Raw genomic sequence first — 144,179 nt, forward strand, 5'->3', positions numbered from 1 at the left:
CCCATGCACATACGGTCACCTTATTTTTGATAAAGGAGGCAAGAATATACAATGGAGAAAAGACAGCCACTTCAATAAGTGGTCATGGGAAAACTGGACAGCTACATGTAAAAGAATGAAATTAGAACACTCCCTAACACCATACACAAAAATAAACTCAAAATGTATTAAAGACCTAAATGTAAGGCCAGACACTATAAAACTCTTAGAGGAAAACATAGGCAGAACACTCTGTGCCATAAATCACAGAAAGATCCTTTTTGACCCACCTCCTAGAGAAATGGAAATAAAAACAAAAAATAACAGGGCTTCCCTGGTGGCGCAGTGGCTGAGAGTCCACCTGCCGATGCAGGGGACACGGGTTCGTGCCCCGGTCCGGGAAGATCCCACATGCCACAGAGTGGCTGGGCCTGTGAGCCATGGCCGCTGAGCCTGCGCGTCCAGAGCCTGTGCTCCGCAACGGGAGAGGCCACAACAATGAGAGGCCTGCGTACCGCAAAAAAAAAAAACAAAAAAACCCCCAAAAAATAACAAATGGGACCTAATGAAACTTAAAAGCTTTTGCACAGCAAAGGAAATCATAAACAAGATGAAAAGACAACCCTCAGAATGGGAGAAAATATTTGCAAATGAAACAAGTGACAAAGGATTAATCTCCAAAATACACAACAGCTCATGCAGCTCAATATCAAAAAAACAAACAACCCAATCCAAGAATGGGCAGAAGACCTAAATAGACATTCCTCCAAAGAAGATATACAGATTGCCAACAAACGCATGAAAGGATGCTCAACATCGCTAATCATTAGAGAAATGTAAATCAAAACTACAGTGAAGTATCATATCACACCAGTCAGAATGGCCATCATCAAAATATCTACAAACAATAAATGCTGGATAGGGTGTGGAGAAAAGGGAACCCTCTTGCACTGTTGTTGGGAATGTAAATTGATACAGCCACTATGGAGAACAGTATGAAAGCTCCTTAAAAACTAAAAATAGAGCTACCATACGACCCAGCAATCCCACTACTCGGCATATCGCCTGAGAAAAACCATCATTCAAAAACAGTCATGTACCACAATGTTCATTGCAGCTCTATTTACAATAGGCAGGACATAGAAGCAACTTAAGTGTCCATCGACAGATGAATGGATAAAGAAGATGTGGCACATATATACAATGGCATATTACTCAGCCATAAGAAGAAACGAAATTGAGTTATTTGTGGTGAGGTGGATCAACCTAGTGTCTGTCGTACTGAGTGAAGTAAGTCAGTAAGAGAAAAGCAAATACCGTATGCTCACACGTATGTATGGAATATTAAAAAAAAAAGGTTCTGAAGAACCTAGGGGCAGGACAGGAATAAAGATGCAGAGATAGAGAATGGACTTGAGGACAAGGGAAGGGGAATGGTAAGCTGGGACGAAGTGATAGAGTGGCATGGACGTATATACACTACCAAATGTAAAATAGCTAGCTAGTGGGAAGCAGCCGTATTGCACAGGGAGATCAGCTCAGTGCTTTGTGACCACCTAGAGGGGTGGGATACGGAGTGTGGGAGGGAGATACAAGAGGGTGGAGATATTGGGATATATGTATATGTATAGCTTATTCACTTTTTTATAAAGCAGAAAGTAACACACCATTGTAAAGCTATATACTCCAATAAAGATGTTAAGAAAAATAATGCTGAGGTCTAAGTGTTTCTTCAGGTGCTTATTTCCTTATGAAATCTCCCATGTCACATAAAACATATTAAATTTCTTGTTTTTCCTTTGCTAGTCTGTAATTGTTAATTTAATATTCAGATCCAGCCCTGGTACCCGAGAGGGTTAAGGAAAACCTTTTCCTGTCTATATCAACATGTACTTGGATCTTATTTTTTGATCCATTCTGAAAACCTGTGTCTTCTTGCTTGATTTATACCATCAACTTTTTTTTTTCAAAGGCACAGAATGTATGCGATGTATCCTATTCATTATAAAATGTGCAATATTCTCTTTTTTTAATTTATTTATTTTATTTACTTTATTTTTAGCTGCATTGGGTCTTCATTGCTGTACGCGGGCTTTCTCTAGTTGCAGTGAGCGGGGCTACTTTTTGTTGTGGTGCTCGGGCTTCTCATTGTGGTGGCTTCTCTTGTTGCAGAGCAGGGGCTCTAGGCATGTGGGCTTCAGTAGCTGTGGTGTGCTGGCTCAGTAGTTGTGGCTCACGGGCTCTAGAACACAGGCTCAGTAGTTGTAGTGCACAGGCTTAGTTGCTCCGTGGCATGTGGGATCTTCCCGGACCAGGGATCAAACCCGTGTCCCCTGCATTGGCACATGGATTCTTAACCACGGCGCCACCAGGGAAGCCCTATACCATCAACTTGAAAAGTGATTATTGATATACAGGATTAAGATCTACCATACTTTTTACTGTTTTCTACTTATTGTCCTTGTTCTTTTTTCCCATTTTTGTTTTCCACTCTTTTTCTGCCATTTGTGGTTTTAATTCATTACATGTTCTCTCCTTTCTTTGCATATGAAGTTTATTTCTTTTAAAATTTATTTTAGTGGTGACCTAGATTTTGCAATATACTTTTACAACTAATCCAATTTCACTTTTAAATAACACTATACTACTTCACGGTATAGTAGTACAAGTACCTTATAATAACAACATTCTCCTAATTCTTTTCTTCCATTCTTTGCCTCATTGCTGTTATTCATTTCTTTTATATATGTTGTAGTCATCAAATATATTACTGCTATTATTATTTTGAAAAAAATGCTATCTAGCAAATCAGTTAGCCTAATGAAAATAAATTCTCACTTATTCTTTCTTTAATGTTCTTCCCTTCTTTATCTATATCTGAGTTCCTGAACTATAATCATTTTCCTTCTCTTTGAAGATCTTCTTTTAACAATTCTTGCAAGGCAGATCTACTGGTAACAAATTTCCTCTGATTTTTGTTTGTCTCAAAAGTATTTCTCCTTCATTTTGAAGAATAATTTTGTAGGGTACAGAGTTCTAGGTTGGTGGGTTTTTTCTCTCAACATTTGAACTATTTCACTCCACTCTCTTCTTGCTTGCAGGTTTCTGAGGAGATGTGAGTTGTAATTCTTATCAGTTCTCTTCTACAGATAAGGTGTGTGTGGGGGGTTTGGCTTCTTTCAAGATTTTTTTCTTTATCCTTGATTTTTATGTAATTTTAAAATGATATACTTAGGAGTAGTCTTCTTTTTTTCTTTTCTTGGCCTTTATCCTGCTTGGTGTTCTTTGATCTTCCTGAATTTGTGAGTTGGTGTCTGACATGAAGTTAGGAAAAATTCTTAGTTGTTATTGCTTCAAATATTGCTTCCACTTCTTTCTCTTTTTCTTCTCCTTCTGATATTCCCATTATGCATATATTACCCCTTTTGTAGTTATCCCACAGTCCTTGGATATTATTGTTATTCTTTTAGTCTATTGTTCTCTTTGCTTTTCAGCTTTGGAAGTTTCTTTTTACATATCCTCCAGGTAAGAGATTCTTTCCTCAGCCATGTCTACTCTACTAATGAGTGCAAACAAGGTGTTCTTCATTTCTGTTACAGTGCTTTTGCTCTCAAGCATTTTTTTATTCTTCATTAAAAATTTCCATCTCTTTGCTTAGATCATGTATCTGTTATTGCATATTATCTATTTTTCCATTAGAGCTCTTAGTATATTAATCATATTTATTTTAAATTCACAGTTGAGTAGTTCAAAAATTTCCCTCAGGTAGGCAAGGCACTGATGAAACTCCAGTAGGTTATGCTCTAGTAAAATAGATTCTCCTGATGAGAGGCCTTGTTAAGAAGAACAGAAAGTTCTAGTTTATTTCAAAATGGTTACTTTTCCTCTCCCACTGCCAGTAGCAGGAGATATTCACTGTGAGGACTTGGTAGAACTCCTGGGGATAAAACTCACAAAAGTGTGGAGCCTCCCACTATGACTAGGCTGTTCTGGAGTTTTTAACTTTCAGATTTGTCCACACTGAGCCTCCAGCAAATTGTCAATTACAATTCAGGTTTATCTACCCTGGTGGCAATTCCCACAGAGGTCTCTGTGTGTGTTTCTGCTCTGGAGAGTTATCATTCTCTGTATCCATCCATCTCTCTCTACAATTTTAATGGAAGCAATTTGCCCTGTGACTTCATTGTCTCTGATGAATCCAAGAAGTCTTGTTGGTTTTTCAGTTTGCTCAACTTTTTACTTGTTGCTAGTATTGTGTAGCAACTCATAAGCTCCTTACATGCTGGGCAGGAAACCAGAAGTCCCTCCATTAGACTTTCATTCATCAAATACTTAAGTCTAGTTAACTGAAAGATTATTTCCTGATATCTCAAGCAAAGGAGTGGGAATGCAGAAGAAAGAGCCGCCCACAGGATGTAGGAATAAGCTCATGGGACTCTGGGCAGTAACAGCGAGGTATGGGAACAGAGGAAGAAGGGAAGGGTGGAGGAGAAGAAAGGTAGGGATGTTATGAGGGACACTTTGGAATTGGAGACCCATGGGTGTGGTTGAGGATAAGGTGACTAGAATGAATTTAGGGAATAAAAGGAAACACATCTTATTGGATCTTAGGGGCTCTATATTACTTTTTCTTGCTGAGATGGATGGTTAAAAAAATATGGGGTGGTATCTGGACAGATGGAATGCTGATATGTTTGTATGTGTGTGTATCAGTGTGTATGAGTATAGTGAAGTTGAGGTGTTAGATATAAGCATCTGACAGGCAGTGGTACCTGAGATAAAGGGATGTTTGTATCTCTAGTGTCTAACACAGTTCCTGGCACTGTTCAATAAATATTTGTTACACAAATGCATGAATAAGTCCACAGAGCTTAATCAACACCTTTGGAAAAGAACCTATAATAAAAAGTTTAAAAATTAACTTGACATAAATAAAAAGTAACCTTCATCTCCTATCTATGTAAGACTCTTTAATGAAAATGTAAAAATAAGCACCAATGATACTTGGGTGAAAACCAGAATCTTAACTTCTAGACCGTATAGGAATGCATTGTATCAACAGTCTTATTTATTCTCTGGAATCAACTCTTAATTTGGTTTAGTTCCTCAATCTTTTTCAAATCCCTTTCTTCCACTCCCATCCTCTTACCTCTATTCCTCCTCTTTCCTCTTCTCCTTTCTTCTCTCTTCCTTCCCTTTTCCCATCTCCTGACTTCTTCCCCTTTTCTTCTTCATCCCTTCTCCATTTCTTCACCTTTTACACATGGAACTTGAGGGAGGTAGTGAGAATGGGCAAAAGTGTGATGGTTTAGAGAAGGAAATGGAGACTAGCAACAGGGAGACAGTGACTTTCTATAAAAGAGTGGTTTAAGGGAGCAATGTGGCTGGTGAACCCTGGTGTTAGTAGGGGTTGAAGGATATATTGAAAGCTGCCTTTACATAACAAGCACATATTATTACATTGAATGCTATTTGAAGGGTGAGATGACTGATGAAGATTATTTCACCCACTCCAAACTCCTTTGAAACTGCTAATGTAGGAAAATCACTTATGAGGCTATTGCAATTATCCAGGGCAGATATTATAACAGCTGGAACAAAAACAGCAACAATAAGTATAGGGAGGAGCATAGAGATTGTAGAAAATGGACTAATGAGAACTGCAGAAGTCTCAGCACATAACTCTGTCCAAACCCCTGCACCAAGAGACTTGCCAAGCCCCTAGGATGACCCCCAATTCCCCATTGATCCAACCCCTACCCCATTAAAAAGCCTGCTTGAGAAATCTCAGCACTGCAAGGAGAATTTACTGTTTGGTCCAGCCTGATGACAGGACCCTGACATACTTTTTTCAGAGCATTTACTCAAAAGAGCTTACAACTGTGAATATGTATCCACTACAACTCAGAAGTGTCTTTCTCAAGGATCTGAGAGCCATTCCTTTGAAACGTAATCATCAGGAAGGATAGGTGAGGGAGATTAAGAGGTACAAACTTCCAGTTGCCAACAAATGAGTCATGGGTATGAAATGTACAGTGTGGGGAATATAGTCAATAACTATGTAAAATCTTTGTATGGTGACATACAAAGATTTGTATGGACTTCCCATGGAGATCATTTTAAAATGCATAGAAATAACATCGCTATGTTGTGTAACAGAAACTAACATAGTGTTGTAGGTCAATTATACTTAAAAAACAGCAACCTAAATGTCCATTAATAGATGGATGGATAAAGAAGATGTGGTACATACATACAATGGAATATTACTCAGCCATTAAAAGGAATGAAATTGGGTCATTTGTAGAGACATAGATGGACCTGGAGACTGTCTTACAGAGTGAAGTAAGTCAAAAAGAGAAAAACAAATATCGTATATTAACGCATGTGTGTGGAATCTAGAAAAATGGCACAGATGAACTTATTTGCAAAGCAGAAATAGAGACACAGACGTAGAGAACAAACATATGGACACCAAGGGGGGAAAGGCAGGGTGGGATGAATTGGGAGATCAGGATTGACATATATACACTGCTATGTATAAAATTGATAACTAATGAGAACCTGCTTTATAGCACAGGGAACTCTACTCATTGTTCTGTGGTGACCTAAATGGGAAGGAAATCCAAAAAAGAGGGGATATATAGCTGATTCACTTCGCTGTACAGCAGAAACTAACACAGCATTGTAAAGCAACTATACCCCAACAAATAAATAAATAAAGTAAGTAAGTCAACTGATTAGGAATGGTAATTACATCTGCAAAACTCCCTTCAGAGCAACAACTGAAGATTCGTTTGACTGGGAGAAGCTGTGTGTGTGTGCGCGTGTGCGCACATGGCTACTGTCATTCTTCAAACCATTGCAAAAGAATATTTTTTGAACTGTCCTTTATTCCCCATCCAGGCACATACTAGAAAGAATTCTTGGGAGCATAGTTTAGCCTAGAGAAATTGACACACTGCAAAGTTATTATCGACCCTCAATTTGCGATGTGTCTCTCCTATCTATCCTGCATCTATCAATCTCCCTTCAGCTTCTGTTCTGAAGAGGATATACAGCCTCTCACTACCAAGTATATTTTGCTTCTTCCAGAGTACCAGCGATAGCAGGAATGTCATGAATTTGAAGGATAACAAGTGGTCAGAGATGGCATGGAGCATATTGTGCATAGTTCTCAGTAATAAACAAAACAGAAAATTTAACATTTCATTTTGAGTGGGATCTTATATCTTACCTCTCTAAATTTATTCCCTGCCATGCTTGTTGCTTACTGTCTTGATGCCAAACTGAAAGCACTTGTCTGTTTTCCACCTGTGGGGAGGCCTTTGCCCATTCTATTCCCCTGGCCTGGCATGCTAGCTACAGAATTTCACAGGACTTTCTCCATTGGTTCATTCAGGTCTGATCTATGATCACATCCTTGTTGGTCACTCTTTATGCCTTCATACTACTTCAATGTTATTTATTTCTAGAACTAATTACTACTTTAAATTTCATTATATGTTGGCTTACTTCATTATTTTCTGCTCTCCCTACTTCATTATTTTCTGCTCTCCCTCTACAATTAAAGCTCCTTGAAAGTGGGAGATGTCTCTCTTTAGTTCAACATTGTATGTCTAGCAGTCAGAACTTTACTTAGCACTGTCAGTAGAATGTGCTTCATTCTGAGGTTTAGCTTAAATGAATGAGTGATTGAAAGTTCTCAAACATTAATGGAAGAATCCCTAGGCATTTGTATATCTTAATATGGAATAGATAACTTAAAATTTTTCAATGAATATTATTTCACTAATGCTAATAAGACAACCAAAGGCAGTTGTTTTAATATTAAAAAAGATAAGTTTCACAGCTAATTATATTTTGAAAAATTTTTTGAATATAGAATGATTATTTACTTATTAATGGGAATTTTTAGTATCCTAGATAGTAACTCTGAGTTGGAAAAATTCAGAGAGACCCAAGTTGGATCATAGTTCCATCACTTCTCAACTATGTGACTGTGAGCCTCAGGTTTTATTGTCTTTCAAGTGGAGATAATATTGGACACATATATTTTAATGAGGATTACATGAGGTCCATGTACAGTAAATTCTCAATGAATGCTATCTATTCATTTCTTATCAATTGTAATATAGATAGATTTTCACAAAGAAGTTACATATAATCTTATTTAATAATTAGTATTTAGAACAGGCTGTCTATAAAATACGGATAACAGCATCCTTTCATTGCATTGAATATTTAATTTTAAATGATATGCCTAATTTTATTTTTTATTAAAACGTTTTGCATGGCACAACCACGAGAATGGCTAAATTAAAAGAAAGGTCAGATAAAAAACAAGTGTCACTGCCAAATATCAAGAATATGAAGCTAACTAGATATCCACCCAGAGGCCATATGTCCCATCTTGCTGTGATACTCTAGGGTGACACCTGTTGTTATGGTATAAGTAATGGCATCTCCTTTCATTCTCAAAAGTATATTGGTTCGGCTTGTGAATTTTATTGTTGACTTAATTGAAATAAACAACATGAAGGTTGGGAAGAGAGACCTAACTATAGATATTTCAGAGATTAAAAAAAGATTAAAAGGATATTACGGACAATTGCATACTTGTGTATTAGAGAACTTAGATGAAATAGATTTATTCATTTTAAAGCAATATGTTAAAATTGACAACTGTATATATAAAACTTTATAAATGTAAAACCTATAACTATATATATATAATGTACATTATATATACACATATGTAATATATATAGTATATATATAAAATTTGAATAGTCTTAAAAATCATTAAAGAAGTTGAATGTGTTAAACATCTTCTGACAAAGAAAATACCTGAGATGGTAATATCCAAGAATAAATAATCCAATTTTAATATAATCCTCACAGAGAAAGAAAAAGAATCTCTCAATCTTCATGAGGCAAACATAACTTTAATAATAACATTAGATAAGGATAATCTAGAACAACAAAAAAAGAGAAAGTAAGAAAGCATCCTTACTTGAGAACATAGGTACACAATCCTAAACAAAATATTGGCAAAGCAAATATAAATATTTTTCTTCATAAAAAATCCAAAGGGGTGATCTAATGGACATATATAACATATAACTCCCCCCAAATAGAAGAATACACATTTTTGTCAATAACAAATTGCTTATCTCCAGTCTAAGTCTTTCCTCTTAGATAAAATCCACAAATTAAACTCTTCATTAGAGTGATCTGATTGGATAAAACTGTAAGCCCATCAAATTCAAAATTTCCATAACTGCATTTATCTGACGATAATTAATAAATCTTTCCCACATCCTCTTTTTTCCTACATCAACCACTTCACCAAGCAAGAACTCTTGAAGTCATCATAAAATACTTCTATCCCTAGGCCAGAGACTTCCAATTGGTTACTGAGTCCTGCCAGTTCTATTGTTGACATGGCTCCATCTCCAGTGGTAATACCTCAGTAGGACCCTTGTTATTACCATGTAGACCAGCGTTCCCCAACCTTTTTGGCACCAGGGGTTGGGGACCCCTGATGTAGACCACTGCAGCTACCTTTGATGTCATCATCCTTTTTACCCATTTTACCCAGTCTTGAAACTCCTGCAGATTTATCTCTTTAATATGTGAATCTGATCATTGCTGTCTACTTAAAACCTTTTTGTGTTTTTCTATCCCCTTCAGTATTAAAATCTAATGTCAACAATATTTAGTGGGTTTCTGGCCCCTGACTTCTAGATATGTTACCATATTCCTATACACTATGCTCTACTAATACTAAATTATTTGCAACACCTAAATAATAGCATATTAATTTATGTTTCTTTGCTTTTGCAAATACTCCTTCTTTTGCTTGTAATATTCCTTTTTCTTTCTTAAATGGTTGATCCATATTTTCTTCAAAGAAGCCAATCACAGGAATCATCTATTTTCGAGAATCTTCCCAACCATTTTTTACGTTTCTCATGAAACCTCCTTTCCCCCTTTTCCATTCCTACAGTACTTATCACACTATAGTTTAATTTTCTTTTTATTTATTTTTTCCTATCTAGACTGAAAGCTCCTTGAAAGAAGGGATCATTGCTTGATCCCTGTGTTCACAGTGCCTAGCATATGCACTCAATGAAGATTTGTTGAATAAGTGACAAATGAATATAAAGTAGAATATGGAAGCATATGTACTAGTATACATATGTACACTCAAAATTTTGAAAGTGATTCTGTTTTGACTAAATATGAGATAATTTTTCCTTTTAGTACCCTCCTTAGTTTGTATTTCGAGAAATAATGTGTACATATGCAGTTCTTAAGGTAGAAAAATCATTAATATAAAAATTCACTGTTGAATGAGTTAAACAAACAAACTCAGCAAAAGAGATCAGATTTGTGGTTACAGAGGCCAGGCGAGGCGGGAAGTGGGGGGAGGAGGAATTGGATGAAGGCTGTCAAAATGTACAAACTTCCAGTTATAAGACAAGTAAGTACTAAGGATGTAATGTACAACATGATAAATATAATTGACACTGCTGTCATACTTGAAAGTTAAGAGAGTAAATTTTAAGAGTTCTCATCAAAAGAAAAAATTTCTTTTCTATTTCTTTAATTTGGTATCTATATGAGATGAAGGATGTTCACTAAACTTATTGTGATAATCATTTCACGGTGTATGTAAGTCAAATCATTATGCTGTACACCTTAAACTTATACAGTGCTGTGTGCCAATTACATCTCAATAAAACGGGAAGAAAAAAAATAATAAAATGACTTCCTGGTTTGGGACTCAGGGTCTTTCACCACACAGGAAAAATTAGAACAGGAGCTGGTTTGGCATCGGGTGGTAGAGAGGAGGAAGAAGATTTAGCAAGTGATAGGGCTAAGGTATCATGGTCAGAATACAATGAATTTTTCTTGAGGCATATCAGTTGTGGTAAGAAAGGATCATATAGGAGGGTAAATGGGGACGTCTGGGGGCAAGACAGCACCCCATTTTTGTCCAGTTTCCCTTTCCTTCCTTCTTTCCTTCCTTCTCTCCCTCCAGTCCTTCTTTCCTTTCTTTTCAAGGAATATGTACATGTGGTTTAAATACATAAATATATAAATATATATATGTGGTTTAAATATATATATATATCACAAAAGAGAATAAGATGAAAAGCAACAGTCCCCTCACTTCCTATCTCCTGCCCCTCTCCAGAAGCAACCCCTTTAAACTACTTCAGCCGTTTTTTCTTGTAGTCTCTGTATCTAAATACAGTATGTATATGCCTACCAGTAGTCCTTCAATCATCAACTCTAGATTTTGTCTATTGACTTTTACTATGGTGTATGATAATTCATTTCCCTTTCAGTTTTAAAGTGGGGAGATAAGTAAGTCCTAAATTTCCTGATGAATCCCTGATTCCAGCAATAATTACCTTTATTGAGCACTACGTGAAAGACACAGTTGTAATCACTTTGGATATATTAACTCATTTAATTACAAGCTCAGTTACAAGGACGGGGCTAATAACAAAACCAGGAAAACAAAGATTTAAAAAACAGGGAGAAAAAAAGACAATGCTAGGCCTTCCCCACTGAAAAACGTTAAGGGTGAATGAAATAGCAGTTAGAAAAAAAAAAAAAAAAGGCCAGCTTTGAGGCACTAAAATTGCAACCGGCTCCTTTAATTCCCCGCGGCAGGCGGGGCGTGGCGCCAGGTGGCCTACAATGAATGCCCCTTCAAGCTGGCAGCGCCCTACCAAGCCTGTGGCTTTGTTAAGAGTCCGGGCCACGTGACGGAGACAGGCGACGCTCTTTCTCCGCGCAATCTCTATGGTATTCTTCTCAGCCCACCCGCCCCTAGGGAAGCGGCAGTCACGTGACAAGCTCCGGGTTTACGGCAGGTGTCCACGTGACCCTGGCCTGCAGTAGGGTGGCTGCGGTGAGGTACCTGCGCTCGTGAAGGGTGGGTGGTTAGGTCGTAGCCACCGCAACCTCCGGCGGACTCTCCCGGGCGGCCAGGCTCGGGAAAAACGAGCCGACTGAGGCATTCATCGCTTAGTGCCTACGGCACGGGTCTGTTCTTTATGCCACCTCCGCCTTCCTCGTCCCCACCTCTTTTCGGGTGAAGTCCCCTTTGGGTTTCGAGACCTTGGGGCCTGAGGCCCAAACTCGAAACGAACCCCCCACCCATCCCTCTTTCCTTCTCATCCTCCATCTCTCCCTTTGCATCACCGAATCACTTAGCCGTTGAGCTGGCCAGCTCGGCGGTGCCTTGAGGCCAAGTTCGAGGCGGTAAAGGTAACGGTGGGGAAAGCAGCCCCCCAGTGGACAAAGGTGGAGGCAAGACTAGAGCAGGCCTAAGGGCCGCAGGCAAGGAGAAGAGGCGGCTGAGGGGGTGAACAGGAAAAAAAAAAAAGAGAGAGAGTACTGCGGATTTAGAAGGGACTGGAAAGGACTTGTTGCACAATGGAAGAATCTGACTCTGAGAAAAAGATGGAGAAAGAGAATCTGGGGACGAGAATGGATCCTCCCATAGGGGAACCGGAAGGATCGCTTGGGTGGGTGAAGGGTATTAAGTCAAACCTGGAAGGGAGGGGGCAGGGGGGACGTTCTAACTGAAGAGAGTATTGTGAATTAGAATACCCCACCTATGATAAATTCTTTCGATTTACCAATAAGGTTGCTTTTGGTGATTGGATAAACTAGTAAGAGGTCTGGTTGCTAACTGGGGAGAAACAATCCTTAGGACAGGCCTGATATCACTCTGGGGAGGGGCAAGTGTTCTAATTGAGGAGGCAGTTCTGAATTGCTTTGAATTGTCAATAAAGGAGATTTTATGTCATCATGTTGACGATAAGAAGACTAGGAAGAGGGTTGGCTTTTCCTGGGCAGAGATCAGTGGCTCGAGCGTGCTTTCTGTGCCAGTTTATACCTGAATTTGAGAATTTATATACTTTGTGCCTGTGATGAGTAAAATACTTGGAAGGACAGCTGAAGGACTTAAGATTTTTAGAAATATGCTGACTTTGAAAAACAGGATATTCAAATATGACAATATTGTTTGATTTATTAAAGCATTTGTAAATATTGCTTTGATAAGTTTTTTAAGGAGGTAAAAAATTGAATCTTGAATTTTAATGGCTCATTTATATTCCTAAATAAATCTTCCTAGGAGCTATTTCCTGAGCACATAATTAGGCGAGAGGGAGCATAAACCCAGTTTTATAATTTAGGAAAATGAGGGCCTCTACCTAACTGAGGTCCCCCACACAGCTGTACTCAGCTGTTGTACTAAATGTGCTCTTTTGCACCTCTACGTTAATTCCAATTTCTAAGGCAACTGGATCATGGAAACTCTGTCTTTTGGTTTATATCTGCAGGTGGGTGCTACCAAATACAGCCATGAAGAAAAAGGTAAGACATGTTAGGTACATCAAAAACATGAAGGTAAAGGTAAGAAGTTACTGTTCAGGAAGCATATTTGTGGTCATATCTGCCATCTTTCCTTGACTGTTGTAGGAACTTTCTACATGTTCTCCCTGACTCTTGTCCCCTTCTTTGCTATCAGATTTAATTTTTCTAATATAGAGATCTAAGTAAGTCATTCACATACTTAAGAACTTTTTGTAACTTCCTGAAGCCCATAGAATACAATCCAAAAGATTTCATCTCATAGAATGCCCTTTAAAAATCTATTCCTGGGCTTCCCTGGTGGCGCAGTGGTTGAGAGTCCGCCTGCCAATGCAGGGGACATGGGTTTGTGCCCCGGTCTGGGAAGATCCCACATGCCGCGGAGCGGCTGGGGCCGTGAGCCATGGCCGCTGAGCCTGCGCGTCCGGAGCCTGTGCTCCGCAATCGGAGAGGCCACAACAGTGAGAGGCCCGCGTATCGCAAAAAAAAAAAAAAAAAAAAAAAAAAAAAAAAAATCTATTCCTGGGAGGGGGAAGGGTGAGCTGTGACAGGGCGAGAGAGAGTCATGGGCATATACACACTAACAAACGTAGTAAGGTAGATAGCTAGCGGGAAGCAGCCGCATGGCACAGGGATATTGGCTCGGTGCTTTGTGACAGCCTGGAGGGGTGGGATAGGGAGGGTGGGAGGGAGGGAGACGCAAGAGGGAAGACATATGGGAACATATGTTTATGTATGACTGATTCACTTTGTTATAAAGCAGAAACTAACACACCATTGTAAAGCAATTATACCCCAATAAAGATGTTAAAAAAAAAAAATCTATTCCTGACTAAACCATCAGCCATACCTTTGCACCCTATCATAGCCATGCAGAATCTGTTTTTCTCCAAGTTTACAAATTAATTTGCATTTTGTGCAAGCCATACACACACACTACACAGGCCTCTGCTTGCACATTTATGTTGAACCCAACTCAAATGTTATCACTATTAGGTTTCATGTGAGTTCTCCAAATGGAATTGAACACTCCTTCCCTTGTGCTCTTATGGTACTGTGCCTCACCTTGGGGTTTAAGAAGAATCGATAAGGGCACAGTTCTAGGGTAAGTTTCTGAATCTTTTGGGCTTTCAGTTTCTCCATTTATAAAATGGTGATAATAAGGTTACCTGTCTCATAGAATTATTATGAAGTTTTTAAACAAGCAAATGCAGGTAGAGCACTTAGATTAGTACTTAATACAGTTAGCCTTGATAAGTCTTTCATAAGCTATTAAAGTAAGATTTCTTAAACAACAAAAGCTCATAAAAAAGAATGAAATATTGCCATTTGCAGCAATATGGATGGACCTAGAGAATGTTATGCTTGGTCAAGTCAGAGGAAGACAAATGCTATATGATATCACTTATATATGGAATCTAAAAAATAATACACATGAATCTATATACACAATAGAAACAGACTCACAGACATAGAAAACAAACTAGTGGTTACAAAGGGGAGAGAGACAAATTAGAGGTATGAGAGTAACAGACACAAACTACTATACACAAAATACATAAGCAACAAAGATTTACTGTATAGCACAGGCAATTATATCCAATATCTTGTAATAACCTATAATGGAATATAATCTGCAAAAAGAATGAATCACTGTGCTGTATACCTGAAACTAACACAATATTGTAAATCAACTATACTTCAATTAACAAAAAAAAGAAATACACTGTATTTAGCCTTAACTTTATGTAATAAGTCAGTTATGTAACTTCAGTTTGCTAAGGAAATGTTCTTGATGAGCCGGTCTAAAGTTACTATCAACAAGGATGCCTAAAAATACCAGAAATTTGTAAATGATAAAGAATAAAAGCAAAAGGTTTCTCTAACAACTTTAGACTATCTCCTCAGTAACGTTTCCTTAGTGAGATAAAGTTATCTAGCTAAATAGATTAAGCCTGAGTGCAGTACCCTTTTATTAATACTCCCTATATTTGTAATTAGAAATTTTTATAAAATGTCTTGGAATTGAAGTTAGAACATGTATCCTCTCATTTGAAAATCAAGGTAATTGGAATTATATTTCATAAATTTTGAGTTAGAAAAGACTCTTAAAAGTTACCTCACCAAAAAAAAAAAAAAAAGTTACCTCACCCAATTTCCCCCCTAGTGCAAGAATCTACAGCATCTTTGATAGGTGTTTTTCTGTCTTCGTTAAATGCTGTCATTGACAAGAAGGTGTTTACCTTCACCCTTTCCATTGTTAAAAAATTGCTTGTTTTATATCTTTGTTTTGATAGCTTGCTCATTCTTTTGATGAACATATTTTGAGCATCTGTTATATGTTAGGCACTGAAAACTCAAAGGGGATTTTCCCTGCCATTCAGGCGCTCAGAGTCTTGTGAGAGACCAAAAAACAAATTGGAAAACTGCAGTGCATTATGGTCTTAGCAGTGTCATAAGAGTGTCATGGGAAGACAGAGGTGAAATACATCTAAGCCAGCCTAGGGCATTGGGATCAGAGAAGTTCTTGAGACGATTACTGAACCAAGACTTGAAGGGTAAGTGGAGCTTAGCTGAAGGAAGAAAAGGGAGTGGAAAGTTACTGGCAGAGAGTTCAGCATGAAAAAAGACCTGGAGCAATCAAAGGGACTACAAGCAGTTCAGTTCAGTATGGCTGGACTCGACAAATTCCAGGCTAGGAGCGTCAGAAGATGAGGGCAGAGGAGTAGATAAGCCAGATCAAGGAGGGTCTTATATGTAGTTTAAAGACTTGATCCTGTAGGCAATGGGACGCTCTTGAAAAGAAAAGAGTAATTAATGGAACAAAATCATGAAGGTAAGTAAAAGGGATGAAATTAAGGGCAGAGGTGGTCAGGTTGATCCTGAGGAGGAGAAAGAGCTTTCAGTTTTACTGAAATACCCTGCCAGATAGTTCAGTGCATAAAACATTACATTATGAGAGTTCCTCTCAAGTTGATATTTTGCTAACATAGTACTGAATGCATGATAGTATATATTAATAGCATAATAAATTCACTGTGATTCTATCACCAAGAGAATGTGTGACTCATGACAGGCAAGTGGCTGGCCTCTGGAATTCTCGGTACCTCTGCATTCACCACGGGTCAGAGAACTAGTCAGTTATAAGTATCCACTCTATGTTATTAGTACTGTCACTTCAGTGAAACACCAAGTGCAAGAGAGAAATAGATCCCTTTAGACTTGATTTGCTCTTGATCGCTGACTTCTTTCCTTTCTTTTTTTCCATTTTGTCCTTAGGTGCTGTTGATGGGTAAAAGTGGGTCTGGTAAGACCAGCATGAGGTCTATTATCTTTGCAAATTATATTGCAAGAGACACACGTCGCCTTGGTGCAACAAGTAAGATGTTTTATCTTATTGTAAAGTCAGGTGATCTTAATAATTCGCATAACACACTTGGTTGCAGTAACTTGGGGATGCAGAGATTGACAGATTTGTTTTTGAGCATGTTTCCTTTTTTTTCATTCCTTCTCAGAAGGATGTAACCTAATTCTGGTTACTACTGCTTGCTCTCTTGGGGAGGTTCTTTCCTTTCTAGGTTGCTTACCAAATGGGATAACCTTGTCCAACTTCGTTTTTATCCTGCTCTTTCTCAACAAGCATAGGGGTCCTTTTGTTTGTTCACTTTTTAGAAGGGGGAGGGTGTTTGTTTTTAACAGTTATTATATAAACAGAAATTAATTTATAGGCATTAACAAGCATAACATTAAAATCTAAGATTTTATAAAGCAGTAGTCCTAGTCTTCATTAAAAGGTAAATTGTTGGGTTTGGGAGGCTGTCAGAGGGAGGTTACCCAGATCTGTACTCTGCTACTTCTCTTCCTGGATACATATAGATGTTTTCTTTGGAGTTACAGCTTTGACTTGAGAAATGTTTCCTTGCCCTTTATGGTTTGAATGTTAAATCTGGTTTCTTAGTATAGGCTAGTTGGGCTGCCATGGCTGCCAGTTCAGTGGATCTATGCTCCTGGGAAACCCTTTCAGTCTTTAGGCTATAACGCCTTTTCATTTTGTAGCACCTAAGGATTTCTGGATTCTTCCTTGGTCCTTGGCCTCTAGGTGATGAAACCATTGCCCTACCTGGCTTTCAAATTTTCCTGATCTGGGTTGCTAGCATCTTGGACACTTTTAGGGACAAGCCACCCACTACTTCATAAGGTATCTCTGGTTTCAAGAACAACAAACATTTTTAAAACACCCTATGTTCCAGAACCTAGGATACAAAAGAGAAGGGAACCTCATTTCTGTTCTTAACGTGCTTGGAGTGTAGAATAGACTCATAATTAGGGAAGCTTTAATGATTAGAAAGTTATTTCTTAGAGCCCTGAATCTATTTCCATTTATTTTTGTTAGCTGGTACCCTTTCTGTTCTCTTGAGCCTATGCAAATATTTTAGTATGATTAATGTCTCAATCTATCCTAGCCATTCCTTGCCTCCCAAATCTTATCTTCCTTAAGTTAAATATCTCCAGCTCCTTCATCTATTCCTCGTTTGACATCATTTTGAAGCATTTTTAAGGACTTGTTAGAATATGTCTATATTTTTTTAGTGATGAGACTTAAATGAAGATGTGGTCTAATCAGAGCAGAGTAGGACTGTTACATCTCTTGTTCTATAGGCATCACACTACTGTTAGCACAGTCTAGCCCCTACTCTCCTGTGGAGCAGCCTTCATCATACTGAGTCATACTAAAAAAAAGAAAATTCCTTTTCACATATATTTTTATTAAAACAACATATCCTCCTTCTGATTCTTGTGAAGTTAATATTTTGAACCTAAGAATAAATGCTTATCTCTATTAAATTGTTCAGTTTTGATTGTTTTAGCCCATGAAAGGTTAACTTAATTCCAGAACAAGTTACTATCTCACTGGGCCTCAGTTTCCTTATCCATAGAAAAGGGGTTGGAGCCTATTTTCATTTTAGCTACTTATTCTCTCATTTGATATGTTAGCTATCCTTCCTAGCTTTGTGCAGTTTGTACACTTGATAAGCATCTCATCTAGTTTTCATCTAAGTCATTTATCAAAAATTTTGGTCAGGACAGGGTCCTATGGCCTGTTGTGCCTCAAGAGACTTCCTTCTAGAAAGTACCTGTCCAAACTTCTCCCTGTTTTGTATTTTAATTTTTTTCTATTTTTCCAAGTTTAATATCTAGACCTAATAATCACATGGTTTCAGTAGATCAGAGGAAGCTAATGTTTATTGTATGGTGTTTTATTTACTTTAGTTCTCATATTAACTTCATTTTAATAGGTGAAGAAAGTATGACTTAGAAGTTAAGGTCACGCAACTCATAAGTGTTAGAGCTAGAATGTCAATCTATGCTCCTGCTTTATTCATTGTTCTACAGCCACAATTCCTGGCAGACTTCTTTCTGTTTATGTTTTAAATGCTGCACATTTCATTGATGTACTTTTTTCTAGTCCAATTAATATTTTTGTTTTTAGCTAATCAGCAGAGTGGATTGACTACCTAAGTCTGGTGAATAGTCTTAAAACCCAAATTTCAGAGCTAGTCAAGCTATTTAATAGTTTTGAAATAATCTAGCAGATTTGTTAAAAAGTTCTGAACAGAATGTTGCAAATTATATGAACCCTGTACATGAAGCAGGCCATTTGTTTTAACAAGTGTTTTTCTGGAGCCTCCTGTGGATGGGACAAGGCTCTTGACCTTAAGAATATCTCAAGTGGACCTTTATCAATAATACTTTGTTAGCAAGTGCTGTATTTCTTAAAGGTGATAAAAGTATACTTCAAAATATTATGTTGGCCTGATGCTTTAGTGTATCACTAGCTAGTTTGTCATTGCTGAAGAAAGGTCTTGGTTCTACTTGCTAAACTTATAGACTAATTAAAAATACATATAGTGTATTGATTTTTACTTACTATTTTTGTGAAGTTGCTGATTTTCTTTAAAAGTAGTGAAAGAGTACTTATTCTAAAATATTATATCACCTTGAAGGTTTTAGTGTTTCTCTAGTTTGTCATTGCTGAAAAAAGTCCAGGTTCATTTTGTTAAACTTAGAGTGTACTGTGTTTTGAAATTTGAAGTAAGGATACAGAATGGTGGTATTCATTTATCAGGGGGCTGTTAAAATGTGTTTGTTGGAATAGTAAACTTGTCGATAAAAATGTGATTATGAAGTATTTTAGTCTCAAACACTGTTGACGGCTCCAAGATTTCCTGCCTTCTCAAAATTCTCTGATCCCTTGGCTTTTATTTAATGCTTTATTACCCTGGTTTTATTCCTTTATCTTTAACCATCCCTTCCTTTTAAAAAAATGAATATTTTCTTCTTTCTGCCCCGTAAGTGTATGTGATTTCCCAAAGCTCTGTTCTTGGTTCTTTTCAGTTGCTGTTGTGATAGCAGGGCAGGAAGATTAGGAGAGCCAGAGGGCCCTACAGGAGACCTGAGACTAAAGAGGGAGGCAGAAATTGGGGGTTAGATCATAAAATGCCCTGTAAGCCAAGTCAGGTTGTTTAAACTGAGGGTAGAAGGCAACCCTTAGAGAGTTTCAAACAGAAAAGTAATATGGTCAGATTTCAATTTTAATTAGAAAAGTAATACTTGTGAAAGATTCAAACATTGCAGAAGTGTAGAAAGTCTACTCTGTCCCTCATTCTCAGGCCTACTTCCTAGGGACAACCACCATTAGTAATTTGAGGTTATCCTTTTGGCCTTATGTTTTCTGGGTATATACAGTAATATATAGACAGAGACATGTTATTTTTTTTTTCTTTTTAAAGAAGAATGAAATAAAATCTGCACTGTGGAGAGATCATTATACCTGTAATATAGAGGATAGTTTGGAGGGAGGCAAGGGAAGAAACAGATTGACAGATTAGGGAACTGTTTTTAGTAGACCAGGTAAGAGATTATAGGGGCTTAACTTGGGTTAGGGTGGTAATAGTGGATGTGGTGAAAAGTAAATGGATTTGGGATATTTAAAAGGTAGAGTCAATATGACTTGCTGGTAGGTTTGGGGGGAATGATGGGGGAAAGACTGGACTCAAGGATGAAACTTAGTGTTTGGCTTAGGCATCTGGTTAAATTCACTGAGTTAAGGAGGACTGAAAGAGGAATAGATTTTGTGGGAAGAATGGGCAGATGATGAGTTATATTTGGATACACTGAGTTTGGGATACTTGTGGTTTATGCAAGTAAAGATGTCCAGTATATGATTCAGAAAGGGAAGAGAGAAATCTGTATTATAGATACATGTTTATGGATTATCAGTATCCAAATGGTAAATGAGATGATATGAATTGATTAGCTTGCCTGGCGCAAAGAATACATAGAGAGAAGAGTAGGTGGCCAAAGATGGAATCCTGAATAACTCCAGCATTTAAGGGACAGAAAGAAGAATAGGAGCCTGTGAAAGAGGACCTGCCAGAGAGGTTATAGGTAATGCTCTCAGAGGCCAGGAGAAGAGAATTTTTTGAGAAGAGAGTAGTCAACAGTGTCATGCTGCAGAAAGTAAGACAAGGACTAAAAAGTCCATTGGATTTGGTAATGGGGCCATTGGTCACTTGATGAGAGCAATTTCTATGATATGGGAGTAGAAACCAGATTTCTATCCCATGTGCTCCATATCTAAACAGTCGCTGAATCCTGTCACTTCTTTTATTATTGTCTTTCCCTTTCTCAGTAGCACTTCTTTCCATTTTTTTTTAGTACTAGACCGTTTACATAGTCTTCAAATTAATAGCAGTTTGAGCACCTACTCTCTCGTAGACTCTGTTGGAAATACAAAGACATGTAAGATATGATTCCTTTTCCAAGGAGGGGGAAGTAAAGGGGAGAAGGGAAGTAGTTTGAGCACCTACTACGTGCCAGGCACTTGATGTATAATAATTCCTGTAATCCTCACAGTAATGTGAGGTCAATAGTATGCCTCCCACCTTTTTTTAACAGAAGAGGAAACTAATACTCAGAGGTTAAGTGACTTACCCAAGGTCACACAGAGAGGTAGAGCTGGTATTTGAACTAAGAACTGTTTGACTCCAATGTCCATGTTTTTTTTAAGTAATGCTTTTCTGCTTATGCTCTAGTTTATGAGAAGATAAAATTGCACAAAAGTTAGATAGCAGTCAATTTAAGCAACAGCTGCAAGGTAGTCGTAGAAGAAACACCACTGTGTGATGTTTAACTGTTACATAAATTGTAAAGATGATAATTGCTAGACTTTGAGAAATTTCCAGGATAAGAATTTTCATTATTGTTCCTTGTGATTTTTAGTGCCTGGCAGAGAGTAGATGCTTAATAAATGTTTAAATGAATTCAGAGGGAGTGATGATGGTAAGTGGGGGTGGCCAGGTAGGGCTTTTAGAGGAGGTGGGATTTAAGCTGGGTCGTAGAAGATGAATCTGACTTTGGAAGAAAGGTGGGGAGGACTTTCTAGGCAGATGGACACAGTAGGCAAAGTAAAGGGTGGGGAGGGAGGTGTAAGGCAGAGGTCGCAAACAGGCAGCCCGTATGCTGGATAAGGCCTGTAGATGTGTTTTGTTTGGCCTATGTAATGTTTTAGAAAAATTGGAATTAGTTATCAATATGTAAAAGTTTCCATAAAAAATCTGGATTTCCTACTACTATTGAAAAATTTAAAGATCTGGTAATCCTGAGCCCACGTTCCTGCATGGCAAATGAGCTAGAGCTGTGTAACTGCTACCCACTCCATCGTCCCCTTGGGTGGATATTTACTCTCCATACATGATCAACTTCATTCTTGTACGTTTACCGGCCTGGCTCCTATTAGCAAGTTTGCGACCCCTGATGTAAGGTATGTTGGAGGTTGGGGTGGTAGAGGGGTTTGGGAGGACTATGAATAAACCAAATTGGACTGGAGCGAAAGGCTTCGTTAATGTGAATCATTGGGGAACATAAAGGTAGATTGGAAGCCAAATTCTGAAGGACCTTGAATGCCCCACGTGTAGGTATGGAGGAGCCATTGAAAGTTTTTTGAATGGGGAGTGACATGTTCAAAGTAGTGTTAAGAAGATGAATCTTGCAGTAGCCTATAGGATGAAGTAAAGTGAGTAAGGCTTCCTGGTGGGAGGTAATTATGGAGCTACTGTAGTTGTATAGGCTTGCGAAGGTAAGGGCCTTCCTTAATGTTAGTAGCAGGTTGTAAAACAAAGAGTGGAATTGAGAGAGATTGCAAAGGAATAGCAATGAATTGAATGTGGACAGAGGAGTCAAAAATGACCCCCTCAAAATGGGAAAATGGTAGGATCATTAACCAAAATAGGAAATCAATAGAGGGAGCAAGTTTGGTTATGTTTTATGTTTGTTTTGTATTTGGTTTTTGTTGTCTTTTTCTAATTTTTAAATTTTTTGTGGGGGGTGTTTATGGGTCAGAAAAGAGCTATTAAATGGTATATGTCTCTGTCTTACATGTTGAAATTTTAACAGTATTATAATTGGAGATTGTTTCTGCTCTAAGCACTAAAACAACTAAAAAGTAAAACGACTTACGTGAGAGCCAGTTCTGTAGCTCAGGGTAGTTTAGGTGCCCACCTTGCCACTAAACCACACCACTAAGCTGAAAATCACCTTCTTGTTGTAGCTTTGAGCATTTCACTCCACTTTGGTCCTTCTAAGTTTCATGGGTTAGCACGTTGCTTATTTTGAGTTTCATCGCGCATGCTACAATTACTAGATTTGTCATGTTTGTCTTCCAGTTGATGTAGAACATTCTCATGTTCGATTTCTGGGAAACCTGGTATTGAACCTGTGGGACTGTGGTGGGTAAGTACCATCTGCTTAATTCTTCATGAGGCAAATGTCAATAATCATGGCATGTAGTATAATCAGCACAGAGAATACATTAAAGTAACTATCATTTGTAATAGCTACATTAGATAGAAATTACTTCAGAATTGGCACTTGATTAAATAAAGATCTCTGACTTTCATGTCATTGTGAAAATGCCCTCTGTATGTGACATGTTTAAGCAGCACTCACACAAGCTGTATCTAGGTATCTGTAGTATGGGATCGAACATTCTTCTCTTTTTCTGGTGAAGAAATTAGGTTTCTATCTCAGGTGGCCTAACATCAGTCCTGAGCTCTTAGCCATCACGCCATACTGCCTCATTCTTTGTTATTTCAGTAATTATCTCCAGGCAGTCTAAGCACTGTTGATTGGACCTCAGTTCTCCAGCTGAGTTTCCCACTGTTGGAGGAATAGGAGACAGTTTTTCCTCTCATGTCCAGGACACTTCCAGAATATCCTATCATAAATACACATTCACTGTGCATATGGTGCTCCCTTGCATCTCTGTACTGAAGCAGCAATATGTAGTGCACAGTGGTTAGGAGCCTAAGCTATGGAGTTAGATTGGGGTTTGTATCTCAGCTCTGTTAGCTGTGTTATCTTGGATAGATCATTTAAACTCTCTGAGCTACAGTTTCTTCATCTGTACAATAGGAATAATGATAGTACCAACTCGTATGGTGGTTTTGATGATTAAGATTATATATATGTGTGTGTATATAATATATACATTATATACATATATATATATATATATATATATGTATATAATCTCAAGAGTACCTACAAAATAAATGAATGTTATAATTAGCTCAGTGTCTCCCAGCTCCTCGTATAGAGCCAGCCATGGAGTAGGTGCTCAATGAATATTTGTTGAAAGAATAACAAATAAGAAAATGACTTCCTTATTGCTAGCAGATGGATAACACCCAAGTAGCTTTCTCCATGTAAATCCTTCCTCAGTATCATTGCTTCCAATTCTGTAATCTGTGTCAAGAGATTAGTTCAAGTCCTTTGCTTTTAGGCACTAACGTTATTGTCATTTTTACAGATAAGGCACAGCTACTTAATACCAAAGTATAGGACTAGAAGCTAGGTTCATGATTTTTTTTAAAAGAACTGCTGTTTATTGAGAGCATGCTATATGCCAGGTTTCATGCTAGATTCTTTCCTGTAGGAAAGAAAATCTATAGATTTTCAGGATAGCCTTCAGAAATGTAGAAAATTAAATTCACCAGAAACCCCCACCCCAGTTCACTGATTATTCTGGTTTTCTAGAAATCTATTCAATACTCATTCAGCAAACATCTATTGATCACCTACCACGTACCACACAGTGAGCAAAGCATTGAAAGTTACACCATAGTAGATTAACATACACAGTATTTGGTGGCTATGACAAAAACCTTCAAAGTAAATATAATCTTTTTTCTTTCCTTTATTTATTTAGTTGTTTTATTTTTGTCTAGTTTTTAAGATTTAACTTTTGTTGAGGTAACATTGGTTTATAACATAAGTTTCATGTGTACAACATTATATTTCTACTTCTGTATATTTTACAGCATGCTCACAACCAAAAATTTAGTTTCTATCCATTCATCAGCATACAGTTGACCACCTTTACCCTTTCTTCCCTCCCCGCTGCCCCTTTCCCTCTGGTAACCACTACTCTGTTCTCTGTATCTATGGGTTTGTTTTTGTTTTATTTTATTTATTGTTTGTTTGTTTTTTTATATCATGGGTGAGATCATATGGTATTTGTCTTTGTCCATCTGACTTATTTCACTTAGCATAATACCCTCAAGATCCATCCATGTTGTTGCAAATGGCAAGTTTTCATTGTTTTTATGGCTGAGTAGTAGTACATTGTATATAGATACCACATCTTTTTTTTTTCCTAGTACAGTACTTTACTTCTTTAGAGCAGTTTTGGATTCACAACAAAATTGAAAAAAAAGTATAGATATTTCCCATTACCCCCTGTCTCCACACGTGCATAGCCTCTCCCATTATTAACATTCCCCATCAGAGTGATACATTTGTTACAAGTGATGAGCCTACATTGACACATGATTATTACCCAAAGTCTATAGTTTACATTAGGGTTCATTCTTGGTATTGCACATTCTATGTGTTTGGACAAATATGTAATGACATGAATCCACCATCATAGTATCATACACAGTAGTTTCACTGCCCTAAAAATCATATGTGCTCTGCCTATGCATCCCTCCCTCCACCCTAACTCATGGCAACCATTAATCTTCTTAAAATCTCCATAGTTTTAACTTTTTCAGAATGTCATAAAGTTGGAATCACACAGTGTGTAACCGTTTCATATTGGCGTCTTTTTTTTTTTTCCTTATTTTCTTTTTGGCTGCACCATGCAGCATGTGGGATCTTAGTTCTCTGACCATGGATTGAACCCATGTCCGCTGCATTGGAAGCATGGAGTCTTAACCAGTGGGCCACAGGGAAATCCCCATATTGGCTTCTTTCACTTACTAATGTACATTTTTTAATATCTTTATTAGAATATAATTGCTTTACAATGATGTGTCAGTTTCTGCTTTATAACACAGTGAATCAGTTATACATATACATATGTCCCCATATCTCTTCCCTCTTGCGTCCCTCCCTCCCACTCTCCCTATCCCACCCCTCTTGGTGGTCACAAAGACTGAGCTGATCTCCCTGTGCTATGCGGCTGCTTCCCACTAGCTATCTGATTTATATTTGGTAGTGTATATATGTCCATGCCACTCTTTCACTTTGTCCCAGCTTGCCCTTTCTCCTCCCCATATCCTCAAGTCCATTCTCTGGTAGGTCTGTGTCTCTATTCCTGTCTTGCCCCTAGGTTCTTCATGACCATTTTTTCCCCTTAGATTCCATATATATGTGTTAGTATACAGTATTTGTTTTTCTCTTTCTGACTTACTTCACTCTGTATGACAGAATCTAGGTCAGTCCACCTCACTACAAATAACTCAATTTTGTTTCTTTTTATGGCTGAGTAATATTCCATTGTATATATGTGCCACATCTTCTTTATCCATTCATCTGTCGATGGACACTTAGGTTGCTTCTATGTCCTGGCTATTGTAAATAGAACTGCAGTGAACATTTTGGTACATGACTCTTTTGGAATTATGGTTTTCTCAGGGTATATGCCCAGTAGTGAGATCGCTGGGTCATATGGTAGTTCTATTTTTAGTTTTTTAAGTAACCTCCATACTGTTCTCCATATTGGCTCTACCAATTTACATTCCCACCAACAGTACAAGAGGGTTCCCTTTTCTCCACACCCTCTCCAGCATTTATTGTTTCTAGATTTTTTGATGATAGCCATTCTGACTGGCGTGAGATGATATCTCATTGTAGTTTTGATTTGCATTTCTCTAATGATTAATGATGTTGAGCATTCTTTCATGTGTTTGTTGGCAATCTGTATATCTTCTTTGGAGAAATGTCTGTTTAGGTCTTCTGTCCATTTCTGGATTGGGTTGTTTGATTTTTGATATTGAGGTGTATGAGCTGGAGATTAATCCTTTTTCAGTTGCTTCATTTGCAAAAATTTTCTCGCATTCTGAGGGTTGTCTTTTGGTCTTGTTTATGGTTTCCTTTGCTGTGCAAAAGCTTTTAAGTTTCATTAGGTCCCATTTGTTTATTTTTTTTTATTTCCATTTCGCTAGGAGGTGGGTCAAAAGCATCTTGATGTGATTTATATCATAGATTGTTCTGCCTATGTTTTCCTCTAAGAGTTTTATAGCATCTGGCCTTATATTTAGGTCTTTAATCCATTTTGAGTTTATTTTTGTGTATAGTGTTAGGGAGTATTCTAATTTCATTCTTTTACATGTAGCTGTCCAGTTTTCCCAGCACCACTTACTGAAGAGACTGTATTTTCTCCACTGTATATTCTTGCCTCCTTTATCAAAGATATGGTGACCATATGTGTGTGGAGTTTTCTCTGGGCTTTCTATCCTGTTCCACTGAACTATATTTCTGTATTTGTGCCAGTACCATACTGTTTTGATTACTGTAGCTTTGTAGTATAGTCTGAAGTCCAGGAGCCTGATTCCTCCAGCTCCATTTTTCTTTCCCAAGATTGCTTTGGGTATTCGGGGTCTTTTGTGTTTCCATATAAACTGTGAAATTCTTTGTTGTAGTTCAGTGAAAAATGCCACTCGTAGTTTGATATGGATTGCATGGAATCTGTAGATTGCTTTGGGTAGTAGAGTCATTTTCACAATGTTGGTTCTTCCAATCCAGGAACATGGTATATCTCTCCATCTATTTGTATCACCTTTAATTTCTTTCATCAGTGTCTTATAATTTTCTGCATACAGGTCTTTTGTCTCTTTAGGTAGGTTTATTCCTAGATATTTTATTCTTTTTGTTGCAGTGGTAAATGGGAGTGTTTTCTTAATTTCACTTTCAGATTTTTCATCATTAGTGTATAGGAATGGAAGAGATTTCTGTGCATTAATTTTGTATCCTACTACTTTACCAAATTCATTGATTAGCTCTAGTAGGTTTCTGGTAGCCTTTAGGATTCTCTATGTATAGTATCATGTCATCTGCAAACAGTGACAGTTTTACTTCTTCTTTTCCGATTTGGATTCTTTTATTTCTTTTTCTTCTCTGATTGCTGTGGCTAAAACTTCCAAAACTATGTTGAATAAGAGTGGTGAGAGTGGGCAACCGTGTCTTGTTCCTGATCTTAGTGGAAATGGTTTCAGTTTTTCACCATTGAGGACGCTGTTGGCTGTGGGTTTGTCATATATGGCCTTTATTATGTTGAGGAAAGTTACCTCTATGCCTACTTTCTACAGGGTTTTTATCATAAATGAGTGTTGAATTTTGTCAAAAGCTTTCTCTGCCTCTGTTGGATGATCATATGGTTTTTCTCCTTCAATTTGTTAATATGGTTTATCACATTGATTGATTTGCATATATTGAAGAATCCTTGCATTCCTGGGATAAACCCCACTTGATCATGGTGTATGATCCTTTTAATGTGCTGTTTGATTCTATTTGCCAGTATGTTTTTGAGGATTTTTGCATGTATGTTCATCAGTGATATTGGCCTGTAGTTTTCCTTTTTTGTGACATCTTTGTCTGGTTTTGGTATCAGGGTGATGGTGGCCTCGTACAATGAATTTGGGAGTGTTCCTCCCTCTGCTGTATTTTGGAAGCGTTTGAGAAGGGTAGGTTTTAGCTCTTCTCTAAATATTTGATAGAATTCACTTGTGAAGCCATCTGGTCCTGGACTTTGTTTCTTGGAAGATTTTTAATCACACTTTCAGTTTCAGTGCTTGTGATTGGTCTGTTCATATTTTCTATTTCTTCCTGGTTCAGTCTCAGAAGGTTCTGCATTTCTAAGAATTTGTCCATTTCTTCCAGGTAGTCCATTTTATTGGCCTATAGTTGCTTGAAGTAATCTCTCATGATCCTTTGTATTTCTGCATTGTCAGTTGTTACTTCTCCTTTTTCATTTCTAATTCTGTTGATTTGAGTCTTCTCCCATTTTTTCCTTGGTAATCTGGCTAATGGTTTATCTATTTTGTTTATCTTCTCAAAGAACCAGCTTTTAGTTTTATTGATCTTTGCTGTCATTTCCTTCATTTCTTTTTCATTTATTTGTGAATGGATCTTTATGATTTCTTTCCTTCTGCTATGTTTGGGGTTTTTTGTTCTTTTTTCTCTAATTGCTTTAGGTGTAAGGTAACATTATTTATTTGAGCTGTTTCTTCTTTCTTGAGGTAGGAATATATTGCTATAAACTTACTTCTTAGAACTACTTCTGCTGCATCCCATAGGTTTTGGGTCATCGTGTTTTCATTGTCGCTTGTTTCTAGGTAGTTTTTGACTTCCTCTTTGATTTCTTCAGTGATCTATTGGTTATTTAGTAGTGTATTGTTTAGTCTCCATGTATTTGTATTTTTTACAGAATTTTTTCCTGTAATTGATATGTACTCTCATAGTGTTGTGGTTGGAAAAGATATTTGCTATGATTTCAATTTTCTTAAATTTACCAAGGCTTGATTTGTGACACAAGATATGATCTATCCTGGAGAATGTTCCATGAGCACTTGAGAAGAATGTGAATTCTGTTGTTTTTGGATGGAATGTCCTATAAATATCATTTAAGGCCATCTTGTTTAATGTATCATTTAAAGCTTGTGTTTCCTTATTTATTTTCATTTTGGATGATCTGTCCATTGGTGAAATGGGGTGTTGAATTCACCTACTAAGATCGTGTTACTGTCAGTTTCCCCTTTTATAGCTTTTCATAGTTGCCTTATGTATTGAGGTGCTCCTATGTTGGGTGCATAAATATTTACAATTGTTATATCTTCTTCTTGGATCGATCCCTTGATCATTATGTAGTGTCCTTCTTTGTTTCTTGTAATAGTCTTTGTTTTAAAGTCTTTTTTGTCTGATATGGGAATTGCTACTCCAGCTTTCTGTTGATGTCCACTTGCATGGAATATCATTTTCCATCCCCCGACTTTCAGTCTGTATGTGTCCCTATGTCTGACGTGGGTCTCTTGTAGACAGCATGTATACGGGTCTTGTTTTTGTATCCATTCAGCTAGTCTGTGTCTTTTGGTTGGAGCATTTAATCCATTTATATTTAAGGTAATTATTGATATGTATGTTCCTAATACCATTTTCTTAATTGTTTTGGGTTGGTTATTGTAGGTCTTTTCCTTCTCTTGTGTTTCCTGCCTAGAGAAGTTCCTTTAGCATTTGTTGTAAAGCTGGTTTGGTGGTTCAGAATTCTCTTGGCTTTTGCTTATCTGTAAAGATTTTAATTTCTCAATCAAATCTGAATGAGATCCTTGCTGGGTAGAGTAATCTTGGTTGTAGCTTTTTTCTCCTTCATCACTTTAAATATGTCCTGCCACTCCCTTCTGGCTTGGATAGTTTGTGCTGAAAGATCAGCTGTTAACCTTATGGGTATTCCTTTGTGTGTTACTTGTTGCTTTTCCCTTGCTGCTTTTATGGTGTTAGGGTCTAATTTCATTCTTTTACATGTAACTGTCCAACTTTCCTAGCACCACTTATTGAAGAGACTGTATTTCTCAATTGTGTATCCATGCCTCCTTTGTCATAGATTAGTTGACCACAGGTGCATGGGTTTATCTATGGGCATTCTATCTTGTTCCTTTTATCTATGTTTCTGTTTTTGTGCCAGTACCATATTGTCTTCATTACTTGTAGCTTTGTAGTATAGTCTGAAGTCAGGGACTCTGATTCTTCCAGCTCTGTTTTTTTCCCCACAAGACTGCTTTGGCTATTCGGGGTCTTTTCCGTCTGCATACAAATTTTAAGATTTTTTGTTCTGGTTAAGAAAAATGCCATTGGTAATTTGATAGGGATTGCATTGAACCTGTAGATTGCTATGGGTAGTAAAGTCACTTTCACAGGATTGATTCTTCCAATCCAAGAACGTGGTATATCTCTCTATCTGTTGGTATCATCTTTAATTTCTTTCATCAGTGTCTTATACTTTTCTGCATACAGGTCTTTTGTCTCCCTAGGTAGGTTTATTCCTAGGTATTTTATTCTTTTTGCAGCAGTGGTAAATGGGAGTGTTTTCTTACTTTCAATTTCAGACTTTTCATCATTAGTGGATAGGAATGCAAGAGATTTCTGTGTATTAATTTTGTATCCTGCAACTTTACCAGATTTATTGATTAGCTCTAGTAGTTTTCTGGTGGCATCTTTAGGATTCTCTATGTATACTATCATGTCATTGGCAAACAGTGACAGTTTTACTTCTTCTTTTCCAATTTGGATTCCTTTTATTTCTTTTTCTTCTCTAATTGCCGTGGCTAGGACTTGGAAAACTATGTTGAATAATAGTGGTGAGAGTGGACATGCTTGTCTTGTTCCTGATCTTAGAGGATACGCTTTCAGTTTTTCACCATTGAGAATGATATTCGCTGTAGGTTTGTCATATATGGCCTTTGTTATGTTGAGGTAGGTTCCCTCTATGTCCAGTTTCTGGAGAGTTTTTATCATAAATGGGTGTTGAATTTTGTCAAAAGCTTTTTCTGCATCTATTGAGATGACTATATGGTTTTTCCTTCTTCAGTTTGTTAATATGTTGTATATCAGTGATTGATTTGCATATATTGAAGGACCCTTGCTCCCTGGGATAAATCCCAGTTGATTATGGTGTATGATCCTTTTAACATTTTGTTTGATTCTGTTTGCTAGTATTTCATTAAGGATTTTTGCATCTATATTCATCAGTGATATTGGTCTGTAATTTTCTTTTTTTTGTAGTATCTTTGTTTGGTTTTGGTATCACGGTGATGGTTGCCTCATAGAATGAGTTTTGGAGTGTTCCTTCCTCCATAATTTTTTGGAAGTGTTTGAGAAGGATGTGTGTTATGTCATTTCTAAAAGTTTGATAGAATTTACCTGTGAAGCCATCTGGTCCTGGAGTTTTGTTTTTTGGAAGATTTTTAATCACAGTTTCAATTTCATTACTTGTGATTGGTCTGTTCATATTTTCTGTTTTTTCCTGGTTCAGTCTTGGAAGGTTATACCTTTCTAAGAATTTGTCCATTTCTTCCAGGTTGTCCATTTTATTTGCAAAGGGTTGCTTTTAGTAGTCTCAGGATGCTTTGTATTTCTGTGGTGTCTGTTGTAACTTGTCCTTTTACTTTTCTAATTTTATTGATTTGTGTCCTCTCCCTCATTCTCTTGATACATCTGGCTAATGGTTTATCAATTTTGTTTATCTTCTCAAGGAACCAGCTTTTAGTTTTATTGATTCTTGCTATTGTTTTCTTTGTTTCTATTTCATTTATTTCTGCGCTGATCTTTATGATTTCTTTCCCTCTGCTAACTTTGGGTTTTGTTTGTTCTTCTTTGTCTAGTTCCTTTAGGTGTAAGGTTAGATTGTTTATTTGAGATTTTTCTTATTTTTTGAGGTAGGCTTGTATAGATATAAACTTCATTCTTAGAACTGCTTTTGCTACATCCCATAGGTTTTGAATCATCGTGTTTTCATTGTCATATGTCTCTAGGTATTTTTAATTGCTCCTTTGATGTCTTCAGTGATCTCTTGTTTATTTAGTAACGTATTGTTTAGCCTCCATGTGTTTGTGTTTTTTACGTTTTTTCCCCTGTAATTCATTTCTAATCTCATAGCATTGTGGTCAGAAAAGATGCTTGCTATGCTTTCAGTTTTATTAAATTTACTGTGGCTTGATTTGTAACCCAAGTTGTGATCTGTCCTGGAGAATGTTTCGTGTGCACTTGAGAAGAAATTGTAATCTGCTGCTTCTGGATGGAATGTTCTATAACTGTCAATTAAATCTATCTTGTCTATTGTGTCATTTAAAGGTTTTGTTTCCTTATTTATTTTCATTTTGGTTGATCTGTCCATTGGTGTAAGTGAGGTGTTAAAGTCCCCCACTATTATTGTGTTACTGTCGATTTCCTCTTTTATAGCTGTTAGCAGTTGCCTTATGTATTGTTGTGCTCCTATGTTGGGAGCATATATATTTATAATTATCATCTCTTCTTGTTGGATTGATACCTTGATTATTATGTAGTGTCCTTCCTTGTCTGTTGTAACATCCTTTATTTTAAAGTCTATTTTATCTGATATGAGTATTGCTACTCCAGCTTTCCTTTGATTTCCATTGCATGGAATAACTTTTTTCCATCCCCTCACTTTCAGTCTGTATGTGTCCCTAGGTCTGAAGTGGTTCTCTTGTAGGCAGCATATATACGGGTCTTGTTTTTGTATCAATTCAGCCAGTCTGTGTCTTTTGGTTGGAGCATTTAATCCATTTACATTTAAGGTACTTATCGATATGTATGTTCCTGTTACCATTTTCTTAATTGTTTTGGGTTTTTTATTGTAGGTCTTTTCCTTCTCTTGTGTTTCTTGCCTAGAGAAGTTCCTTTAGCATTTGTTGTAAAGCTGGTTTGGTGGTGCTAAACTCTCTCAGCTTTTGCTTGTCTGTAAAGGTTTTAATTTCTCCATCAAATCTGAATGAGATCCTTGCTGGGTAGAGTAATCTTGTTTGCAGGTTTTTCTCCTTCATCACTTTAAATATGTCCTGCCAGTCCCTTCTGTCTTGCAGAGTTTCTGCTGAAAGATCAGCTGTGAACCTTTTGGGGATTCCCTTGTATGTTATTTGTTGTTTTTCCCTTGCTGCTTTTAATATGTTTTCTTTGGATTTAATTTTTGATAGTTTGATTAATATGTGTCTTGGCATGCTTCTCCTTGGATTTATCCTGTATGGGACGCTCTGTGTTTCCTGGACTTGATTAACTCTTCCCTTTCCCATATTAGGGAAGTTTTCAACTATAATCTCTTCAAATATTTCCTCAGTCCCTTTCTTTTTCTCTTCTTCTTCTGGGACCCCTATAATTCGAATGTTGGTACATTTAGTGGTGTTCCAGAGGTCTCTGAGACTGTCCTCAATTGTTTTCATCGTTTATTCTGCTCTGCTGTAGTTATTTCCCCTATTTTTTCTTCCAGGTCAGTTATCTGTTCTTCTGCCTCAGTTATTATGCTATTGATTCCTTCTAGAGAAATTTTAATTTCATTTATTGTGTTGTTCATCACTGTTTGTTTGCTCTTTACTTCTGGGTCCTTGTTACACATTTCTTTTATTTTCTCCTTTCTATTTCCAAGATTTTGGACCATCTTTACTATCATTACTCTGAATTCTTTTTCAGGTAGACTGTCTATTTCCTCTTCATTTGTTAAGTCTGGTGGGTTTTTGCCTTGCTCTTTCATCTGCTGTGTGTTTCTCTGTCTTCTCATTTTGCTTAAGTTACTTTGTTTGGAGTCTCCTTTTCACAGGCTGCAGGTTCGTATTTCCTGTTGTTTTTGGTGTCTGTCCCCAGTGGCTAAGGTTGGTTCAGTAGGTTGTGTAGGCTTCCTGGTCTAGGGGACTAGTGCCTGTGTTCTGGTGGATGAGGCTGGATCTTTTCTTTCTGGTGAATAGGCCTACATCTGGTGGTGTGTTTTGGGGTGTCTATGTCCTTATTATGATCTTAGGCAGCCTCTGTGCTAATAGATGGGGTTGTGTTCCTGTCTTTCTAGTTTTTTGGCATAGGGTGTCCAGCACTGTAGCTTGCTAGTCATTGAGTGGAGCTGGGTCTTGGCATTGAGATGGAGATCTCTGGAGATTTTTGCCGTTTGATATTACGTGGAGCTGGGAGGTCTCTTGTGTACCAGTGTCCTGAAGTTGGCTCTCCCACCTCAGAGGCACAGCACTGACTCCTGGCTGGAGCACCAAGAGCCTTTCATCCACACGGCTCAGAAGAAAAGGGAGAAAAAGCGGAAAGAAAAAAAGAAAGAGGATAAGGTAAAATAAAGTAAAGTAAAATAAAATAAAGTTATTAAAATAAAAAATAATTATTAAGGAAACAATTTTTTAAAGTAAAAAAAAAATGGACGGACAGACACCTAGGACAATATCACATACAGAAGCATACAGATACACGCTCACAAAAAGTGAAAAAGGGAAAAAAATATATACATCGTTGATCCCAACGTCCACCTCCTCGATTTGGGATGATTCGTTGTGTATTCAGGTATTCCACAGATGCAGGGTACATCACGTTGATTGTGCAGATTTAATCTGCTGCTCCTGAAGCTGCTGGGAGAAATTTCTCTTTCTCTTCTTTGTTCACACAGCTCCCAGGGGCTCAGCTTTGGATTTGGACCTGCTTCTGCCTGTAGGTCACCTGAAGGCCTCTGTTCTTCGCTGAGACAGGATGGGGTTAAAGGAGCAGCTGATTCGGGGTCTCTGGCTCACTGAGGCATGGGAGAGGGAGGGGAACGGAGTGCTGGTCGAGCCTGTGGCGGCAGAGGCCAGCATGACGTTGCACCAACCTAAGGCGCGCCGTGTGTTCTCCTGGGATAGTTGTCCCTGCATCACGGGACCCTGGCTGTGGCAGGCTGCACAGGCTCCCAGGACGGGAGGTGAGGATAGTGACCTGTGCTTTCATGCAGGCTTCTTGGTGGCTGCAGCAGCAGCCTTAGCGTCCCATATCTGTCTCTGGGGTCCATGCTGTTAGCTGCGGCTTGCGCACATCTCTGGAGCTCCTTTAAACAGCACTCTTAATCCCCTCTCCTCGTGCACCAGGAAACAAAGAGGCAAGAAAAAGTCTCTTCCCTCTTTGGCAGCTCCAGACTTTTTCCTGGACTCCCTCCCGGCTAGCTGTGGCGCACTAGCCCCTTCAGGCTCTGTTCATGCAGCCAACCTGAGTCCTCTCCCTGGGTCCTGAGCTCTGAAGCCCAAGCCTCAGCTCCCAGCCCTCACCCGCTGGGGCGGGTGAGCAGGCAAGCCTCTCGGGCTGGTGAGTGCTGGTCAGCACCGATCCTCTGTGCGGGATCTCTCCACTTTGCCCTTTGCACCCCTGTTTCTGCGCTGTCCTCTGTGGCTCCAAAGCTTCCTCCCTCTGCTCCCCGCAGTCTCCGCCCACGAAGGGGCTTCCTAGTGTGTGGAAACCTTTCCTCCTTCACAGCTCCCTCCCATTGGTGCAGGTCCCATCTTTATTCTTTTGTCTGTTGTTTCTTTTTTTTTTTTTTTTTTTGCCCTACTCAGTTACATGGGGAGTTTCTTGCCTTTGGGGAGGTCTGAGGTCTTCTGCCAGAGTTCAGTAGGTGTTCTGTAGGAGTTGTTCCACATGTAGATGTATTTTTGATGTATTTGTGGGAAGGAAGGTGATCTCCGCATCTCACTCTTCTGCCATCTTGAAGCTCCTCCTCCGATACCGTATCTTTTTCATCCGTTCATCTCTTGATGGGCACTTAGGTGGTTTCCATATCTTGGCTATTATAAATAATGCCGCAGTGAACATAGGGGTGCATGTATCTTTTCAAATTAGTGTTTTCATATTCTTTGGATAAATACCTGGAAGTGGGATAGCTGGATCATATGGTAGTTCTATTCTTGATGTATTTTTACATTTTATTTATGTATTTTTTTTCAGCTTTGTTGCTGCACACGGGCTTTCTCTAGTTGCATCAAGTGGGGGCTACTCTTCTTTGTGATCCATAGGCTTCTCGTTCCTGTAGCTTCTCTTGTTGCGGAACATGGGCTCTAGGCATGAGGTCTTCAGTAGTTGTGGCTCACAGGCTCTAGAGTGCAGGCTCAGTAGTTGTGGCACATGAGCTTAGTTGCTCCATGACATGTGGGATCTTCCTGTACCAGGGATCAAACCTGTGTCCCCTCCATTAGCAGGCAGATTCCTCACCACTGCACCACCAGGGAAGTCCATAATTTTTATTTTTGAGGACTCTCCATATTTCTTCCATAGTCGCTGCACCAATTTACATTCCCACAAACAACATATGAAGGTTCCCCTTTCTACACTTGTTGTTTCTACACTTGTTATTTCTTGCCTTTTTGATAATAGGCAATCTAAGGGGCGTAAGTCGGTATATTATTGTGGTTTAGATTTACATTTCCATACTAATCAGTGACATTTAACATCTTTTCATGTGCCTGTTGGCCATCTGTATATCTTTGGGAAAATTTCTATTTAGCTGCTCTTCCCAGTTTTTTTTTTTTTTTTTTTTTTTTTTTGGTACGTGGGCCTCTCACTGTTGTGGCCTCTCCTGTTGTGGAGCACAGGCTTCGGATGCGCAGGCTCAGTGGCCATGGCTCATATGCCTAGCCACTCCGCGGCATGTGGGATCTTCCCAGACCGGGGCACAAACCCATGTCCCCTGCATCGGCAGGCGGACTCTCAACCACTGTGCCACCAGGGAAGCCCTGCTCTTCCCATTTTTTAATCAGGTTGCTTGTTTTGTTGTTGATGAGTTTGTATGAATTCTTTATGTATTTTGGATATTGACTGCTTATCAGATATATGATTTTCAAATACCTTTTTCCATTCAGTAGGTTGCCTTTTTGTTCTATTGATGGTTTTTTTTGCTATGCAGAAGCTTTTTATTTTGATGTAGTCCCATTTGTTTATTTTTGCTTTTGTTTCCTTTGTCTGAGGAGACATATCTAGAAAGACATTGCTAAGACTGATATCAAAGACCATACTGCCTATGTTTTCTTCTAGGAGTTTTATGGTTTCAAATCTTGTGTTGAAGTCCTTAAACCATTTTCAGTTATTTTTTCTGTATGGTGTGATATTGGTCTAGTTTCACGTTTTTGCATGTCACTCTTCATTTTTTCCAACACCATTTATTGAAGAGACTATTCTTTCTCCACTGTGTGTTCTTGCTCCTTTGTTGTAAATTAATTGTCCATATATGCATGGGTTTATTTCTAGGCTCTCAATTCTGCTCCTTGCTCTGTGTGTGTTTTTCTGCCAATACCATTCAGTTTTGATTACTGTGGCTTTGTAGTATATTTTGAAATCAGGGAGTGATGTACCTCCAGCTTTGTTCTTTTTTTCAGGATTGCTTTGTCTGTTTGGGATCTTCTATGTTTCCATAAAAATTTCAAATTTTAGGATTATTTGATGTATTTCTGTGAAAAATGTTGTTAGAATTTTGATAGGGATTGCATTCAGTTTTTATGTTGCTTTGGGTAATAGAGACATTTTAACGATACTAATTCTTCGAATCCAAGAGCAGAGAATATCTTCTCATTTATTTGTTTCTTCAATTCCTTTCATCATTGGTTTATAGATTTCAGTGTACAGTTCTTTTTTACTTCCTTGGTTAAATTTATTCCTAGGTATTTTATTATTTTTGTCACAATTACAAATGGTATTGTTTACTTAATCTCTCTTTCTACTAGCTCATTATTGGTGTATAGAAATACAACAGATTTTTGTATATTGATTTCATATCCTGCAAATTTAATGTCTTTGTTTCTTATTTCTAATAGTTTTTTTTGGTGGAGACTTCAGGATTTTCTATATATAAAATCATGTCATCTACAAATAGTAACAGTTTTACTTCTTTCTTTCCAATTTGGATGTCTTTTATTTCCTTTTCTTGCCTAATTGCTCTGACTAGGACTTCCAATACTATGTTGAATAAAAGTGGCTAGGGTGGGCATTCTTGTCTTGTTCCTGATTTTAGAGGAATAGCTTTCAGTTTTTCACCATTGAGTATGATGTTAGCTCTGGGTTTTTCATATATGGCCTTTATTATGTTGAGGTACATTCTTTTTATAACTACTTTATTGAGAGTTTTATCATAAATGTGTGTTGAATCTTGTCAAATGATTTTTCTGCAATTACTCAGATAATCATATGATTTTTATACTTTATTTTGTTAATGTGGTATATCACATGGCTTGATTTGCAGGTGTTGAACCATCCTTGTATAACTGGAATAAATCCCACCAGATCATGGTGCATGATGCTTTTAATGCATTGTATTTGGTTTGCTATTATTTTATTGAGGATTTTTGCATCTATGTGCATCAGAGATATTGGCTTGTAATTTTCTTTTTGTGTGTGTTGGCTTTGTCTGGTTTTGGTATCATGGTAATGTAGGCCTCATAAAATGAGTTAGGAAGTGTTCCCTTCTCTTCAGTTTTTTGGAGTAGTTTGGGAAGGATAGGTATTAAATCTTCCTTGAATGTTTGGTAGAATTCATCTGTGAAACCATGTGGTCCTGGACTTTTGTTTTTTGGTAGCTTTTTGATTACTGTTTTAATCTCTTTACTAGTGATCAGTCTATTCAAACTATTTCTTCATGGTTCTGTCATAGAAGGTTGTATGATTCTAAGAATTTGTCCATTTCTTCTAGGTTGTCCAATTTGTTGGAATATAGCTGTTCATAGTATTCTCTTATAATCCTTTGTATTTCTGTGGTATCTTTTGTTACTCTTCTCTTTTGTTTCTGATTTTTTAATCAGGATTTTCTCTCTTTTCTTCTTTGTGAGTCTAGCTAATGGTTTGTCAGGTTTTTTTATTCTTCAAAAGAACCCACTGTTAATTTCATTGACCTTTTCTCTAGTCCTTTTAGTCTCTATTTCATTTATATCTGCTCTGATCTTTGTTATTTACTTTCTTTTACTGATCTTGGGCTTTGTTCTTCTTTTTCTAGTTCCTTTAGGTATAAAGTTATTTATTTGAGATTTTTCTTGTTTCTTGAGGTAGACCTGTATTACTATAAACTTCCCTATTTGTGCCACTTTGCTGGATCACATAGATTTTGATATGTCATATTTTCATTTGTCTTCAGGTAGTTTTTGATTTCTCCTTTGATTTCTTCATTGACCCAATATTGTTCAGTAACATGTTGTTCAGTCTCCACATATTTGTTATTTTTCCAGCTTTATTCTTGTGGTTGATTTGTTTCATACCATTGTCAGAAAAGATGCTTGATATGATTTCAGTCTTCTTAAATTTATTGAGCCTTGTTTTGTGTTACAACATATGGTCTATCTCTCAGAAAGTTCCATGTGCAGAAAAAGTTGTATTCTGCTGCATTTGGATGGAATGTTCTGTACAAATCTATCAAATCCATCTGGTCTGATATTTCATTTAAGGCCAGTGTTTTCTTCATTTAAGGCCATCTGTCTGGATGATCTGTCCATTGATGTAAGTGGGGTATTGGTGTTAAATTTCCCTGCTATTATCACATTGCTGTCAATTTGTTTTCTTCTGTTAATGATTGCTTTATATATTTTGGTGCTCCCATATTAATCACTGTTATATCATTTTTATCTCTTACTACCCTTTTTCGGCTTGAAGTCCATTTTGTGTGATATGAGTATGGCTACACCCACTTTCTTTTCACTGACATTTGCTTAGACAGTCACCTTCTGTCTGTTTACTTTTAGCCTATAGAGCTGAGGTGAATCTCATGGAGGCAGCACAGAGTTGAGTATTGTTTTATAACCTCTCCAGCTATTCTGTGTCTTTTGATTGGTGAATTCAGTTCATTTACGTTTTGGGTGGTTATTAATGGATGAGTACTTAGTACTGCCATTTTATCTTCTGATTTCTGCTTGCTCTATATTATCATTGTTTCCTTTTTCTAACATCTTTATTGGAGTATAATTGCTTTACAATGTTGTGTTAATTTCTGCTGTACAAGATTTGATAGTGTATATATGTCAGTGCTACTCGCTCACTTCGTTCCAGCTTACCCATCACCCTCCCCATGTCCTCAAGTCCATTCTCTACGTCTGCGTCTTTATTCCTGTCCTGCCCCTAGGTTCATCAGAACCATTTTTTTAAGATCCCATATATATGTGTTAGTGTATGGTATTTGTTTTTCTCTTTCTGACTTCACTCTGTATGACAGACTAGGTCCATCCAGCTCACTAAAAATAACTCAGTTTCATTTCTTTTTATGGCTGAGTAATATTCCATTGTATATATATGCCACATCTACTCTATCCGTTAATCTGTTGATGGACACTTAGGTTGCTTCCATGTCCTGACTATTGTAAATAGTGCTGCAGTAAACATTGTGGTACGTCTCTTTTTGAATTATGGTTTTCTCCGTATATGCCCAGTAGTGGTATTGCTGGGTCATATGGTAGTTCTATTTTTAGCTTTTTAAGGAATGTCCATACTGTTCACCGTAGTGGCTGTGTTAATTTACATTCCCACCACAAGTGCAAGAGGATTCCCTTTTCTCCACACCCTCGCCAGCATTTACTGTTTGTAGATTTTTTGATGTTGGCCATTCTGATGCATATGACATGATACCTCATTGTGGTTTTGATTTGCATTTCTCTAATGATTAGTGATTTAGAGCATCCTTCCATGTGTTTTTTGAAAATCTGTATATCTTTTTTGCAGAAATGTCTATTTAGGTCTTCTGCCCATTTTTGCATTCGGTTGTGTGTTTTTTCGATGTTGAGCTGCATGCGCTACTTCTGTATTTTGGAGGTTAAACCTTTGTCAGCTGCTTTGTTTGCAAATATTTTCTCCCATTCGGAGTATTGTCTTTTCATCTTCTTTATGGTTTCATTTGATGTGCAAAAGCTTTTAAGTTTCATTAGGTCTCATTTGTTTATTTTTGTTTTTACTTCCACTTCTCTAGGAGGTGGGTCAAAAAGGATCTTGCTGTGTTTTATGCCATAGAGTATTCTGCCTATGTTTTCCTCTAAGAGTTTTATAGTGTCTGGCCTTACATTTAGGTCTTTAATCCATTTTGAGTCTACTTTTGTGTTTGGTGTTAGGGAGTGTTCTAATTTCATTCTTTTACATGTAGCTGTCCAGTTTTCCCAGCACCACATATTGAAGAGACTGTGTTTTCTCCACTGTATATTCATGACTCCCTTATCAAAGATAAGGTGACCATATGTGTGTGGGCTTATCTCTGGGCTTTCTGTCCTGTTCCATTGATCAGTATTTCTGTTTTTGTGCCAGTACCATACTGTCTTGATTACTGTAGCTTGGTAGTATAGTCTGAAGCTAGGGAGCCTGATTCCTCCAGCTCTGGTTTTCTTTCTCAAGAGTACTTTGGCTCTTCAGGGTCTTTTGTGTTTCCATACAAATTGTGAAATTTTTTGTTCTAACTCTGTGAAAGATGCCATTGGTAGTTTGATAGAGATTGCATTGAATTGTAGATTGCTTTGGGTAGTAAACTCATTTTCACAGTGTTGATTCTTCCAATCCAAGAACATGGTATATCTCTCCATCTCTTTGTATCATCTTTAATTTCTTTCATCAGTGTCTTATAGTTTTTTGCATACAGGTCTTTTGTCTCCTTAGATAGGTTTATTCCTAGGTATTTTATTCTTCTTGTTGCAGTGGTAAATGGGAGTATTTTTGTAATTTCTCTTTAAGATTTTTCGTTCTTAGTGTATAGGAATGCCAGAGATTTCAGTGCATTAATTTTGCATCCTGCAACTTGGCCAAATTCATTGATGAGGTCCAGCAGTTTTCTGGTAGCATCTTTAGGATTCTCTATGTATAGTATCATGCCATCTGCAAACAGTGGAAGTTTTATTTATTCTTTTCTGATTTGGATTCCTTTTATTTCCTTTTCTTCTCTGATTGCCGTGGCTAAAACTTCCAAAACAATGTTGAATAGTAGTGGTGCAGGTGGGCAGCCTTGTCTTGCTGCTGACCTTAGAGGAAATGGTTTCAGTTGTTCACCATTGAGAACGATGTTGGCTGTGGGTTTGTCATATATGGCCTTTATTATGTTGAGGTAAGTTCCCTCTATGCCTGCTTTCTGGAGAGCTTTTATAATATATGGGTGTTGAATTTTGTTGAAAGCTTTTTCTGCATCTTTTGAGATTATCATATGGTTTTTCTCCTTCAATTTGGTAATATGGTGTATCACGTTGATTGATTTGCGTATATTGAAGAATCCTTGCATTCCTGGGATAAACCCCACTTGATTATGGTGTATGGTCCTTTTAATGTGCTGTTGGATTCTGTTTGCTAGTATTTTGTTGGGAATTTTTGCATTTATGTTCATCGGTGATATTGGCCTGTAGTTTTCTTTTTTTGTGACATCTTTGTCTGGTTTTGGTATCAGGGTGATGGTGGCCTCGTAGAATGAGTTTGGGAGTATTCCTCCCTCTGCTATATTTTGGAAGCATTTGAGAAGGTTAGGTGTTAGGTCTTCTCTAAATGTTTGGTAGAATTCACCTGTGAAGCCATCTGGTCCTGGACTTTTGTTTGTTGGAAGATTTTTAATCACAGTTTCAATTTCAGTGCTTGTGATTAGTCTGTTTATATTTTCTATTTCTTCCTGGTTCCATCTTGAAAGGTTGTGCATTTCTAAGAATTTGTCCATTTCTTCCAGGTTCTCCATTTTATTGGCATATAGTTGCTTGTAGTAATCAATCATGATCCTTTGTCTTTCTGCAGTGTCAGATGTTACTTCTTTTTCATTTCTAATCTTGTTGATTTCTGTCTTCTCCCTTTTTTCCGTGATGAGTCTGGCTAACGGTTTATCAATTTTGTTTATCTTCTCAACGAACCAGCCTTTAGTTTTATTGATCTTTGCTATCGTTTCCTTCATTTCTTTTTCATTTATTTCTGAGCTGATCTTTATGATTTCTTTCCTTCTGCTCACTTTGGGGTTTTTGTGTTCTTCTTTCTCTAATTGCTTTAGGTGTAACATTAGGTTCTCTATTTGAGATGTTTCTTGTTTCTTGAGGTAGGGTTGTATTGCTATAATCTTCCCTCTTAAAACTGCTTTTGCTGCATCCCATAGGTTTTGAGTCATTATGTTTTCATTGTCATTTGTTTCTAGGTATTTTTTGATTTCCTCTTTGATTTTTTTCAGTGATTTCTTGGTTATGAAGTAGTGTATTGTTTAGCCTCCATGTGTTTGTATTTTTTAGTTTCTTTTTTTTTACTGTAATTGATACCTAGTCTCATAGCATTGTGGTTGGAAAAGATACTTGACACGGTTTCAATTTTTTTATATTTACCAATGCTTGATTTTTCCGAAGATATGAATCTATCCTGGAGAATGTTCCATGAGCACTTGAGAACAAAATATTCTGTTGTTTTTCGATGGAATGTCCTATAAATATCAATTAAGTCCATCTTATCTAATGTGTCATTTAAGGCTTGTGTTTCCTAATTTATTTTCATTTTGGATGATCTGTTCATTGGTGAAAGCGTGGTGTTAAAGTCCCCTACTATTGTTGTGTTACTGTCAATTTCCCCTTCTATGCCTGTTAGTATTTGCCTTTTGTATTGAGGTGCTCTTATGTTGGGTACATAAATATTTACAGTTGTTTTCTCTTCTTCTTGGATTGATCCCTTGATCATCATGTAGTGTCCTTCTTTGTCTCTTGTCTGTATTTTAAAGTCTATTTTGTCTGACATGAGAATTCTTCCTCCAGCTTTCTTTTGATTTCCATTTGCGTGGAATATCTTTTTCCACCCCTTCAGTTTCAGTCTTTATGTGTCCCTTGGTCTGAAGTGGGTCTCTTGTAGGTAGCGTATATACGGGTCTTGTTTTTGAATCCCTTCAGCCAGTCTCTGTGTTTTGGTTGGAGCATTGAATCCATTTACATTTAAGGTAGCTATTGATATGTATGTTCCTATTACCATTTTCTTAATTGTTTTGGGTTTGTTATTGTAGGGCTTTTCCTTCTCTTGTCTTTCCTGCCTAGAGAAGTTCCTTTAGCATGTGTTGTAAAGCTGTTTCGGTGGTGTTGAATTCCCTTAGCTTTTGCTTATCAGTAAAGATTTTAATTTCTCCATTGAATCTGAATGAGTTCCTTACTGTGTAGAGTAATCTTGGTTGTAGGTTTTTCCCTTTCATCACTTTAAATATGTCCTACCACTCCCTTCTGGCTTGCAGAGTTTCTGCTGAAAGATCAGCTGTTAACCTTATGGGTATTCCGTTGTATTATTATTTGTGGCTTTACCCTTGCTGCTTTTAGCATTTTTTCTTTGTATTTAATTTTTGATAGTTTGATTAATATGTTTCTTTGCATGTTTCTCCTTGGATTTATCCTGTATGGGATTCTCTGTGCTTCCTGTACTTGATTGACTATTTCTTTTCCCATGTTAGAGAAGTTTTCAACTATAATCCCTTCAAATATTTTCTTAGACCCTTACTTTTTCTCTTCTTCTGGGACTCCTATAATTCGAATGTTCATGTGTTTAATGTTGTCTCAGAGGTCTGTGAGCCTGTCCTCAATTCTTTTCATTTTTTTTTCTTTATTCTGCTCTGTGGCAGTTATTTCCACTATTTTATCTTCCAGGTCACTTATCCATTCTTCTGCCTCAGTTATTCTGCTGTTTATTCCTTCTAAAGAATTTTTAATTTCATTCATTGTGTTGTTGTTCATCATTGTTTGTTTGCTCTTTAATTCTTCTAGGTCCTTGTGAAAGGTTTTTTGTATTTTCTCCCTTCTGTTTCCAAGGTTTTGGATCATCTTTACTCTCATTACTTTGAATTGTTTTTCATGTAGACTGCTTATTTCCTCTTCATTTGTTTGGTCTGGTTTGTTTTTACATTGCTCCTTCATCTCATGCATTTTTCTCTGTCTTTTCATTTTTTTTTTTAACTTACTGTGTTTGGGGTCTCCTTTTTGCAGGTTGCCTGTTCGTAGTTCCCGTTGTTTTTGGTGTCTGCCCCCAGTGGGTGAGGTTGGTTCAGTGGCTTCTGTAGGCTTCCTGGTGGAGGGGACTGGTACCTGTGTTCTCGTGCGTGGGACTGGATCTTGTCTTTCTGCTGGGCAGGGCCATGCTCAGTGGTGTGGTTTGGGTTGTCTGTGAACTTTGTATGATTTTAGGCAGCCTCTCTGCTAATGGCTGTGTTTGTTTTCCTGACTTGCTTGTTGTTTAGCATAGGGTGTCCAGCACTGTATTTTGCTGGTTGTTCAGTGGAGCTGGGTCTTTGCGTTGAGATGGAGATCTCTGTGAGAGCTTTCACCGTTTGATATTAAATTGGGCTGGGAGGTCTCTGGTGGTCCAATGTCCTAGACTTGGCTCTCCCACCTCTGAGTCTCAGGCCTAACACCCAGGTGGAACACCAAGACCCTGTCAGCCACATGGTCATTTCTGTGCTGCTTCCCTGCCAAGAGTGTCCCAATGTGGTGACCAACTCGGTCTCCAACTTCCCTTTCATAAGGATGGGCTCATTGTTTCTTTTTCCTTGCGTTTTTGTCTTCCATTTTTGTTTGGTGGTTTTCTATGGTATTTTTCTCAGTTTCCTCATTTTGTTTTGTGTCTCCGTTCTAGATTTATGTTTTGTACTTAACATGAAGTTTGTATCAAATGTCACATAGATAAATAGTTTTTTCTGCTGATAGCATCTTATCTTCATTTAACTGTATGGTTTTCCTCTTCCCCTTTTGTGTTTTTGTTGTCTCAAACGTTCCCTTTTTACATTGTAAGTTTGTTACCAAATTGAAATAGCTATAGTTATTTTTTCTGCATTTTCTCCCTTTTTTAATCTTTATACTGTAATAAAGTGTTTAAGAACCTTTTCTGATAAATAGTTGCAATTTTCTGATTCTTTCTGTCTATCACCTTTCTCCAAGTTTTGTGTACTTTTGTCTTTGTTTCTGGTGTACGACCTCTGTTCAACATCTCTTGTAAGGCAGGTCTAGTGTTGATGAACTCCCTCAGTTTTTGTTTGTCTGTGAAAGTCTTTACTTCTCCTTCATATCTGAATGATAACTTTGGTGGATACAGTATTCTTGGGTGACAACTTTTATCTTTTAGTATTTTGATAATGTCATTCCATTCCCACCTGACCTATAGAGTTTCTGCTTAGAAATCTGCTGATAGCCTAATTTAGGTTCCTTTGTAGTTTACCATTTTTTTCTCCCTGGCTGCCTACAAAATTGTTTGTCATAGACTTTTGGCAGTTTTAATATGTGTCTTGGAGAAGGTCTTTTTGCGTTGAGGTAATTACATGTTCTTTTAGCTTCATGGAGTTGTCTATCCAGTTCCTTCCACAGTTTAGGAAATTCTCAGCTATTATTTGTTTAAATAAACTCTCTGCTCCCTTCTCCCTCTTTTCTCTTTCGGTGATGTCCATTATCCTAATGTTGCCCTACTTAAGAGTCAGATAGTTCTTGTAGAATTTCCTCATTTTTTTGCATCTTATTTTTCTTTCCTCTTCTACTTGTATCTTTTCTAGATTTCTATCTTCACACTCACTGATTCTTCCATATGGTCTGCCTTATTTCCAGTGCTTTTTAATGCATTCTTTATCTCATTTATTGAGTTTTTCAGCTCCAGAATTTTAGTTCTTTTTTTTAGTTTCAACCTTTTTGGTAAGGCATTCCTGTTTATTAATTTTATTCTTGAGCTAATTGATGTGCCTTTCTGAGTTTTCATGTAGCTTGTTGAATTTCTTCATGACAGCTATTTTAAATTCTCTATCAGATCACATTATTATGTGACTTTAACTTTGGTTTCTGGAGAATTGTCATTTTCTTTTTGTGGTGCGGTGTTACTGTGCTTCTTCATGGTACTTCCTTCTGCCAGAGCATGTGAAGTGAGACAAGTTAGAAATTAGGGGTCTTTTCTTTTTCCATAGGTGGTACTATAGCACAAGTTTTTGGTTTCTCTTACCTGAGCTGCCTCTGTCAGAGGTGTGCCCCCTGTCCCAACTCTCATTATCACTTCTGGTGTTTTCTTGGTCATTGGCACCTTGCTTCTGCCTTTGTCACTGGCAGAAGCTGCCTGGTTCACCTGGATGGTGGGTTCTTCCCTTGCTTCCAGGATCCTCTGAGTCACGGCTCACAGGCTCAGGCACCGCAGGGGGAAGGGGTGGGGGAAGCCAGGGTCATACCAGTGCCTCTTCCCTATCTGGTTTTCTAAGGTTCTTAGGCTCTGCCACTGCTGGTGGGAGAGCATAGGAACAGAAGACTTGGGCACCTCAGTGGCTGGAGGGACAGGGCCGCAGGCCCCATTCCCACGGATGTACAGTTAGATGTGGCCATGGGTGCCACTGCAGCCAGGAGGCTGGTGTTGTGTGTGCTGTCTGCTCTGCTGCTACCAGGTTCTCTGGGGCTACAGGCTTAGCTGCCATGGCCAGAGGGCCAGGATTATAGGCACTACCTCTACTGTTCCTTCAGTTCTGCCTCCTCTGTCTGTTCCAGTCCATCCATCTTTAGATGTACAGGTGTGTGGAATTCTCTAGCATCCTGGTGTGTTGGACAAAAGTACCTTTGTTGAGTTGTGAATGTTTTACTGGTTGTAGATTGAAGGGGAGAGACAGAGGTAGCTTTTCATTCCACCATGTTGTTGATGCCACCCCTTGATTTTTTTGTTTAGGACAGAACACTACTGTATTCATCTATCCAGCTGGCAATTGAGAATTTCTTGGGAAGCAGCACACAGCCTAAGGAGCAAAGAGCAACATTCTGCTAAAATGTTAACTTGGAGCCATTTTCATATAGTTTAGAGTGTTTGACTAGTTTTTTATTCAGTAAATATTCATTGAGCAACTACTCTGTGGCAAGCTCTGTGCTAAAAGCTGGGAAACAATGTCAAACTGTAACAGACATGGTCCTTACCTTCATGGAGCTTGCCATCTAGGGGATTGAATGCCATTAATTAAAAACTCACACAAATATGTATAATATCACACTTGTGGTGAGTGTTAAAAATAAAACCAATGTGTTAGTATAATTGCCTATGGTGACTAGATTTGCCCAAGTCAGTGAGGTCAGGGATAGTTTCTGTGAGGAAGTATGAATTGAACTGAAATCCAGTGGAACAAGTAGGAGTTAATTATGTATAAAAGTAAGGGGATAGCATGTGAGACAGAGTGAAAAGCATGTGTAAAGGCCCCTCGGTGGATAGACCATGGGCCACTAGAACTGAGGGAAGGTCAAAGTATATTTGGAACACAAGGAGAGGAGCAAAAGGTGGCACTAGATGTGCTTAAGAAGTAAGAAGGTGAGGCCATCCTAATGTGCTATCATTTTCCCTTTAATTTGAAGCTTTAGGATTATCTTTCACACTGATTAAGCCAACAAAAATAGATCGTAAATAGGAGTGATTAAGTGATGACTTGCTTATTACCTAGATTTTTTTTCCTACTAGACAGGACACCTTCATGGAAAATTATTTCACCAGCCAACGAGACAACATCTTCCGTAATGTGGAGGTTCTGATTTATGTCTTTGATGTGGAAAGCCGCGAACTGGAAAAGGACATGCACTATTACCAGTCATGCCTGGAGGCCATTCTACAGAATTCTCCAGATGCCAAAATCTTTTGCTTGGTGCATAAAATGGATCTGGTACAGGAGGATCAACGAGACCTGGTAAGAAATAGAATGGGTGGTGCACCAAATAATTGACATACTTTGTAGACTTCTGTAGAGATATAGGTAAATTTGTACCATTCTTTTTTAGGAAAAAAAAATCTCAGCATAAGCTTTCAAAATAAAGTTGACATTTGTTTTTAAAAACACTTATAAACAGGGCTTCCCTGGTGGCGCAGTGGTTAAGAGTCCGCCTGCCGATGCAGGGGACGTGGGTTCGTGCCCCGGTCCGGGAGGATCCCACATGCCGTGGAGCGGCTGGGCCTGTGAGCCATGGCCGCTGAGCCTGCGCGTCCGGAGCCTGTGCTCTGCAACGGGAGAGGCCACAGCAGTGAGAGGCCCGCGTACCGCAAAAAAAACAAAAACAAAAACAAACAAAAAAACACTTATAAACAAATGTTCCATGGTAAGGGAAATATAATGTTCATTTAGCAAATAATTTTCAAATTTAGGAAAGGATCCTGACTGTGTTATCACTAAGCAGCTTTATGTACTTTTAAAATATATTTGATACCACTGTTTTACTGTCCTTCAGAGCAGGCAGTTATTTTCAAGGCTAGAAGACCCACCAGGGGTGAGATAAAGAAAGGTCATAGCTGTCACTAGGTTGACCTAGAAAACTGGTATGCACCAATTCAAATGCCAACTATACTGTTAGGCACAATGCCAAGGCCCTCATAATTGCACTGATATGGTATATTTATCTTCTTTTCTAGCATGGGAGTTAGTACACATAAATTTAAACAAGAAAAGACACAGTAGAAAGGGCAAACCCCTAGCTAGCTATGATACCCCAGGACTGGCAAGTCACAAATAGAGTCTAGCTTTAGTTTGCTCCATATAAAATAAGAGGATTGGATTTTAAAGTCTAAGCTGAAAGAGAAGATCCTCTATTTCCAAGGATAAAGTTGAGGAAAGCAGTTTTAGAATATACTGGTGATGTAGAAGAATACAGTTCCTCTTTGGGTTGGAACCTAGGAGTCTAAGGATCCCCTATAACTTAAGAATTTTTTGGTAATAACTGTGGGCAGGAATACTTTTTTTCCCCGTAATTAGTTACAGGATTGCCTTCAGTGTTCCAGTATTTGAGTATGTTTTGGTGTTTCTAGGTTAGCTTACAGGCTTTCAGAAACCACTTGACAGGGTTCCGTATTTGACTCTGAAAAGGACTTTTGAGTATTCTTTTTAATTCCTTCTCCCTCTCACTAAATATCAATTCTGTTTTAATTCAGCAGAAAATTCTTTATGTAGCTTGATCTTGAGCATGTGAGGGGTTTGTTATTATTACTGTTTTTTGTTTTGTTTCCCTGGCCCAATTTGCAACAGAAAAACTTAGAGCATTCCAATAAATGACCTCCTTATGGATTTTTAAATTACTTGTCATTTTTAGTGATCGACATATTGTTTTCTAAATGCTTATGTAAATATCCCCAAAGATACATTAATGTTCTTTGTGGGATTTTAAGCTTAATTAAGAAACGTATACTCTATTTCATTAAACTTTCAGACTTGGAGGTTTTGGAATAAAATGGCTAGGGTGCTTCCCTGAATATCAGTTTCAAGCAAGATAGGTGTTTCCCTCTATGTGTGTGTATTAGTCAGGGTTCCTCAGAGAAACAGAACCAGTAAGAAGTGTGTGTTTGTGTGTGTGTGTGTGTGTGTGTGTGTGTGTGTGTGGAGAGAGAGAGAGAGAGAGAGAGAGAGAGTGAGAATAAGAGAGAGACTGATTAATTTTAAGGAATTGACTCATATGATTGTGGAGGCTGGCAAGTCTGAAATCTGCAGGGCAGACTGATAGGCTAGATACCCTTGTTGCAGCTTGAGTCAGAAGGCAGTCTGGAAGGCAGAATTCCCTCTTCCTGGGGAATGGCAGTCTTTTTCTCTTAAGGCCTTCAACTGGTTATATAAAGCTTACCCATATTATGGAGGGGGATCTGCTTTACTAAAAATCCACTGACTTAAATATTAATCTCATCTAAAAAATACCTTCATAGCAACATCTAAATTGGTGTTTAACCAAATGGGTATTGTGGCCTAACCTAGTTGTTGCGTAAAATTATCCATCACAGTGTGAACAGTGCATTCACTATAAGCCCACCCAGTCCTGGAAAATATCTGTGTATGTGTTTATATTTGTATAAATAGATATTTTTCCATGTATATATGGGCATATATATAGATAGATACATAGCCAAGAAGAATAGATATTTGTGTGTAAGGGGTTGTTATATCTATGTAGCCAAATAAATACAGTCCATACAGAAATAATATATGTGTATGCATGTGTGTATGAGAGTAAGATATCTACAAAAAGTTGAAGTATTTTGATTTATAAAATCTTGATATTGGTATGCATATCTTAAAAATGACCCAGATTGGATTATTTGGAATGTTAGATATATTTTATTAAGATTCCTCTGTACGGTAAATTTTATTTTTCAGCATAGTATTCTCAGTGAGTACTCAAAACAAGCAGCACAGTCCTTAAGAATTCTAGTAGCCATTGTACTTTGTAGACCTGACTTGAAATCATTTCTGCCATCCTAGTCTGTAAAGTAACGTACACATTTAAAAATTCCCCTGAGGAAAAACGAAATGCCCCTGTTTAAAATATGCTAAAATATTACACCTCAGATCTTGCAGTGAGAGAGGAGAGCTGTTAGTTATATGCTGATCAGTATGTTGGTCTATTTACTTCAGATTTTTAAAGAGCGAGAAGAAGATCTGAGGCGTTTGTCTCGCCCATTGGAATGTTCTTGCTTCCGAACATCTATCTGGGATGAAACTCTCTATAAGGTGTGTATGTTTCCCTGAGTTCTCTCATTTAAAGAGCATGAAAAAAAAGCTAGAAGGGTATTATCAAAACTAAAAGATTTTAAACTCTTTCATAGCCATCTAGATGTGTTGAACCAAAAGAAGAAATAATCTACAATAAATTGTTTGAAAAATACCCAATTTAACCTTAAGAAATTTTGGTTTTGATCTTAGATTGTGTCGACATACCTACCAGATCACACTGAATTAACCCAGTTTGGTCCTGATTAATTTGATACAGATCTTCATGACAGTAGAGGTTTCACTGACCATCATCCATTTTGACCTGTTGTGGTCTCAGTGCTGACTGGAATTGTATCTAATATTCAGGTACCTCTACAGGATATAAGCTAGTCTGCCTAAGTTTGGATGGCAATAGAAGAACAATATTTAGGGGAGAGATTGGAGAAGGGAGTCTTAGAATGGGATATGTTATTTCTAGAGTATGATAGCTTCAACTTTCATGCCAAATTAGAGACTAGCATTCTTTCAACCAGAGAGATTGTTCCCATTGATGGAATGGATGCCACACTGCTTGTAGTAGTTGTAGAGGTTACAAACAATAGCTGTGTTATGGATGAAGCTGAAATTACCTTATTGGTACATAGGCTCCTTATCCTGCTTCCTCCCTTTCTCCCACTGATTTAGTGATTTGAAAGACTGGCTCCTTTTGGGTCCTCCTGTGGTCAGACTGCTTCTGGTATCCATTGACAAGTCTGGGAAGGAAAGCATCCTTCTCTGTGACTTGTAGCTACAGCCTCAGTATCAACTCCATCTGACAAGTATCTACAACCAAAAGCACAGAAACCTGATTTGCCAAGGAGAAAAACAATTGGACTTTAAACATAGCCACTGATTTATTTTTTTAACTAATTCATTTTTTCCCCAATATGTTGACCCAGCCTCGCTCTAATAACAGATCATTTTGAGATACCTATCTAGGAAATACTGTTCTAGATTAATTTGGGCCGAATTTCTCTCAAAGCCTTATTCCCATAGAACAGGTAACCGTGAATAAGGATGGACATGACGCACTGATAAGAACCAACTGCGGTGTGAAGGATGGCAATACATAACACGACCAAAGACAATTGGCTAATCACAACACTGCTGTGAGTGACAATGTCTCTGCTGTGGTTAGCTTTGGTGCCTTCTCCAAGGTAAATTCAGCAGTGACATTAACACCGACCTGGGAACTTGGAACCTGAACCCCCATGCCTAAGTAATAAAACTAATTGGAACAGAGACATGGCTCTACTCTCTCTTACATCAATATTGCATAGAGCTGACATAAATTTTTATATTAAGTTTTATTCTAAAAGCACTCATTGCAATCTGCTTGATGCTGTTGGACGCACAGATGGCTAAGACCAGGTTCCTGCCCTCTAGTAGGGGAGAGAAGAACATTGTACACCTTACCAGACAAATTGGAGCAAAATTGAAAGAAATATTATAATGAAAATTCAAATAAAAGAGCCTTAAGAGAATAGAGGGAGGGTGTGGTTAATTTCAACTCCTTATTTTAGTCATACTCCTCTGGATGAAGTCAGTTTTAGGCAAACACGCAGTGGACTGTTTTTAATTCAATTGGATCAATAATTTATAAAGCTGACAATAAGCCTTTTGGAATGATAATGCCACTAATTTCTCTTGTAATTTCTATTGTATGTTATCCCATTGAGGGGAGGGGCCATTTTTCTACGTGGCTCTGATATTTTCATAAAATTGATTGTTAGATGTATGTTAAATATAGCATTATTAGGTTCTGATCTTTAGAGCAATCTACACTATTGGACTTACATATCTGTTTGAATGGCTGGATTAGAAGTTCTTTAGCCCAGTATATCAGAGTTTTCAACTTCCCTAAGGTAATATGATGGAATTAAATATTTGTTTATTTTTAATTATCAATGGAAAGAAGTATTTTACAAAAGTGTTTGAAACTTTAAAAAATCCAACTGAAGGATAAAAATCAAATATTATCTTCATTTTCTCACTTCGTTTGTGTTATACTTGTTGCCAGGATTTGTTTGGGACTCAATTATCACCATATTTTGCTGTCTGTATGTTATAGTATACTTACTCATTTGCAAAGATCTGGACTGGCTACCTGTTAGTAATATTACACTGTGCTTCTGTTCTGTTAGGCTTGGTCCAGCATTGTTTATCAGCTGATTCCCAATGTTCAGCAGCTGGAAATGAACCTAAGGAATTTTGCTGAAATTATTGAGGCTGATGAAGTGCTTCTATTTGAGAGAGCCACTTTTCTGGTGAGAACTTTCTGCTCTGCAGATGTACTTCACACTCACCTTCTTCTATTCAGCAATGGAGAATATGTTGCCACTTTGAGAAAGAACCTTTTTCCCTCTTGTCATTACTTCACCATGCATAGCCTTATTTGTAAAGTAGTATTGTCAGCAAGTAACTTGAAAGAAGTTCGTTGGTGCGTGGATCTTTAGTAATTAGTAAAACTTAGATGTTTGCAGGTAAGCCTTACTATAGAGTTTAGATTATTTTTGTGAATAATTGTTCATTTGTGTTAAAGAATTCCTATTTCCTATTGACTTTTATTATGAAATGATGGGTATTTTTCTTTGAGTTTAAAGCTTTTAACATGGAAGAGATGTAATGGTCAACTCAGTGACGTAGCTAAGAGTTCAGATGGGGAGGTGAAAGGGCAAAGAGGTATGTTGGTATTTTTATTTTTCTTATAAATTCGGCTTAACGATGATAATAGCACCTACTGTGTATTTGGCCATGAGGGGGTAGGCAAAACCCAATATTATATTTATAAGTAAAATTTTTAAATAACTAATAAAAATTGGCTTGAGCTGTCACAAAGCACCACTTAAGTAATTGCTGATCAGCTTAATAAATATAGCTCTAAGAGCAGCTCACAGTAAGTAATTTTGGTTTCTGAGCTCTACCAGTGCTTCATGATTTTAGACACATTTATTGCTTTTTTTGTTTTTTACATACACATGTATCCTTTTTCAAATTCTTTTCTCATTTAGGTTATTACAGAATATTGAACAGAGTTCCCCATGCCGTACAGTAGGTCCCTGTTGGCCATCTATTCTAAATATAGAAGTGTGTACATCTCAATCCCAAACTCCCAATCTATCCCTACCCCCACCCTTCGCCCCTGGCAACCACAAGTTCCTTCTCTAAGTCTGTGAGTCTGTTTCTGTCTTGTAAACAAGTTCATTTGTATCATTTCTCTTGGATTCTACATATAAGCAATATCATATGATATTTGTCTTTCTTTGTCTGACTTCACTTAGTATGATAATCCCCAGGTCCATCCATGTTGCTGCAAATGGCATTATTTCATTCTTTTTAATGGCTGAGTAATATTCCATTGTATATATGTACCACATCTTTATCCATTCATCTGTTGATGGACATTTAGGTTGCTTCCATGTCTTGGCTATTGTAAACGGGGCTGAAATGAACATTGGGGTGCATGTATCCTTTCAAGCCATGTTTTTCTCTGGATATATGCCCAGGAGTGGGATTCCTGGATCATATGGTAGCTCTAATTTTAGTTTTTTAAGGCACCTCCATACTGTTCTCCACAGTGGCTGTACCAATTTACATTCCCACCAACAGTGCAAGAGGGTTCCCTTTTCTCCACACCCTCTCCAGTATTTATTGTTTGTAGACTTTTTGATGATGGCCGTTCTGACTGGTGTGAGGTAGTACCTCATTGTAGTTTTGATTTGCATTTCTATAATAATTACTAATGTTGAGCATCTTTTCACATGCCTCCTGGCCATCTGTATGTTTTCTTTCGAGAAATGTCTATTTAGGTCTTCTGCCCATTTTTTTATTGGGTTGTTTGTTTTTTTTCATACTGAGCCACATGAGTTGTTTGTAAATTTTGGAGATTAATCCCTTGTCTGCTACATCATTTGCAAATATTTTCTCCAATTTTATGGGTTGTCTTTGCACTTTCTTTGCTGTGCAAAAGCTTTTGAGTTTAATTAAGTCCCATTTGTTTCTTGTTTTTTTGTTTATTAATTTCCATTACTCTAGACGTGGATTGAAAAAGATCGTGCTGCAATTTATGTCAGAGTGTTCTGCCTATGTTTTCCTCTAAGAGTTTAGAGTATCCAGTCTTACATTTAGGTCTTTAATCCATTTTGAGTTTCCTTTTGTGTATGGTATTAAAGAATGTTCATATTTTTTACATGTAGCTGTCCAGTTTTCCCAGCACTATTTATTGAAGAGACTGTCTTTTCTCCATCATATAGTCTTGCCTTCATTGTCATAGGTTAATTGACCATGGTGCGTGGGTTTATTTCTGGGCTTTCTATCCTATTCCATTGATCTATATTTCTGTTTTTGTGCCAGTTCCATACTGTTTTGATGACTTTAGCTTTGTAGTATAGTCTGAAGTCACGGAGCCTGATTCCTCCAGTTCCGTTTTTCTTTCTCAAGATTACTTTGGCTATTCAGGGTCTTTTGTGTCTCCATACAAATTTTAAGATTTTTTGTTCTAGTTCTGTGAAAAATGCCCTTGGTAATTTGATAGGGATTGCATTGAATATGTAGATTGTCTTGGGTAGTATAGTCATTTTGACAATATTGATTCTTCTAATCCAAAAACATGGTATTTCTTTCTGTCTGTTTTTGTCATCTTTGATTTCTTTCATCAGCATCTTATAGTTTTTTGAAGTACAGGTCTTTTGCCTCCTTAGGTAGGTTTATTTCTAGGTATTTTATTCTTTTTGCTGCACTGGTAAATGGGATTGTTTCTTTAATTTCTCTTTCTGATCTTTCATTGTTAGTGTATAGAAATGCAAGAGATTTCTGTGTATTAATTTTGTATCCTACAACTTTACCAAATTCATTGATGAGCTCTAGTAGTTTTCTGGTAGCATCTTTAGGATTTTCTGCGTATAGTAGTATCATGTCATCTGCAGACAGAGACTGTTTTGCTTCTTTTCCAATTTGGATTCCTTTTATTTCTTTTTCTTTTCTGATTGCCATGGCTAGGACTTCCAAAACTATGTTCAGTAAAAGTGGTGAGAGTGGATATCCTTGTCTTGTTCCTGATCTTAGAGGAAATGCTTTCAGCTTTTCACCATTGAGTATGATGTTAGGTGTAGGTTTGTCATTTATGGCCTTTATTATGTTGAGGTAAATTTTCTCTGTGCCCACTTTCTGGAGAGCTTTTATCATACATGGGTGTTGAATTTTTTTAAGAGCTTTTTCTGCATCTATTGAGGTGATCATATGGTTTTTATTCTTCAGTTTGTTGCTGTGGTGTATCACACCGATTGATTTGGGGATATTGAAAAGTCCTTTCATCCCTGGGATAAATCCCACTTGATCATTGGGTCTGATCCTTTTAATGTATTGTTGGATTCAGTTTACTAGTGTTTTGTTGAGGACTATTTTTGCATCTATGTTCACCAGTGACATTGGCCTGTAATTTTCTTTTTTGGTGGTATCTTTGTCTGGTTTTGGTTATCAGGGTGATGGTGACCTCATAGAATGAGTTTGCAAGTGTTCCTTCCTCTGCAATTTTTTGGAATAGTTTCAGAAGGATAGGTGTTATCTAAATGTTTGATAGAATTCATGTGTGAAGCCATCAGGTCCTGGACTTTGGTTTGTTGGGAGTTTTTTAATCCCAGTTTCAATTTCATTCTTGTAATTGATCTGTTCATATTTTTTGTTTCTTTCTGGTTCAGTCTTGGGAGATTGTACCTTTCTAAGAATTTGTCCATTTCTTCTAGGTTGTCCATTTTATTGGCATATAGTTGCTTGTAGTAATCTCTCATGATCCTTTGTATTTCTGTGGTGTCTGTTGTAGCATCTCCTTTTTCATTCCTAATTGTATTGATTTGAGTCCTCTCCCTTTTTTCCTTGATGAGTCTGTCTAAAGGTTTATCCATTTTGTTTATCTTTTCAAAGGACCAGCTTTTAGTTTCATTCATCATTTCTGTTGTTTTCTTTCTCTCTATTTCATTTATTTCTGCTCAGATCTTTATGGTTTCTTTCCTTCCATTAACTTTGTGTTTTGTTTGTTCTTCTTCTTTTAGTTGCTTTAGGTGTAAGTTTAGGTTGTTTATTTGAGATTTTTCTTGTTTCCTGAGGCAAGATTGTGTTGCTGTAAATTTCCCTCCTAGAACTGCTTTTGGGGTATCGCATAGGTTTTGGATCCTCATGCTTCCATTTTCATTTGTCTCTATGTACTTTCTGATTTCTTTGATTTCTTCAGTGATCCATTGGTTGTTAAGTAGCATATTGTTTAGCCTCCATATGTTTGTGTATTTTACAGCTTTTTCCTTGTAGTTGATTTCTAATCTCATAGCGTTGTGTTTGGGAAAGATGCTTGATATGATTTCAGTTTTCTTAAATTTACTGAGGCTTGCTATGTGGCCCAGCATGTGATCAATTCTGGAGAATGTTCCATGTGTACTTGAGAAGAATGTGTATTCTGCTGCTCTTGGATGAAATGCTCTAAATATCAATTAAGTCCATCTAGCCTAATGTGTCATTTAAGGCCTGTGTTTCCTTACTGATTTTCTGTCTGAATGATCTTTCCATTGATGAACATTGGGTGTTAAAGTCCCCCAGTATGATTGTGTTACTGTCGACTTTTCTTTCTATGGCTGTTAGTATTTGCCTTATATATTGTGGTGCTCCTATGTTGAGTTCATATATATTTACAATTGTTATGTCTTCTTCTTGGACTGATCCCTTGATTATTATGTAGTGTCCTTTTTTGTCTCTTGTAACATTCTTTAAACTATTTTGTCTAATATGAGTATTGCTACTCTAGCTTTCTTTTGATTTCTGTTTGCATGGAATGCATTTTTCCATCCTCTTACTTTCAGTCTGTATGTGGCCCTAGATCTGAAGTTGGTCTCTTGTAGACAGCATATATATGGTAGACACATATCTTAATCTCTCTGAGTTTGGTTCCCCTTTTATAAAATGGAGATAATAATATCTATATCATAGGTTTATTGTGTGGATTAAAATGGGACAAGGTAGCATTAAGCCCTAGCACAAAGTTTAGCATACAGTTGGCAAACTGTTTAACATTGATTTCTTTTGCTATTGCAGCCAACAGAGGGCAGAGAATTCAAAGTGCAATTTTTTTCTCCTTCCTTTGTGGAAACATTATTTTTAATGGTAGCATATTTGGGAGTCATCCTTCCTGCTAACTGGTACAGCTGAGGCAAGGAGTCCTAACTAGAGTGTCTTTCTGCCTCAGCCCATAGGCAGGGATCACTTGCTTGGAAGTTCACTACCCTGAGCCCTGTCTTTCCTGCTAGTGGTAATAGCAACAAGCAGGTGAGCTCTTCTGTCTATCTTGAGACATGTGGCATGGTAGAATCCTGCTTCAGCAGTATTCTCCTGCCACATCTACCGCACATGATCATAGAGGTTAACCTAATATAAACTCTGTTTTTCACTGGCAGTGACAAGTAGCTTTTGCTTTCTCTTGAGGACTAAGTTTCGTTGTGATTGACCATTTTCACTATAGCTCTTGAAGTCAATCAACAGGAACCTATTCCACCATTGGTCTAGGAATTATGTTTTGAAATTTTCACATGGTTTCAGGGAATTGCCCTGTGAATTTTCTTCTGGCAAATGACTCAGTTTTGCTTCCTACTAGAAACTTTACATCAGCCTATGGGAAATATTTGTGTGGTTTTATTAATCTGAAAGTGTGAGGGGAAGTATTTTCAGCTGGCATTGGTGTCCATCATGAATAGGTTCATTTATAAATAGTAAATCCTCAGAGGTCAGAATCGTTCAGTTAAGATTTTTAAATATGATACCAAAAACCACTTGGTTATAGACTTCATTAAAATTAAATACATTAAGTACACCTCAGCAACAGCTAAGAGGGACTTCCCTGGTGGTCCAGTGGTAAAGAATCCACCTTCCAGTGCAGGGGATGCAGGTTCAGTCCCTGGTCGGGGAACTAAGATCCCACGTGCCACGGGACAACTAAGCCTGTGCACCACAACTACTGAGCTTGCACACCTCAACTAGAGAGCCCGCATGCTGCAAACTGCAGAGCCCACACGCCCTGGAGCCCATGTGCCACAAATAGAGAGAAGCCTGAGTGCCGCAACGAAGAGCCTGCATGCCACAGCGAAAAGATCCCACATGCCTTAACGAAGATCCTGTGTGCCTGCAATTAAAACCCAACACAACCAAAATAAATAAACAAATAAATAAAATATTTTTAAAAAAACAGCTAAGAATTTTTATTTTTCCTTTTTGATTTGTACTTTTTTTGAATCAAAAAATAGAAATAATTTGAAAAAATTGAAATAAGATGAATATTTAATGATTAAAGTAAGTGAGAAAGGACAGCAATGAACCAAAATAGATAATACAATACTTAAATGATCTAATAAATTTATAACCAAACAGTACTGGATGGGTCATCCATAGGGATGTTGAAATTATGCAGATGTTAACAGGATATGGGACAGAGGAATAGAGGCAGTAAAGCCAGGTGCCAAGTCTACCCTGAAAATCAGGGTGACCAAGAGACTGACAAATGTATTGCCTTGAAGAGTAGTAGAGGGTGATATGACAACGCTGCATGAATTTAAAGGGCATTGCTCTTTTTCATAGGTGATTTCTCACTATCAGTGTAAAGAACAGCGTGATGTCCACAGATTTGAGAAAATCAGCAACATTATTAAGCAATTTAAGCTGAGCTGCAGGTAAGAGATCTTATGTGATGTATTTATCTCTGGAACAAATTGTCATTTTTTGAGAGATTCAAATAACTATAGTAGACTGTACTTCTATATTCTTCTTTATATTAAAAATAAAGCTAAACTCTAAGGGAGCCTACAGTTGACAGAAGTGAAAGACATCTTTAATGCAAAGTCAACTGATGCAGAAGAAGCATATGAAAAATATCTAAGCAGAGTACCCCTTCAAGATGTTTGATACTATTTGGGAAAAAAATAAACAGAATATGTCCAAGAGAGTTTTGAAAAACAAGAAAGGAGAATTTACCCTACCAAATACCAAGATTTACTATAAAACTATGGTAATTAAAATAGTGAGGGACTGATTCAAGAATGGTACAAAGTAGAGAGTCTAGAAATATCTGATCATATTGTCTCAGCTTTGTTTAAATACAATTTGAATCTTAGCATTGTGAATATAGGAAGAAGGAATGGCTGAACATCATAATCTAGTAAAGATTTAATAATCAAAATTCTTATCCTGGTAAAACTTTGATGCCCAGACAATAGAATAAGTGTAATTTTTTCCCTTTTATGTCATAGCACACTTTGAGACTTTCTGGCATGTTTATTCTAACATTTTTAAGAAGAAATAGCAAATGGCATATAAATATCATTACCCTTTTTGTTTTCAAAGAAATGGGATCATTTCTAGAATTTCAGCATAACTAACATTCAAAAGATACAGTTATTAATCTCAATGATAGGGAAATTTCAACTGAATAAACTTAAATATTAGAGAAATCTTTGGTAACATGATTTTTAATATGAATCTAGGTCTAAGCCCACTTTTCATTTCACAGTCAGTATCAAGTCCTAATCCACTTTCTAAGTCACTTTCCAGCACGTGTTAAATTTGTCATTAGAGTTTCCTTGGAAAGCAAAGTGGGTTAGTGATTAACTGTCTTAATGAGGTGGTGGATTGAGATATAATGCTATGAAAATATTTAACGTGAAAAATAAGAATGTCTTATGTTGCTATTATTTTACGTTCTTTACTCACTTTTCTCCTTTCTCCTACAGCAAGCTGGCTGCCTCTTTCCAGAGCATGGAAGTCAGGAACTCTAACTTTGCTGCTTTCATTGACATCTTTACATCCAACACTTATGTGATGGTCGTGATGTCTGATCCATCCATTCGTAAGTTTAAACTTAGCCGACATAGGTTCAAAGCCACGTAGTTTTTAAACTAATTTCCCTAGAGGTAGTACATTATTAAAGATACTGAAAAGCTATTTAGTAGTGCACAACACTGTGAATGTACTTAATGCCGCTGACCTATACATTTGAAAATGGTTAAAATGGTAAATTTCATTTTGTGTGCATTTTACCACAATGAAAAAAAAATTTAGTACTAGTGGTAAATACTTTTTATTTAATAGACATATTTTGAAACTTAAAGATAATTTAGACTCTAGGGTATTATATCTTCTTCATGGGAACTTTAAAAATTACTTACGTATAGTTATTACATCTAAGGATTTTAAAGAAAAAGAACTCAAATGTATGACTTATGCTCCATGTGGGGTAGATTTTTAAAAGACCAGTCAATCTAAGCTCTGAACTATTAAATGTTGAACCATTTTATATGTCATTGTATATTCCTAAGTACCATACTTCCATATTTCTGTTATGAGCATAAAGAGAGATATTTGGTGCTTCCATGCCATAATAGCCATATCCATCACAACCATTGAAATAAAGGTTCTAGCAGTATTTCCAGGATGCTCCCAGAAGTTTAAATTATCTCTTAAGTTATCTATCTTAGGTTAATATTAGAATACAACATAAGATAATGTTCTTTTTTACTATTAGCTCCAAACCAAAAGAGTTTGAAAATTTATTTTGAAAATACTGTGTTTAGAATATAAACAAATCTTTTATTTATTCAGAAAAATTAAACTCTGGTTAACTTGGGACTTATGTTCTCTGTGACATACATTGAGGGATTTGGCTCTCTTTTGTTTATTTGTTTTTACTAGTCAATTATTCCTTTGGCTGCTTGTACTTAGTCTGTTGGTTATCTTCCCTACCCCACCCTCAGCTTCTGCAGCTACTCTGATCAATATCCGCAATGCCAGGAAACACTTTGAAAAGCTGGAAAGAGTGGATGGACCAAAGCAGTGTCTTCTTATGCGCTAAAACATTGCCAAATACTGTTTCAGAAAAAAATTGGAATACTGTTTCTTAATCTTAATGTTGTATTAGTATATATAGGCTCTGAAATGTTGTGATGCTTATCACTTCTGTATTTCTTCCCTACTCCCCAGTCTTAATGTTTAACCTTGAATGCTATTTACTCAAATAGCCAGTGAGGAGTTAGAAGATGAGCTGTTTATGAAGTTGGTGTGACATATAAATAGGTGATATATAAGTGTTCTGATAACAACGTTCTAATAGTGCAGGTGTTCTGTTAACCTGGTTCCAGTTGTTGTGTATGCCAAAGCCTTTCCCAGCGTCATCTTGTATTCCTTACCAGAGAGTAACCTATACGTTTGGAATATTACTGTTTTCTCAGCATGCATTAAAAATATTCCTTAACTACAATTGTAAATAAACTTTTGCTGTTAGGGATGTCAGTGTCTGTTTTTCTTTTCCTTGTTTCTTCAACTTTTCCCTAAGAAAGAGCAAATGAATTTCAGTTATCCTAGGGGAAGGGGACCTTCTATTTGGGAAATAGTACAAAATAAAGTTGGATAGGAAGGATGAGCCAAATGATAGCCTTAAAGCTAGGCAGAAGAGTTTTGGTACAATGTGATAGGAAACGACAAAGGAATGTTGAAAGAAAGTTAACCTATAGGCTGACTGATGGCAGTCGGAGAAACTGTGGTAGTAATCCAGGCCTGAGGTGTACTGAAAGTCTATTTCAGGATGCAACTGGAGAAGGAATGAATAAAAAGTTGAGGGAAAATAGTGTCTATGAGATGTAAGTCTTCTTTCTATGAGGTCCAGGAATGGTTAATTTTATATATTCCGTAACACCTGGTGGGATGTGCCTTCATTATACTAGTTAAGTAGTATTAAAACCTCTTTCAGGGCTTCCCTGGTGGCCCAGTGGTTGAGAGTCCGCCTGCCGATGCAGGGGACACGGGTTCGTGCCCCGGTCTGGGAAGATCCCACATGCCGTGGAGCAGCTAGGCCCGTGAGCCATGGCCGCTGAGCCTGCGCGTCCAGAGCCTGTGCTCCGAACGGGAGAGGCCACAACAGTGAGAGGCCCGCGTACTGCCAAAAACAAAAAAAAACAAACAACAAACAAACAAACAAAAACCTCTTTCAGGCTGGGAGTTTATTTGACTTCATCCCCTAAGGAAAAGATGAGGCATTGTGAACTAGGAGGAATGGAGCTTGACAACACTGACTAGAACTACTCAAAGCCCTTTTTCAGTTTCCATAGAACTGAAACAGAGCACAAAAGCATTTAGGGAATCTACAGCAGAGTAGACTCATCTCAATTTTCTTGTCTCTATGTCATAAAGAAACTTCTTCCAGACTGCCAGAACCTCACCTTTCCCCATCTTACTGTCCCCAATTGAGATAGAGTTTTTACTGAGCAACAAAGAACATGTTGTTTTTTAGGCAGTTTAACATTATGTAGATTAAAAATATCAATTCTTAAAAGAATCTCATTGGACTAATTTTATCAACAGTTGTATTAATCTTCTACAGAAGGAGAGTTTTTTAAGTAGGTGTTCCAGATTCTTTATCCTAGTAACATATAGGAAAATGAAAAGAGCAAATGAACCGGGCGGGTGTGGGGGGGGGCGGTCTGTTCTGTGACTAATGATTTGGCATGTTCTCCTTATCCTCTATCTGGGGTGAGGTTTGAAGGAAAACACCCGAAAGTGTTTTTTTTGTATTTTGGAAGGTGGATAGATATAGATAATATATTCAATTAGATAAGCACAAAAAAATAAAAGTTATATAATTACTCTGTTTACTCTTGGTCCAGCCCTTTCTCAGATTCTAGTTATAACTTGGACTTAGAGGACGTATAAAAGTATGAAAGGTTAGAAAAATAAGGTTATGATTTGACTTAATCCTTATGGTAATGAGCAGCCGGTCGTCTTTGCCACTGAAGACAAAAAAAAAAAAAAAACTATTTTGAGATAGATATTTGTCCAAAGATGGAGCTGCTTAGAAACTGAAGTAAACACAAGTGGACAGTGAAGGCATGTACACGGAAAGAGTTAAAAGAAATCAAAACCAGAGGTGTAGAAATTACGAGATCAGTGATACAATGAACTGATTCTTTTTACAGGTCATGTTAGCTGTGTCAGTAGGATAGGGCAATGGTTCTCAAACTTGAGCATGCATAAGAACCACTTGGAGGGTTATTGTTAAAACACACATTGTTGGGCTTCCCTGGTGGTGCAGTGGTTGAGAGTCCGCCTGCTGATGCAGGGGACACGGGTTCGTGCCCCGGTCCGGGAAGATCCCACTTGCCGCGGAGCAGCTGGGCCCGTGAGCCATGGCCGCTGAGCCTGCGCGTCCGGAGCCTGTGCTCCGCAATCGGAGAGGCCACAACAGTGAGAGGCCCGCGTATCGCAAAAAAAAAAAAAAAATAGTAATAATAACACACACTGCTGTCCCACCTGCTACCACTGAGAGTTTCAGATTCAGTAGGTCTCGGGTGGGGTCCATGAATCTACATTTCTAACAAGTTCCCAGGTGTTGCTGATACTGATCCTGCTGGTCCACAGACTATATTTTGGGAACCACTGCTTTAAGGAAAAGAAGACGAAATGTAGACCTGGAAGCAGGAGTGGGAAAACATGTGCTCACCAGGTTTGTAAGGATAAGTTGAAGGCATTATACCAAATAAGATATATGTAGTTTATACCAAATGTAAAATAGATAGCTAGTGGGAAGCAGCCACATAGCACAGGGAGATCAGTTCATGCTTTGTGACCACCTAGAGGGTGGGATAGGGAGGGTGGGAGGAAGACACAAGAGGGAGGAGATATGGGGATATATGTATACATACTGATTCACTTTGTTATAAAGCAGAAACTAACACACCATTATAAAGCAATTATACTCCAATAAAGATGTTAAAAAAATAAACACGTTAAGAGGTTAAAAAAAGATACATATAAAAAAGAGGTAAAAAAAGATATATATAAATCAGACCACTGATTCTCAAAGTAATCTAAAAGCTTGTAAAACACTGTCTTAGATAAAAGCAATGACTAGGTAGCTCCTATTTCATAAGTAATGTGTTGCAAATGGAAACCATTGCTAGCATAGAGTATGGTTAGTGATTTGTGTAGGGACCTAACTTTTTCCAGTTTCAACCAGCTTTATTTGCTAACTTAATAGTATATCATGAAAATGTAGGTGGGTTGCAAATGAAAACAGTGCTACCTTTTGTTCAGTATTTACTAAGTGTCATGTTGTAAATGCTTTATAAGGATTGTCTCATTAGTCTTTACAAGAACCCCATTAGGTAAGTACTATCACTATCCCACTTTTTAGATGGGGGAATTGGGCCCAGAGAAGTAAGAAACTTGCCCACATTTAAACAGTAGTGGTAGAGCTGGGATTTGAATTCAGGTATTCTAACTCCAGAGCTTGTGCACTTAAACTTAACCTTGAAATTGTATGGCCTTCCTGAATTTAAGGGCCTTCTCAGGATGGAGAGTTTGAGGTGCATCCAGGTATGGTACCTAGCTGTGAGACTACCACTGTGTTGGCTACTATGGAAATAGTAAGCCAAATGCTTGTGAACCTGTATTACTCTTGTTTTCATTGGGGCTTTGCCACATGGAATAAGAAGCTTTACCACAGTTGGCAGTGAAAAGCAGAGTCGAATAGGAGGGGGAAGAAAACAAATCTCTAGCTTGAAGGATTTAGGTCAAATCTAAGTAGTTTTTCAGTATTTGTGGGTTTTCCCCAAGAATTGGACTACTGTGAGCAGTTAGTTATAGCCTCTACTTCTCTGAGGCCTTTTAAAAATAGGAGGGAAAAAGTTTGTAACTCTTTTGGATCTCCCACAGCAATATTTTGCAAAGGCAAGCTTATGATTTCCCACTTAAATTCCTGACTTCCTTATAAAGCAGGAAATCAGTCAGGGTCTTCCTGCAGTCTTCACTAACAAAATTTCCAGCCTCATTGCATGTAAATGTCCTCACTGCATGTGATTTAGTGGAACATAATCAGCATTTTTTTCCAGCTTTATTGAGGTATGATTGACAAATAAAAATTGTATATGTGTAGGTTGTACAATGTGATGTTTTTTTAAGGTGTACAACATTATGATTTAATATACAAATACATTGTGAAACGATTACCACAATCAAGTTAATTAACACATCCATCACCCTACACAGTTACCTTTTATTTTTCTGGTAAAGAACACTTAAGATCTACTCTCTTAGCAAGTTTTAAGTATACAATACAGTATTCTTAACTATAGCCACCATGCTGTAATTAGATCCCGAGAACTTATTCATCTTATCACTGGAAATTTGTTCTATTTGACTAAAATCTCCCCATTTCCCACACCCCTCAGCCCCTGGCATCCATCATGCTATTCTGCTTCTATGAGTTCGACATTTTTAGATTCCACATATAAGTGAGATGATACAGAATTTGTCTTTCTCTAACATCTTGCATAGCATTATGTCCTCAAGGTCAGTCTGTGTTGTCACAAGTGGTTACATTGGAGTGAAGGAGGCAGAAACCATACTCACTGGGCCTGAAGAGTATGTGGATGGTGATGAAGCAAAGCAGTGACAACTGCTTCAAGAAGTATAGTTATGTAGGGAAGAAAAGAGGATGGCAGCAATGTCCAGGGAAGTATTTTTTCATAACTCCTGAAGAATTTCTTCCTTAGGCTGGTCTCATCCCAAAAGAAATTTCTCAAAGTCTGACCAGCAGCTTCTGAGTGAAAGATTGCCTCATTTATAATCTATTTTCAACACCACATATATGCTCCTCTTGAGCACTTCTTGAAACTGGAAAGACCAAACTCAGTGTAGAAGAGAAAGTAGCCAAATTCTCACCCCATAAAAAACAGGAAACTGAATTTCTTTGGAGTAGCTCAATTGAAAACAACTAACTTTTGGTAGCTCCCTTCATTGTAGCTCCAGAACAACAATTATGCTTTCCAACATTTATTGATTGCTTACCATATATTATGCACTCTTCTAAATATTTATATTAATTATTTAATCAATTATTTAAGTATATTAATTATATTGTTAATATATATTAATTCATTTTGTCCTTAAAATTCCACTAATTCGGTACTGTTAGATATGATAAAACTGAGACACAGAGAGGTTAGGTTACTGGCCTACAACTCACATGGTTTGTGAGTGACAGAGCCTGGACTTGAATCTAGGCATCTAGTGTGTGCCACTAACCTCTCCTGCTGTACTGCCTGAGTAGCAGAACAGATTTTAGAGAAGGAGATATCTGCACCTTGTATTACTCAGGAACTTCAGAATAAGGTAGATAGAACTGGACAGACACACTATCTCTAGATGAGATTTAATCTAAATAGCCCCATAGGGTATCAGTTCCAATTTCCCTTCATATGCTAGTAAGCATTGACTGAGAAGCCCTGTATATTCAGCTGTTTTAGACGTGGTTAAGAAGACAGACAGTCTGCTCGCAAAAACAGGTTTTCCCACAATACTGGAAACTCCTTGAGGGCATAAACATGTCTATTTTCCTTCCACACTGACTCCACAATATAGGACAATTCCTGACATGTCATAAGCATTCGATAAATAGTTGATGAATGAATGAATAAAGCTTCCATTCTAGACAGCCCCTAGAGAGGGAGCAAGCAATGCTGGCTGGATTAATTGAGGTCAAGAATAAATCTAGCTCTAGTTACTAGCTTTTAGATTGTTGTATAGTCAGACTTTTTTTTTAGGTTTTCCTTTGGAGGCAGGGTTCAAATTCCTGAGCAAGCTGCTTGGTGTTTTTCTGAGCCAGACTGCTAAAATACATCCTGAAACTTTGGGCAACATAAAGGCATTCTGCTGCTGTGGACCTTTGAGAATAAGATCAGTTCTTTTCACACTTTGTGACATAATCTGAGGTAAGGAGACATCGTCTTACTTTGAGGCTATTCTCATTGGTATCTACGAGGAAAAGGATGGCCAAGATCATGCATACTTTATACTTTTCCACTCCAGACACTTTCTCTGCCTCCAGCCATGCTTTCTTAGGTAGAACTCTCAGGGACTGGGGTCTGAAAACCCCAAGAGCAGATGTCTTGTCTTCCTTCTTCCACTGACTCAAGGGGATAGGTGGGGTGCAATTTTCAGTGGCTCAGGTTGCCAAGAACTACCTAGATGTCCAAATATGAAAGACAGTGACTTTTCTCTAAGGTATCCTGGTGTAGAAGTAAACGATTGGGCATTAAATTCAGACCAGGTGTTTACTTCCTAGGTGGATTATTTTGGATAGTCTCTTAGCCTCTCCCAGCCTCAATTTCCTCATCAATAAAATGGTAGTAACAACATCAGCTTCACAAGGCTGTATGTAGAATGAGAGGAGATGAGATAATGTACCTAAAGATCCCTAACAATGCCTGGTGTATATTTGGTACTCAACAATAGTAAATAATAATAATAACAGCAATAATAAAAGTTCATTCAGTTGGTAGATCCATAGTGAGATGAAGCTGGAATACCTGACTCAGGAGGATGTTAAGGGGGAGATGACTTGATTAACTCCCCATAAACTGGAGTTCTGTACCACTGAAATGTCATGAGGCATTGGAGTCCCTACAAATCTCTGGCAATATTGAACCTGGACAGGGCCACTAGCCTTCTTAAGGCTTCACATGAGCAGAGATACTACTTGTGGTAGTGAGAGAGCTTAGCTCAGAGGTGTGCCTGACTCTCTGTGGCTCTCTACAGACCTGGCTCTGATTTGATAGCCATGCTGGCAATAGCTCCTTTACCTTATCCATATCCATCCTTATTCTACCATACCTTGCTCCTGGCTGGCTTCCCCCCCCCCCCAATCTGATCCTCAGTTCTGTCTCCACTCTTCTTGGTCATTCTGGTCTCAATCTCATTCAAGATTGCAACTTCATCAGCATCCTGCCAGAGTAATAGTGATAATAACTGCTATTTTGAGAGCACCTACTATGTAATGGGCTCTTTACTTATATGATTTTGTTTCATCCCCAAAGTAATCTTCCTTACTTAACACTCCCCTGTATAAAACTTCCAGATGGTCCTTACCTTTCAGACATAAATGCCAAATGATAGTAAGTGTGAAATTTGCTTCAAAATTATCTGAAGTTGTGTGGGGAGTAGGTAGGTGTATAGATAAAACAAGAGAAGCCATGACTTGATGACTTGATAATTATTAAAGCTGGGTGATGAGTGTAAGGGGTTCATTATATTATTCTCTCTACTTTTGTATATATTTGAAACTTTCCATAATAAATATATTTTAATTAAAGAGAAAAGTAAAACAGACACACATATGCAAAACAAAAATAAACAAAAATTCTCTCAGATGGCCTGTCATCACACAGTACAAATACTGCTTAATAAGACTTACAGGGACTTACATGACATGTTTTGATCTCATTTCGTACCACTCTCCCCTTGGCCTGCTGAATTCCATCCATACTGTTCTCCTTGCTGTTCTTTGAATATGCTAAGCCTGCCTATGTATCAGGGCTTTGCACTTGTTCCCTCTGCCTGGACCACTCCTTTTTCAAATATTCTCTTACCTTCCTCCTTCTTTTCATTCAGGTCTCTGCTCAAATGTCACTTCCTCAGAGAAATCTTTTCTGACTTTGAAAGATAACTCCACTCCCATTTGTTACTCTCTAGCCTTTTACCCTGTTTTTCAGCTTTTAAAAAGTACGTATCACTATCTGAAATGGTAATAAACATTTTTTGTTTACTTGTTTATGTTTTGTCTATCCCACTAAATTGTGACTTTTCTGAGGACAGGGACTTTGTCTTGTTCCCTGTTATATCCTAAAACACCTAAAGCAGTCCATGGGGAATGATAGTTCTCAAATGTTCATTAAGAGAACTTAATTGAAGTATAAGTAATTGTCATGGCTCTTAAATGAAGTCCCAGGAAATGTTACTGCCATACTTAAGTCAGACACGTGTGTAACACAGGCAAGGTAATTACTTAGTTCCCCACCAAAACCAATAGTCTTCAAACACTAATTCAGCATTTTTGAAATTATAATCAGTTTTTCTACTAATATACTTTTACATCTCTTTATTTCAAAATAGAGGATTTGGTATGTATTCATTACATATAATGTTCTAAAATCAGACAACTTCTTGGAATACATTTTAAGGAGACATAATATTCAGCTAATAAAACAACTTTCTTTTTTCCAGTGAACAATATACATCAAGTACTATTTGGTTTCACAATTCCATCTGACTTAGACTACCAACTTTAGACAACTCTCAGTTGATTGGTCTCAGGTTGGTGATCCAACCTTATAACTTCACAATGCAGTTTGCAAGTGTGTGTTGCAAAATTATTCATCTGGGGATTAATTAATTGGTGCTGATGAGTGAGATTTTTTTTTAATTTCAATTTCCATTTGAATGTTCTTTCTACTTCAGCAGTAGGCAGTAGAGAGACACATTCATATTTCCATAGTTAAATTAAAAATAGTATGCTGAGACCTAAGTTATCTAAAGTGCTTATAAAGATCTGGATAATAAACAACATGCAGTTAATGAGGCCTAAAACTCTGGTAGATCCCTAAAAAGAACTGTTGATAAAAGAGATAAAAGATGAGGTAAGGAAGGGCTTACATTGTACCTTTAAAACTGAGGAACTGCCCTAGGCCTCAACTTTTCCCCTCCACTCTCATTCTGAGTTAATATGATCAACAGCTATTTCTAAAGAGAAAAATATATAAAGACTTTATTATCACACTGATACCACACTTACCTGTTTTACCACCTGGACACTGCTTTCCTGTCAATAGCAACATTTCTATAGACACAAGGGAAAAAAATGGACTATATTTGTAGTCAAAAGACCTGGGTCCTAGTGCACTGCTCAGTCATGCCACTGAGAGGTAAAGGGCAAGTCACTTAACCTCTTCAAGCCTCAATTTCCTCATATGATAATCTGGGCTAATAACATCTATCTCATTAACTCGTTGAACCTATCCTTTTATGGGAATTCCCACAGCACCTGCTACATGTCTCTAGCATTGTGCTTCCCAAGTTATATTGAAATGAGATATTTATATCTTTCCCACCAGAACTTCAGCTGCTCATTGGTGGAAACTGTGCCTTACTTATTTATGTAACCCCAAATACTTAGGATTAGGGTCTTAAAGAAATGCTGTGCAACTAAACAAAACACTTGTAAAGCAAAAAAGGCATTGAGAGTAGTTGAGAACAATTTTTCAATCAATATTGCTAGCACCTGATTAATATAACATAAATTACAGGGACATTCAAGGTGGCAGAGGAGTAAGACGTGGAGATCACCTTCCTCCCCACAAACACAACAAAAGTATATCTACATGTGGAACAACTCTTACAGAACACCTACTGAATGCTGGCAGAAGACCTCAGACTTCTCCAAAGGCAAGAAACTCCCCACATACCTGGGTAGGGCAAAAGAAAAAAGGAAAAACAGAGACAAAAGAATAGGGATGGGACCTGCACCTCTGGGAGGGAGCTGTGAAGGAGGAAAAGTTTCCACACACTAGGAAGCCACCTCACTGGTGGAAACGGGGGTGGCAGGGGGAAAGCTTCAGAGCCACGGAGGAGAGCACAGCAGCAAAGGTGCGGAGGGCAAAGCAGAGAGATTCCCACACAGAGGATCGCTGCTGATCAGCACTCACCAACCTGAGAGGCTTGTATGTTCACCCACCAGGGTGGGTGAGGGCTGGAAGCTGAGGCTGGGGTTTCAGAGGTCAGATCTCAGGGAAAGAACTGGGGTTGGCTGCACGAAGACAGCCTGAAGGGAGCTAGTGTGCCACAGCTAGCTAGAGGGAGTCCGGGAAAAGTCTGGACCTGCCTAAGAGGCAAGAGACCATTGTTTTGGGGTACTAGAGGAGAGGGGATTCAGAGCACTGCCTAAACAAGCTCCAGAGATGGGCGTGAGCCACAGCTATCAGCATGGAAACCAAACACAGACATGAAATGCTAAGGCTGCTGCTGCAGCCACCAAGAAGCCTGTGTGCAAGCAAAGGTCACTATCCACACACCCCCAGCAGCTTGTGCAGCATGCCACTGCCAGGGTCCTGTGATCCACGGACAACTTCCCTGGGAGAACACATGGCATGCCTCAGGCTGTTGCAATGTCATGCCAGCCTCTGCTGCCACAGGCTCACCCTGCATTACAAACCCCTCCCTCCCCACGGCCTGAGTAAGCTGGAGACCCCTAATCAGCTGCTACTTTAACCCCATCCTGCCTGAGAAAGAACAGGCGACCTACATGCAGAGGCGGGGCCAAATCCAAACCTGAACCCCAGGAGCTGTACAAAGAGAAAGGGAAATTTCTCCAAGCAGCCTCAGGAGCAGAAGATTAAATCTCCACAATCAACTTGATGTACCCTGCATCTCTGGAATACCGGAATAGACAACAAATCATCCCAAAATTGAGGTGGTGGACTTTGGAAGCAACTGCAGACTTGGGGTTTGCTTTCTGCATCTAATTTGTTTCTGCTTTTATGTTTCTTTTAGTTTAGTATTTAGAGCTTATTATCATTGGTAGATTTGTTTATTGATTTGGTTGCTTTATTCCTTTATTTTTAAAATGTACATTTTTTCCTTTTTCTTTCTGTGTGTATGTGTATGCTTCTTTGTGTGATTTTGCCTGTATAGCTTTGCTTTTACCATTTGTCCTAGGGTTCTGTCTGTCTGTTTCTTTTCTGGTTTGTTTGTATAGTTTTTAGAGCTTGTTATCATTGGTGGATTTATTTTTTGGTTTGGTTGTTCTCTTCTTTCCTTTTTCTAATTATTATTTTATTTTTAATAATTTTTTTATTTTAATAACTTTTTAAATTTTATTATTATTTTCTTTCTTTCTTTCTTTTTTTTCTCCCTTTTATTCTGAGCCAAGTGGCTGACAGGGTCTTGGTACTCTGGCCGAGTGTCAGGTCTGAGCCTCTTAAGTGGAAGAGCCAAGTTCAGGACATTAGTCTGCCAGAGATCTCCCAGCCCCTTATAATATCAAATGGTGAAAGCTCTCCCAGAGATCTCCATCTCAACGTTAAGACCCAGATCCACTCAACGACCAGCAAGCTACAGTGCTGGACACCCTATGCCAAACAACTAGCAAGGCAGGAACACAACTCCACCCATTAGCAGAGAGGCTGCCTAAAATCATAATAAGTTCAGAGACACCCCAAAACACACCACCGGACATGGTCCTGCCCACCAGGAAGACAAGATCCACTCTCAGCCACCAGAACACAGGCACGAGTCCCCTCCACCAGGAGGCCTACACAACCCACTGAACCAACCCACTAGGGGCAGACACCAAAAACAATGGGAAATATGAACTTGCAGCCAGCGAAAAGGAGACCCCAAGCCCAGTAAGTTAAGCAAAATGAGAAGACAGAGAAATGCATAGCAGATGAAGGAGCAAGGTAAAAACCCACCACAACAAACAAATGAAGAGGAAATAGGAAGCCTATCTGAAAAAGAACTCAGAGTAATGATAGTAAAGATGATCCAAAATCTTGGAAAAAGAATGGGGAAAATACAAGAAACGTTTAACAAGGGCCTAGAAGAGCTAAAGAGCAAACAAACAATGATGAACAACACAATAAATGAAATTTAAAATTCTTTAGAAGGAATCAGCAGCAGTATAACTGAGGCAGAAGAATGGATAAGTGACCTGGAAGATAAAATACTGGAAATAACTACTGCAGAGCAGAATAAAGAAAAAAGAATTAAAAGAATTGAGGACAGTCTCAGAGACTTCTGGGACAACGTTAAATGCACCAACATTCGAATTATAGCGGTCCCAGAAGAAGAGCAAAAAAAGGGACTAAGAAAATATTTGAAGAGATTATAGTTGAAAACTTCCCTAATATGGGAAAGAAAATAGTCAAGTCAAGGAAGCACAAAAAGTCCCATACAGGATAAATCCAAGGAGAAACAAGCCAAGACACATATTAATCAAACTATCAAAAATTAAATACAAAGGAAAAATATTAAAAGAGCAAGGGAAAAGCAACAAATAACATACAACGGAATCCCAATAAGGTTAACAGCTGATCTTTCAGCAGAAACTCTGCAAGCCAGAAGGGAGTGGCAGGACATATTTAAAACGATGAAAGGGGAAGACCTACAACCAAGATTACTCTACCCAGAAAGTATCTCATTCAGATTTGATGGAGAAATTAAAACCTTTACAGACAAGCAAAAGCTAAGAGAATTCAGTACCACCAAACCAGCTATACAAAAAATGCTAAAGGAACTTCTCTAGGCAGGAAACACAAGAGAAGGAAAAGACCTACAATAACAAACCCAAAACAATTTAAGAAAATGGTAATAGGAACATACATATCAATAATTACCTTAAATGTAAATGGATTAAATGCTCCAACCAAAATACATAGACTGGCTGAATGGATACAAAAACAGGACCCATATATATGCTGTCTACAAGAGACCCTCTTCAGACCTAGGGACAAATGAAGACTGAAAGTGAGGGGATGGAAAATGATATCACATGCAAATGGAAATCAAAAGAAAGCTGGTGTAGCAATTATCATATCAGACAAAATAGACTTTAAAACAAAGACTATTACAAGAGACAAAGTAGGACACTACCTAATGATCAAGGGATCAATCCAAGAAGAAGATATAACAGTTGTAAATATTTATGCACCCAACATAGGACACCTCAATAACTAAGACAAATGCTAACAACCATGAAAGGGGAAATTGACAGTAACACAATCATAGTAGGGGACTTTAACACCCCACTTTCACCAATGGACAGATCATCCAAAATGAAAATAAGCAAGGAAACACAGCTTTAAATGATACATTACACAGGATGGACTTTATTGATATTTATAGGATAGTCCATCCAAAAACAAGAGAATACACTTTCTTCTCAAGTGCTCATGGAACATTCACCAGGATAGATTATATCTTGGGTCACAAATCAAGCGTTTGTAAATTTAAGAAAATTGAAACTGTATCAAGTATTTTTTCCGACCATAATGCTATGAGACTAGATATCAATTACAGGAAAAAAGACTGTAAAAAATACAGACACATGGAGGCTAAACAATACACTGCTAAATAACCAAGAGATCACTGAAGAAATCAAAGTGGAAATCAAAAAATACCTAGAAACAAATGACAATGAAAACACGACGTCCCAAAACCCATGGGATGCAGCAAGCAGTTTTAAGAGGGAAGTTTATAGCAATACAATCCTACCTCAAGAAACAAGAAACATCTCAAATAAACAACCTAAATTTACACCTAAAGCAAGTAGAGAAAGAAGAACAACAAAAAACCCAACGTTAGCAGAAGGAAAGAAATCATAAAGATCATATCATGTATAAATGAAGAAGATGTGACACAAATATACAGTGAAATATTACTCAACCATAACAAGAAACGAAACTGAGTTATTTGTAATGAGTTTGATGGGCCTAGAGTCTGTCATACAGAGTGAAGTAAGTCAGAAAGAGAAAAACAAATGCCATATGCTAACACATATATATGGAACCTAAAATATATATATATATGGTTCTGAATAACCTAGGGGCAGGACAGGAATAAAGATGCAGATGTAGAGAACGGACTTGACACGGGGATTTGGAAGGGTAAGCTGGGACGAAGTGAGAGAGTGGCATGGACATATATACACTACAAAATGGAACATAGATAGCTAGTGGGAAGCAGCCGAATAGCACAGGGAGATCAGCTAGGTGCTTTATGACCACCTAGAAGGGTGGGTTGGGGGGTGGGTGAGAGGGAGATGCAGGAGGGAGGGGATATGGGTATATATGTATATGTATAGCTGATTCACTTTGTTCTACAGCAACAACTAACTCAACAATGTAAAGCAATTATACTCCAATAAAGATGTTAAAAGAAAAAATCTTTCCTCCAAAATGAGGAATCCTTTCTTCCAAACTCCACTCCATTACTGCTGTTGTACCTCGCCACCTTGCCCTTTCCCTAGATGTGTGATCATTAATATTTTGGAGTCATGACTCCCTTAGATGATCTGATGAAAGTCATGGACTCTCTACCTAGAAAAATGTACACAAATAAAAAGTATTTTTTCAGTTTCATGGGATCTGTAATTTCCTAAAGCCCAATCATGGATTCCAGGTTAAGGATCCCCACTCAAGAAGAAATATGAACTCTTAGCCTTGCATCTCACACTGCTGTGGGCCTCAGGTCTAGGTCTGAAAGCAGCTTATGTTCAGGGGAGGACTATACCTGCCAAGAAGGTCATGCAGTCTTGAGGAGCAAGTGCCAGGAAAACTCAGTGCTGTTTATGCTACTGCTTTGGCCTTAAGCAGAGGATTGGCCTATGTGTCCCCAGAGGAGCAGGAGAGGCATAAAGCCCTTGTAAAGTGTTCTCAAAGGTTGGCAGAGGAACCTATAGGTTCAGCACCCATGATTTGCTCAGGCGATTGTGATATGAGGAAAGGTTTTTTCTCCTTCTCCAGCCTCAGCCTGAATCTGAGTGAGTTGAGCTCGTAAAACATACATGCCCCTCTGAGCACTCTGTTTCATTGACCCAGGTTTTGATAAGGAAGTAGTAGCAACCATAACGAGCTGTTAACCAACAAGAAAAAGACAAAAGTAGACCAAGAAATGCCCAGCAACAAGACAGAGGTGCAGACACATGCACTCACACAACACACACACATCTCAAAAAAGGAAAAGGGTCCCCACCCTAGCATCCTCTTTAGGTGAGGAAAGTATTTAAGAGGAAAGACCATGTGAGGACCCAAAAATGGAGGCACCATGAAGGTGGTCTGGAACCAAATCCACAATATCTCCAAGGAGTAAGGCGGAAGATGGCGGAAGAGTAAGACGCGGAGATCACCTTCCTCCCCACAGATACACCAGAAATACATCTACACTTGGAACAACTCCTACAGAACACCTACTGAAGGCTGGCAGAAGACCTCAGACCTCCCAAAAGGCAAGAAACTCCCCACGTACCTGGGTAGGGCAAAAGAAAAAACAGAGACAAAAGAATAGGGACGGCACCTGCACCAGTGGGAGGGAGCTGTGAAGGAGGAAAAGTTTCCACACACTAGGAAGCCCCATCGCGGGCGGAGACTGCGGGAGGCGGAGGGGGGAGCTTCGAAGCTGCGGAGGAGTGCACAGCAACGGGTGCGGAGGGCAAAGCGGGGAGATTCCCGCACAGAGGATCGGTGCCGACCTGCACTCACCAGCCCGAGAGGCTTGTCTGCTCACCCGCCGGGGCGGGCAGGGCTGCGAGCTGAGGCCGGAGCGCAGGGAGAGGACTGGGGTTGGCGGCTTGAACATAGCCTGAAGGGGTTAGTGCACCACAGCTAGCCGGGAGGGAGTCCGGGGAAAAGCCTGCACCTGCCGAAGAGGCAGGAGACTTCTCCTTCCCTCTTTGTTTCCTGGTGCGTGAGGAGAGGGGTTTAAGAACGCTGCTTAAAGGAACTCCAGAGACGGGCGCGAGCCGCGGCTGAAAGCGCGGACCCCAGAGACGGGCGCGAGCCGCGGCTGAAAGCGCGGAATCCAGAGGCGGGCGGGAGACGTTAAGGCTGCTGCTGCCGCCACCGAGGGGCCTGTGTGCGAGCACAGGTCACTCTCCACACCCCTCTTCCGCGGAGCCTGTGCAGCCCGCCACTGCCAGGTTCCCAGGATCCAGGGACAACTTCCCCGGGAGAGCGCACAGCGCGCCTCAGGCTGGTGCAAAGTCACGCCGGCCTTTGCCACCGCAGGCCCGCCCCGCACTCTGTGCCCCTCCGTCCCCGCCGAACTGAGTGCGCCAGAGCCCCCAATCAGCGGCTCTTTTAACCCCATCCTGTCTGAGCAAAAAACAGAAGCCCTCCAGCGATCTACACGCAGTGGCAGGGCCAAATCCAAAGCTGAGCCCTGGGAGCTGTGAGAACAAAGAAGAGAAAGGGAAATCTCTCCCAGCAGTCTCAGAAGCAACGGATTAAAGCTCCACAATCAACTTGATATACCCTGCATCTGTGGAATACCTGAATAGACAACCAATCATCCCAAATTAAGGAAGTGGACTTTAGGAGCAAGATCTATGATTTTTTCCCCTTTCCTCTTTTTGTGAATGTGTATGTGTGTGCTTCTGTGTGAGATCTTGTCTGTATAGTCTTGCTTCCACCATTTGTCCTAGGGCTCTATCCGTCCATGTTTTTTTTTTAATTTTTTTTTCTTAATAATTAATTTTAATAACGTTATTATACTTTACCTTCTTTCTTTCTTTCTTTCTTTCTTTCTTTCTTTCTTTCTTTCTTTCTTTCTTTCTTTCTTTCTTTCTTTCTTTCCGTCCTTCCTTCCCTCCTTTAGACAACGAATCATCCCAAATTGAGGAGGTGGTCTCTGACAGCAAGATTTAGGATTTTTCCCCATTTACCTCTTTTAGTGAGGGTGTATGTGTATGCTTCTCTGTAAGATTTTGTCTGTATAGCTTTGCTTCCAACATTTGTCCTAAGGTTCTTTCCGTCCCTTTTTTTTTTTTTTCTAAATAAGAATTTTTTAATTCAATAACTTTATTATACTTTATTTTATTTTTACTGTATCTTCTTTCTTTCTGTCTTTTTTCCTTCTTTCCCTCCTTCCTTCCTTCCTCCCTCCCTCCCTCCTTTCTTTCCTTCTTGCCTTCTTTCCTTCTTTGCTTCTTTCTTTCTTTCTTCCTTCCTTCCTACCCTCCTTTCCTTCTTTCTTTCCTCATACTTCTACTAATTCCCTCTACTTTTTCTCCCTTTTATCCTGAGCCGTGTGGATGAAAAGCTTTTGGTGCTCCAGCCAGGAGGCAGGGCTCTGCCTCTGAGGTAGGAGAGCCAACTTCAGGACACTGATCAACAAGAGACCTCCCAGCTCCACATAATATCAAACGGCGAAAATCTCCCAGAGACCTCCATCTTAACAGCAGCACCCAGCTTCACTCAACGACCAGCAAGCCACAGTGCTGGAAAACCTATGCCAAACAACTAGCAAAACAGGAACACAAACCCACCCATTAGCAGAGAGGCTGCCTAAAATCATAATAAGGCCACAGACACCCCAAAACACACCACCAGACGTGAACCTGCCCACTAGAGAGACAAGATCCAGCCTCATCCACCACAACACAGGCACTAGTCCCCTCCACCAGGAAGCCTACACAACCCACTGAACCAACCTTAGCCACTGAAGACAGACATCAAAAACAGGAGGAACTACGAACCTGCAGCCTGCAAAAAGGAGACCCCAAACACAGTAAGATAAGCAAAATGAGAAGACAGAAAAACACACAGCAGATAAAGGAGCAAGATAAAAATGCACCAGACCTAACAAATGAAGAGGAAATAGGCAGTCTACCTGAAAGAGAATTCAGAATAATGATAGTAAGGTTGATCCGAAATCTTGGAGATAGAATGGACAATAGATTGGACAAAATGCAAGAATCAGTTAACAAGGACCTAGAAGAACTAAAGATGAAACAAGCAACGATGAACAACACAATAAATGAAATTAAAAGTACTCTAGATGGGATCAATAGCAGAATAACTGAGGCAGAAGGACGGATAAGTGACCTGGAATATAAAATAGTGGAAATAACTACTGCAGAGCAGAATAAAGAAAAAAGAATGAAAAGAACTGAGGACAGTCTCAGAGACCTCTGGGACAACATTAAACGCACCAACATTGGAATTATAGGGGTTCCAGAAGAAGAAGAGAAAAAGAAAGGGACTGAGAAAATATTTGAAGAGATTATAGTTGAAAACTTCCCTAATATGGGAAAGGAAATAGTTAATCAAGTCCAGGAAGCACAGAGAGTCCCATACAGGATAAATACAAGGAGAAATACGCCAAGACACATATTAATCAAACTGTCAAAAATTAAATACAAAGAAAGCATATTAAAAGCAGCAAGGGAAAAACAACAAATAACACATAAGGGAATCCCCATAAGGTTAACAGCTGATCTCTCAGCAGAAACCCTACAAGCCAGAAGGGAGTGGCAGGACATACTGAAAGTGATGAAGGAGAAAAACATGCAGCCAAGACTACTCTACCCAGCAAGGATCTCATTCAGATTTGATGGAGAAATTAAAACCTTTACAGACAAGCAAAAGCTGAGAGAGTTCAGCACCACCAAACCAGCTTTACAACAAATGCTGAAGGATCTTCTCTAGGCAAGAAACACAAGAGAAGGAAAAGACCTATAATAACGAACCCAAAACAATTTAGAAAATGGGAATAGGAACATACATATCGATAATTACCTTAAATGTAAATGGACTAAATGCTCCCACCAAAAGACACAGATTAGCTGAATGGATACAAAAACAAGACCCTTATATATGCTGTCTACAGGAGACCCACTTCAGACCTAGAGACACATACAGACTGAAAGTAAGGGGATGGAAAAAGATATTCCATGCAAATGGAAGCCAAAAGAAAGCTGGAGTAGCAATTCTCATATCAGACAAAATAGACTTTAAAATAAGGACTATTAAAAGAGACAAAGAAGGACACTACATAATGATCAAGGGATCGATCCAAGAAGAAGATATAACAATTGTAAATATTTATGCACCCAACATAGGAGCACCTCAATACATAAGGCAAATACTAACAGCCATAAAAGGGGAAATCGACAGTAACACATTCATAGTAGGGGACTTAAACACCCCACTTTCACCCATGGACAGATCATCCAAAATGAAAATAAATAAGGAAACACAAGCCTTAAATGATACATTAAACAAGATGGACTTAATTGATATTTATACGACACTCCATCCAAAAACAACAGAATACACATTTTTCTCAAGTGCTCATGGAACATTCTCCAGGATAGATCATATCTTAGGTCACAAATCAAGCCTTGGTTAATTTAAGAAAATTGAAATTGTATCAAGTATCTTTTCTGACCACAACGCCATGAGACTAGATATCAATTACAGGAAAAGATCTGTAAAAAATACAAACACATGGAGGCTAAACAATACACTACTTAATAATGAAGAGATCAATGAAGAAATCAAAGAGGAAATCAAAAAATACCTAGAAACAAATGACAATGGAGACACAACAACCCAAAACCTGTGGGATGCAGCAAAAGCAGTTCTAAGGGGGAAGTTTATAGCAATACAAGCCCACCTTAAGAAGCAGGAAACATCTCGAATAAACAACCTAACCTTGCACCTCAAGCAATTAGAGAAAGAAGAACAAAAAAACCCCAAAGCTAGCAGAAGGAAAGAAATCATAAAAATCAGATCAGAAATAAATGAAAAAGAAATGAAGGAAACAATAGCAAAGATCAATAAAACTAAAAGCTGGTTCTTTGAGAAGATTAACAAAATAGATAAACCACTAGCCAGACTCATCAAGAAAAAAAGGGAGAAGACTCAAATCAATAGAATTAGAAATGCAAAAGGAGAGGTAACAACTGACACTGCAGAGATAAAAGAGATCATGAGAGATTACTACAAGCAACTCTATGCCAATAAAATGGACAATCTGGAAGAAATGGACAAATTCTTAGAAATGCACAACCTGCCAAGACTGAATCAGGAAGAAATAGAAAATATGAACAGACCAATCACAAGCACTGAAATTGAAACTGTGATTTAAAATCTTCCAACAAAGAAAAGCCCAGGATAAGATGGCTTCACAGGCGAATTCTATCAAACATTTAGAGAAGAGCTAACACCTATCCTTCTCAAACTCTTCCAAAATATAGCAGAGGGAGGACCACTCCCAAACTCCTTCTACGAGGCCACCATCACCTTGATACCAAAACCAGACAAGGATGTCACAAAGAAAGAAAACTACAGGCCAATATCACTGATGAACATAGATGCAAAAATCCTCAACAAAATACTAGCAAACAGAATCCAACAGCACATTAAAAGGATCATACACCATGATCAAGTGGGGTTTATTCCAGGAATGCAAGGATTCTTCAATATACGCAAATCAATCAATATGATAAACCATATTAACAAATTGAAGGAGAAAAACCATATGATCATCTCAATAGATGCAGAGAAAGCTTTTGACAAAATTCAACACCCATTTATGATAAAATCCCTGTAGAAAGTAGGCATAGAGGGAACTTTCCTCAACATAATAAAGGCCATATATGACAAGCCCACAGCAAACATCATCCTCAATGGTGAAAAACTGAAAGCATTTCCACTAAGATCAGGAACAAGACAAGGTTGCCCACTCTCACCACTCTTATTCAACATAGTTTTGGAAGTTTTAGCCACAGCAATCAGAGAAGAAAAGGAAATAAAAGGAATCCAAATCGGAAAAGAAGAAGTAAAGCTGTCACTGTTTGCAGATGACATGATCCTATACATAGAGAACCCTAAAGATGCTACCAGAAAACTACTAGAGCTAATCAATGAATTTGGTAAAGTGGCAGGATACAAAATTAATGCACAGAAATCTCTGGCATTCCTATATAGTAATGATGAAAAATCTGAAAGTGAAATCAAGAAAACACTCCCATTTACCATTGCAACAAAAAGAATAAAATATCTAGGAATAAACCTACCTAAGGAGACAAAAGACCTGTATGCAGAAAATTGTAAGACACTGATGAAAGAAATTAAAGATGGTACAAATAGATGGAGAGATATACCATGTTCTTGGATTGGAAGAATCAACATTGTGAAAATGACTCTACTACCCAAAGCAATCTATAGATTCAATGCAATCCCTATCAAACTACCACTGGCATTTTTCACAGAACTAGAACAAAAAAGTTCACAATTTGTATGGAAACACAAAAGACCCCGAATAGCCAAAGCAATCTTGAGAACGAAAGAAGGAACTGGAGGAATCAGGCTCCCTGACTTCAGACTATACTACAAAGCTACAGTTATCAAGACGGTATGGTACTGGCACAAAAACAGAAAGATAGATCAATGGAACAGGATAGAAAGCCCAGAGATAAACCCATGCACATATGGACACCTTATCTTTGATAAAGGTGGCAGGAATGTACAACGGAGAAAGGACAGCCTCTTCAATAAGTGGTGCTGGGAAAACTGGACAGGTACATGTAAAAGTATGAGATTAGATCACTCCCTAACACCATACACAAAAATAAGCTCAAAATGGATTAAAGACCTAAATGTAAGGCCAGAAACTATCAAACTCTTAGAGGAAAACATAGGCAGAACACTCTATGACATACATCACAGCAAGATCCTTTCTGACCCACCTCCTAGAGTAATGGAAATAAAAACAAAAATAAACAAATGGGACCTAATGAAACACCAAAGCTTTTGCACAGCAAAGGAAACCATAAACAAGACCAAAAGACAACCCTCAGAATGGGAGAAAATATTTGCAAATGAAGCAACCGACAAAGGATTAATCTCCAAAATTTACAAGCAGCTCATGCAGCTCAATAACAAGAAAACAAACAACCCAATCCAAAAATGGGCAGAAGACCTAAATAGACATTTCTCCAAAGAAGATATACAGACTGCCAACAAACACATGAAAGAATGCTCAACATCATTAATCATTAGAGAAATGCAAATCAAAACTACAATGAGATATCATCTCACACCAGTCAGAATGGCCATCATCAAAAAATCTAGAAACAATAAATGCTGGAGAGGGTGTGGAGAAAAGGGAACACTCTTGCACTGCTGGTGGGAATGTGAATTGGTTCAGCCACTATGGAGAACAGTATGGAGGTTCCTTAAAAAACTACAAATAGAACTACCATATGACCCAGCAATCCCACTACTGGGCATATACCCTGAGAAAACCAAAATTCAAAAAGAGTCATGTACCAAAATGTTCATTGCAGCTCTATTTACAATAGCCCGGAGATGGAGACAACCTAAGTGCCCGTCATCGGATGAATGGATAAAGAAGATGTGGCACATATATACAATGGAATATTACTCAGCCATAAAAAGAAACGAAATTGAACTATTTGTAATGAGGTGGATAGACCTAGAGTCTGTCATACAGAGTGAAGTAAGTCAGAAAGAAAAAGACAAATACCGTATGCTAACACATATATATGGAATTTAAGAAAAAAAATGTCATGAAGAACCTAGGGGTAAAGCAGGAATAAAGACACAGACCTCCTAGAGAACGGACTTGAGGTTATGGGGAGGGGGAAGGGTGAGCTGTGACAGGGCGAGAGAGAGTCATGGGCATATACACACTAACAAACGTAGTAAGGTAGATAGCTAGTGGGAAGCAGCCGCATGGCACAGGGATATTGGCTCGGTGCTTTGTGACAGCCTGGAGGGGTGGGATAGGGAGAGTGGGAGGGAGGGAGGCGCAACAGGGAAGACATATGGGAACATGTGTTTATGTATGACTGATTCACTTTGTTATAAAGCAGAAACTAACACACCATTGTAAAGCAATTATACTCCAATAAAGATGTTAAAAAAAAAAAAAGGAAAAGGGTAACCTCAAGAACTTCACCCATGATTCAGAGCAATTAACCCCATCCTCTCTCCCTCTCCAAGATTAATTTAAGTTTAAGTGAAGGTAAGTCCCAATCATCCACTATATATATACCCAGCATCAGGCCAAACCTTTCACTAACTAGAGTAAACTCTTTAAAAATCATTAAGAAGTTAAATTGAATTGACTTCTGATAAGCTATGGGCATCCGCTTCAATTTAGTAGAAAGGGAATATCAAAGCAACATAAATAAAAGTGAGTTCTCTGACTGGGAGGGTTTTTGCTAACATGAACAAGTAAAATCTTCTAACCTGTCTTGAAGAATTACTAATCCTGGGAGCACCAATCTCCAGAAAATATTGTTTTATTTTTTGAAATTCTCTATAATAACTTCACCTTTAACGTATCTAAATCTTCTCTCTTGGCATCAGTATGTACTCAGTGAATTCTGTCCAGGTCTAGAAATATTTTTCTGGAAAGTAGGAAGTATGACAATACACGCTAGACAAGAGTACCTTTTCTTCATGTTCCATACATTTATCACTCACTAATTTGGGATAACAGCCAGTCTGGGTCTATGGTGATTCTGATGTGTTTTGACTCCTGAATCAGCACATGTAAGAACAATGATCCTACCATAGTGGAGAAAGAGAGTTTCTCATTCACCTGAGCCCTTAAGAAAAAGAAGCATGTTTTATTGACTCAATCAATTGCACAATTAATAAGCACTCTTGGAGAGTCTATTCTGTGTGATGCCCTGTGCTGGACACTAAGGGTAATCATTTATTTGTGCAAAAAACACTATTGAGTGCCTGCTCTATGCCATATACTCTTCTAGGTTCCATGGATACAGTGATGATTAAGACAAGGCTCTGGCTTCAAGTAGCTCACAGTGAGTTACTGGAGGAGGCATACATTTTAACAGATAATGTGAAAAAAATGCAAACAAGTAACAGTTTTAGTCTTATCTTACAAGATATCTTCATAATATGTAACAGAATTTATAAATCTATATGTTTTGATTATATATGTCAAACAAGAAAGAAAATATAGAAAATAAGGTAACAGACATCCACGGACCCACCCCCTAGCTTTACCACATGCATTTGGAAATTATCTATCTTATTATCAAACTTATGGTCTATCATTGTCTCCGTCTTTTCCACTTGCTTATACTTGGCCTGCTTTCCTCATATATGTTGCTCACTTTATCACTGTAGGATTTTGAGTTTGTGAACCTTTACAAAGAGTCATAAAGGAGTATGACAGGTTTGGGAATCTGTAATTAAGTCAGCATGTCACATAAAAGAGAAAAAAACATTGTCCTCTGCCTTTCAGGAGCTTAATTGGAATATAAGACAAAATCAGATAAAGGACTAATTGTAAATATTAAAATTATTGGTATACTGTAGTGTTCTAAACCAGTAGTTGTCAAAATATTTAAAAGCAATGGAACTTTTTCAAGTGAAATCTATGGAAATTCTAGTTCTAGTTACCATCAACTCTCCACTGTAGCTTTTGCCCTTGCCTTTCTACAAATAGAGCCACAAGGCAAAAAAAAGTGATCAAGCCAATCCTTTGCTCAAAATTCTTTATTATCTTCCTATTTTTCTCATAGTAAATACCAAAATTTTTACAATAGCCTTCAAAACTCTTCAAGGTCTTGTCCCTGAATACCTCTGTAACTTCATCTCCTACAATTCTATCCCCCACTCACTTCACGCCAGCCCCGTGAGTCTGCTTGTTGTTCCCTGAACACGTCAGGAAACTTTGAGTTTGCCATTCCTCTGCTTGGACTGCTTTTCCCACAAATAACTGTATGGCTCACTCCCTCATTCAGGCCATCTCGTCATACATCTCATTGTCAGAGAGGCCTTCCCTGACCACCCTATATAAAATAGTAGCACTTTCATGCTTTATCATTTTATTCTGGTTTATTTGGTTTTCATAGCACTTATCGCTAAACAACTTTATCATCATACACTTATTTACTTGGTGTGTATGTATGTATGCATTATATGTATTGTATGTATGCATATCTTATTGGGATATAACTTCCATGTGGCAGGATTCACATTTTTTGTTCATTTATGTGTCTCTAGCATTGCTAGAATAGTTGGCACACTGTAGACAGTGCATATTTGCTCAATAAAGGAACTAAGGAAAGGAAAAAGGAAGATGGAAGATAATTTCTGAAAGATGCTGAAAATCAGGCCCAGGAGTTTGTTTTATAGATAATGATGAGCCATTGAAAGTTTATGAAAAGAAATTTGTATCTTCAAAGCAACATTGTAGGAAGATTAAAGTGACATCAGGTTGTCAGAGCAGATAATGACTCCTTGTAGAACCCCATGCATATTATCTTTCCAACTAAAAAATCTCCCTTTCTCCTTTAACAGTCCTAGGAATCTCCAAATAAGGTTATTTGAGTCCTCCTGAAATGGACATCTATGTGCTATGGGCCAAGATTTGAGCCTTTGTCCAAGAGCTGATTTGCATCTCTCATTTTCCCGTTCTATATCCACTTTATCAATGGAAATCAACATTAAAATGAGAAAGGACATTAATTGTTACCCCTACCCCAAAATTATCATATTTATTTGATTTGGAATTTAAGATAGAACTCTTAGGAAGCTTAAATTTCTCAAGTAAAATGTGAGTCACAGAAAAGAAGTCTGCCATTTTTTTCATGTGGGCATATATATATATATACACACATACACATATATATGTGGGGGGTGGGTTTATATACAGTTAGAGAAAGATATGAAAGGATACACACTGAATTTTTTTGGAAAATTAAACTGATGGTATGTAGTAAGTAAGCAAAATGTGAGCTGGTTAGGAAAACAAGCTTTTCAAATTTCCTGGATGAGTCTTTTCTGAAGGACAGATGAAGCCAGGAATTGACTAGACAGGGGAATTGCTTACCTAAGGAAGGGCTTTCACAAGTTACCAGTTTGATTCTCAGAAGAAAGATTATATAAAGTACTTAGAATAGTGGCTGGCATACTATGTAGTTAACAAATATTAGTAATTATGATAAGGATAATGATACTAATGATGATGATGATTTTCTGCATCAATGAGGCTAGTATGGTCCCAGCTTTGAATTTTATCATTGCTATTTATGCTGTAATGCTTTCTTTCTTTATCAATGTCTGCTTTTCAGTGTATAGTTTGGAGATACTGGATGCTTAGTTTTTGGTATTTTATAATCCAAATCTCTTAGTTTGTATATTAGTATTTCAGGGATCCAAGTCTGAATTAAAATTGTGTGAACCCAGGATGTATCCATGACTGGAAGAGGTGGCTCCTCCAGGAACTATATATATATATATATATATATATATGAAGCTCTATCTAGTGAAGAACTCGCTCCTCTATGTGAGATGATAGATGTTCACTAAACTTACTGTGATGATCATTTCATGATGTATGTAAGTCAAATCTTTATGTTATACACCTTAAACTTATACAGTGTTGTATGTCAATTATATCTCAATAAAAATGGAAGAATAAAAAGCAGGGGGAAAAAAGAACTCACTCCAAGGGAGAGAGAATCTACATGAACATATTTAGTTCAAGTATCAGCCTTAAAGAGGAAAGATACATAAAATGGCTTTACCAATATTTTCTTCTGACCCAGCACCAAGGGACCTGTGTCTGATCCCTAAAGTGATGGGGCTAAAACAAAAGAATGAAAAGAATAATTACAAGAACTAGTTCATTGAAAGTGTTGAAAGAGGGTGTTGAAAGCACGTGTTTCAACTTTTGATACCTTCAGTCCAAAAATTCATTACTCTAGGTGGTGGATCAAAAAAGATCTTGCTGCAATTTATGTCAAAGAGTGTTCTGCCTATGTTTTCCTCTAAGAGTTTTATACTATCCAACCTTACATGTAGTTATTTAATCCATTTTGAGTTTATTTTTGTGTATGGTGTTAGGGAGTGTTCTAATTTCATTCTTTCACATGTAGCTGTCCAGTTTTCCCACCACGGTTTATTGAAGAGACTGTCTTTTCTGCATTGTATATTCTTGTCTCCTTTGTCATATTAGGTGGCCATAGGTGCGTGGGCTTATCTCTGGACTTTCTATCCTGTTCCATTGATCTATATTTCTGTTTTTGTGCCAGTACCATGGTGTTTTGATTACTGTAGCTTTGTAGTACAGTCTGAAGTCAGGGAGTCTGATTCCTCCAGCTCCGTTTTTCTTTCTCAAGATTGCATTGGTTATTTGGGGTCTTTTGTGTCTCCATATGAACTGTAAGATTTTTTGTTCTAATTCTGTGAAAAATGCCATTGGTACTTTGATAGGGATTACATTGAATCTATACATTGCTTTGGGTAGTATAGTCATTTTCACAATACTGATTCTTCCAATGCAAGAACATGATATACTTCTCCATCTGTTTGTGTCATCTTTGATTTCTTTCATCAGTGTTTTATAGATTTCTGCATACAGGTCTTTTGTCTCCTTAGGTAGGTTTATTCCCAGGTATTTTATTCTTTTTTGTCATGATGGTAAAGGAGATTGTTTCCTTAATTTCTTTTTCTGATCTTTCATTGTTAGTGTATAGGAATGCAAGAGATTTTTGTGCATTAATTTTTTATACTGAAAATTCATCAAATTCATTGATTACCTCTAGTAGTTTTCTGGTGACATCTTTAGGATTTTCTATGTGGAGTACCATGTCATCTGCAAACAGTGACAATTTTACTTCTTTTTCTCCAATTTGGATTACTTTTATTTCATTTTCTTCTCTGATAGCCATGGCTAGGACTTCCAAAACTATGTTCAATAAGAGTGGCGAGAGTGGACATCCTTGTCTTGTTCCTGATCTTAGAAGAAATGCTTTTAGCTTTTGACCACTGAGAATGATGTTAGCTATAGGTTTGTCATACATGGCCTTTATTATGTTGAGGTAGGTTCCCTCTATGCCCACTTTCTGGAGAGTTTTTATCTTAAATGGGTGTTGAATTTTGTCAAAAGCTTTTTCTGCATCTATTGAGATGATCATATGGTTTTCATTCTTCAATTTGTTAATGTGGTGTATCACAATGATTGATTTGCATATATTGAAGAATCCTTGCATACCTGGGATAAATCCCACTTGATCATGTTGTGTGATCATTTTAATGTGTTGTTGGATTTGGTTTGCTAGTATTTTGTTGAGGATTTTCGCATCTTTGTTCATTAGTGATGTTGGCCTGTAATTTTCTTTCATTATGATATCTTTGTCTCGTTTTGGTATCAGGGTGATGGTGTCCTCATACGATGAGTTTGGGCGTGTTCCTTCCTCTGCAATCTTTTGGAAGAGTTTCAAAGGATAGGTGTTAACTCTTCTCTAAATGTTTGACAGAATTCACCTGTGAAGCCATCAGGTCCTGGACTTTGGCTTTGTTGGGAGTTTTTTAATCCCAGTTTCAATTTCAGTACTTGTGGTTGGTCTGTTCACATTTGTTATTTCTTCCTGGTTCAGTCTTGGAAGGTTGTACCTTTCTAGAAATGTGTCCGTTTCTTCTAGGTTGTCCACTTTATTGGTATACAGTTGCTTGTAATAGTCTCTTATGATACTTTGTGTTTCTTTGGTGTCCATTGTAACTTCTCCTTTTTCATTTCTAATTTTATTGATTTGAGTCCTCTCCCTTTTTTTCTTGATGCAGCTGGATAAAGGTTTATCAATTTTGTTTATCTTCTCAAAGAACCAGCTTTTAGTTTCATTGATCTTTTTTATTGTTTTATTAGTCTCTATTTCATTTATTCCTGCTATGATCTTTATGATTTCTTTCCTTCTTCTAAGTTGTGTTTTATTTGTTCTTCTTTCTCTAGTTGCTTTATGTGTAGGGTTAGGTTGTTTATTTGCAGTTTTTGTTTCTTCGGGTAAGGTTGTATTACTATAAACTTCCCTCTTAGAACTGCTTCTGCTGCATCCCGTAAGTTTTGGATCAATGTGTTTTCATTGTCATTTGTCTCTAGGTATTTTTTTGATTTCTTCTTTAATTTTTTCAGTAGCCCATTGGTTGTTTAGTAGCATATTATTTAGCCTTCATGTGTTTACATTTACAGTTTTTTTCTCCTGAAATTGATTTCTAATCTCATAGCATTGTGGTCAAAAAAGATGCTTGATATGATTTCAGTTTTCTTAAATTTATCGAGGATTGATTTGTGACTGAAGATGTGATCTATCATGAAGAATGTTCTGTATTCTGCTTCTTTCTGATGGAATGCCCTATAAAATTTCAATTAAGTCTATTTGGTCTAATGTACAAATGGGACCTAATTAAACTTAAAAGTATTTGCATAACAAAGGAAACCATAAACAAAACAAAAAGACAACCGTCAGAATGGGAGAAAATATTTGCAAATGAAGCAACTGACAAGGGGTTAATCTCCAAAATATACAAACAGCTTATGTAGCTCAATATCAAAAAAGCAAACAATCCAATTTAAAAAATGGGTGGAAATATCTAAATAGACATTTCTCCAAGAAGGCATACAGATGGCCAAAAAAGACACTAAAATATGCCCAACATCACTGATTATTAGAGAAATGCAAATCAAAACTACAATGAGGTATCACCTCACACCGTCAGAATGATCATCATTAAAAAATGTACACACAATAAATGCTGCAGAGGGTGTGGAGGAAAGGGAACCCTTCTACACTGTTGATGGGAATGTAAATTGGTACAGTCACTATGGAGAACAATAATGAGGTTCCTTGAAAAACTAAAAATAGAATTATATGACCCAGCAATCCCACTCCTGAGCATATATCCAGTGAAAACCATAATTCAAAAATATACATGCACCCTGATGTTCATTTCAGCACTATTTACAGTAGTCAGGACATGGAAGCAACCTAAATGCCCATTGACAGAGTAATGGATAAAGAAGATGTGGTACATTTATGCAATGGAATATTACTCAGCCAAAAAAAGGAATGAAATAAAGCCATTTGCAGTGACATGGTTGGACCTAGATATTGTCATACATGGTGAACTAAGTCAGAAAGAGAAAGACAAATATTGTATAATATCACTTATATGTGGAATCTAGAAAAATGATACAGATGAACTTACTTGCAAAGAAGAAATAGAGACACAGATGTAGAGAACAATTTATGGTTACTAAGGAGGGAAGGGGAGTTGGGATGAATTGGGAGATTGGGATTGACATATATACACTACTATATATAAAATGGATAACTAATGAGAACCTACTGTATAGCACAGGGAACACTACTCAATGCTCTGTGGTGACCTAAATGGGAAGGGAATCTAAAAAAGATTGGAGATATATATATATATATATATATATATATATATATATATATATATATAAATGATTTACTTTGCTGCACAACTGAAACTAACACAACATTGTAAAGCAATTATACTCCAGTAAAAATTAATTTAAAAAGTCATTTGGAAAATTTGAGTACTATGCACTTGTTCCACTTCTTGCCTGGCACCAGGGAGTCATGAGAGAACCCAAGATCATGGTGTGGCTTATATTGGATCCTCACAAACACCCAGGATGTGATGGCTTAGGAAGGGTGTAATCTCAAAAAAACAGTCCTGTAAACTACACCTTACCCATGTAACGTGACTGATTTGGTTACGATCTACTCCACTACTCCATAGAGTTGACTCTGAATTGGCTAAGGAGAGAAAGGAGAAGAGTATGTTAAAAACTCAAAGTGGACTTGGAAATGGTCTGGTACTTTAAAAATCCCCTAGAATAAGAGTCACCACTGTGTAGCAAAGCCAAAAAAACCTTACTAAAGCATTAGAGAAAGCATTTATTTATGAAAAGTATTATCTCTTTTGAACATCTAATAGGTGGTATGTACTGGGGATCAAAGAGCAGTAAGACAGAGAAGAAGAGAAAGGAAGAAACTAAACTGTGAGTTCCACGGAACTCTTTCACAGTATTTCCCACAACAGTCCTAGGATTGGCTCTCATTGCCTGGATTGGGTCACATATCCATTTCTATGTAAATCACTGTGGCCACAGGAACAAATTGGCTTGGCCTGAGTCATGCATATACCCCTTTAGCTGGGAGTCAGATATTTGGGTCAAAAAGGAAACTGGAAGGAGGGGCAATTACCAAGAATAAAATCAAGAAGTTATTAACCAATTAAAGTCGGGATGGGTGCTGGGCCAAAAAAAAAACTGGATATCCACTATAGAAACTAAATTCAGGGAACATAATGGGAGATAACAGAGCAGGAATGAGAATGTTTGGGGAAATATGGCAAAATTTAAGGCCCTGGAGATGGGCCAAAAACTGCAAACTGAGCCTGGAGAAAGTACAGTGAGCTCATCCACATCCTGGCTTGGGTTCAACTGTGGAAAGGAAAATTGAAAAAAATCCCTTTTAAGGGTTTGGGGTGAAGATAGTTGCAGAAGCGTGGAAACAAATAGAGACCAGTATACAAGCCAGCTCAGGCAAACAAGAAGGAGGCAGTACCCAGCCCTCTTGGAATAACTCTTCATAGTAAGAATCTGTCTCATAGGCCTGATACCCTGGAAGGAGGTAGAGAAACATAACAAATTTTATAAAACCTTGCAGTGTAACTCAAAGTTAAGAAGGAGGCAGAACCCTTTTTTCTCCATAATGAGGTTTTAAAGTAATGCCAGTAGGGGCAATAAAAATCTTGTATGTAGTTTATGTAGTTTGGTGAGAGTTTCTGGTCCCACATTCATGGATAGAGCTTTATTAGGAGTTAATAAGGTAAAGAGTTAGTTCACTGGGTGGCTGAGACATAATAAAGCTAGTAATTAAATGCTCAGATTTTGGAGCCAGAGTGCCTGAGTTGGAATCCCAGCATCTCCACACATCATTAGCTGTATGACTTCAGGCAAGCTAGTTGACCTTTCTGTCCCTCTGTTTCCTAACATCTAAAACAAGGATAATTAAGAGTATATACCTCATAGGGCTAATCTGAGCATTAAGTGAATTAATAGATGTAAAGCTTACAGTAGTACAATGCTTGACTTTTTACCCCATCTCCACCTCACCTCTTTATGATTTGGATTCTTTCACTAGGAGCAAAAATTCAAACTGATGGAAATTGATTTGGGCTTTTGTCTTTGTGTATTCACTCAGCAGAGGATGGAAAGTAGGTCTCTCACCTTTACCAGAGTCAAAAACAGACCCTTGACACCATCAGTGAAGACTATGGGGAAAAAGAAACTATCAAGGTGATCACCAAGCCAAACAAAACAGCAAGCCCTTGAGTTATTTGTAGTGAGGTGGATAGACCTAGAGTCTCATACAGAGTGAAGTAAGTCAGAAAGAGAAAAACAAATACCATATGCTAACACACACACACACACACACACACATATAAAATCTAAAAAACAAAGGTTCTGAAGAATGTAGGGGCAAGACAGGAATAAAGACACAGGCGTAGAGAATGGACTTAAGGACACGGGGACGGGGAAGAGTAAGCTGGGATGAAGTGAGAGAATTCATACATTCTTAATGAGGTAATGTCACCTCCAAGGGGTTAACTGGTTCCTGGAAAGTGAAAAATTCATAGATTTTACAATGGTCTGGTACCCTCCAAAGTTCAACCCTACCTGACAAAGTCTTATTCCTTAGTATTTAATTTCTCTTTAAGGAGGTGACAATTAAAAAAAGATTGAGAAACACTGGCTTAAAGTATGGGTAACGTGGTTGTGCAGCATTGTAGCCTCAGGGAATGATATTATGATATGACTGGTGCCTACTGCAAGCTTCTTGCATTTTACTTGTTAGTGTGTGGGAAGCACTTCACACAGAACCTGGTAGATAGTAAACAGTGAAATGTTAGTTTTTCTCTTGGCAGGTAGCTAAACAGATTAAAGAACAGCAAATAGTAATGAGGGGCCACAGCAATACCTCTATGGCTCATGAGCTTAATAGGTAAGGTCATTAGACTCAGTCCTTGATACGTGTGTGTGTGTGTGTGCGTGTGTGTGTGTGTTAAATACACATGTACTTGGTTTTCAATCTATCTTTCATTTATTTTCAAATATTATTTGTTTAAATTCATATTTGAAGCATTTTTCTTCTACTTCACACAAAAGAACCAAAATTTAACACAAAACTCAATTGCTTTCTACATAAAAATTGACACCTAAATTATTATTTTAATTGAAATTGTGTTCCCTTCACTGCTCAGCCCAATGTTAAGATGCTGTAGATCAGAAGTTCTCATACAACAGTCTTAATCTGAACACAGTTGGCACTAAGCTACTCATTCTCACAATAATTAGCCAGAAAATTTGCTACTAAGTTTGCTTCTAGTGCTTTCTCAATAGTTAAGGAAAAACTATTTGAAGGAATAAGGGCTTTGGGAGAGGATGTTAATACAGTGTAAAGGAAAATGTTTTCTTCTTTTAAAATTAAACAGTTTTTGTTTTTTACTTTTTGACTTCTCAAAGCCTTTCATGTACTAACTTATATTGAGCAGCTTCAAGCGGCAAGCTTATTTGAGGACAAAACTCTTTGTTCTTTGAGCACCAATTAACATCTGAATGCTACAATACTATTATGCAAATGCTGTTAAATTATTTTCTTATTATTAGCACCTAGCATAACCATAACACATAGTAAGTATTCACTGAATTTTTGTTCAGTGAATGAATTATAAATGAAAACTATATCAAGTTATTGAAAAGTGTTTAAAAGAAGGAGATCAGGACAGTTAAATTTTTTTTGTGGCCTCTCCCGTTGCGGAGCACAGGCTCCAGACACGCAGGCTCAGTGGCCATGGCTCACAGGCCCAGCCGCTCCATGGCATGTGGGATCTTCCCGGACCGGGGCACGAACCCGTGTCCCCTGCATCGGCAGGCGGACTCTCAACCACTGCGCCACCAGGAAGCCCCAGGACAGTTAAATTTTTTAACTTTTTGTTTTGAGTAGAGGTATTGTGCAGTCAGCTTATGAAATTTCACTCCAAGGTGGCTGAGTAAAAAATTTATTTCAAGAATGATATATGTTGCAAACAGTATTATGTTATCAACTTTTCTTTATGAGATAAAAATAATAGTGATTTATAGAAATGTTAAATAATCGTCATATTCTACTTGTTATAGTAGAATTGTAACATTAGAATTGCCATAACCTAGCTGTAGGCCTGCTGGAAGTCCCTGGGAGACATGCTGGGAGAGGAAGTGAACTGAAGCCTACTGCTGAGAGGGCTGGGGAGAGACAGAGACTAGAAGAGTAGGGCTGGCCACCAACAGGAAGAGGCCAGAACTCCAAATCACCAAGTCCAATGAGAATACAATGACTCCAGCAATCATCAATGTCCGAAGGTCTGAATGGATGGGAAATAACTTCTAAACAGTTCTTGGAGTTAGATGAGTGTCAAAATTATAGTTTAGGTTTACTGGAAGTGGGGCAGAGTCAGGCCCACAGCTAATTGGGCTGTTATTCATGGTCCAGGCTCTAGCTTTGGTAGGATTCTAGAGTGGGAAGCAGGAATCAACAATCTGAGAGAAAGTCATCAAAGTAACCTGGCTATCCCCTGCAAGAGGGAGGGAGGAAGAGATGTTACAGGTCCCAATTGACCTATCTTTCCCCAGACACACTCCTCGTGGAGGGATGGAAAGCTAATTTCATGTCTCATCCACCCACTGGCCAGGGGCTTGCAGAAATAACTAGGTCTAAAATCTTTTTTCCCATATATTTGGTTGAGAAACACATTGATAATTGTAGTTAAGATTTATTCAGGGTTTATGGTGTGCCAGGTTCTAAGTCTAATCCTCACAACAACCCTGTGAGACATAATTATTCTCATTTTATAGATGAGAATGCCAAAGAATGGAAAGGTTAAGTGACTAAAGTGACACAGCTTGTAAGTGGTAGAGCTGAGATTTGACGAGGTCCTTTCAGCTCCAGAGCCCATGGAGCTCTTTTACCCTCCCAGAATTTAAAATGTTGGCACTTTGGCTGAATCCAGTCCACAAGACCCATTATGTTATGCTGGAACAATGTTTTAAACTGTTTAAAAATTTAAATGTCTTTAGGCGAGGTATGGCTTTCCACTTTGCCACAGGACCCACTATTCCCTATTATTTTATTCATGACTACTTCACATATTTATATTACTAGTTTATCCTTGGAAAGCATTGAAGTTTTTAAGTTCTGTATACTGCCTCCCACATTTCTCACAGTCCTAGATACTTCTGCTTATTAAGTAGGCAACACATTGGCTCCATGGCTAAAGTAATATATGTTATTCCCACTCGGCTTATCCCATAAACTGTATTTTAGCATGATTATATTGTCATCATAAATGACTTCAATGAGAATATTACTCCTATGACTGTATCCTGTTGAAAAGTCCCTTGGAAAAGCAATTGTCCCAGTCATGTTTTTCTATAGATGAAACCACCGCCAATTTTGGTATTCACCTGCCAAACAATGTACAGTTAGATAATATAAAGTTCTGAAGACTGTTTAATTTGATCTGAATATCTGGGGGAATCATTAGTAAGAGAGAGGTAATATATTCCAGGAGGACAAGATAATTTTATAGAGATGGTAGCATGGCAGCTGCCTCTATAATGCTAATAAGATTTGTGAGGCTATCCCTACATTCTAAGTACAAGAACCATTATGAGAAGGCTGGGAGAGAAAAAACTTGTAATTTTGAACCATTTAATAATTATCTACTATAAAGGAAATCACTGACAAAACAAAAGAAAACCTACTCAATGGGAGAAAATATTTGAAAATGATATGACCGATAAGGGGTTAATATCCAAAATATATAAACAGATCATACAACCCAGCATCAAAAAACCAAACAACCCAATTTAAAAAAATGGGCAAAAGAACTGAATAGACATTTTTCCAAGGAGGAAATGCAGATGGCCAACAAGACCATGAAAAGATGCTCAATATCACTAATCATCAGGGAAATGCAAATCAAAACCACAAGTCTATCATCAAAAGGAACACAAATAATAAATGTTGGTGAGGATGTGGAGAAAAGGGAACCCTCGCACACTGTTGCTGGGAATATACATTGGTGCATCCACTGTGGAAAACAATATAGAGGTTTCTCAAAAAAATAAAAATAGAACTACGATATGACCTAGCAATTCCACTCCTGGGTATATATTTGAAAAGAAAACAAAACAAAAACACTAATTCAAAAAGATACATGTACCCCAGGGTTCATAGCAGCATTACTTACAATAGCTAAGATATGGAAGAAACTTGTGTCCATCAACAGATGAATGAGTTAAGAAGATATAGTATATATATATGCAAAGGAATATTACTCCACCATAAAAAAGAATGAAATGTTGCCATTTACAGCAATATGGATGGACTTGGAGGATATTATGCTAAGTGAAATAAGTCAGAGAAAGACAAATACTGTATGATATCACTTATATGTGGAATATAAAAAACACAACAAACTAGTGAATATAACAAAAAAGAAGCAGACTCACAGATATAGAGAACAAACTAGTGGTTATCAGTAGGAAGAGGAGAGGGGGAGGGGCTATATGGGGAAGAGGATTAAGAGGTACAAACTGTTAGGTATCAAGTAAATTACAAGGATATATTATACAACATGGGGAATATAGCCAATATTTTAAGTAACTATAAATAGAGTATAACGTTTAAAATTGTGAATCACTATATTGTACACCTCTAACATATAATATTGTACATCAACTATACTTCAATTTAAAAAATATAAAAAAATAATTACCTACTATCTGTCAGGTCCTATCTCTCTCTATCTATCATCTATCTATCCATCTACACATATATAGCCTTATTTTATCCCCACAACAATTCTATGACATAAATATTATTTTCTAAAATTTATAGGTAAAGAAAGTAAACCTTAGAGAGTTTATTTGCCTAAAGAAATCAAGCTAGGAAGTGGTACAGCCAGAGTGGTTCTTTTTTTTTCTCCAAAGAAAACATCACATCTTCCACATCTTTATTTTCTATTATTTACAAAAATTCATCATAACTCCCACCATTCCCAACTCTTGGAAATGACAGGGAGACAGGGGAGGGAGACCTTAAGCTTTAAAACTTTTAATAAGTGCTATATCAGACACCTGCTGGTTTAAGTAATCTCTTTGGGAGAATTCAGTCTCTATTGAGAAAGGCTCAGTCTTTCAAATTTCTGTCATTTTCCTCACTCCTTGATGCTTCATAAGTATAGTGGGGTGGGGAAAGAGCTTACTGCCATGAGAAACTTGCTGCCTTGAAGGAGCTGTTGAGAAGGTTTTGGGCATGTTGTAAAGAGCAAGGATTTGAATCTAGACGTGTCTGACTCCTAAGCTTGTAGAAGCTCTTTCCTCTGTTCAATACTGCCTCTCTGCCAAAATCTGGATTTCTTAAGGAGATGAAAGGAAAACCCAGAATAATGTTTGTAGGTTAATGCTGGGCCCCTGTCCTATAGAACCTAGACTGCAAAGCAGAGCACCAATTGCGCAGTCAAGTGAATCGATGTCTTCCATACCACTAGCAACCCTTTTACATGTCTCTATCCTGCTCCTTCTCCTATTTTACTCAGAAGCTATTTCTTTCGGACGCACAGGCTCAACAGCCATGGCTCACGGGCCCAGCCGCTCCGCGGCATGTGGGATCTTCCCGGACCGGGGCACAAACCCGCGTCCCCTGCATCGGCAGGCGGACTCTCAACCACTGCGCCACCAGGGAAGCCCAGAAGCTATTTCCAATCATTCATCAGAGAACATTACTCAAACTGTTTTTCTAAAAAATATAGGTTGCCAGATTGGAACAATCTCAGTTTCCTCCTCTTCCTCCTTGGCAACAACCAAACCTATCTGTATCTTTACTCATCCTGCCCACCTTCCCTCTGACAGTATGGATGACCTTGCCTTCCTCTGGGGTAAAGCACACCCTACACCACTCCCAACCTGCTCTTTGAATTTACTTCTTCCTGTCTCCTCAGGGATTTTCTTTATTAATTTACTACTCTCGTGCACTTTCAATCTCTTCCTTATTTTGTACTCATGCCCCCTTTTCTTTTTTCATCTTTTCTCCTTGTTGGAGCTTCTTGAGAAAATCATGGTTAACTACTGATTAATAGCATGGGCTCTAAATCCAGCCTGATTGGGTTTAAGCCAGCTCTGCCACTTCCCAACTTTGTTATCTTAAGCATGCTTCCTATCCTTTCTGTGCCTCCACTGTCTCATTGCTAAAATGAGGCTAATAGTAGTACTTAACTTTCTAGGTTATTGAAAGAATTCAGTGAGGAAATATATTTTGAAGCAATTAGAATTGTGTCTGACATGCATAAAGCATGATATGAAATGTTAGTGACTATTATTGCCTATAAAATGGGGATAGTAAAAATACCTACTTCACAGAGTTGTGATATGGATTAATTGAGTTAGTATATGTAAAGTGTTTAGAAGTTCAAAGTAGCTGCTTAATAAACATTAGCTTAATAAACATTAGGAGTATTTTATACTTCTTTTTTGCTACTGTCTTACCTCTCATTTCTTATTCATACCCCTGGAATTCAGCTTTGATTCCCACCACTTCACTTGTCTCTACAATGTGACCAATGACCTCATAGGTGGTGAATGCAATCAACATTTTTCTGTTCCTATTGTATCTCTGCAGAATTTTATATATTTTATAATTCCATACTTCTTGAAATTCTCCTTTGGCTTCTTGAACACATTTTTACTGTTACTTCTTGGTCTCTTTTGTAGGCTCTTTATCCTGGCCCTTAATTTAATTGTTCTCTAGAACTCTTTCCTAGGCCTCTTCTCTTTTCCAAGCTCCACTTGGATGACCACATCTATCCCTACCATTGCAAATACTACTTATATACATTACATCCAAAATATATGCATCTCAACTATATCTCTCTCCAGTCTCTACGTTTCATCTGACATCTGGATCTGACTATCCAAGGGGAAATATCCACCTGAGTGTTCTACATGTACCTCATAAGCACTATGCCTAAATCTGGATTCAGTGCCCTCCTCTACATACATCAGTTACTCCTCTTACTAGAAACTTCATCTCTTTGAATGGACCTACTGTCTATCCATCCACCCCATACAGTACCACAGTGTAGGCTGGAAAACTATCTCTCTGAGGAAACATACTAATAAACAAACAAACCCTGATTTGTAGTATTTCCTCATTTCCACGATGCAACTATGACTACCATGACTATCTCAAGCTGCCAATGGTTAACAAACAGCTCTCAAAATTCCTGAAAAGTTGACAATAAATTCTCATGAGAAGCCCAGCACAAAGATATCTCTATCTCACTCTGCACATAAAATCAACTACTATTCCTCACCTAAGTATATTTCCACTTGCCCCCCTACTCTCTAACCTGCTTGCCAACACTTTAGCCTAGGCCTTTATTATCTCTCCCTTATATTTTTACCTATCTCCAGCCCATTCTTCAAAAAACAGCCAAAGTAATTTCTGATACACACATATGAGCATGTCACTTCCCTGAGTAAAACCTTTCAATTATTCATTATTGCTTTCAGGATTAAGTCCATATTCCTCTGCTAGACATTAATAAAAAACATTCACTTTTGTATTACACCATGGCCCCACTTATTTCTTATTCAAATGACACTTCTTCTAGAAAGCTTTTCCTGATTATCCCAATGTTCAAATGTTATTTATTACAGTCTATATTGTAACACAGCTTTTATAAAACTAAACTTATTGAGATATAGTTTACATATGCAAGTTTTGTTTGTATTTTTCAGGGACATCATATAGATTAAAGTCACTGAAAGCAGGGGCCAAGTCTTTTCAGTACCTAGAAGAGTAAATATAATGTGCTCAAAAAGCATTTGAATAAATGAATCAATGAGTATAAATGTCATGGTCAGTTGTAGTTTGGAAATTAATTATGTGTGATCTGTAGGCCAATAAAGTCAGATAGTGAGAAGCAACACTAGCCATTTCACTATCCTCAGTACTGATAGCAACATACTTTGGAGTTCTTGATACTAGATTTTGTAAGAAAAAATTAATAATTGAACACATCTAGAGGAAGATGACTATAAATGGTAACAGGAGGAGAAACTATGTCACACACAGAGAAACAAATGGAATTGGCTTGGGAGTAGTGTTTGCCCTGTACACTAAGGGAGTATGTAAGCACTGCTTTCAAACATGGCAGAATGTTGTAAGAACAAGATTTATCCTACTTGGGATAGTCTTGCTCTATATGATCTGAAAGGGCAATATGAGGGTCAAAGAAAAGAGGGTACAAAGAGGCACAATCCTACATCCTAACAGTCATAGCTCTACAAATAAATGCTTTCATTAAAGGTGATAATATGTGTGTATCATACTCTATAGAACATGCACAAAAATGGGGATTTAAGAGCTAAAAATTAGAATTATAATAACTTCCCACATCTCCGTAGATCACCTTAGGCACCAAGGGGGTAAACATCCCCACTTTGGAGATCACTGACTGAGACCAGGGTTTCCTGATTGATATTAGGACCTTCCTCCTAGGTAAGCAGACAACTCTGAATCAGGGTTGAGTGTTAAAAGGATAAGAAGCACAAAGAAGAGTTCTGGATCAGATGGCTTCACTGGTGAATTCTATGAAACATTTAAAGAAGAATTAATACCTATCCATCTCAAACTTTCCCCCAAAATTGAAGAGGGTAAATCAATTCCTAACTCATTCTTATGAGGCCTGCCTTACCATGATACCAAAGCAAGAAAAATGTACCACAAGGAAAGAAAACTGTAGACAAATATCTCTCATGAACATTGATGCAAAAACACTAGCAAACTGAATTCAGCAGCATATTAAAAGGATTATACACCTTAAAAGGATTATACACCATGGCCAAGTGGGATTTATTCCTGGAAGGCAAAGATGTTTTAACATATCAAAATCAATCAATCTAACACATCCCAATAACAGAATGAAGGGGAAAAACCCACATGATCATCTCAACTGATGCAGAAAGCACGTGACAAAATTCAACAGCCACTCATGAAAAAACACTCAACAAACTAGGAATAGGAGGAAATTTCTCAACATGATAAAGGCCATATATGAAAAATGTACAGCTAACATCATACTCAATGGTAAAAGACTGAAAGCTTTTCCTCTAAGATCAGGAAGAAGACAAGGATACTGCTTTCATTACTTCTATTCAGCACAGAGTTACAAGTTTTAGCCAAAGCTATTAGGCAAGAAAAGAATAAAAGGCATCCAAAGTGGAAAGGAAGAAGTAAAATCTCTGTTTGCAGATGACATGATCTTATATGTAGAAAACCCTAAAGATTCTACACACACACACACACACACACTCACACACACACACACCCCTGGTAGAGCTAATGAATGAACTCAACAAAGTTAGAGAATATAAAATCATTGCGCAAAAAAAAAAAAGGAAGTTTCATTTCTATACACTAATGGTAAACAATCCCAAAAGGAAATTAGGGTGACAATTCTATTTAGGATAGTATCAAAAAAGAATAAAATACTTAAAAATAAAGTTAACGAAATAAGCAAAACTCTTGTATAATGAATACTATAAAACTTTGCTGAAAAAAATTAAAGACATAAATAAATGGAAAGACACCCTATGTTTACAGATTGGAAGACTTAATATTGTTAAGATGACAATACTACCCTAAGTGATCTACATATTCAATGCAATCCCTATCAAAATCCCAACAATTTTTTTTGTAGAAATAAAAGAAAAATCCTAAATTTCATATACAATTTCATGGGACCCCAAATAGTCAAAACAATCTTTTTTTATTGAAGTATTGGTTGATTTACAATACTATATTAGTTTCAGGTGTACAGCATAGTTATTCAGTATTTTTACAGATTATACTTCATTAAAATTTATTACAAGACAATGGCTATAATTCCCTGTGCTATCCTTATCTATTTTATACATCGTAGTTTGTATCTCTTAATCTCATACCCCTAATTTTACCCTGTCCCTTTCCTTCTCCTTCTCCTTCTCCCCTTTGGTAACCACTAGTTTTTCTGTATATCAATATAAATAGACTCACAGATATAGAAAACAAAACAATCAACAAAGGAGAACAAAGTTGGAAGCTTCACACTTCCTAATTTCAAAGCTCACCACAGGTTACATTAATCAAAACAGTGTAGTACTTACATAAAGGCAGACATGTAGACCAATATAATAGAGAGCCCAGAAATATATATATATATATATATATATATATTATATATATATATATATATATTCAAATGATTTTTGACAAGGATGCCAAGACCAGTCAATGGGGAAAAGACAGTTAATGCAATAATTGGTTCTGAGAAAACTGGATATCCACATGGAAAAGAATGTGTGTGGGCCCTTACCTTACATCATATACAAAAATTAACTCAAAATGGATCAAAGACATAAACATATGAGGTAAAACTATCAAACTCTTCTAAGAAAACATAGGGGGAAATCTCCATGACATTGGATTTGGCAATGATTCCTTGGACATAACACCAATTGCATAGGCAATAAAAAAATGGATAAATAGTACTTCATCAAAATTTAAAACTTTTGTGCATCAAAAGGCATTATCTAGAGAGTGAAAAGGCAATCCATGGAATAGGGGAAAATATTTGCAAATCATATATCTCATAAGGGATTAATATCCAGAACATATAAAGAACTCCTACAACTCAGCAACAACAAATTCAAAAACATCTCAATTTAAATAAACAAACCAATTAAAAAATGGACAAAAGACTTGAATAGACATTTCCCCAAAGAAGATATATAAATGACCAATAGCACTTGAAAAGATGCTCAACATCACTACTCATTAGGGAAATGCAAATCAAAACCACAATAAGATACCACCTCACACCCATTAGGATGACTATTTCTCCCCCCTCTGCCCCTCCAAAACAAACCAGAAAATAGCAAGTGTTGGTGAGTATGTAGGGAAATTTGAACCCTTGTGCATTGCTAGTAGAAATGTAAAATGGTGCAGCCGCTGTGGAAAACGACATGGTACATCCTCAAAAAAATTAAGCATAGGATTACCATATAATCCAGTAATTTCAAATCTAGGTATATATCGAAAATAACTGAAAGCAGGGACTTGAAGAGATATTTGTACACTGATGTTCATATCAACATTAGTCACCATAACCAAAAGGTAAAAACAACCCAAATGTCCATCGACAGATGAATGGATAAACAAAATGTGTTGTGTGTGTATATATATGTATATATACATTTTTTGTGGTGTGAGTGTGTGTATATATATATATATATATATATATATATATATATATATATATACACACATACATATAATGGGGACATTAATCAAACTTTAAAAGGGATGAAATTCTGATACATGCTACAACATGGATGCACCTTGGAAATATTATGCAAAGTGTGTCTGTATCATGCAAAGTAAAATAAGCCAGAGGCAAAAGGGCAAATATTGTCCTAATATAAGGTACCTAAAAGATTCACAGTCGGGCTTCCCTGGTGGCGCAGTGGTTGAGAGTCCACCTGCCTATGGAGGGGACACGGGTTCATGCCCCGGTCTGGGAAGATCCCACATGCCGCGGAGCAGCTGGGCCCGTGAGCCATGGCTGCTGAGCCTGTGCGTCTGGATCCTGTGCGTCCGGAGCCTGTGCTCTGCAACGGGAGAGGCCACAACAGTGAGAGGCTCACGTACTGCAAAAAAAAAAAAAAGACTCACAGTCGTAGAGACAGAAAGTAGAATAGTGGTTACCTGGGACTAGGGGGAGATAATAATAGAGAGTTACTGTTTAATGGGCAATGGGTACATAGTTTCAGTTTGGACTGATGAACAAGTTTGGAGGTGGATAGTGTTTAATGTCACTGAATTATACACAAAATTGTTAAAATGGTAAATTTCATGTTATGTATATTTGACAATAAAAATATTTTTAAAGGATGGGATACTGTATTCTCTGCCCTTGGAAAGATTCTACTTCATTGCAGTGGTTCTAAAGTAGGCCTGTGTCTCAGTAACATTTGAGGAATTTTCTAAAAATACAAATGGTCTCATATTTTATCTATTGTTCTAAAGCTTTTTCCAAAAAATTCTGTATGTCTTCAAGATCTTTCCTTGTCTATACATAAAAAGATGCATTATTCTTTTAGGTTGTTTTAATATTTCTGCTAATAAAAACAATGCTCCAATGTATATGTGTCCTTATGTACTTAGGCAAGATTTTTTTCAAATGTATATACTGTGGGGTAAAGGGTCATAAATGTCATAAGTTATGCACATTTAAAATTTTAAGAGATACTTCCAAATTGCTGTCCAAAGTGGCTATATTCCACCATAATGGTATAAGAGCACCTATTTCCACATACTCTTGTCACTACTGGATGTTATCAAACTTTCAATGTTAAAAAAGTCATCTCATTGTTTTAATGTAAATTTCCTTAAATTCTAGTTAAGATGAGAATCTTTTCATGTGTTTATTAGCCTTTTGTATTTCCTCTTTTGCTCATACCTTTTGGCCATTTTTCTTTTCATTCTTTTTTTTTTAACATCTTTATTGCAGTATAATTACTTTACAATGGTGTGTTAGTTTCTGCTTTATAACAAAGTGAATCAGTTATACATATACATATGTTCCCATATCTCTTCCCTCTTGCGTCTCCCTCCCTTATACCCTCCCTCTCCCACCCGTCCAGGCTGTCACAAAGCACCGAGCTGATCTCCCTGTGCTATGCGGCTGCTTCCCACTAGCTATATATTTTACGTTTGGTAATGTATATATGTCCATGCCACTCTCTCGCTTTGTCACAGCCTACCCTTCCTCATCCCTATTAAGTTGTTTTTGTTTTACATATTGCTTTATGTAAGTGAGTATGTGTGTGTGTGTCTGTATATATATACTTTTTCAAGACACTTTATTGGTGATAGGTGTTGCAGCTATTTCTCTAGTCTTTTACTAGTCTATTAACTTTGCTTATGCTGTCTTTCTTGTAATTAGCAAAGTCAGATTTATCAATCTTTTCTGTATTTTGTAGTTCGTGTCTTAAGAAAGCTTTCCTTAAAACCACATTCATAAATATTACTCTGTATTTCTTTTATACTTCCCTCTTTTACAAATTTAGACCTTTAATGTGCCCAGTATTTGCTTTAACCAATGGAGTGAAACGGAGATCTAAACATATTCTTAAATGAATAACAAATTGTCCAATAATCGTTTTCCCTTCACCCCATTGATTGAAATGTAAAATAAATTGCATATTAAATCCACAAAAATTATGTTCAGTTTCACATTATAAATCATTTGAGATAATTTTGATGTTTACACAGGGTTAAGAACCACTTGCCAGACCTCAGTTGCCATATCTGGAAAGTGGAGATAATAATAACTTACCTGTGTAAAGGCAGCAGATAGGACCAGATTGTGTCTTGTGGCCGTTGCAACTTTAATAATTTAATGCTCTGTATTCTCTAATATTTTCTACTCTACCCTGTGGAGGATCACTTAAGAAATATTACTAATGATAAGTAAACGTCTACTCTACATGAATTTGGTAAGCTCCTTAATGCACACAAAGCATCTGAACGTTCAGTTTCATGTGCACAGTATTTCTCACTTTTCTTTACTCAAAGCAGATGTAGGGACTGAGAAGGAATAAAATAAAAAATTGGCATATATCACATTACTGAGGGGACTACTTTTGCTGTTACTACTATCTGCAAATTGAGAACTGAAATACCTAAGCCTCCTATTTTGTTTTTTTTTAAACATCTTTATTGGGGTATGATTGCTTTACAATGGTGTGTTAGTTTCTGCTTTATAACAAAGTGAATCAGTTATACATATACATATGTTCCCATATCTCTTCCCTCATGCGGCTCCCTCCCTCCCACCCTCCCTATCCCACCCCTCCAGGTGGTCACAAACCACCAAGCTGATATCCCTGTGCTATGCGGCTGCTTCCCACTAGCTATCTACCTTACGTTTGGTAGTGTATATATGTCCATGCCTCTCTCGAGCTTTGTCACAACTCACCCATCCCCCTCCCCATATCCTCAAGTCCGTTCTCTAGTAGGTCTGTGTCTTTATTCCTGAATTACCCCTAGGTTCTTCATGACATTTTTTTTTAATTCCATATATATGTGTTAGCATACAGTATTGGTCTTTCCCTTTCTGATTACATCACTCTGTATGACAGACTCTAGGTCTATCCACCTCATGACAAATAGCTCAATTTTGTTTCTTTTTATGGCTGAGTAATATTCCATCGTGTATATGTGCCACATCTTCTTTATCCATTCATCCGATGATGGGCACTTAGGTTGTTTCCATCTCCGGGCTATTGTAAATAGAGCTGCAATGAACATATTGGTACATGAATCGTTTTGAATTATGGGTTTCTCAGGGTATATGCCCAGTAGTGGGATTGCTGGGTCATATGGTAGTTCTATTCGTAGTTTATTAAGGAACCTCCATACTGTTCTCCATAGTGGCTGTACCAATTCGCATTCCCAACAGCAGTGCAAGAGTGTTCCCTTTTCTCCACACCCTCTCCAGCATTTATTGTTTCTAGATTTTTTGATGATGGCCGTTCTGACTGGAGTGAGATGATATCTCATTGTAGTTTTGATTTGTATTTCTCTAATGATTAATGATGTTGAGCATTCTTTCATGTGTTTGTTGGCAGTCTGTATATCTTCTTTGGAGAAATGTCTATTTAGGTCTTCGGCCCATTTTTGGATTGGGTTTGTTTTTTTGTTATTGAGCTGCATGAGCTGCTTGTAAATTTTGGATATTAATCCTTTGTCAGTTGCTTCATTTCCAAATATTTTCTCCCATTCTGAGGTTTGCCTTTTGGTCTGTTAATGGTTTCCTTTGCTGTGCAAAAGCTTTGAAGTTTCATTAGGTCCCATTTGTTTATTTCTGTTTTTATTTCCATTTCTTTAGGAGATGGGTCAAAAAGGATCTTGCTGGGATTTATGTCATACAGGGTTCTGCCTATGTTTTCCGCTAAGAGTTTGGTAGTGTCTGGCCTTACATTTAGGTCTTTAATCCATTTTGAGCTTATTTTTGTGTATGGTGTTAGGGAGTGTTCTAATCTCATACTTTTATGTGTACCTGTCCAGTTTAACCAGCACCACTTACTGAAGAGGCTGTCCTTTCTCCACTGTACATTCCTGCCAACTTTATCAAAGATAAGGTGACCATATGTACATCGGTTTATCTCTGGGCTTTCTATCCTGTTCTATTGATCTATCTTTCTGTGTCTGCGAGTATCATACTGTCTTCATTACTGTAGCTTTGTAGTATAGTCTGAAGTCAGGGAGACTGATACCTCCAGATCTGTTTTTCATTCTCAAGATTGCTTTGGCTCTTTGGGGTCTTTTGTGTTTCCGTACAAATTGTGAATTTTTTTGTTCTAGCTCTGTGAAAAATGCCAGTGGTAATTTGATAGGGATTGCATTGAATCTGTAGATTGCTTTGGGTAGTAGAGTCATTTTCACAATGTTGATTCTTCCAATCCAAGAACATGGTATACCTCTCCATCTATTTGTATCATCTTTATTTTCTTTCCTCAGTGTCTTACAATTTTCTGCATACAGGTCTTTTGTCTCCTTAGGTAGGTTTATTCCTAGATATTTTATTCTTTTTGTTGCCGTGGTAAATGGGAGTGTTTTCTGATTTCACTTTCAGATTTTTCATCATTAGTGTATAGGAATGCCAGAGATTTCTGTGCATTAATTTTGTATCCTGCTACTTTACCAAATTCATTGATTAGCTCTAGTAGTTTTCTGGCAGCATCTTTAGGATTCTCTATGTATAGTATCATGTCATCTGCAAACAGTGACAGCTTTACTTCTTCTTTTCCGATTTGGATTCCTTGTATTTCCTTTTCTTCTCTGATTGCTGTGGCTAAAGCTTCCAAAACTATGTGGAATAACAGTGGTGAGAGTGGGCAACCTTTTCTTTTTCCTGATCTTAGTGGAAATGCTTTCAGTTTTTCACCATTGAGGATGATGTTGGCTGTGGGTTTGTCATATATGGCCTTTACTTTGTTGAGGAAAGTTCCCTCTATGCCTACTTTCTGCAGGGTTTTTATCATAAATGTGGTGTTGAATTTTGTCAAAAGCTTTCTCTGCATCTATTGAGATGATCATATGGTTTTCTTCCTTCAATTTGTTAATACGGTTTATCACATTGTTTGATTTGCGTATATTGAAGAATCCTTGCATTCCTGGAATAAACCCCACTTGATCATGGTGCATGATCCTTTTAATGTGCTGTTGGATTCTGTTTGCTAGTATTTTGTTGAGGATTTTTGCATCTATGTTCATCAGTGATATTGGCCTGTAGTTTTCTTTCTTTGTGACATCCTTGTCTGGTTTTGGTATCAAGGTGATGGTGGCCTCGTAGAATGAATTTGGGAGTGTTCCTCCCTCTGCTATATTTTGGAAGAGTTTGAGAAGGATAGGTGTTAGCTCTTCTCTAAATGATTGATAGAATTCGCCTGTGAAGCCATCTGGTCCTTGGCTTTTGTTTGTTGGTAGATTTTTAATCACAGTTTCAATTTCATGGCTTGTGGTTGTTATGTTCATATTTTCTATTTCTTCCTGATTCAGTTTTGGCAGGTTGTGCATTTCTAAGAATTTGTCCATTTCTTCCAGGTTGTCCATTTTATTGGCATAGAGTTGCTTGTAGAAATCTGTCATCATCTTTTGTATTTCTGCAGTGTCAGTTGTTACTTCTACTTTTTCATTGCTAATCCTATTGATTTGAGTCTTCTCCCTTTTCTTCTTGATGAGTCTGGCTAATGGTTTATCTGTTTTTTTTTTTTTTATCTTCTCAAAGAACCAGTTTGTAGTTTTATTGATCTTTGCTGTCGTTTCCTTCATTTCTTTTTCAGTTATTTCTGATCTGATTTTTATGATTTCTTTACTTCTGCTAACGTTGGGGTTTTTTTGTTCTTCTTTCTCTAATTGCTTTAGGTACAAGGTTAGATTGTTTATTCGAGATGTTTCCTGTTTCTTAAGGTGGGCTTGTATTGCTATGAGCTTCCCTCTTAGAAATGCTTTTGCTGCATCCCGTAGGTTTTGGGTCGTCGTGCCTCCATTGTCATTTGTTTCTAGGTATTTTTTCATTTCCTCTTTGATTTCTTCAGTGATTACTTCGTTATTAAATAGTGTATTGTTTAGCCTCCATGTGTTTGTAGTTTTTACAGATCTTTTCCTGTAATTGATATCTAGTTTCATAGTGTCGTGGTTGGAAAAGATACTTGTTACAATTTCAGTTTTCTTAAATTTACCAAGGCTTGATTTGTGACCCAGGATATGATCTATCCTGGAGAATGTTCCATGAGCACTTGAGAAAAATGTGTATTCTGTTGTTTTTGGATGGAGTGTCCTATAAATACCAATTAAGTCCATCTTGTTTAATGTAACATTTAAAGCTTGTGTTTCCTTATTTATTTTCATTTTGGATGATCTGTCCATTGGTGAAAGTGGGGTGTTAAAGTCCCCTACAATGAGTGTGTTACTGTCGATTTCCCCTTTTATGGCTGTTAGTATTTTCCTTATGTATTGAGGTGCTCCTATGTTGGGTGCATAAATATTTACAATTGTTTTATCTCCTTCTTGGATCGATCCCTTGATCATTATGTAGTGTCCTTCTTTGTCTCTTTTAATCGTCTTTATTTTAACGTCTATTTTTTCTGATATGAGAATTGCTACTCCAGCTTTCTCTTGGTTTCCATTTGCATGGAATATCTTTTTCCATCCCCTTATTTTCAGTCTGTATGTGTCTCTAGGTCTGAAGTGGGTCTCTTGTAGACAGCATATATATGAGTCTTCTTTTTGTATCCATTCATTCAATCTATGTCTTTTGGTGGGAGCATTTAGTCCATTTACATTTAAGGTAATTATCGATATGTATGTTCCTATTCCCATTTTCTAAATTGTTTTGGGTTCTTCATTGTAGGTCTTTTCCTTCTCTTGTGTTTCTTGCCTAGAGAAGTTCTGTTAGCATTTGTGGTAAAGCTGGTTTGATGGTGCTGAACTCTCTCAGCTTTTTCTTGTCTGTAAAGGTTTTAATTTCTCCATCAAATCTGAATGAGATCCTTGCTGGGTAGAGAAATCTTGGTTGCAGGTTTTTCTCCTTCATCACTTTAAACATGTCCTGCCAGTCCCTTCTGGCTTGCAGAGTTTCTGCTGAAAGATCAACTGTTAACCTTATGGGCATTCCCTTGTGTGATATTTGTTGTTTTTCCCTTGCTGCTTTGATTTTTCATTTATTTAATTTTAACACATTTATTGGGGTATAATTTCTATACAATGGTGTGTTAATTTCTGCTTTATAACAAAGTGAATCAGTTATAAATATACATATGTTCCCATATCTCTTCCCTCTTGCATCTCCCTCCCTCCTACCTTCCCTATTCCACCCCTCCAGGCGGTCACAAAGCACCGAGCTGATATCCCTGTGCTATGCGGCTGCTTCCCACTAGCTATCTACCTTTCGTTTGTAGTGTATATATGTCCATGCCTCTCTCTCGCTTTGTCACAGCTCACTCTTCTCCCTCCCCATATCCTCAAGGCCGTTCTCCAGTAGGTCTTTGTCTTCATTCCTGTCTCACCCTTAGGTGCTTCATGACATTATTTTTTCTTAAATACCATATATATGTGTTAGCATACGGTATTGGTCTTTCTCTTTCTGATTACTTCACTCTGTATGACAGACTCTAGGTCTATCCACCTCATGACAAATAGCTCAATTTTGTTTCTTTTTACGGCTGAGTAATATTCCATCGTATATATGTGCCACATCTTCTTTATCCATTCCTCCTATAATGGGCACTTAGGTTGTTTCCATCTCTGGGCTATTATAAATAGAACTGCAATGAACATTTTGGTACATGAAATTTTTTGAATTATGGTCTTCTCAGGGTATATGCCCAGTAGTGGGATTGCTGGGTCATATGGTAGTTCTATTTGTAGATTTTTAAGGAACCTCCGTACTGTTCTCCATAGTGGCTGTACCAAGTCACATTCCCACCAGCAGTGCAAGAGTGTTCCCTTTTCTCCACACCCTCTCTAGCATTTATTGTTTCTAGATTTTTTTGATGATGGCCATTCTGACTTGTGTGAGATGATATCTCATTGTAGTTTTGATTTGCATTTCTCTAATGATTAATGATGTTGAGCATTCTTTCATGTGTTTGTTGGCAGTCTGTATATCTTCTTTGGAGAAATGTCTATTTAGGTCTTCGGCCCATTTTTGGATTGGGTTTGTTTTTTTGTTATTGAGCTGCATGAGCTGCTTGTAAATTTTGGATATTAATCCTTTGTCAGTTGCTTCATTTCCAAATATTTTCTCCCATTCTGAGGTTTGCCTTTTGGTCTGTTAATGGTTTCCTTTGCTGTGCAAAAGCTTTGAAGTTTCATTAGGTCCCATTTGTTTATTTCTGTTTTTATTTCCATTTCTTTAGGAGATGGGTCAAAAAGGATCTTGCTGGGATTTATGTCATACAGGGTTCTGCCTATGTTTTCCGCTAAGAGTTTGGTAGTGTCTGGCCTTACATTTAGGTCTTTAATCCATTTTGAGCTTATTTTTGTGTATGGTGTTAGGGAGTGTTCTAATCTCATACTTTTATGTGTACCTGTCCAGTTTAACCAGCACCACTTACTGAAGAGGCTGTCCTTTCTCCACTGTACATTCCTGCCAACTTTATCAAAGATAAGGTGACCATATGTACATCGGTTTATCTCTGGGCTTTCTATCCTGTTCTATTGATCTATCTTTCTGTGTCTGCGAGTATCATACTGTCTTCATTACTGTAGCTTTGTAGTATAGTCTGAAGTCAGGGAGACTGATACCTCCAGATCTGTTTTTCATTCTCAAGATTGCTTTGGCTCTTTGGGGTCTTTTGTGTTTCCGTACAAATTGTGAATTTTTTTGTTCTAGCTCTGTGAAAAATGCCAGTGGTAATTTGATAGGGATTGCATTGAATCTGTAGATTGCTTTGGGTAGTAGAGTCATTTTCACAATGTTGATTCTTCCAATCCAAGAACATGGTATACCTCTCCATCTATTTGTATCATCTTTATTTTCTTTCCTCAGTGTCTTACAATTTTCTGCATACAGGTCTTTTGTCTCCTTAGGTAGGTTTATTCCTAGATATTTTATTCTTTTTGTTGCCGTGGTAAATGGGAGTGTTTTCTGATTTCACTTTCAGATTTTTCATCATTAGTGTATAGGAATGCCAGAGATTTCTGTGCATTAATTTTGTATCCTGCTACTTTACCAAATTCATTGATTAGCTCTAGTAGTTTTCTGGCAGCATCTTTAGGATTCTCTATGTATAGTATCATGTCATCTGCAAACAGTGACAGCTTTACTTCTTCTTTTCCGATTTGGATTCCTTGTATTTCCTTTTCTTCTCTGATTGCTGTGGCTAAAGCTTCCAAAACTATGTGGAATAACAGTGGTGAGAGTGGGCAACCTTTTCTTTTTCCTGATCTTAGTGGAAATGCTTTCAGTTTTTCACCATTGAGGATGATGTTGGCTGTGGGTTTGTCATATATGGCCTTTACTTTGTTGAGGAAAGTTCCCTCTATGCCTACTTTCTGCAGGGTTTTTATCATAAATGTGGTGTTGAATTTTGTCAAAAGCTTTCTCTGCATCTATTGAGATGATCATATGGTTTTCTTCCTTCAATTTGTTAATACGGTTTATCACATTGTTTGATTTGCGTATATTGAAGAATCCTTGCATTCCTGGAATAAACCCCACTTGATCATGGTGCATGATCCTTTTAATGTGCTGTTGGATTCTGTTTGCTAGTATTTTGTTGAGGATTTTTGCATCTATGTTCATCAGTGTTATTGGCCTGTAGTTTTCTTTCTTTGTGACATCCTTGTCTGGTTTTGGTATCAAGGTGATGGTGGCCTCGTAGAATGAATTTGGGAGTGTTCCTCCCTCTGCTATATTTTGGAAGAGTTTGAGAAGGATAGGTGTTAGCTCTTCTCTAAATGATTGATAGAATTCGCCTGTGAAGCCATCTGGTCCTTGGCTTTTGTTTGTTGGTAGATTTTTAATCACAGTTTCAATTTCATGGCTTGTGGTTGTTATGTTCATATTTTCTATTTCTTCCTGATTCAGTTTTGGCAGGTTGTGCATTTCTAAGAATTTGTCCATTTCTTCCAGGTTGTCCATTTTATTGGCATAGAGTTGCTTGTAGAAATCTGTCATCATCTTTTGTATTTCTGCAGTGTCAGTTGTTACTTCTACTTTTTCATTGCTAATCCTATTGATTTGAGTCTTCTCCCTTTTCTTCTTGATGAGTCTGGCTAATGGTTTATCTGTTTTTTTTTTTTTTATCTTCTCAAAGAACCAGTTTGTAGTTTTATTGATCTTTGCTGTCGTTTCCTTCATTTCTTTTTCAGTTATTTCTGATCTGATTTTTATGATTTCTTTACTTCTGCTAACGTTGGGGTTTTTTTGTTCTTCTTTCTCTAATTGCTTTAGGTACAAGGTTAGATTGTTTATTCGAGATGTTTCCTGTTTCTTAAGGTGGGCTTGTATTGCTATGAGCTTCCCTCTTAGAAATGCTTTTGCTGCATCCCGTAGGTTTTGGGTCGTCGTGCCTCCATTGTCATTTGTTTCTAGGTATTTTTTCATTTCCTCTTTGATTTCTTCAGTGATTACTTCGTTATTAAATAGTGTATTGTTTAGCCTCCATGTGTTTGTAGTTTTTACAGATCTTTTCCTGTAATTGATATCTAGTTTCATAGTGTCGTGGTTGGAAAAGATACTTGTTACAATTTCAGTTTTCTTAAATTTACCAAGGCTTGATTTGTGACCCAGGATATGATCTATCCTGGAGAATGTTCCATGAGCACTTGAGAAAAATGTGTATTCTGTTGTTTTTGGATGGAGTGTCCTATAAATACCAATTAAGTCCATCTTGTTTAATGTAACATTTAAAGCTTGTGTTTCCTTATTTATTTTCATTTTGGATAATCTGTCCATTGGTGAAAGTGGGGTGTTAAAGTCCCCTACAATGAGTGTGTTACTGTCGATTTCCCCTTTTATGGCTGTTAGTATTTTCCTTATGTATTGAGGTGCTCCTATGTTGGGTGCATAAATATTTACAATTGTTTTATCTCCTTCTTGGATCGATCCCTTGATCATTATGTAGTGTCCTTCTTTGTCTCTTTTAATCGTCTTTATTTTAACGTCTATTTTTTCTGATATGAGAATTGCTACTCCAGCTTTCTCTTGGTTTCCATTTGCATGGAATATCTTTTTCCATCCCCTTATTTTCAGTCTGTATGTGTCTCTAGGTCTGAAGTGGGTCTCTTGTAGACAGCATATATATGAGTCTTCTTTTTGTATCCATTCATTCAATCTATGTCTTTTGGTGGGAGCATTTAGTCCATTTACATTTAAGGTAATTATCGATATGTATGTTCCTATTCCCATTTTCTAAATTGTTTTGGGTTCTTCATTGTAGGTCTTTTCCTTCTCTTGTGTTTCTTGCCTAGAGAAGTTCTGTTAGCATTTGTGGTAAAGCTGGTTTGATGGTGCTGAACTCTCTCAGCTTTTTCTTGTCTGTAAAGGTTTTAATTTCTCCATCAAATCTGAATGAGATCCTTGCTGGGTAGAGAAATCTTGGTTGCAGGTTTTTCTCCTTCATCACTTTAAACATGTCCTGCCAGTCCCTTCTGGCTTGCAGAGTTTCTGCTGAAAGATCAACTGTTAACCTTATGGGCATTCCCTTGTGTGATATTTGTTGTTTTTCCCTTGCTGCTTTGATTTTTCATTTATTTAATTTTAACACATTTATTGGGGTATAATTTCTATACAATGGTGTGTTAATTTCTGCTTTATAACAAAGTGAATCAGTTATAAATATACATATGTTCCCATATCTCTTCCCTCTTGCATCTCCCTCCCTCCTACCTTCCCTATTCCACCCCTCCAGGCGGTCACAAAGCACCGAGCTGATATCCCTGTGCTATGCGGCTGCTTCCCACTAGCTATCTACCTTTCGTTTGTAGTGTATATATGTCCATGCCTCTCTCTCGCTTTGTCACAGCTCACTCTTCTCCCTCCCCATATCCTCAAGGCCGTTCTCCAGTAGGTCTTTGTCTTCATTCCTGTCTCACCCTTAGGTGCTTCATGACATTATTTTTTCTTAAATACCATATATATGTGTTAGCATACGGTATTGGTCTTTCTCTTTCTGATTACTTCACTCTGTATGACAGACTCTAGGTCTATCCACCTCATGACAAATAGCTCAATTTTGTTTCTTTTTACGGCTGAGTAATATTCCATCGTATATATGTGCCACATCTTCTTTATCCATTCCTCCTATAATGGGCACTTAGGTTGTTTCCATCTCTGGGCTATTATAAATAGAACTGCAATGAACATTTTGGTACATGAAATTTTTTGAATTATGGTCTTCTCAGGGTATATGCCCAGTAGTGGGATTGCTGGGTCATATGGTAGTTCTATTTGTAGATTTTTAAGGAACCTCCGTACTGTTCTCCATAGTGGCTGTACCAAGTCACATTCCCACCAGCAGTGCAAGAGTGTTCCCTTTTCTCCACACACTCTCTAGCATTTATTGTTTCTAGATTTTTTTGATGATGGCCATTCTGACTTGTGTGAGATGATATCTCATTGTAGTTTTGATTTGCATTTCTCTAATGATTAATGATGTTGAGCATTCTTTCATGTGTTTGTTGGCAGTCTGTATATCTTCTTTGGAGAAATGTCTATTTAGGTCTTCGGCCCATTTTTGGATTGGGTTGTTTGTTGTTTTGTTATTGAGGTGCATGAGCCACTTTTAAATTTTGGAAATTAATTCTTTGTCTGTTGCCTCATTTGCAAATATTTTCTCCCATTCTCAGGGTGGTCTTTTGGTCTTGTTTATGGTTTCTTTTGCTGTGCAAAAGCTCTGAACTTTCATTAGGTCCCATTTGTTTATTTCTGTTTTTATTTTCATTTCTCTAGGAGGTGGGTCAAAAAGGATCTTGCTGTGATTCATGTCATAGAGTGTTCTGCCTATGATTTCCTCTAAGGGTTTGAGAGTCTCTGCCCTTACATTTAGGTCTTTAATCCATTTTGAGCTTATTTTTGTGTATGGTGTTAGGGAGTGATCTAATCTCATAATTTTATATGTACCTGTGCAGTTTTACCAGCACCACTTACTGAAGAGGCTGTCCTTTCTCCACTGTACAATCCTGCCACCTTTATCAAAGATAAGGTGACCATATGTGCATCGGTTTATCTCTGGGCTTTCTAACCTGTTCCAGTGATCTATCTTTCTGTTTCTGTGCCAGTATCATACTGTCTTGATTACTGTATCTTTGTAGTATAGTCTGAAATCAGGGAGCCTCATTCCTTCAGCTCTGTTTTTCGTTCTCAAGATTGCTTTGGCTATTCGGGGTCTTATGTGTTTCCATATAAATTGTGAAATTTTTTGTTCTAGCTCTGTGAAAACTGCCAGTGGTAATTTGATAGGGATTGCATTGAATCTGTAGATTGCTTTGGGTAGTAGAGTCATTTTCACAAGGTTGATTCTTCCAATCCAAGAACATGGTATACCTCTCCATCTATTTGTATCATCTTTATTTTCTTTCATCAGTGTCTTACAATTTTCTGCATACAGGTCTTTTGTCTCCTTAGGTAGGTTTATTCCTAGATATTTTATTCTTTTTGTTGCAGTGGTAAATGGGAGTGTTTTCTTGATTTCACTTTCAGATTTTTCATCATTACTGTATAGGAATGTCAGAGATTTCTGTGCATTAATTTTGTATCCTGCAACTTTCCCAAATTCATTGATTAGCTCTAGTAGTTTTCTGGTAGCATCTTTCGGATTCTCTATGTATAGTATCATGTCATCCGCAAACAGTGACATCTTTACTTCTTCTTTTCCTATTTGGATTCCTTTTATTTCCTATTCTTCTCTGATTGCTGTGGCTAAAACTTCCAAAACTATGTTGAATAAGAGTGGTGAGGAGGTCCTTGAAGATGGCGGAAGAGTAAGAAGCGGAGATCACCTTCCTCCCCACAGATACACCAGAAATACATCTACACTTGGAACAACTCCTACAGAACACCTACTGAAGGCTGGCAGAAGACCTCAGACCTCCCAAAAGGCAAGAAACTCCCCACATACCTGGGTAGGGCAAAAGAAAAAAAAAAGAAAAAACAGAGACAAAAGAATAGGGATGACACCTGCATCAGTGGGAGGGAGCTGTGAAGGAGGAAAAGTTTCCACACACTAGGAAGCCCCTTTGCGGGCGGAGACTGCGGGAGGCGGAGCGGGGAGCTTCGAAGCCGCGGAGGAGTGCACAGCAACGGGTGCGGAGGGCAAAGCGGGGAGATTCCCGCACAGAGGATCGGTGCCGACCTGCACTCACCAGCCCGAGAGGCTTGTCTGCTCACCCGCCGGGGCGGGCGGGGCTGCGAGCTGAGGCTCTGAGGCTCGGGTTTCGGTTTCGGACGGAGCGCAGGGAAAGGACTGGGGTTGGCGGCTTGAACATAGACTGAAGGGGTTAGTGCACCACGGCTAGCCGGGAGGGAGTCCGGGGAAAAGTCTGCACCTGCCGAAGAGGCAGGAGACTTCTCCTTCCCTCTTTGTTTCCTGGTGCGTGAGGAGAGGGGTTTAAGAACGCTGCTTAAAGGAACTCCAGAGACGGGCGTGAGCCACGGCTAAAAGCGCGAACCCCAGAGACGGGCGCGAGCCGCGGCTAAAAGCACAGACCCCAGAGACAGGCGCCAGCCGCGGCTAAAAGCGCGGACAACAGAGACGGGCGGGAGATGCTAAGGCTGCTGCTGCCACCACCAAGGGGCCTGTGTGCGAGCACAGGTCACTCTCCACACCCCTCTTCCGCGGAGACTGTGCAGCCCACCACTGCCAGGTTCCCGGGATCCAGGGACAAATTCCCCGGGAGAACGCACGGCGGGCCACAGGCTGGTGCAAAGTCATGCCGGCCTTTGCCGCCGCAGGCCCGCCCCACACGCAGTGCCCCTCCCTCCCCACCCCCCCACCCTGGCCTGAGTGCGCCAGAGCCCCCGAATCAGCGGCTCCTTTAACCCCGTCCTGTCTGAGCAAAAAACAGACGCCCTCCAGCGACCTACACGCAGAGGCAGGGCCAAATCCAAAGCTGAGCCCCTGTGAGTGGTGAGAAGAAAGAAGAGAAAGGGAAATCTCTCCCAGCAGCCTCAGAAGCAGCGGATTAAAGCTCCACAATCAACTTGATATACCCTGCATCTGTGGAATACCTGAATAGACAACCAATCATCCCAAATTAAGGAAGTGGACTTTAGGAGGAAGATCTATGATTTTTTTCCCTTTTCCTCTTTTTGTGAATGTGTATGTGTATGCTTCTGTGTGAAATCTTGTCTGTATAGTCTTGCTTCCACCATTTGCCCTAGGGTTCTATCCGTCCATGTTTTTTTTAAAAATTTTTTTCTTAATAATTAATTTTAATTTTAATAACGTTATTATACTTTACCTTCGTTTTTTCTTCCTTTCTTTCTTTCCTTCCTTCCTTCCCTCCTTTAGACAACGAATCATCCCAAATTGAGGAGGTGGTTTCTGACAGCAAGATTTATGATTTTTTCCCCTTTACCTCTTTTAGTGAGGGTGTATGTGTATGATTCTATGTAAGATTTTGTCTGTATAGCTTTGCTTCCAACATTTGTCCTAAGGTTCTATCCATCCCTGTCTTTTTTTCTAAATAAGAATTTTTTAATTCAATAACTTTATTATACTTTATTTTATTTTTACTGTATCTTCTTTCTTTCTGTCTTTTTTCCTTCTTTCCCTCCTTCCTTCCTTCCTCCCTCCCTCCCTCCCTCCCTCCTTTCTTTCCTTTTTGCCTTCTTTCCTTCTTTGCTTCTTTCTTTCATTCTTTCATCCTTCCTTCCCTCCTTTCCATCTTTCCTTCCTCATACTTCTACTAATTCCCTCTACTTTTTCTCCCTTTTATTCTGAGCCGTGTGCATCAAAGGCTCTTGGTGCTCCAGCCAGGAGTCAGGGCTCTCCCTCTGAGGTAGGAGAGCCAACTTCAGGACACTAGTCAACAAGACACCTCCCAGCTCCACATAATATCAAACGGCGAAAATCTCCCAGAGACCTCCATCTTAACACCAGCACCCAGGTTCACTCAATGACCAGCAAGCCACAGTGCTGGACAACCTATGCCAAACACTAGCAAAACAGGAACACAAACCCACCCATTAGCAGAGAGGCTGCCTAAAATCATAATAAGGCCACAGACACCCCCAAACACACCACCAGACGTGAACCTGCCCACTAGAGAGACAAGATCCAACCTCATCCACCACAACACAGGCACTAGTCCCCTCCACCAGGAAGCCTACACAACCCATTGAACCAACCTTAGCCACTGGAGACAGACATCAAAAACAGAAGGAACTACGAACCTGCAGCCTGCAAAAAGGAGACCCCAAACACAGTAAGATAAGCAAAATGAGAAGACAGAAAAACACACAGCAGACAAAGGAGCAAGATAAAAATGCACCAGACCTAACAAATGAAGAGGAAATAGGCAGTCTACCAGAAAAAGAATTCAGAATAATGATAGTAGGGATGATCCAAAATCTTGGAAACAGAATGGACAAAATGCAAGAAACAGTTAACAAGGACCTAGAAGAAATAAAGATGAAACAAGTAATGATGAACAACACAATAAATGAAATGAAAAGTACTCTAGATGGGATCAATAGCAGAATAACTGAGGCAGAAGAACGGATAAGTGACCTGGAAGATAAAATAGTGGAAATAACTACTGCAGAGCAGAATAAAGAAAAAAGAATGAAAGGAACTGAGGACAGTCTCAGAGACTGCTGGGACAACATTAAACGCACCAACATTCGAATTATAGGGGTTCCAGAAGAAGAAGAGAAAAAGAAAGGGACTGAGAAAATATTTGAAGAGATTATAGTTGAAAACTTCCCTAATATGGGAAAGGAAATAGTTAATCAAGTCCAGGAAGCACAGAGAGTCCCATACAGGATAAATACAAGGAGAAATACGCGAAGACACATATTAATCAAACTGTCAAAAATTAAATACAAAGAAAGCATATTAAAAGCAGCAAGGGAAAAACAACAAATAACACATAAGGGAATCCCCATAAGGTTAACAGCTGATCTCTCAGCAGAAACCCTACAAGCCAGAAGGGAGTGGCAAGACATACTGAAAGTGATGAAGGAGAAAAACCTGCAGCCAAGACTACTCTACCCAGCAAGGATCTCATTCAGATTTGATGGAGAAATTAAAACCTTTACAGACAAGCAAAAGCTGAGAGAGTTCAGCACCACCAAACCAGCTTTACAACAAATGCTGAAGGATCTTCTCTAGGCAAGAAACACAAGAGAAGGAAAAGACCTATAATAACGAACCCAAAACAATTTAGAAAATGGGAATGGGAACATACATATTGATAATTACCTTAAATGTAAATGGACTAAATGCTGCCACCAAAAGACACAGATTAGCTGAATGGATACAAAAACAACACCCTTATATATGCTGTCTACAAGAGACCCACTTCAGACCTACAGACACATACAGACTGAAAGTAAGGGGATGGAAAAAGATATTCCATGCAAATGGAAACAAAAAGAAAGCTGGAGTAGCAATTCTCATATCAGACAAAATAGACTTTAAAATAAGGATGATTAAAAGAGACAAAGAAGGACACTACATAATGATCAAGGGATCAATCCAAGAAGAATATATAACAATTGTAAATATTTATGCACCCAACATAGGAGCACCTCAATACATAAGGCAAATACTAACAGCCATAAAAGGGGAAATCGACAGTAACACATTCATAGTAGGGGACTTAAACACCCCACTTTCACCCATGGGCAGATCATCCAAAATGAAAATAAATAAGGAAACACAAGCTTTAAATGATACATTAAACAAGATGGACTTAATCGATATTTATAGGACACTCCATCCAAAAACAAAAGAATACACATTTTTCTCAAGTGCTCATGGAACATTCTCCAGGATAGATCATATCTTGGGTCACAAATCAAGCCTTGGTAAATTTAAGAAAATTGAAATTGTATCAAGTATCTTTTCTGACCACAATGCCATGAGACTAGATATCAATTACAGGAAAAGATCTGTAAAAAATACAAACACATGGAGGCTAAACAATACACTACTTAATAATGAAGTGATCACTAAAGAAATCAAAGAGGAAATAAAAAAATACCTAGAAACAAATGACAATGGAGACACAAAGACCCAAAACCTATGGGATACAGCAAAAGCAGTTCTAAGAGGGAAGTTTATAGCAATACAAGCCCACCTTAAGAAGCAGGAAACATCTCGAATAAACAACCTAACCTTGCACCTCAAGCAATTAGAGAAAGAAGAACAAAAAAACCCCAAAGCTAGCAGAAGGAAAGAAATCATAAAAATCAGATCAGAAATAAATGAAAAAGAAAAGAAGGAAACAATAGCAAAGATCAATAAAACTAAAAGCTGGTTCTTTGAGAAGATAAACAAAATAGATAAACCACTAGCCAGACTCATCAAGAAAAAAGGGGAGAAGACTCAAATCAATAGAATTAGAAATGAAAAAGGTGAGGTAACAACTGACACTGCAGAAATAAAAAAGATCATGAGAGATTACTACAAGCACCTCTATGCCAATAAAATGGACAGCCTGGAAGAAATGGACAAATTCTTAGAAATGCACAACCTGCCAAGACTGAATCAGGAAGAAATAGAAAATATGAACAGACCAATCACAAGCACTGAAATTGAAACTGTGATTAAAAATCTACCAACAAACAAAAGCCAAGGACCAGATGGCTTCACAGGCGAATTCTATCAAACATTTAGAGAAGAGCTAACACCTATCCTCCTCAAACTCTTCCAAAATATAGCAGAGGGAGGAACACTCCCAAATTCATTCTACAAGGCCACCATCACCTTGATACCAAAACCAGACAAGGATGTCACAAAGAAAGAAAACTACAGGCCAATATCACTGATGAACATAGATGCAAAAATCCTCAACAAAATACTAGCAAACAGAATCCAACAGCACATTAAAAGGATCATACACCATGATCAAGTGGGGTTTATTCCAGGAATGCAAGGATTCTTCAATATACGCAAATCTATCAATGTGATAAACCATATTAACAAATTGAAGGAGAAAAACCATATGATCATCTCAATAGATGCAGAGAAAGCTTTTGACAAAATTCAACACCGATTTATGATAAAAACCCTGCAGAAAGTAGGCATAGAGGGAACTTTCCTCAACAAAGTAAAGGCCATATATGACAAACCCACAGCAAACATCATCCTCAATGGTGAAAAACTGAAAGCATTTCCACTAAGATAAGGAACAAGACAAGGTTGCCCACTCTCACCACTCTTATTCAACATAGTTTTGGAAGTTTTAGCCACAGCAATCAGAGAAGAAAAGGAAATAAAAGGAATCCAAAGCAGAAAAGAAGTAAGCTGTCACTGTTTGCAGATGACATGATACTATACATAGAGAATCCTAAAGATGCTACCAGAAATCTACTAGCTCTAGTAGTAGAGCTAATCAATGAATTTGGTAAAGTGGCAGGATACAAAATTAATGCACAGAAATCTCTGGCATTCCTATATACTAAAGATGAAAAATCTGAAAGTGAAATCAAGAAAACACTCCCATTTACCATTGCAACAAAAAGAATAAAATATCTAGGAATAAACCTACCTAAGGAGACCAAAGACCTGTATGCAGAAAATGATAAGACACTGATGAAAGAAATTGACGGTGATTAAAATAGATGGAGAGATATACCGTGTTCTTGGATTGGAAGAATCAACATTGTGAAAATGACTCTACTACCCAAAGCAATCTATAGATTCAATGCAATCCCTATCAAACTACCACTGGCATTTTTCACAGAACTAGAACAAAAAATTTCACAATTTGTATGGAAACACAAAAGACCCCGAATAGCCAAAGCAGTCTTGAGAACGAAAAAAGGAACTGGAGGAATCAGGCTCCCTGACTTCAGACTATCCTACAAAGCTACAGTAATCAAGACAGTATGGTACTGGCACAAAAACAGAAAGATAGATCAATGGAACTGGATAGAAAGCCCAGAGATAAACCCATGCACATATGGACACCTTATCTTTGATAAAGGTGGCAGTAATGTACAGTGGAGAAAGGACAGCCTCTTCAATAAGTGGTGCTGGGAAAACTGGACAGGTACATGTAAAAGTATGAGATTAGATCACTCCCTAACACCATACACAAAAATAAGCTCAAAATGGATTAAAGACCTAAATGTAAGGCCAGAAACTATGAAACTCTTAGAGGAAAACATAGGCAGAACACTCTATGACATACATCACAGCAAGATCCTTTCTGACCCACCTCCTAGAGTAATGGAAATAAAAACAAAAATAAACAAATGGGACCTAATGAAACTTCAAAGCTTTTGCACAGCAAAGGAAACCATAAACAAGACCAAAAGACAACCCTCAGAATGGGAGAAAATATTTGCAAATGAAGCAACCGACAAAGGATTAATCTCCAAAATTTACAAGCAGCTCATGCAGCTCAATAACAAGAAAACAAACAACCCAATCCAAAAATGGGCAGAAGACCTAAATAGACATTTCTCCAAAGAAGATATACAGACTGCCAACAAACACATGAAAGAATGCTCAACATCATTAATCATTAGAGAAATGCAAATCAAAACTACAATGAGATATCATCTCACACCAGTCAGAATGGCCATCATCAAAAAATCTAGAAACAATAAATGCTGGAGAGGGTGTGGAGAAAAGGGAACACTCTTGCACTGCTGGTGGGAATGTGAATTGGTTCAGCCACTATGGAGAACAGTATGGAGGTTCCTTAAAAAACTACAAATAGAACTACCATATGACCCAGCAATCCCACTACTGGGCATATACCCTGAGAAAACCAAAATTCAAAAAGAGTCATGTACCAAAATGTTCATTGCAGCTCTATTTACAATAGCCCGGAGATGGAGACAACCTAATGCCCATCATCGGATGAATGGATAAAGAAGATGTGGCACCTATATACAATGGAATATTACTCAGCCATAAAAAGAAACGAAATTGAGCTATTTGTAATGAGGTGGATAGACCTAGAGCCTGTCATACAGAGTGAAGTAAGTCAGAAAGAAAAAGACAAATACCGTATGCTAACACATGTATATGGAATTTAAGAAAAGGAAAATGTCATGAAGAGCCTAGGGGTAAGGCAGGAATAAAGACGCAGACCTCCTAGAGAACAGACTTGAGGTTATGGGGAGGGGGAAGGGTGAGCTGTGACAGGGCGAGAGAGAGTCATGGGCATATACACACTAACAAACGTAGTAAGGTAGATAGCTAGTGGGAAGCAGCCGCATGGCACAGGGATATTGGCTCGGTGCTTTGTGACAGCCTGGAGGGGTGGGATAGGGAGGGTGGGAGGGAGGGAGAGGCAAGAGGGAAGACATATGGGAACATGTGTTTATGTATGACTGATTCACTTTGTTATAGAGCTGAAACTAACACACCATTGTAAAGCAATTATAACCCAATAAAGATGTTTAAAAAAATGTCATGAAGAACCTAGGGGTAAAGCAGGAATAAAGACGCAGACCTCCTAGAGAACGGACTTGAGGTTATGGGGAGGGGGAAGGGTGAGCTGTGACAGGGCGAGAGAGAGTCATGGGCATATACACTCTAACAAACGTAGTAAGGTATATAGCTAGTGGGAAGCAGCCGCATGGCACAGGGATATTGGCTCGGGGCTTTGTGACAGCCTGGAGGGGTGGGATAGGGAGGGTGGGAGGGAGGGAGATGCAAGAGGGAAGAGATATGGGAACATATGTTTATGTATGACTGATTCACTTTGTTATAAAGCAGAAATTAACACACCATTGTAAAGCAATTATACCCCAATAAAGATGTTGAAAAAAAAATCTAGAAACAATAAATTCTGGAGAGGGTGTGGAGAAAAGGGAACACTCTTGCACTGCTGGTGGGAATGTGAATTGGTACAGCTACTATGGAGAACAGTATGGAGGTTCCTTAAAAAAGTACAAATAGAACTACCATATGACCCAGCAATCCCACTACTGGGCGTATACCCTGAGAAAACCAAAATTCAAAAAGAGTCATGTACCAAAATGTTCATTGCAGCTCTATTTACAATAGCCCAGAGATGGAAACAACCTAAGTGCCCATCATCGGATGAATGGATAAAGAAGATGTGGCACATATATACAATGGAATATTACTCAGCCATAAAAAGAAACGAAATTGAGCTATTTGTAATGAGGTGGATAGACCTAGAGTCTGTCATACAGAGTGAAGTAAGTCAGAAAGAAAAAGACAAATACCGTATGCTAACACATATATATGGAATTTAAGAAAAAAGAAATGTCATGACGAACCTAGGGGTAAGACAGGAATAAAGACGCAGACCTACTAGAGAACAGACTTGAGGTTATGGGGAGGGGGAAGGGTGAGCTGTGACAGGGTGAGAGAGAGTCATGGACATATACACATTAACAAACGTAGTAAGGTAGATAGCTAGTGGGAAGCAGCCGCATGGCACAGGGATATTGGCTCAGTGCTTTGTGACAGCCTGGAGGGGTGGGATAGGGAGGGTGGGAGGGAGGCAGATGCAAGAGGGAAGACATATGGGAACATATGTATATGTATAACTGATTCACTTTGTTATAAAGCAGAAACTAACACACCATTGTAAAGCAATTATACCCCAATAAAGATGTTAAAAAAAAAATAGTGGTGAGGGCTTCCCTGGTGGCGCGGTGGTTGGGAGTCCGCGTGCTGATGCAGGGGATTCGTGTTCGTGCACCGGTCCGGGTGGATCCGTCATGACGCGCAGCGGCTGTGCCCGTGGGCAATGGCCGCTGGGTCTGCCCGTTCGGGGCCTGTGTTCCACGGCGGGAGGGGCCACAGCATTGAGAGGTCCGTGTACCACACAAAAAAATAATATATCGTTAAATAAAATAGAGTGGTGGGAGTGTTCAGCCTTTTCTTTTTCCTGATCTTAGTGGAAATGCTTTCAGTTTTTCACCATCGAGGATGATGTTGGCTGTGGGTTTGTCATATATGGCCTTTATTATGTTGAAGAAAGTTCCCTCTATGCCTACTTTCTGCAGGGTTTTTATCATAAATGGGTGTTGAATTTTGTCAAAAGATTTCTCTGCATCTATTGAGATGATCATATGGTTTTTCTCCTTCAATTTGTTAGTATGCATTATCACATTGATTGATTTGCGTATATTGAAGAATCCTTGCATTCCTGGAATAAACCCCACTTGATCATGGTGCATGATCCTTTTAATGTGCTGTTGGATTCTGTTTGCTAGTATTTTGTTGAGGATTTTTGCATCTATGTTCGTCAGTGATATTGGCCTGTAGTTTTCTTTCTTTGTGACATCCTTGTCTGGTTTTTGCATCAAGGTGATGGTGGGCACTTAGAATGAATTTGGGAGTGTTCCTCCCTCTGCTATATTTTGGATGAGATTGAGAAGGATAGGTGTTAGCTCTTCTCTAAATATTTGATAGAATTCACATGTGAAGCCATCTGGTCCTTGGCTTTTGCTTGTTGGAAGATTTTAATCACAGTTTCAATTTCAGTGATTGTGATTGGTCTGTTCATATTTTCTATTTCTTCCTGATTCAGTTTTGGCAGGTTGTGCATTTCTAAGAATTTGTCCATTTCTTCCAGGTTGTCCATTTTATTGGCATAGTGTTGCTTGTGGAAATCTGTCATCATCTTTTGTATTTCTGCAGTGTCTGTTGTTACTTCTCCTTTTTCATTTCTAATTCTAATGACTTGTGTCTTCTCCCTTTTTTTCTTGATGAGTCTGGCTAATGGTTTAACAATTTTGTTTATCTTCTCAAAGACCAGCTTTTAGTTTTAGTGATCTTTGCTATTGTTTCCTCCATTTCTTTTCCATTTATTTCTGATGTGTTTTATATGATTTCTTTCCTTCTGCTAACTTTGGAGTATTTTTGTTCTTCTTTCTTTAATTGCTTTAGGTGCAAGGTTAGGTTGTTTATTCGAGATGTTTCCTGTTTCTTAATGTGGGTTTGTATTGCTATAAACTTCCCTCTTAGAACTGCTTTGCTGGATCCCACAGGTTCTGCGTCGTCGTGTCTCCATTGTCATTTGTTTCTAGGTATTTTCTGAGTTCCTCTTTGATTTCTTCAGTGATCACTTCGTTATTAAGTAGTGTATTGTTTAGCCTCCATGTGTTTGTATGTTTTTACAGATCTTTTCTTGTAGTGGATATCTAGTCTCATGGCATTTTGGTCGGAATAGAAACTTGATACAATTTCAATTTTCTTAAATTTACCAAGGCTTGATTTGTGATCCAAATATGATCTATCCTGGAGAATGTTCCATGAGCACTTGAGAAAAATGTGTATTCTGTTGTTTTTGGGTGGAGTGTCCTATAAATATCAATTAAGCCCATGTTGTTTAATGTACCATTTAAAGCTTGTTCCTTATTTATTTTCATTTTGGATGATGTGTCCATTTTTGTAGTTGGGTGTTAAAGTCCCCTACTATGAATGTGTTACTGTCAATATCCTCTTTTATGGCTGTTAGTATTTGCTTTATGTATTGAGGTGCTCCTATGTTGGGTGCATAAATATTTATAATTGTTATATATTCTTCTTGGATCGATCCCTTGATCATTATGTAGTGTCCTTCTTTGTTTCTTCTAATAGTTTGTATTCTAAAGTCTATTTTGTCTGATATGAGTATTGTTACTCCAGCTTTCTTTTTGTTTCCATTTGCATGGAATATCTTCTTCCATCCCCTTACTTTCAGTCTGTATGTGTCTCTAGGACTGAAATGGGTCTCTTGTGGCAGAATATATATGGGTCTTGTTTTTGTATCCATTCAGCGAATCTGTGTCTTTTGGTGGCAGCATTTAGTCCATTTACATTTAAGGTAATTATCAATATGTATGTTCCTTTTCTCATTTTCTAAATTGTTTTGGGTTTGTTATTGTAGGTCTTTTCCTTCTATTGTGTTTCTTTACTAGAGAAGTTCCTTTAGCATTCGTTGTAAAGCTGGTTTGGTGGTATTGAACTCTCTCAGCTTTTGCTTGTCTGTAAAGGTTTTAATTTCTCCATCAAATCTGAATGAGATCCTTGCTGGTTAGCATAACCTTGGTTGCCATTTTTTCTCCTTCATCACTTTAAATATGTCCTGCCACTCCCTTCTGGCTTCCAGAGTTTCTGCTGAGAGATCAGATTTTAACTTTATGGGGATTCCCTTGTGTGTTTTTTGTTGTTATTACCTTGCTGCTTTTAATATGCTTTCTTTGTATTTAATTTTTGACAGTTTGATTAATATGTGTCTTGCCATATTTCTCCTTGGATTTATCCTGTATGGGCTTCTCTGTGCTTCCTGGACTTGAAGAACTGTTTCCTTTCCCATATTAGGGAAGTTTTCAACTATAATCTCTTCAAATATTTTCTCAGTCCCTTTCTTTTTCTCTTCTTCTTCTGGAACCCCTATAATTCCAATGTTGGTGCGTTTAATGTTGTCCCAGGGGTCTCTGAGACTGTCCTCAGTTCTTTTCATTCTTTTTACTTTATTCTGCTCTGCAGTAGTTATTTCCACTATTTTATCTTCCAGGTCACTTATCCGTCCTTCTGCCTCAGTTATTCTGCTATTGATCCCATCTAGAGTACTTTTCATTTCAATTATTGTGTTGTTCATCGTTGTTTGTTTCATGTTTAGTTCTTCTACCTCCTTGTTAAATGTTTCTTGCATTTTGTCTATTCTATTTCTAAGATTTTAGATCATCTTTACTATCATTATTCTGAATTCTTTTTCAGGTAGACTGCCTATTTCCTCTTCATTTGTTAGGTCTGGTGGGTTTTTATCTTGCTCATTCATCTGTAGGGTGTTTTTCTTCCTTGTCATTTTGCTTATCTTACTGTGTTTGGAGTCTCCTTTTTGCAGGCTGCAGGTTCATAGGTCCCGTTGTTTTTGGTGTCTGTCCCCAGTGGCTAAGGTTTGTTCAGTGGATTTTGTATGCTTCCTGGTGGAGGGGACTAGTGCCTGTGTTGTGGTGGGTGAGGCTGGATCTTGTCTTTCTGGTGGGCAGTCCACATCTGGTGGTGTATTTTGGGGTGTCTGTGGACTTATTATGATTTTAAGCAGCCTCTCTGCTAATGGGTGGGGTTGTGTTCCTGTTTTGATAGTTGTTTGGCATAGGGTGTCCAGCACTGTAGCTTGCTGGTCGCTGAGTGTAGCTGGATGCTGGCGTTGAGATGGAGATATCTGTGAGATTTTTGCCATTTGATATTATGTGGAGCGGAGATGTCTCTTGTTGACCAGTGTCCTGAAGTTGGCTCTCCCACCTCTGAGGTAGAGCACTGATTCCTGGCTGGAGCACCAAGAGCCTTTCATCCACACAGCTCAGAGTAAAAGGGAGAAAACGTAGAGAGAAAGAATTAGTAGAAGTAGGAAGAAGGAAGGAAAGATAGGAAGGAGGGAAGGAAGGAAAAAAAGAAGGAAAGAAATAAAGAAAGGAGGGAGGGAGGGAGGGATGGTGGGATGAAGGAACGAAGGAGGCAAGGAGGGAAGCAAGGAAAAAATGAAAGAAAGAAAGAAGATAAAGTAAAATAAAATAAAGTAAAATATAATAAAGTTATTAAATTAAAAAATAATTATTAAGAAAATTTTTTTTAAAGAATCGGATGGATAGAACCTTAGGACAAATGGTAGAAGCAAAGCTATACAGACAAAATCTCATACAGAAGCATACACATACACACTCACAAAAAGAGAAAAAGTGGAAAGAATCATAAATCTTGGTCTCAAAGTCCACCTGCTCAATTTGGGATGATTCATTGTCTAAAGGAGGGAAGGAAGAAAAGAAAGAAAGAAAGAAAGAAAGAAAGAAAGAAAGAAAGAAAGAAAGAAAGAAAGAGAGAGAGAGAGAAAGAAAGAAAGAAAGAAAGAAAGAAAGAAAGAAAGAAAGAAAGGAGATAATGTAAAATAAAGTTATTAAAATTAATTATTAAAAAATTAAAAATAAAAAAACTGACAGAACTGTAGGACAAATGGTGGAAGGAAAGCTATACAGACAAAATCTCACAAAGGAGCATACACATACACACTCAGAAACAGAGGAAAAGGGGAAAAAATCATAAATCTTGCTCTCAAACTCTACCTCCTCAATCATCTAGTTGATTGTGGAGCTTTAATCCGCTGCTTCTGAGGCTTCTGGGAGAGATTTCCCTTTCTCTTCTTTGTTCTCACAGCTCCCAGGGGCTCAGTTTTGGATTTGGCCCCGCCTCTGTGTGTAGGTCGCTAGAGGGCGTCTGTTTTTCGCTCAGACAGGACTGGGTTAAAGGAGCCGCTGATTCGAGGGCTCTGGCTCACTCAGGCCGGGGGGGGAGGGAGGGACCCGGAGAGCGGGGCAAGCCTGTGGCCGCAGAGGCTGGCGTGACGTTGCACCAGCTAAGACGCGGTGTGCGTTCTCCCGGGGAAGTTGTCCCTGGATCCTGGGAACCTGGCAGTGGCGGGCTGCACAGGCTCCCCAGAAGGGAGGTATGGATAGTGACCTGTGCTCGCACAGAGGCTTCTTGGTGGCGGCAGCAGCAGCCTTAGCGTCTCCTGCCCATCTCTGTGGTCCGTGCTTTTAGCCGTGGCTCGCGCCCGTCTCTGGAGCTCCTTTAAGCAGCGCTCTTAATCCCCTCTCCCTGCGCACCAGGAAACAAAGAGGGAAGAAAAAGTCTCTTGCCTCTTCGGCAGCTCCAGACCTTTTCCCGGACTCTCTCCCGGCTAGCCGTGGTGCACTAACCCCTTCAAGCTCTGTTCACGCCGCCAACCCCAGTCCCCTCCCTGCTCTCCGACCAAAGCCAGAGCCTCAGCTCACAGCCCCGCCCACCCCAGCGGGTGAGCAGACGAGCCTCCCGGGCTGGTGAGTGCCAGTCGGCACCGAACCTCTGTGCGAGAATCTCCCCACTTTGCCCTCTGCACTCCTGTTGCTGCACTCTCTTCTGTGGCTCCGAAGCTCCCCACCTCTGCCACCTGCAGTCTCTGCCCGCGAAAGGTCTTCTAGTGTGTGGAAACCTTTCCTCCTTCACAGCTCCCTCCCACTGGTACAGGTCCCGTCCCTATTCTTTTGTCTCTGTTTTTTGTTTTTTTCTTTTGCCCTACCCAGGTACGTGGGGAGTTTCTTGCCTTTTGGGAGGTCTGAGGTGTTCTGCCAGCATTCAGTAGGTGTTCTGTAGGAGTTGTTCCACGTGTAGATGTATTTCTGGTGTATCTGTGGGGAGGAAGGTGATCTCTGCGTCTTACTCTTCCACCATCTTCCCCTCCACTATGCCTCCTTCTTTATAAAATTTAGTAAATAGCAGATTTTCAAGTCCCATCATGATTGGTTGAGAGATGGTGTCAGAAGTACAGAAGCAACAGTCATGATCAGTTGAAAACCTTTTTCTCTAAATGGAAGGAAGAAATCGGTAACTTTGCTCATTGACATTAAATACTAGGAAAATAAACCATAGCTGCTGAACCTCAAATCATCTCCAAGCCCAGTGCTCCCTAGCTGATGAAGTCAAATACATTGCATTACACATACATAATGCAAAATACATTAGATTTACCCTTGGCATTTTCAGATTTAACATATGTACTGCAGCCTCCAACACATGTGACTCCAAATTATGTCCTAGTAAAATGGCATTTATTATCAGTGTACCATGACAAGTACTCAGCATGAGTGAGCCTAAGTAAATGTTAAGCATTTACAACTCTATGTGTCTTTATTGTTTTTATTTTGTTTATCATCATATTTCATCTTATCAACTTCCCTCTGAAATTGAAATTATCCACAGTTTATAGATGAAGGAATCATAAAATTTGGGATATGGGCAAATGTGAGTATTTGGAAAGAGCTCAAACTGTATCCCTCCTAAACATGGACTCAACTGCAGAAACAATGATAATAGCAATAAAAGCTAATATTTGTTGATCTCTGTTAGGCCGTCTGCTCTATGTGATTTATATGTATTAATGCATTTATTCCTTGCAGCTACTCTATGCGGTAGATATCATTATCACTTATCTTTACACATACATTTTTCACTGATAAACAGTACTCACTTTTTAAAGTCTCACCTTAAGTGTAACCATTATCTCACATTGGAGGGGGTGCGGTACTTGTTGGGGTTGGGAGAAGAAAGGCCAGACACCAGAAACAAAGAAAACAAAGACACACAGGCATGAAACGAATACCTCTTTTGTGGCACTGTCTAGGAACAAACAATTTCATATTCCTATAATGAAGACAAAAGAGGAGAGCTGGCAGTAGATAGAGCTGAGGTTTTGGCACCTATTATAGTAATAGAATGATGATGGTGGCCTGTATCATGATCACAGCAGTACGGATCAAAAAAGAGGAACTAGATATCATAAGTATTAAGGAGGCTAAATAAACAAGACTCTGTCATTGATTGAATGTAAGGGGTAAGAGAGAGGGAAGAGATGAGATGATGCTCATATTTATGGTTTAGGCAACTCGGTGAAAGGCAGATGCATATAGAAATTTGGAGCTTAGGAAAAAATCTGTCCAGAAGATATAGATTTGGTAATAAAGAGAATATAGAGATGGGTAATTGAAGCCTGATATCAAGTGGGATCATCAAGGGAAGGAGTGCAAAAGCACCACCACTCCAGCACACACAAGTCATATTTTCCTGTGTGATTTGGGAAAGTTCTTAACTTTTCTGAGCCTCAGTTTCCTCTTGTTTAAAGTGGAGATAATGCACTATTTTATGCAAAAGATGCATTGCTAAAGATGCTACACAATTCAATATTAATTTTCTCATAGGGATAAATGTAAATTAGAGAGAATGTACCCTTGGGCCCCATAAATCTATAACCATTTTTTCATTAATGCTACTTTTAGTTTTCTAGGTATTGGTTTTTATACCTCACAGGATACTGCTTGGTCAATCAAACATTGCACAGCCTATTATGATGGTAGTTTGGCCCTCTTCATAGCTTTTCTTTTTTCTTATCACTTCTGACTTCTACTATAAAGTTAATGATTTTAAGATGTATTTTTCCTTAGTACTAGTACCTGATGAACCTAAGCTGATGTCGTAAAATATATTTAAAATATTTAAATAATAATAGTAACACTAAAAGGTAGCACCAAGAGTATTCCCAGAAGTTACAATGCATACACGAGTCACAGGATACTGACAAATTAATGTTTACCAACCAAAGTGAAGCTACCATGTGGAATAGTTTATTATTCCTTTAGCTCCCAACTTTAGAATTAAGCCCTTCTTTTTGCTTTATTTATTTTTTAATTTGGGGAGATTATATTGTTTTAAATTTAATACATACCAACATTTCCATATGCAACTACTTCAAATTTACATAAATTAAATTTGCATGCAATACTTCACTCATGTTGTGACAGCTTCATCTCAAAAAATTGTTGATGATGAAGATTCATGAAAGAATGTAGGAAAGTGCTTGACACTATAGACAGCATTTAGTAAATGTTCAGCACATGTTATTTCCCTTTTCCTCCAAGCATTGCATTAACCTGTAGTTGTCTCTGTGGAAGAGAGAAAATGGCAGTATGTATATAATATTCTTTTTTATTCTCACATCTTTATTGGAGTATAAATGCTTTACAATGTTGTGTTAGTTTCTGCTGTACAACAAAGTGAATAAGCTATATGTATACATGTATCCTCATATTCCCTCCCTCTTGAGCCTCCCTCCCACCCTCCCTATCCCATCCCTCTAGGTCATCAAAAGGCATCAAGTTGATCTCCTTGTGCTATGCAGCAACTTTCCACTAGCCATCCATTTTACATTTGGAAGACCTGAATAGACATTTCTCTAAAGTAGACATGCAGATGGCCAACAAATACATGAGAAGATGTATATAATATTCTAAAATAAGTTTTAGAGGTGCTAGTGTGTAAAAAAACAAAACAAAACAAAAAATACTCTTGTATCATTCATGAATCCTATACTTTGAAATTAACTGAATTTTCATCATATTTTTCCTTTATTTTAGGGAGATGTCTCTCCATTCCATAGGCTATATTCCCACCTAGTATCCTGCAGAAGCAACTGCCTGTATCTTACTTTTCTCCTGATTATCAAAATATTTAGAAAATACAGAAAAGTATAAAGAACTGAACAAACATCATGTATAATCCCACCACCCAGAGGCAATTACATAGAAGCCCTTGGAGATATTTCCTTCTAGTTTTTGTCTATGTATTTTTTGTTTTTTACATTAGAGAATTGAATCTATACCAATATACAATTTTGTAACCAGAGTTTTGCTTTAGCTTTATATCAGAAGAAATTCTCTATGACATTAAAACATCTTCTTAAGCATCAGTTTAAAGACTGCATACTATTCCAAGCTTTATTAAGTTGGTTGTGTCCAAATGTTCACCACAAACACTCTCTGCATCATTGTACATCTTACCTAATCTTTGCCCATATTTTTTTTACTAATCCTTGAATTTGAATTCTAGAATATAAATAACTGAGTCAAAGTGAGTTTGTTTTCAAAATAAGTAAGGTTTTTCTTGATTTAAAAATAATACACATGCACTGTAAAAATGTTGAAAAATACTGACAAATATAAAGAAGAATACTATACTTCTTTATTATTTATTTATTTATTATATTTATTTATTTATTTATTTATTTATTTTTGTGGTACGTGGGCCTCTCACTGCTGTGGCCTCTCCCGCTGTGGAGCACAGGCCCCGGACGCGCAGGCCCAGTGACCACGGCTCACGGGCCCAGCCGCTCCGCGGCATGTGGGATCCTCCCAGACCGGGGCATGAACCCGTGCCCCCTGCATCGGCAGGGGGACCCTCAACCACTGTGCCACCAGGGAAGCCCCTAAATACTTTTTAAATCTTCCTCCAATCCCTACAGTCACCTAGAAATTATAGATAAAATCGAGCAAACAACTTCTACAATGCATAGCTGAGATTACAATAAAGTGAGAGAAATCCATAGTGCCCCAAAACCAAAGAAACTCCAGAAAGCAAAGTGATTAGGGAGTGCTAAAGTCATAGGGTATCATGAGGGCATCACCTGCTATTAGGGACCAAGGATAGGTTTGGAAATTGTGCTGTGAGTAACTGGAATCCCTTAAAAGTTTCTCAGTAGAATGACATAATTTGAGCTGTAATTTATGTTTTCTTTCTTTTTGATGGAAAAGCTAGATATAAGTGTAAAAGACTGTCATGCCTTGGCATGACAAGACTGGAAGGAGTCAAAGCTGAAGGCCTGTTGGATAACTAATTAATGTGAGCGTTAATCAAGGATATATATTTGTCCACTATTTGGAAAGTGGAAATGTAGATGGGCAGTGAGATCATGTAAAAGAGACATTTATGTTATCTACCAAGTCACCATAAATCTAGGGTCCAGATACAAGGGAATCTGCACAATAGCAAGACATCATAGAAGAAAACAGTAGTCCATTACTAGGATTCTTCTGAGAAATTCCACCAGTTATTTTACCTGTTTTTTCTATTGGAATGATCCAGGTGTGTTAAGGACTTGGGCTGATTAATAACGTGGATAATATTTGAAGCCATGGAGCTTAGGAAGAGGAGAAATCCTCAAGGAGGACAAGAATTAATAGTCAAAAATGTAGAAGATTGCCAAGAATATTTTATTATTGTTATGAATGTTTGTGTCCCCCTCAAAATGCATATTATTGAAACCCTATACCCCAATGTGATGGTATTAGGAGGTAGGGCCTTGAGAGTTAATTAGGATTAGATGATATCATGAGAATGGAGCCCTTATGAATGGGATTAGTGTCCTTAAAAGCATCGTGAAAGAACCTGTTTTCCCTTCACCCTCTGCTCTCTTCCATGTGAGGATACAAGATGTCAGCAGTCTGCAACCTGAAAAAGGGCTTTCACCAGAACTGGACCATGCTGGCAGCCTGATCTCAGACATGAGAGATCTTCAGCCTCCAGAACGGTGAGAAGTAAATTCCTTTGTTTATAAGCCACACAGTCTATGGTACTTTGTTATAGCAGCCTGAAATGACTAAGAAAATTGTCATAGAGGCTAAAGGAAGGAAAGAGTTATAAGAAGAAGGAAGCAATCAACTGTATGAAATATCAAAGAAGCCCAGGAGGGACTGTATGGCTGTTTGATCTCTAAATTTGTAATATTAAAGTGAAGATGAACATCAGGAAGTTTGAGGAAAGGACTGGGCTAGAGATATGAATTTGAGAGTCATAAGGATAGAAATGGGAGTCAAAACTATGAGAGTAAATGTGATCATCCAAAGAGAGTATATAGAGGGAAAAGAGTAGTGATCTGAAGATGGAGTTCTTGAGAACACCAACATTTAATGGTAAGATAGACAAAAAAAAAGGGCATATGAAGACAGAGGACAGAGAAGAAGTGGTCAGATAAATGTGAAGAGAACCTAGATGGTGATGTATTATGAAACCCAAAGGTGAAGGTGTTTACAATGAAAATGTTCAGCAGTTACAGATGCAGTAGTTAAATAAGTGGTTAATAAGACAAGGACTAGAAAATATTAATTTGGATTTGGCAATTAGAAGGTTATTATTGTATACTTTAACCAGTTCAGGTTTAGTGGAACACTGAGATAAAGATATTATATTGCTATGAATTGAGAATTTTAGAAGTAAAGAAGACATAAAACAAACACATGAAAAGATGCCAAACATCACTAATTATTAGAGAAATGCAAATCAAAACTACAATGAGCAGGCTTCCCTGCTGGTGCAGTGGTTGAGAGTCTGCCTGCCGATGCAGGGGACACGGGTTTGTGCCCTGGTCCAGGAGGATTCCACATGCCGCGGAGTGGCTGGGCCCGTGGGCCATTGGCCATTGAGCCTGCGCGTCTGGAGCCTGTGCTCTGCAACGGGAGAGACCACAACAGTGAGAGGCCCACGTACCACAAAAACAAACAAACAAACAAACAAACAAAAACTACAATGAGGTATCACCTCACACCAGTCAGAATAGCCATCATCAAAAAACCTACAAACAATAAATGCTGGAGAGGGTGTGGAGAGCAGGGAATCCTCCTACACTGTTGGTGGGAGTATAAATTGGTACAGCCACTATGGAGAACATTATGGAGGTTCCTTAAAAAGCTAAAAATAGAGCTACCATAGGACCCAGCAATCCCACTTCTAAGCATATATCTGGTGAGAACCATAATTCAAAAGGATGCATGTGCCCCAATGTTCACTGCAGCACTATTTATAATAGCCAAGACATGGAACCAACCTAATTTTCCATTGATGGATGAATGGATAAAGAAGATGTGGTACATATATACAGTGGAATATTACTCAGCCATAAAAAGGAACAAAATAGTGTCATTTGCAAAGATGTGGGTGTACCTAGATATTGTAATACAGAGTAAAGTAAGTCAGAATGAGAAAAACAAATATAATATCACTTATATGAGGAATCTAGAAAAATGGTAGAGATGAACTTATTTGCAAAGCAGAAATAGAGTCACAAATATAGAGAACAAACTTACGGTTACCAAGGGGGAAAGGGGGTGGGATGAATTGAGAGATTGGGACTGACATATACCTACTTCTATGTATAAAATATATAACTAATGAGAACCTACTGTCTAGCACAGGGAACTCTACTCAACTCTCCGTGGTGACCTAAATGAGAAGGAAATCTAAAAAAGAGTGGGTATATGTATGTATAACTGATTCACTTTGCTCTACAGCAAGAAACTAACACAACATTGTAATGCAACTATACTCCAATAAAAACTAATTTAAAAAAAGAAAAAAAATTGCCGGTTAAATAAAAAAAGGACAAATTCAATTATATTTATAGCCAATTTTTAAAGTATATTTTTAAGATATCACTGGCAGCTTATAGGAAAAATAAATACAGATTATTCATTAAAACAAAAGATGTCTAAAGCCTATAAGCTATTACTAAAAGGCTTACAAGGATGTGGGAACCAGGGTTGTGGAAAGACCTAAGGGCAGTGTAACAGTCAAGGTCTTGACAGGAAACAGATGACACACTCAAACTGGGTTATTTAAGAGAGTTTAAATACTTATGGTGTAGAGAAACCACAATACATATTATAGTACTATAAGCTAGTAACAGACATTTGTTATTATCATCCCTAGGTTTGATTTAGTCAAGGAGAAGGAGCAGTTACTGGAACCTGGATTCAGAGGAGCTATGTGGAGAGGGTTGCTTGGCAGAGATGTGTATTTTGGTTGAGAAGAGTATCCAGCCAGTTGTGGCCCTTCAGGGAAGGAGCCAGGGAAATAAATATTTCAACTTTAGTTTCTGCTGTCCCTTTGACTTCCTGTCAGTGGTTCACATTGGCTAACCCAACAAGAATTCAGAAGATAAGAGGATCCATATAGGTCTGCCTCTGGATGCACAGAGCAGGGTGGAAAGAGATCAAAAATGGATTTGGAGGGACAAACAAACAGAGGATACCTAGCAGTCTTTACCTCAAATATTTGCCTAATTTTACCCTGCCTTTCCTATCATCACAAAGGCCAAGTACAACTACCAGGATGAGGCACAATAGACAGAAAAATGGTAGAGAGCCTCTTCTAACCAGACTGGGTAAGGCAGGCCTGGATTATTGCAGGCTTCAATGGAATAATTATTGAATAAGGTCGGCAAGAATTTGGGACTTATGACCAGAGTAGATGGGCTACACTGGGAAAGATTATAAGCAGGAAGCAAAATAGGTAGAAAGAGGATGGCATATAAGCCATCAATGAGATCTTTTCAGGCTTTACCTGTTGGCACTAAGTAGGCTGCTCATAGACCTAACTGGAACAATGGTCTATATATTCTGCTTTTTTAGTCTAGACTCCATCTTTTGTCCAGTAAGTACCCTAGATCTTAATCCCACTCTGCTTCTACCTGGATCCTTATGCCTGAATTCAATTCATGTGATTCCCTCTGCCCGTGATCCCCTGCTGGAGCTGCTCCTGCCTAACTCTAGTCTCTCCCCATCAACTCATATCTGTGACATTGATGCCACCATTAGTCCAAATAACTATAATCAGAGAGTCTCACACTAATAACATCTCTATGTACTAAGAATCTCATTATAATATCATTTTTTCTAATTCATTACTCTAGAACTTGGTTTTAGGCTATATATTTAGATTCAGCTTCTGTTCAGGCTCTGCTGCCTGGTCCAGATCTTTGGACTTTTTTTGAATACTCAGAGTCCACTTTTGTGGTACAAATTTGGACTGTCTATGTAAGAAAAGAGCATATGGTAAAGGTTAAGATTAAGGGCTCTGGGGTCATAGTGCTTGTGTTTGAAACTTGTGTCTATCCCTTGCTAGTCTTGTTACCTTTTGAAATGTTATCCTTTCTGAGCCTCAACTTCTTTATCTACAAAATTAGAATAGTAACAGTATTTGTTTCATAGAGTTGTTATGATGATTAAATGAGATAAAGCATGTGAAGTCAGTACTGTGCCCAGCATATAATAAAAATTCAATACAGACGGTCCCTAACTTACAACGGCTTGACTTATGATTTTTTGACTGTACGCTGGTGTGAAAGCAGTATACATTTACTAGAAACTGTACATTGAATCTTGAATTTTTATCTTTTCCATTGCTAGTGATATGTAGTACGATACTCTCCCGTGACACTGGGCAATCAGCAGTGAGCCACAGCTCCCAGTCAGACATGCCATCACAAGAATAAACAAATGATACACTTGCAAACGTTTTGTACCCATACAACCATTCTATTTTTCAAAATCAGTACAGTATTCAATAAAGTGCATGATGTATTCAAAACTATTATAAAATAGGCTTTGTGTTAAGTGATGCCCAACTGTAGACTAATAAAAGTGTTCTGAGCACGTTTAAGGTAGGGTAGGCTGTGGGTCTCGGTCAGGGAGTAACACATTTTCCCAGAGAGGCTGCTGATTTATCATCATTTCACAATAATCCTACTGGAATCGTTTCTCTATTTCATGAAGATCACCGACTACATTCTATGGAAAGATCTTCCAGTATGATACATTTTTGATGGAAGAATTGGCATCAAGTTATTAGTTATTTTCAAATGTGCTTGACTTTCACTAAGACTAATAAATTCTCTCTTCCAGGCTTAGAGGTAAGTGAGGTTGGAGATGAGAAGAAAGAGAAGATAGAGGAGGGAGGTAGAGATAACTGGAATGTATGTGAGTGTTTGAGGGCAAGAGGTTGGATCTAGCAGGACAGTATTTAACTCCCCTTATAAAACTCTCAAAATCATTCTCAGCAGAGTCTAAAAAATCACAAAATACTTGAAGTGGATTTCTTGTGGAAACTGGTAAAGGGGCTGAATTCAACATTAGGATGCTTGTGGGGGCAGAGAAGAGAAAACACATGTTACATAAGATAACTGATAGAGAGAAAGTCAAGGGAAAGTAAGTGATCAGGACCAATTGCAAGGAGGAGTGGAATTGGGATACAGGGAAACTTTAACAAGCTTTTTCTATTTCTTTATTTTTTGAAGGGGGATTGTTTATTTTTTAATAAACTTTCATTGCAGTATAATTGCTTCATAATCCTCTGTCAGTTTCTGTTGTACAACAAAGTGAATAAGCCATAAACATACATATATCCCCATATCCTCACCCTATTGAGCCTCCCTCCAATTTCCTTATCGCACCCCTCTAGGTCCTCGCAAAGCACCAAGTTGATCTCCCTGTGCTACGTGGCTGCTTCCCACTAGCTAACTATTTTACATTTGGCAGGGTATATATGTTGATGCTAATCTCTCACTTCGCCCCAGTGTCCCTCTCCATGTCCCGTGTCCTCAAGCCCATTCTCTATGTCTACGTCTTTAATCCTGCCCTGCCACTAGGTTCATCAGTACCTTTTTTTTTTTTTTACATTCCATATATATGCGTTAGCATACAGTATTTGTTTTTCCCTTTCTGACTTACTTCACTCTATATGACAGACTCTAGGTCCATCCACCTCACTACAGATAATTCATTTTCATTTCTTTTTATGGCTGAGTAATATTCCACTGTATATGTGTGCCATATCTTCTTTATCCATTCATCTGCCGATGGACACTTAGCTTGCTTCCATGTCCTGGCTATTGTAAATGGTGCTGCAATGAATGTATGGTACATGAATTTTTAAAAAATCTTTATTGGAATATAATTGCTTTACAAGGGTGTGTCAGTTTCTGCTTTATAACAAAGTGAATCAGATATATATACATATATATATATATACCCATATCTCGTCCTTCTTGCATCTCCCTCCAATCCTCCTTAACCCACCCCTCTAGGTGGACAAAAAGCACCGAGCTGATTTCCCTGTACTATGCGGCTGCTTCCCACTAGCTATCTATTTTGCATTTTTCAGTGTATATATGTGCATACCACTCTCTCACTTTGTCCCACCTTACACTTCCCCCGCCTGTGTCCTCAAGTCCATTCTCTACATCTGCGTGTTTATTCCTGTCCTACCCCTAGGTTCTTCAGAACCATTTCTCTTTTTCAGATTCCATATATATGTGTCAGCATATGGTATTTGTTATTCTCTTTCGAACTTACTTCACTGTGGTAGACAGACTCTAGGCCTATCAACCACACTACAAATAACTAAATTTCATTTCTTTTTATGGCTGAGTAATATTCCATTGTATATATGTGCAAAATCTTCTTTATCCATTCATCTGTCGATGGACACTTAGGTTGTTTCCATGTCCTGGCTATTGTAAATAGAGCAGCAATGAATGTTGTGGTACAGGACTCTTTATGAATTATGGTTGTCTCAGGGTATATGCCCAGTAGTGGGATTCCTGGATGGTATGGTAGTTCTATTTTTAGATTTTTAAGGAACCTCCATATTGTTCTCCATAGTGGCTGTATCAATTTACATTCCCACCAACAGTGCTACAGGGTTCCCTTTTTTCCACACCCTCTCCAGGATTTATGTTTGTAGATTTTTTGATGATGGCCATTTTGACTGGTGTGAAGTGATATCTCATTGTAGTTTTGACTTGAACTTCTCTAATGATTAGCGATGTTGAGCAGCTTTTCATGTG

The 144,179-nt window shown here is 38.1% G+C and overlaps 1 protein-coding gene across 16 annotated transcripts; it reads left to right on the forward strand.

Annotated features, from left to right (window-relative positions):
• Nucleotides 1-11,818: 11,818 nt before the first annotated feature.
• RRAGB (Ras related GTP binding B) lies at nucleotides 11,819-62,969 on the forward strand. Of its 16 annotated transcripts, none has more exons than XM_049704615.1 (14): nucleotides 11,819-11,935; nucleotides 13,353-13,386; nucleotides 16,663-16,762; nucleotides 21,103-21,186; nucleotides 23,109-23,175; nucleotides 34,455-34,556; nucleotides 48,622-48,844; nucleotides 51,545-51,640; nucleotides 53,806-53,928; nucleotides 54,265-54,343; nucleotides 58,890-58,969; nucleotides 60,272-60,363; nucleotides 61,420-61,535; nucleotides 62,440-62,969. In XM_049704615.1, exons 2-14 carry the CDS (start codon nucleotides 13,375-13,377, stop codon nucleotides 62,535-62,537), a joined length of 1,272 nt encoding a protein of 423 aa, XP_049560572.1. In that variant the 5' UTR covers nucleotides 11,819-11,935; nucleotides 13,353-13,374; the 3' UTR covers nucleotides 62,538-62,969. The 16 variants fall into 16 exon arrangements, 14 of the variants coding, with proteins under 14 accessions (XP_049560572.1, XP_049560573.1, XP_012393065.1 ...); XM_049704616.1 differs by having other exon boundaries at nucleotides 11,834-11,916; XM_049704608.1 differs by having other exon boundaries at nucleotides 11,862-12,530; nucleotides 13,353-13,425.
• Nucleotides 62,970-144,179: the final 81,210 nt, after the last annotated feature.

This window comes from Orcinus orca, chromosome X, assembly GCF_937001465.1.
Source record: "Orcinus orca chromosome X, mOrcOrc1.1, whole genome shotgun sequence".
In the NCBI taxonomy this organism is placed as follows: domain Eukaryota; kingdom Metazoa; phylum Chordata; class Mammalia; order Artiodactyla; family Delphinidae; genus Orcinus; species Orcinus orca.

Bases quoted from the DNA above. Each gene is read 5' to 3' on its own strand.
- RRAGB (XM_049704608.1), top strand. From the start codon at position 12,439: ATGGAAGAATCTGACTCTGAGAAAAAGATGGAGAAAGAGAATCTGGGG. The intron at 48,845-51,544 runs GTAAGAAATAGA...TATTTACTTCAG, and splicing joins AGGAGGATCAACGAGACCTG to ATTTTTAAAGAGCGAGAAGA. The intron at 60,364-61,419 runs GTAAGAGATCTT...TTTCTCCTACAG, and splicing joins CAATTTAAGCTGAGCTGCAG to CAAGCTGGCTGCCTCTTTCC.